The 140,286-nt window shown below is 43.4% G+C and overlaps 1 protein-coding gene across 1 annotated transcript; it reads left to right on the top strand.

Annotated features, from left to right (window-relative positions):
- The first annotated feature begins 47,777 nt into the window (after window positions 1-47,777).
- Window positions 47,778-131,908, top strand: LMNB2 (lamin B2). Its single transcript, XM_082270935.1, has 12 exons — window positions 47,778-48,145; window positions 56,776-56,912; window positions 85,830-85,986; window positions 89,917-90,042; window positions 90,120-90,290; window positions 92,158-92,283; window positions 92,698-92,918; window positions 109,669-110,002; window positions 113,955-114,062; window positions 121,294-121,413; window positions 121,951-122,055; window positions 131,319-131,908. Exons 1-12 carry the CDS (start codon window positions 47,915-47,917, stop codon window positions 131,358-131,360), a joined length of 1,878 nt encoding a protein of 625 aa, XP_082127061.1. The 5' UTR covers window positions 47,778-47,914; the 3' UTR covers window positions 131,361-131,908.
- The last annotated feature ends 8,378 nt before the right edge of the window (window positions 131,909-140,286 follow it).

The raw sequence follows: 140,286 nt of genomic DNA, 5'->3' as shown, positions 1-140,286 counted from the left end.
TGATTCGCACCGCACTGCTCTTCAAATCACATGCGATGTCTGTGCGACACAAATTCAGCCACACAGATTGTATGGCTAAATTTGCATTGCATTCAGACCAAAGTCGCGCAGGACCATTTTTATTTTTTGGTCTGCACCAGAATCAGATTGCATGAGTGTTCACACCTATGCGATCCAATTCATGTCCGAATTGACAGTTCACACTGCGATATGCAAACTGATCTGGGGGTGTCATTAACTTTGTATTAACACTACCAGCAGTTTGCATATGGCAATGTGAACTGTCTTAGAGTCGGGTGCGATGCGGGAACCCATACTGGATTCGCAGGGTTCCAACATCGCACCAATGTGAACCGACACTTAGATAGGAAATGTGTTACTGACATGATCAGCAGGAAAAAATAAAGAAGAAAAGAAAAGAAATGCAGCAGGGGCGGACTTACAGGGGTCGCCATGGCGACCGGGCCCCATGCTGCAGGGGGCCTGAGAGGGCCCCCTGTATGTATAGGGATGAGGAGCGGCAAGCACAGCTGAGACCGGAGCTCCCCGATAAATCGGCACTGAAGGAGCTGGTCTTGTATAGTAAAGTGAAAGCAGAATGTGTGCTGTGCTCTCTGCCTCCCCCTACAGTGCAATACCCAGCAGGAAGTCACAGGAAGGAAGGTACAGCCGTTTTTTAAAAAGGCTTTCTGTATGTATGTGTTTATATGTATGTATGTGTGTGTATGTGTGTGTATATGTGCATCTATATATGTATGTATGTGTGTGTACTGTATGTGTGTGTACTGTATGTGTGTGTATGTGTGTGTGTGTACTGTATGTGTGTGTATGTATGTATGTGTGTACTGTATGTGTGTGTATGTATGTGTGTGTGTATGTGTGTGTGTACTGTATGTATGTGTATGAGTGTGTGTGCATATGTGCATCTATATATGTATGTGTGTGCATGTATGTATGTATGTATGTGTGTGTACTGTATGTGTGTGTATGTATGTGCGTGCATGTATGTATGTGTGTGTTTATATGTGTGCAGCAACGTGGCTCGTTATCGTCTAGCGACGTAGTACTACGTCGCTGGACTCCTCCCCCTGTAGGCGGCTCTCGCGTGCCGCCAGAGGCGCGCTCCCGCTGGGAGGCAGGCACAGCGGGAGTCGGGCCAGGGGAGGAGCGGCGGCGATCGCCGCCGCTCTTCCCCGATCGTCAGGGAATCTAGTTTGGAGATCCACCCGCCTGTGTAAACAGAGCGGGCGGATCTCCTAAGTGACAGGGAGTGACAGATCGCAGTGTTCAGCATAGCTGAACATGCGATCTGTCCCTGACTCACTCAGTCACCTCCCCCCCCACACGTCAGTAAGCACCAGGCATACATTAACCCCTCCCTCTCCAATAAAATGAACCCCTTCCCTGCCAGTGTCATTTTTACAGTAACAGTGCATATATATAGCACTGATTACTGTAGTAATGTCACTGGTACCCCCAAAAGTGTCAAAAATGTCAGTCAAGGGTCCGATCTGTCCGCCGCAATGTTGCAGTCCCGCAAAAAAAAACGCAGATTGTCGCCATTACTCGTAAAAAAAAAAACACCAAAAATGACAGAAATCTTTCCCTTAGTAAACGCAATAACTTTTGCGCAAACCAATCAAAATACACTTATTGTGATTTTTATTACCAAACATAGGTAGCAGAAAACAAATTGGCCAAAAATTAAAATTTTTTTTGATTTTTACATTTTTTTGGGGGGAATTTCATATAAAAAAATGTTAAAAATATTGTTATTTTTTCAAAATAAACGCTCTTTTTTTGTTTATAGCGCAAAAAGTAAAAATCGCACAGGTGATCAAATACCACCAAATGAAAGCTCTGTTTGTGGGAAAAAAAGGACGTAAATTTTGTTTGGGTACAGCGTCGCACGACCGCGCAATTGTCCGTTAAAGTTGCACAGCGCCGAATCGCAAAAAGTGGCCCAGACGTAAAACAGCAAAATCCTCCGGTGGTAAAGTGGTTAAATGATTTTAAGCTGAAGTGTGCAGTAATTCAGTTATTATATTATAGTCGGTTTTCTCAATTTACTTTAAACACGTAAAGGTGGCTAGGAGGTACCACCATTCCTGCGCTACTGACATTTTTCTATTTTGTATTGTGTGATCTAATTCTTATTACACCATTTATACATGATTTCATTACCTATAATTACTTCTATATAAGTAGCAGCATTGTGTTATATGTGTCCTATACTCCTGAGCGCATAGGGTCACTCTGCAATTGTTTGCCTTTTATGGGTGAATTTAGAGGTGTCTCTTTAGTCCACCAGCACTATTACTGTTCCCATTCCCCCCTCCCCACCACCACCGCCACTGATCCCACCTCCCTCCCCACCATAGCTGCCACTGAACCCACCCCCCTCCCCACCATTGCCGCCACTGATCCCACCCCCCTCCCCACCATTGCCACCACTGATCCCACCCCCCCCCCCTCACCACCATTGCCCGCCACTGATCCCACCCCCCCCCCCTCACTACCATTGCCGCCGTTGAAACCAGAAACAGAAATGTTTTACTTTGTTATACATTGGAAAAAAAAAGTGTCAAGAATATGCCTTTTCTTGCACCGGGGCCCTGAGAAATCTAGTTACGCCTCTGAAATGCAGCAACCACATATAATGACTGGTAAGCTGCAATGTTACATTTTTGTTTTGGGGCTTAATAGCGTTACTTTATTACCCACATGCTACACCTTACGGAAGTTCTTGGTTTCAGTTTTACCAATCTCCTACTTAGAGATTCTATATACTTCAACTCCATTTCAACATTGTTTTGAGACACTGTGAAGCAATAGGCTGATTCACTTTCCATGTTATTGTAAGTCTTTGAAGTCCCCATGGAAACACATCTATACTCTTATCTCAGAAATTACAGACAATCCATTATCCTTTAATAGAACTCACTATACTGCATGTTGCAGGGGCGTAACTACAGGGGTTGCAATTGCAACCGGCCCCATGCTCCAGGGGGGCCTGTGCGACTACCCTGTACACCTGGATAGGAGGGGCGGCAGGGCAGAGTGTAAAGAAATCACTGTCCTCCTCTTTCCTCCTGTGGCATGCAGGAGGCAAATGGAGGAGATTGGTTCCTCTGTATGCTGCCGCCGCCACTCCTCCTATCCAGCTCACTTATGTTCTGCTGTCTCTGGGCCCCTGTGTGCTCCCTTGGTCCCCCCCCCCCCCCGGTATCCCTTCCCTCTCCTGCCGGCTGCTGCAGGGGATGTGTCACAATAGAGAACCAGGAAGGGGTCGGTAAGTAATGTAATTTACTAGCTCCTTCCTTTTCTGATTGGACAGAGTCATAGTCAGTGACATTGTAAAAAAATAAAATAAAATGATAAAAAAATAATACAATTAAAATACCAAAAAATAAAAACTACTGACACCAGGGGGTGAACTTCCAGGATCGCAAAGGTCACGCTTGCAACCAGGCCCTGGCATTCCACCACCGTGGGGAGTCCCCAAGATGGGAGGAACAGGGCCCACTGCAGAACTTGTGAAAGGGTCCCACTGCGGGACCGTAATAAAGGGTAAAGGAGAGTAAAAGGGCCCCAGGATCAGTGGGAAGAGCCCCAGGCTTGAAAGGAAGGGTCCTAGCCAGGGGTCGGGGGGGCCCTTCATGGTTTCTTGCACTGGGGCCCTGAAGGTTCTAGTTACACCTCTGGCATGTAGGTATTGAAGACCTTAATAAAACACATACAACCATTATTACTCATATCTCGCTAGCCACTAAACTTAAGGGCCAGTTCACATCTGTGCCAAGTGTTTTTGACACGTTGTTACATGCATTTTTAGACGCACTATCATGAACTCTTTTAAAACGCATGTTTTGATGAAAGCACATCAAAGTCCTGCATGCTGCATCAAAATACAGGTTCTATAGAGTTTAATAGTAGTGCACCTAAAAATGCATGTGAAACACATCTAAAATGTGACATGTCAAAAACACACTGGACAGCTTTAAGCTAAATATGGAGACTCCCCTATGGGTGGGACTTTACTGGCACCAAAAAAGTAGTAGATTGTGATAGGTAAAAGCAATTTTTATTCATATAAATTTATAAAAGCACTAATACATGAAATGTATAGCAGCTTAGACAATATGATACAAACAAAAAGCCATTAGGAAATCAAAAATAGCACCATAAGATACAATGGGTTGACATCAATCATCAATCATGATATCAATCATGGTCAGCAGACTTCCTGCTGTCCATGCAGACACATTGCTGCTTGATTTTGGATCATATCCCCTGGGTCCACACTCCCTTTTGACCCCCAACATTCAGGACGATCTGGCTGGTGATCTTACAGCTTATCTGTATATTTCAGTATCTTTATATAACATCATTATACTCGATGAGCAGGATGTACAGATATACTCCTCTAGGACCTTGGTATTTGTCTTTGTATTGCTTTTATTATGACATGGATTTTGCTTATACATCACCTCTTGATATAGGTTGTCAACTTCAGTTATAACCCTGATGAAGGAGCTGTTCAGCCCCGAAACACGTTGGGTGATTGATGTTAACCCATTGTATCTTATAGTGCTATTTTTGATTTCTTTTGATGTTTGTATCATATTGCCTATGCTGCTATACATTTCATGTATTAGTGCTTTTAACCACTTTACCACCAGAGGATTTTCCTGCTTAACGTCCAGGCCGCTTTTGGCAACTTGGCACTGCGCGACTTTAACTGACAATTGCGTGGTCATGCAACCCTGTACCCAAACTAAATTTACGTCCTTTTTTTCCCACAAACAGAGCTTGCTTTTAGCAGTATTTTATCACCTCTGCGCTTTTAATTTTTTGCGATATTAATAAAAAAAGAGCGAAAATTTTGCGAAAAAATTGACATTTTCTACTTTGACAGTTAAAAAATATCCAATATATTGAATTTTTGTCATATATTTAGGCCAAATGTATTTAGCTACATGTCTTTGACAAAAAAATTCTCTATGAGCGTATTTTTAACTGCTTTAAGATCGGAAGATTTTACCCCTTTCCTGACCAGGCTATATTTTGCGATTCGGCATTGCGTTACTTTAACGGACAATTGCGCAGTCATGCGACGCTGTACCCAAATTAAATTTATGTCCTTTTTATCCTCACAAATGGAGCTTTCTTTTGGTGGTATTTGATCACCTGTACGATTTTTAATTTTTGAAAAAAAGAGCGACAATTTTGAAAAAAAAAACAATATTTTTTACATTCTGATATATAACATTCCCAAAACAAAATTTATAAATCAAAATTTTTTAACATTTTAGGCAAATTTGTTTTCTGCTACATATTTTTGGTAAAAAAAATCACAATAAGCGTATTTTGATTGGTTTGCGCAAAAGATATCGCGTTTACTAACTATGGGAAAGATTTGTCATTTTTATTGTTTATTTTTTTTTAACTAGTAATGGCGGCGATCTGCGATTTTTTTTCTTTTGCGGGACTGCGACATTGCGGCAGACAGATCGGACCCCTAAGTGAAATTTTTTACACTTTTGGGGGTACCAGTGACATTACTACAGTAATCAGTGCTATAAATATGCACTGTTACTCTAATAATGACACTGGCAGGGAAGGGGTCAACTTTATTGGTGATCAAGGGGTTAAATGTATGCCTCATGCTTACTGACGTGTGTGGGGGGAGGGGGTTGTGTGACACAGACACAGATCGCAGGTTCAGCTATGCTGAATCCTGTTATCTGTCCCTGTCTGTCACATAGGAGATCCGCCCGCTTCGTTTACACAAGTGGGCGGATTTCCTCACTCAATCCCCGACGATCGGGGAAGAACGGCGGTGATCACTGCCTTTCCTCCCCTTGCCCAACTCCCGCTGTGTCTGAATACAGTGGGAGCAAGCCTTTGGCGGCGCACGCGCGGCGCCGAGAGAGGGGAGAGTCTGGTGACGTAGGTCTACGTCGCCAGACGACAACGAGCCACTTTGCCGCAGTACCAGCTCAGTGAGCGGTCGGCAATTGGTTAATCATTTTTTATTAATAAAAATTGCTTTTACCTAAATACCATCTACTACTTTTTTGGTGCCAGTAAAGTCCCACCAATAGGGGATTTTCCATATTTCACATATCTTGGGGACGCGGCACCACTTTGAGATTCACACTGGCTATACAGTATTCCATTGACAGCTGTAAGCTGGACCTTACAGTATATTACAGTATATATCACTGAGATCAAGATTAAAACTCACTTCCAGTTTCAGTAAATGTCAGTTTCCCAGTCAATTATTTGGCTTATTAAAGTGGAAGTTTAGTCAAAACATAACTAACTCTAACCCTACCTCTCTGCCAGAGGTGAAGATAAGGGGGGGGGTGGTCAGGGGAGTCCAAACCCCCCCAGAGCATCGGTCAATTTCACAGCATCTAGGCTAGTGTAGCCTATCAGCTGCGGGAGCCAGCCTGCTACTGGGAAGACCACCTGTCTTATCCATGAGGCTGACAGGCAGGGCCCGGCTGGCATTGAAGCCATGTTTACTATTTGCTTCACTAACAGATGTGCCTGCTGGGAGCGCTGTATATACTGTATATGTGTGTATATATATATATATATATATATATATATATATATACATACAGTCAGGTCCATAAATATTGGAACATTGACACAATTCTAATCTTTTTGGCTCTATACACCACCACAATGGATTTAAAATGAAACAACCAAGATGTGCTTTAACTGCAGACTTTCAGATTTAATTTGAGGGTATTTACATCCAGATCAGGTGAAAGGTGTAGGAATTACAACAGTTTGTATATGTGCCTCCCACTTTTTAAGGGACCAAAAGTAATGGGACAGATTAACAATCATAAATCAAACTTTCACTTTTTAATACTTGGTTGCAAATCCTTTGCAGTCAATTACAGCCTGAAGTCTGGAACGCATAGACATCAGCAGACGCTGGGTTTCATCCCTGGTGATGCTCTGCCAGGCCGCTACTGCAACTGTCTTCAGTTCCTGCTTGTTCTTGGGGCATTTCCCCTTCAGTTTTGTCTTCAGCAAGTGAAATGCATGCTTAATCGGATTCAGGTCAGGTGATTGACTTGGCCATTGCATAACATTCCACTTCTTTCCCTTAAAAAACTCTTTGGTTGCTTTCTCAGTATGCTTCGGGTCATTGTCCATCTGTACTGTGAAGCGCCGTCCAATGAGTTCTGAAGCATTTGGCTGAATATGAGCAGATAATATTGCCCGAAACACTTCAGAATTCATCCTGCTGCTTTTGTCAGCAGTCACATCATCAATAAATACAAGAGAACCAGTTCCATTGGCAGCCATACGTGCCCACGCCATGACACTACCACCACCATGCTTCACTGATGAGGTGGTATAGCTTTGGATCATGAGCAGTTCCTTTCCTTCTCCTTACTCTTCTCTTCCCATCACTCTGGTACAAGTTGATCTTGGTCTCATCTGTCCATAGGATGTTGTTCCAGAACTGTGAAGGCTTTTTTAGATTTTGTTTGGCAAACTCTAATCTGGCCTTCCTGTTTTTGAGGCTCACCAATCGTTTATATCTTGTGGTGAACCCTCTGTATTCACTCTGGTGAAGTCTTCTCTTGATTGTTGACTTTGACACACATACACCTACCTCCTGGAGAGTGTTCTTCATCTGGCCAACTGTTGTGAAGGGTGTTTTCTTCACCAGGGAAAGAATTCTTCGATCATCCACCACAGTTGTTTTCCGTGGTCTTCTAGGTCTTTTGGTGTTGCTGAGCTCACCGGTGCGTTCTTTCTTTTTAAGGATGTTCCAAACAGTTGATTTGGCCACACCTAATGTTTTTGCTATCTCTCTGATGGGTTTGTTTTGTTTTTTTTCCATCCAGCCTAATGATGGCTTGCTTCACTTATAGTGACAGCTCTTTGGATCTTATATTGAGAGTTGACAGCAACAGATTCCAAATGCAAATAGCACACTTGAAATTAAGTCTGGACCTTTTATCTGCTCCTTGTAAATGGGATAATGTGGCAATAACACAAACCTGGCCATGGAACAGCCGAGCAGCCAATTGTCCCATTACTTTTGGTCCCTTAAAAAGTGGGAGGCACATATACAAACTGTTGTAATTCCTACACCTTTCACCTGATTTGGATGTAAATACCCTCAAATTAAAGCTGAAAGTCTGCAGTTAAAACACATCTTGTTTGTTTCATTTCAAATCCATTGTGGTGGTATATAGAGCCAAAAAGATTAGAATTGTGTCGATGTCCCAATATTTATGGACCTGACTGTATATATATACACATCAAAATTTGTCACAGTGTGGCAGACGTGCTAATTATTGTTCTCTGGGTACTCAAGGCTGAACCCGCCCCTGCAAAAAAAAAATTATCTACGGCCCTGCTCTCTGCCACATTCAAAGTCTAATCTATCTAGCCCTGTAAAGAAAAAAAATCGCTATACTTACCCGCTCTGCAGTTGCTCAAGTCTGGTCCCATGCTGAGCTGTTAGCGGCTGATTCAGTGCGCAGGAGGAGAGGCAGCCGACAACGGAAGCCCTATGGTAGGTCTATGGATGACCTTACTTTCTAGGCATTTCACAGCCATTGTCCATTATCTCCTGCACACCACAGCCGCCCCTGGAGACCAGAGCAGCTGCAGAACAGGTAAGTATAGTAATTTTTTTTCTTTACAGGGCTAGACACATTAGGCTTAGAATGAGTGGCAGAGAGTAGGTTTAGCGCTAGTTAGGTTTTGACTAAACTTACACTTCAAGACTGTAATCAACTGATATTTAATTCCTTTGGTCATTCCTTGCTAAAAAAAAAAAAAAAAAAAAAAAAAGAAAGTCAAAAGGGGCACCAAAAAGATATGGGGTCGGGGACACTTTACATTTTTTCACTTCTGAAAAAAGGCTTAGAAATGCAGAAATGGTGGCAAAATGGGCTCCCTATAACAAATTCAACAATGCTTAAAATACAAAAATTCATTGAAAAAGGGGTTAAAAGGCCACTTTTTATTTTGAAAACCTCATTCCGTTTTCAGGAGATGCCTGTTTACTAGCCAATTTCTTGTCTTTTTAAGGCTAGAATCAACTCATATGCAATCCCATCGATCATTGATTGATCAATGAAGCTAACAAGGGAAAACACAAAAAAAAAAATCAGGGATAATGCCCCTTTAAGGTAGTGCCCCATTTAAACAGTTGAGCCAAGATGTAAAAATAGATTGAACTGTTGAGCCTAGGATCCAAAAATAGATTGAACTGTTGAGCCTAGGATCTACAAATAGACTGAACTATTGAGCCTAGGATCTAAAAATTGATTGAACTGTTGAGCCTAGGATCTAAAAAAAAAAAAAGATGGAACTGTTGAGCCTAGGATCTACAAACAGATTGAACTGTTGAGCCTAGGATCTAAACTAGATTGAACTGTTGCACCTAGGATCTACAAATAGATTGAACTGTTGAGCCTAGGATCTACAAACAGATTGAACTGTTGAGCCTAGGATCTACTAACAGATTGAACTGTTGAGCCTAGGATCTACAAACAGATTGAACTGTTGAGCCTAGGATCTAAAAATAGATTGAACTGTTGCACCTAGGATCTACAATTAGATTGAACTGTTGAGCCTAGGATCTAAAAATTGATTGAACTGTTGAGCCTAGGATTTAAAAATAGATTTAACTGTTGAGCCTAGGATCTACAAATAGATTGAACTGTTGAGCCTAGGATCTAAAAATAGATTGAACTGTAGAGCCTAGGATCTAAAAATAGAGTGTACTGTTGAGCCTAGGATCTAAAAATAGAGTGTACTGTTGAGCCTAGGATCTAAAAATAGATTGAACTGTTGAGCCTAGGATCAAAAAATAGATTGAACTGTTGAGCCTAGAATCTAGCCCAGGACCTAAAAATTGATCCAACAGTTGAGCCCAGGATCTAAAAATAGATCTGACAATTGAACCCAGGATCTAAAAACAGATCAATCGAGCCCAGGATCTAAAAATAGTTAGAATAGTCGAGCCAAGGACTGTAATGCGGCTGCAATTGAGTGCCACCTGTAGTTAAGAAAGTCAACTACACCTGCCTACAAGCTCATTATACAACCAAGGTCTTTCAATAGCTGCTAAAAGCATGCCTGCCCATATAATTGTTTCAATACCTTTGTAATTTTTTGGGCCTCTTGCTGGGATAGTTTGTTTCATATTGTTGAGGATCTCGTTCCCTGGCCTTATGAAGTCCTTCGCGCATGCGCAGTATGCGCTGCACATAGACTGACTCCATGGGAGCGTGACGTGGCACCGGTGTCTGCGCCTGCGCCAATAGGATGCGCGTGCAGGTCGCTCGCCCGTAGTTAGGGACGCTCTCTGGCCGCCGACACGGAAGGAGGGGCCGTCTTCTCTCCGGAGGGGATTGGTTGGTCCCAGTCAGTCCCTGTAGGGGCTTACCGTGCCGGGTGTAATTGCGGGGGTATTACCGGAGCCGGTCGTCAGGAATGTGGCATATACCCGTGCATTCACAATATGATATATTATAACGGTCTGGAACAGTTCAAATTGACAAATAGATAGTGCATCCTTGCACATAAATAATTCAAAACAGTAAAACAAAAGGGAAAGAAAAACAGTGGTGGTAAATATTATTGAACAGCAGTGATACATAACCCCACTACAGGTAGCAGTGGATCGGGGAGGAAGGGTCCAGATTGCCGGACAGTACCCAGGGTCGCCCCAGGGCCATGTCTACACGATATCGGACTCTGAGCACTAATATAGGTATAGAAAATCAACATTATCAGAAGATGATATGTGATATGTTAAAAACGAGTTATCATGGCCGATACATTGTTTTTAAAAACGAAGGAACCAGGGAGGATAGTGGATGTAAAGTTGTAGGAGGGGTATTTTTGGAAGCGGGGGGATGGATGGATGGGCCATTAATCTGTCTTGTCCGATGCAAAGCCCTCAAGAAATGGGCGAAAACTCTCATTTTCATTTAGTCCAGGTGGTTTTGTGGCCCGAAGGCGTCTAATCCACCTCATTTCCAACTGTAGCAGTCTCTTGTTCCAATCCCCCCCTCTATACGGTATATGAATCCTTTCGAGTGCTATAAATGTCACTTTAGGCATTCTATTTTTATGGTGGTGGGCTACATGCCTACCAAGGGGTACATAAAAATTGCACAATTGCATACTGTTAATGTGTTGATTGACACGTTTGCCAAATTCCTGTTTGGTCTTTCCTACATAGTAGGATTCGCACTGGCACCTCATGAGATAGACCACCCCTCTTGTCCGACAATTTACAAAATGTCGGGGTTTGAAACACTCCCCATTGGGGAGTATTGTGTTAACACATTTCTGTATCACACTGCATTGTCCGCAGTTTCCACATGGGAATGTGCCCATTTGCTTGCACGGATCTTTTCTCGTTTCCTTATATTCACTGTGGGTGAGTGATTGTTTCATTGATCCTGCTTTCCGAAATGTTATTTGTGGGTTTTCCGGTATGAATGGTTTTATCACAGAGTCCTCCTTTAGGATCAGCCAGTGTTTGGCAATGATCTTCTTTATTTTTTGGTGGTCATTCGTAAACCTCATTATTATCCTGGTTTTGTTCTCCTGTTCATTGGGTTTCTGTCTATTTTTGTTTTTAAATAGAATGTCGTGTCTCTCTTGTTTCTTTACCCTGTTGAATGCCTTTTTCAGGGTCGTCTTAGTGTAGCCCCTTCTCATAAGTCTTGCGGTGAGGATGTTTGCCTCTCTCTGAAAATCTTGTTCGGTAGTACAGTTTCTTTTTAACCTAAGAAACTGACTGTATGGAATTGCCTTATTGAGTGGGGTGGGGTGGAAGCTTGACGCATGCAGTTTGGAATTTCCTGCTGTCTCCTTCCGATATAGGGTTGTTTTGAGGAGTCCGTCTTTGTCCTTGATGATCCATGTGTCCAAAAAGGAGATTTTTTCTTTGTCGTAGTTGAGGGTAAAGAACATATTATAATTGTTGTTGTTCATGGCTTGAAGACATTCTTGAATCATGTTCTCTGGTCCCGTCCATATAATGAATATATCGTCTATGAACCTTTGCCATACGATGATATTATTGGCAAAGGCGCTATTTTCTTCTTTGGCTAGAAATTCCTGCTCCCAGGCTCCAAGGTATGTATTGGCATAGGAGGGGGCACAACTTGTGCCCATTGTGACCCCACATGTCTGCAAGTAGTACGTGCCATTGAATACAAAGAAGTTGTTATTCAAGATGTAATCCAACATCATTACTATAAAGTCATTTAACTTTTTGTCGTGTCCGCTTTGTTCCTCCAAAGTTTGTTTAATAACTTCCATTCCTTTTTTGTGCGGAATATTGTTGTACAATGCTTCAACATCGATTGTGATGAGAAAGGCTTTGTTTGGTATGGTAATACCGTCAAGAATCTGGAGGAGGTGTACCGTATCCCTTGTGTATGAGGGTAGTTTTGTTACGTGAGGTCTCAGGTATGCGTCTATGACTTTACTGGTGTTTTCCGTCAGGTTGCCATTCCCCGATATAATAGGCCTACCCGGGGGGTTGTTTTTATCCTTATGGATTTTGGGTAATGCATAGAAGGTCGGGGTTCTTGCATGTTTGGTCCTAATGAATTGCCAAAGTGTTTGTGAGATCATCCCTTGGTTCAGGGCTCCATCGATTTTTTTTTTTTTTTATAGAAGTCCTCTTTGTATATAAGCACAAAGATCTTTAATATACACCTTGGGATAAACCTGGCACAATAGTCACAGTACGTTTGCAAGTCACTATGGTACAAAGACAATACGTATAAAACAGACCATTATTACAATATAGACCAAGAACCTGGCTGCTAAGAGAGGGGGGAACATATCCCCAGGATTCTGGAGGAAGTCTAACCCCACCAGCCTATCAAACTGTGAGTGAAGATACACCCCTCTTCTTTAATAACCTGTGATTCAACTGAATTCCTACCAATTAATAAGTACTTCTCTTGCAAATACAACCCTAGGCTACATGCAGTACACGATTCCCGCTGTGATTGTGAACGGATACAGGAGCTTCTGCGCAGAAATAGTGGCTACACCCGTGTATGTACCATTTTAAACCTTTTTGAGATATGCAAAAGATATTACATGATATGCTTAGAGGATTTTAATAATCCTGTATATTACTCTTATAGATTACAGACTGAGTGACTTAACGCTTTGAAAAAGGCCCATGATAGAGCCGAAACGCGTCAGCAATTTGGGATTTTTTCTGGAATACTTTTCGTCCAAACATCTATTGGAAAATAGTGAAAAAATCCTTGTAAAATGTCACCAGATGCACCACTGTCACTGATTCTTCTGAATCACCTTTATCTTCCTCACACTTGGGTCTCTTTTCCCAAGCACATTGCTCACTGAATGTTCGTTTTAATACATGAAATCAGTATCTATGTAAATAAATTATTTTTCTTTATTTCTTCATATACTATATCTTACTTTATTTCTGTATAATTATCCACTTGCCCATAAAGTCCCATTTTCTTTGGTTTGAGGCACCAGCAACCCCCCAATACATTTATTAATTGCAACAACTTTTCACTGCAGTGGCTTAATTTAATCAAATGTGTTGATCAGTCACTGAAGTATATAATATATAATATTTTAGTTGATTTCTACTAATTTCCACTATTACAATTGTAGAGGGAAGTGAATACTTTTTGGCAGGACTATTTATTATGTGCTTAATATTTTATCCTTTGACAAAAGTCAGTGATGAAATGCATGTTATATACTGCACATCTATACTGATAGTCTAATAACATCACTCTAACTAAAAATGCTATCAGGCATAAGGGCTCGCTGCACTGCCTTGCTTGTGGTTGAGTGGGTTGAGCGAGGTAAATCACTTTGCTATGCCTTTGAACACGCTTCCAAAATTAAAAATACTTCAAGACACAACTTCTTTCCCCTAAAAATATGATATGCTTCAGTATTTTCCCACCCAACTTCTTGTTGGAGAACAGAGCAGGAAGTCACATGGTACATCATGGAATGTCAGTGTGATGAACCATTCAGGCCAAGGCAACAAATCTCATTTATTACGGTATCAGGAATATGTAACTGATGTTTGTCTTTATTGCTTTGCTGCATTTTGGTTTTCTTCAATAAATGTCTCACTAAAGACTTTTTTTTTTAAGTGAATGAAACCTACCAGATGCCAGCCATTTATAGAACTGGCTATTCATTTCTTTTAAATCAAGAGTAGGACTCATTATGAGCATATAGTCACCTTTAGAAGTGAATATAATAATGTAAGTCTCTCTCTAACCAAATTAAACAAAAGTATACAATCTGTACAAGGATAGTCAGTTGTGTTTTCATTATGTGGCCCTCTAATGATGCCCATACACTAGACTAAAAATCGTTAGAAAATCTATCGTTTGGACAGTTTGTTCGTTTTTCGTTTCTGCCGAACAGAAGATAAATCGAAAGGTTAATGTGTTTCTTTCTCGCCTGTTAAAAATAAAACTGTTGGCATTGTGCACAAGTGACCCAGAAGCAAAAAACGAACGAGAACTGAATTTATGTCCATTGAACGATTTATCATTCAAAATTCGGTCATCAAGGTAATATCATTTCGGCCGTGTGTTCGTTTATCAAAAACGCATTTGAATTATTTTTTGACTAGTGTATGGCTAGCAGACTCAATCTAGGGTCCAATGTGGATCTTCTGTTCCAGCTAAAGTCACTTCCCCCATCAGATCATAATAACTTTCTTCAAACACAGATGTATCACCCCTGTCTTATGCTGGCTAAATTTAGTATATACAGTAGCTCTGCTACTGTATATACTAAATTGCAATTAATAAATTGCAATGAGGATGAAAAAAGTGCGCTGATAATTGTAATGTGCTGCTACCAAAGATCCAATGTGTGGAAATAAATATAGTGAAAATAGTTTGGTGAGCTACAATGTAATATGATGTTTACATAAACAATAACCTTATATGAACATTTACATATGAACAAAGCAATAAATGTATAATCCACTAAGTGAAAAAAATTCAAACAGGTGCTGAACAAAAAAGTGATAAGTGTCCATACAAATGCTGAACAAAAGAATATTAATGTCCAAACAGGTGCTGAACAAATTCCGATCTTTTTCCAAAGAAGAACTGTCTCCGTGGAAGCCTATTGGGGAGAAACGCCGCGTCAGAAGAAGGAGGAGCCGCGCCGCCACTCATTACACCGCTGGTATTGTACTGCAGACAATCCGCGGATACCGATCCATACAGGCACTTTTTTTTCAAGATTGATGTAAGTGTATTTACCTTATACAATAAATTTACTTGGGGATAATGCACTATTTGTGGCCTTCCTTGCTCTTTTCTCCTATGTGGAATTGCTATGGATGCTTAACCGGGTGCAAGTGTCAGGAGAAACCCTTCCATCACTACAAGTGCAGGGAGAAAGGAATGATTTAAAACGCTCTTCATTTCTTTATATCCGGTAAGAGGCTACCAGTTAACTTGGTGAAGGTACTACTGATTCACCCTGAGTTTTTCGAGGTGTCATCAGAGGTTTCTTGGGAACGATTATCACATATATGCCCTTTCACTCTGGTAAGAAGTATACTCAAGAGGTGGTGGGAAACTGTCACAATCTTGCTGAAACTACCTCATCACCAGTTTATTTCGTCACTATTTCTACACTTGAATTTTCTTTGGAAAAAGATCGGAATTTGTTCAGCACCTGTTTGGACATTAATATTCTTTTGTTCAGCATTTGTATGGACACTTATCACTTTTTTGTTCAGCACCTGTTTGAATTTTTTTTCACTTGGTGGATTATACATTTATTGCTTTGTTCATATGTAAATGTTCATATAAGGTTATTGTTTATGTAAACATCATACACCAAACTATTTTCACTATACTAAATTGCAATACTGAGTTGCAATTCATATATCAGGTCTGTTCAGGCTTTGCTTAAGCCTTGTGGTTGATTGCTCCTGCCTGCTACTGGAAAAATGTCCCAGCAATAGTGTGGGAGGATCAATCCCTGGTTTATGAATTATAATCTTATCTTAGCCAATGCCTGGGAGGCTGACCTAGAAGGGGACGATAAAGGTTTGGGAGAATCTGATCATAGCACTGTCAATGCTGTATCTTGGCCTAGGCCAACAAGGCCCAGGCCTAGGGCTGCACTTTGCAGGGGGCAGCAAAAAAGCTGCAAACTGCACGAAAAAAATAAAACAGCCTTCTCCTGGCTCCCGCACGAAAAGGGTTCCCGCTGGCTTGCGCTACACTTTTAGTATAGTGCCAGTCTTATGGGGCGAATTGGGCCAGAGGGCAGGGTCCAGGAGGCAAGTCAGTCTGGCACCCCTATAAAGCAGTCACACTGCTACCTGCCGGTATGATAATACTGGCCGGTGAGGACATTTGGACAGACTGCAGGCCGCTGACCACCCTTAATACAACTGGCCCGACGGCCGCCAATGCTAATAAGTGTGGCACTACAGTCTAATGCTCCACCTATCCTCCTCTGCCCCCAGGTATGGCAGGCATCATGTCAATAATATAATTTAATTTCTTTAAACATCCTTGTCCTTGAGCGAGCATACTGAATTGCATCATATACAATTAAAGTGGTTGTAAACCCACTTTGTTGACATTTACCTATAGGTAAGCCTATGTTAAGGCTTACCTATAGGTGCTATAAATATCTCCTAAACATGTACCGTTTAGGAGATATTTACAGTGCATGCAGCCGATGACATCATCGGCGCATGCGCACTGAAGGAACGGCCACCCGTGCCGTTCCTTCAGAGCCCAGTGCCGTGAACAGCGGCTCCCGCATGCATGCACGGGAGTGATGTAATCGGGCCTCCGGCCAATGCGATCGATCTATGTAGAACCGCTGATCACTCTTCATACATCTGAAGCCACAGCCAATCACAGTAGAAAGCACGCCCCTAGGGACACACATAGCCCCTCCCTTTCAAAAAAAGTTAACCCCTTCACTGCCAGTGTATTTTTACAGTAACAGTGCATATGTATAGCACTGATTACTGCAGTAATGTCACTGGTAATCCCAAAAGTGTCAAAAATGTCAGTCAAGGGTCCGATCTGTCTGCCGTAATGTCGCAGTACCGCAAAAAAAATCGCAGATCGCCGCCATTACGCGTTAAAAAAAAAAACAACCAAAATGACAAAAATCTTTCCCTTTGTTAGTAAACGCGATAACTTTTGCGTAAACCAATTAAAATACGCTTTTTGCAATTTTTTTTACCAAACATAGGTAGCATAAAACAAATTGGCCGAAAATGTTAAAAAATTTAGATTTTTACATTTTTTTGGGGGGGGGGAATTTCATATAAAAAAATGTGAAAAATATTGCTTTTTTTGCAAAATTTACGCTCTTTTTTTGTTTATAGCGCTTGATCAAAAAATCGCACAGGTGATCAAATACCACCAAAAGAAAGCTCTGTTTGTGGGAAAAAAGGACGCCAAATTTGTTTAGATACAGCGTCGCACGACCGCGCAATTGTCTGTTAAAGTCACGCAGTGCCGAATCGCAAAATACCCCCTGGTCAGGAAGGGGGTAAAATCTTCCGGGGCTTAAGTGGTTAAAGTCGCACAGTGCCAAGTTGCAAAAAGTGGCCTGGACGTAAAGTATGAAAATCCTCCGGTGGTAAAGTGGGTAAACTGGGAACCCCCACCCTGCACAGCCAGGCACACCCAGTTTTCACAGGCACTCTGAAGACAGAGAACAGTCTGTGAATTTGTTTTTGTTATTTATTGAGGGTAATAACTTTGAAAAGTATGGGAGATTATGGGATGCCCATTGAATTCAACAATAACCTTAGGAACAACTCTTCCTATATACAGTCTCTATGTACAGCTCCTCTTCTTCCTCCAGCACACACTTGCTTGCAGAACCCAGCTGGATCCCTGTGAAGATCTGACAGTCACTCAGTCAGATTTAAAACAATAGCCCTTTACAGGCAGGAACCTGAGGTCCCTTAGTTGTGTAGCAGAATTACAATGTCCAGCTTGTATCACTCCTGTAGCTACTTATCCCAGCACCATCTCTTCAAGCACTGCCAACCCACTTGACTGCAGCTGCCCCTTTCACCAGCCCTCTAGGCTAACTTCTTCCCACACTCCTCCAGACTGACACCCACCAGGCAGCCTACCTCTCCAAGACCTGCCAACTTGCTCCTGCTGTCCTCTCTCCTTGCTCCCGTACGTCCAGGAAGGACTTCATCCGTGTGTTTTGGCAGGAATCATCCAGCACCCAAGCCCCGGCCGGAGGTCACACCCCCCCCCCCAGACTAGGGAGCCCCCTCAAGGGCCACCAACCGACTCCTCAGCCATCCATCTCCATCTTCCACCTGACTGTCCCTCCTGGCATGACTCATGCCTATTTATGAGATTGACTGCGCCCTGCCAGCCCTCTACGGGGGATTGGCTGAGGCCCTCATAAATATTCAAAGCAGCTCCTCCACAAGAGAGGCTACTAGGATGAGTTATCCAGCCCTGAGTCTCTGAACCCTGACCCAGATTTCCAGCTCAGGCTAATCCCTGACCTACAATGAATTTGCCTACGCCAACAACTCTAGTGGACAATTTAGTACTAATTATGCTGGAATAAGCATGGTGGTGGCCTACATTCCCAAAGGTGGAGTCTCAGGTATTTTTTTTTTTTGGGGGGGGGGGGGGTAAACCAACTAATTTTCCATGAGGAGGGGGGGGGGGCAGCACACATGTGGATCTTAACTTTTTTTGGGCCAAAGACTTTCAAGCTGATATTGGCCATGCAGAAGTTTAATGGTTGGACTGCTACTTTGCAGGCAGTGGACATTCAGTTTGACTGACAGTGCACGTTGCCTTTAATAGGGACAGTCAACCGTAAGCTCCAGTAGGACAGGAACCAATATCAGTTGTACATTATTCAGTAACACACTTTAGAATATATTGCTACTGTAGCAGGGTGCTTTACCGGCTGGTGGAGGAGCAGGCTGCGTGTGTCTGTGCTCTCTCTCCTACTTCACTCCACCCGCTGCACAGTGACAGAGCAGCTGTGCTGCGATCGGGGGTAGGCTGCCGGTGTGTCAGAGCGGGCTGTGTAAAATCTATTGCTTGCTTCTGCCCCCCCCCCCCCCAATCCTGGCAGTAAGGCAGTAGACCAATCAGCAGGAGGCCAGAAAAGGATCATGGGACATATAGTCCTTAAAGAAGCTCTGTACAGTGGAGGTTATGAGTAGGAGCAAACAGAGGAGAGGACAGCATTTTCCAAGCAACTTATAGGAGATCTTGGCAGTCTAGTGCAGGGAGCCAAAGAGTACAGACTTGTTGCTAGGGTCTGTATACTACACTAGAGATACCAGAGCCTATGGGGAGTCGGTGCCCTTTTTGTTGTCCTGTGAGAACAGAGAAAGAGTTGACCTATTCATTCATTCATTCTGGAGTTTGTGCTCACAACAGATACCACAGAGACACTGAAACTTCCCCTGCCATGCTGGGACCCAAAGCTGGAGGACCCATTGCTATCTGTGCCTACAGACAGTGAGAGTTTGATCGTGAAGACCTGATTGCCAGGACTGAGCCTTCTGGTACAGGTGACTGCCAAGCATATTGGACTGAAACCATTGCATACCAGGAGTGGTGAGATGAACTAACAAATTTAATCCCCTACTGTTAATCACAAAGGAGACTGTTCAGTTGCCTGTTTACTGATTCATGCGTTGTCTAACTTGCCTTGCCACAATTCATTTACCATCAAGTTGCTTTTGGCCCATTTTCTGTGCATTATTATAGAGTGGTAGCATGCTAACGCTTAAAAGAGAAGTATGGGTTCACTTCTTTTTCAGAATTATTTTTACCTAGGTGGATGCAACATCAGTCCAATGCTGCATCTGTCCCGCGACACTGAGTGATTGAACACCGCCGATCGCTTGGTTCTAACAGCTCTGTGAGCAGAGAGCTTCTGACTGTCAGTCAGCAGCTCTCCTGTCTGCCCCTTTCTCGCTCACTGGAGCACTGGGCTGTAGAGGGGCGGAGCGGCCGGCTTAGGCTCTCAGTGGCTCGCTGAGAGTCTGAGCCGGGTGTCGGTCCAGGCACCTGGCGGATCACTCCGTGGTCGTTATGACGCGGAGCCTTGACAGGCTTCTGTGACGTCAGCAGAGAGCAGACTTCAGCCCGCTCTCTGCTGAAAACGGGTCACAGGAGTGCAGAACGAACTGTACTCCTGTGATCCATTGGAGATGTACAGCCAAACGAGCTTTGGCTGTACATCTCCTTAAAATTACACATTGGAGTCGTACAGAACAGTGAACCCATCGTATCAAGTGTGGGGGGGGAGGGGTACTGTGGGGGTAAGCACTATACTGCCGTACAAAAAATTAACACAATTCTTAAGCAGACTAAGGCTGGATTCACACATGAGCGTGGCGGGAACTCGGGATACCACTAACTTTTTTTGTGCATTTACGCTTGTTGTGCATAGGACAGCCAATTTACTTGAATGGGCTGCCCCGCGTGCAAAACAACCACCCCAAAGAAGTTCAAGAATCTTTTTTGGAGTGGAGCATAATGCATCTTTCCACAATGCGTTTTGGCACATTTGCTGTGTGGCAAAACTTGTGTCTGCACTTGGGGTGCCATTAACAATCGGAGGCACTGCTAGCATGACGCACATTTACAGTGTGTTCCTGAAACTGGCGGCAAAATGCACATTTTCTGTGCACTTTGTCATGAGTTCCAGAAATGGGTGTGAATGGAGCCTAAAACAGTACTACCATATGTGTCATATATCTTTTGGTAGATAGTAGTGGATCAAATGTTAAATTAAGCTAGTTAAATTTTAAAGGAAAATGTATCATACCTGCAAAGTTTAACCAAAGAATGTATGTATGTTTATTGCATTGCTTAGCAACAGAATTTTTACCTAAAAGCAGAAGAGGAAGTTTCAAAATGCAAAAAGAGGCAAACCATAGCACTTGCATGATATTTTAACCACAAGATTCTCGACTTCGGTAATATGTGGTTTATGACAACATCGTGATTCACACTTCACTTACTAGCTTACTTGATTTTGTACTAACTGTCTGACTGTACGTCTTACATTATATTAATCAATTTTTCTATATTAGGTGTATGTGTGTGTGTGTGTATATACTGTATGTATATATATATATATATATATATATATATATATATATACTGTATCTCACAAAAATGAGTACACACCTCACATTTTTGTAAATTTTTTAATATATCTTTTCATGTGACACTGAAGAAATTACACTTTGCTATAATGTAAAGTAGTGAGTGTACAGCTTGTATAACAGTGTAAATTTGCTTTTCCCTCAAAATAACTCAACACACAGCCATTATTGTATAAACTGCTGGCAACAAAAGTGAGTACACCCCAAAGTGTATATTTTGTGTGGCCACCATTATTTTCCAGCACTGCTTTAACCCTCTTGGGCATGGAGTTTAACAGAGTTTCACAGGTTGCCAATGGAGTCTTCTTCTACTATTCCATGACGACATCACGGAACTGGTGGATGTTAGAGACCTTGCGCTCCTCCACTTTCCGTTTGAGAATGTCCTACAGATGCTCAATAGGGTTTAGGTCTGGGGACATGCTTGGCCAGTTCATCACCTTTACCCTCAGCTTCTTTAGCAAGGCAGTGGTCATCTTGGAGGTGTGTTTGGGGTCATTCTCATGTTGGAATACTGCCCTGTGGCCCAATCTCGAAAGGGAGGAGATCATGCTCTGCTTCAGTATGTCACAGTACATGTTGGCATTTATGGTTCCCTCAATGAACTGTAGCTCCCAGTGCCAGCAGCACTCATGCAGCCCCAGACCATGACACTCCCACCACCATGCTTGATTGTAGGCAAGACACACTTGTCTTTGTACTCCTCAGCTGGTTGCCACCACACACGCTTGACACCATCTGAACCGAATAAGTTTATCTCGGTCTCATCAGACCACAGGACATGGTTCCAGTAATCCATGTCCTTAGTCTGCTTGTCTTCAGCAAACTGTTTGCAGGCTTTTTTGTGTATCGTCTTTAGAAGAGGCTTCCTTCTGGGACGACAGCCATGCAGACCACTTAGATGCAGTATGTGGCGTTTGGTCTTAGCACCGACAGGCTGACCCCACACCCCTTCAATCTCTGCAGCAGTGCTTGCAGCACTCATATGGCTATTTCCCAAAGACAACCTCTGGATATGATATATATGTATATGTGTGTGTTATATATATATATATATATATATATATATATATATATATATATATATATATATATATATATATATAGAGTATATATATGCAGTGTCTCACAAAAGTGAGTACACCCCTCACATTTTTGTAAATATTTTATTATATCTTTTCATGTGACAACACTGAAGAAATTACACTTTGCTACAATGTAAAGTAGTGATAAAATTTATCTTGGCCTCATCAGGCTACAGGACATGGTTCTAGTAATCCATGTCCTTAGTCTGCTTATCTTCAGCAAACTATATGCAGGCTTTCTTGTGCATCATCTTTAGAAGACAACAGTCATGCAGACCAATTTGATGCAGTGTGCGGCATATGGTCTGAGCACTGACAGGCTGACCCCCCACCCCTTCAACCTCTGCAGCAATGCTGGCAGCACTCATATGTCTACTTCCCAAAGACAACCTCTGGATATGATGCTGAGCACGTGCACTCAACTTCTTTGGTCGACCATGGTGAGGCCTGTTCTGAGTGGAACCTGTCTGGTTAAACCACTGTATGGTCTTGGCCACCGTGCAAGCAGCTCAGTTTCAGTGTCATGGCAATCTTCTTATAGCCTAGGTCTTCTTGTCTATGTAGAGCAACAATTATTTTTTCAGATCCTCAGAGAGTTATGTGCCATGTTGAACTTCCAGTGACCAGTATGAGAGAGTGAAAGTGATAACACCAAATTTAACACACCTGCTCCCCATTCACACCTGAGACCATGTAACACTAACCAGTCACATGACACCGGGGAGGGAAAATGGCTAATTAGCCCAATTTGGATATTTTCACTTAGGGGTACTCGCTTTTGTTGCCAGCGGCTTAGACATTAATGGCTGTGTGTTGAGTTATTTTGAGGGGACAGCAAGTTTACACTGTTTTATACAAGCTGTGCACTCACTACTTTACATTGTGGCAAAGTGTCATTTCTTCAGTGTTGACACGTGAAAAGATAGATTAAAATATTTACATATAATATTTAAAAGTGTACTCACTTTTTTGAGATACTGTGTGTTTATATATATTAGATCTATACAGGATTTATACACAGTTGACTCTTTAGGCACAGTTTGATTTTGCTGAATGCAAATATTTTAAGAAAATGTATTACCATGAATGGTGAACATACTGTACATGGGCCTCAGAGACAGCACCCTCGCTGACACAGTGCATTAGCCCTGTGTATTTTAGATAAAATATGCCTCTATATTGCAAACCAAATGGCAAATTACACAGTCAATTGATACTCTGAGCATAGGGGCTAACAGACAGTCTTTCTAAATTTTTTTGGCAGTTTTCATGACAATGGTTTACGTATTAAAACACTGGCAAAGCATTTTTATGTAGAAATGGTTAGAACCTACGTTTGGGGGTACATGCAGAAGAGGCACTAGATCTTCTATTATATTAATAATATTACAATTATTTAACCAGTCAGTCATTCTTAACATTGAACATTAGTTCTGTGTTAAGAATGATGACTGTCTCAATAATTATGCTAAATCACTTCAGTGGGATGACTCACTTTTACTAAAGTACCCTCAAACTAAGAGGGCCCTAAGAGAACTCTAAATATATGTAAGAAGCAGTAAAGATGTGACACCAATGACAATAGTTCAGAGTGTTTTTTGAATAAACCAGTAGACTAAGCGATGCAATCCATTGGGGGGGGTTTAAACATTCCCCTTTCAACAGGCTTACAACATAAAAATACACTGCTCAAAAAATTAAAGGAACACTATATAGCATCAAGTCAAATAAACTCATGGGATATTGATCTAATCAGTTAAAGAGGACCTCCAGCCACCTATAAAAAAATAAAAGTCAGCAGCTACAAAAAGTTTAGCTGCTTACTTTTAAAAAACAACCACTCACCTGCCCCACAGTCCAGCTCTGAGCTCACCCCTGTGGTCCTAATCTTCCATCCACCCTCGGTGACGCCAGCATCTTCGCTATGGGCACCCGGCTGTGACAGCTTGCGGCTTCACAGCCGGGTGTCCACTGTGCATGCACGAGTCACGGGGCGAATCCTGGATTGGTGGATGCAGTCTTCTGGGATCTGTCAGTGTCCCAGAAAACTGCAGGGGGGAGGGAGGGAGGTAAACTTCCATTCCCGAGCGCCGCGATGCTTGGAACATAAGTGGGAGCAGATACCTGTTAAATTTAGGTACCTGCCCCCGCTCCTCAAAAGTGCCAATTGTGCAAGAGGAGAGGGGGACGAGTATATATAGGGGAACTTCCCCTTTTGGGTGGAGTTCTGCTTTAAGTAGCAGAGGGGGTTGTTGATCAGTTTCAGCTGCTTTGGTGTTAATTAAATTAACAGGTGCACTAGATGGGCAACAATGAGACAACCTCCAAAACAGGAATAGTTTTACATGTGGAGGCCACTGACCTTTTCTTTTTCCTACTCATCTTTTCTGATTGTTTTTCACAAGTTTTGCATTTGGCTAGGGTTCGTGTCACTACTATTAGCATGAGGCGATACCTGGACCCTATAAAGGTTTCACAAGCAGTCCAACTCCTCCAGGATGGCACATCAATACATGCCATTTCCAGAAGGTATGCTGTGTCTCCCAGCACAGTCTCAAGAGCATACAGGAGACTCCAGGAGACTGGCAGTTACTCTAGAAGAGCTGGACAGGGCCATAGAAGGTCCTTAACCCATCAGCAGGACCTGTATCTGCTCCTTTGTGCAAGGAGGACCAGGACGAGCACTGCAAGAGCCATACAAAATGACCTCTAGCAGGGCACTGGTATGAATGTCCCTGACCAAACAATCAGAAACAAACTTTATGAGGGTGGCCTAAGGGCCCAATGTCCTCTAGTGGGCCCTGTGTTCACTGCCCGGAACCATGGAGCTTGATTGGCATTTGCCATTGAACACCCGAATAGATAGGTCCGCCACTGGTGCCCTGTGCTTTTCACAGATGAGTGCAGCTCCATCCTGAGCACGTGACTGATGTGAAAGGGACTGTAGAAGCTGTGGAGAACCTTATGTTGCCTGTAACATCGTTCAGCATGACCGGTTTGGTGGTGGGTCAGTGATGCTCTGGGGAGGCATTTCCATGGAGGGATGCACAGACCTCTACAGGCTAGACAATGGCACCCTGACTGCCATTAGGTACCGGGATGAAATCCATGGACCCATTGTCAGAGCCTACTCTGGTGTAGTGGGTCTTGGGTTACTCCTGGTGCACGACAATGCCTGACTTCATGTGGCGAGAGTATGCAGCTGGTTCCTGGAGGACAAAGGAATTGATACCATTAAATGGCCCCCACGCTTGCCTGAACTAAATCCAATAGAACAATTCTGGGACCTTATGTTTCAGTCCATCCGATGCCGCTAGGTTGCACCTCAGTCCAGGGCCGGAGTGGGACTCATTTTCAGCCCTGGAGTTTCATGCCTTAGACTGACCCAACTTCAGTTCACGACTGACTATATTAAAATAATGTAATTAAAATCTCAGAATATAAGTTTGCAATGGCGCATTGTTTTCTACAGCCTTGTAATTCATTGTATTTTTCAAAAAATATCATCATTACTGTGTTTGTACATCAGCACATTTGCACTTGGCACCTTATATTGGTACAGCTATTTGCACTTTATGTGATTGTTATTTATATACGTGATTGCACAGTGTTTTTGCTTTATAAATATTTGGCTCATACTCATGTAGGTGGTTGGTGATATATAGTGTACACCTCCACCAATTTAAGCACTTAGATATATATATTTTTTTATGCACATAGAGCACTTTTTGATTACAATATTGAGCAGCGCTGACACATATATTAAAATCTCTATTTACCGATTCATCCTTTTCTCAGCAGCAGCTCAAAAAATATTATAAACATACAATTTCACTAAATAGGTTATATTCCTCCTTGGCGCAGGTTTACTTGCACAATTTCTATTTAAAATAAAGCTCCACTCAATGGTCTCTCCTCTGAGGAATAATGTGTACATTTGCATTATCCCACAACATTTTTTAAAAAATATATGAAAAATATATTTTGATAAAAATTTTGTGGGATAATGCAAATGTACACATTATTCCTCAGAGGAGAGAACATTGAGTGGAGCTATTTTTCAAATAGAGCGAGGCTGTAGAACATAGGACAATTACTCACAAGAGAAGAGGAGAGAAGGGAACAGGCAGGTGACAGGTCAGTCGTCTCCGGTGCGGTGAGGTGATGATGACCATCCCGCCCGTTACCCGCGGCTTCTGGAGGCGGGGCATGTTGACATCACGTCAGTATGTGACGCCGACACACCCTCGCTCACAGGACACGATGAAAAGAAAGCCAGCGCTGGGCCCTTCTTCCCCCCTATGTATCGCCATCTGCCGGGCCTTGCTCCCCTCCTCCCACCTACGCATCGCCGGCCACCGGGCCCCAGCTCCCCTCCTCCCACCTACGCATCGCCAGCCCCCGCTCCCCCTCTCCAACCTATGTATCACCAGCCCAGATAGCCCAATGTTGTCTCTCTCAACGGCCCTCGCGGCCAAAAAAAACTGACAGCCCACCGGGAATTCTCCCGCTGCTCCCGATTAGCCAATCTGGGCCTGCCTCAGTCTGTACAGGAGCTCAGTGATGCCCTGGTCCAGAACTGGACGAATTTACCCCAGGACACCATCCATCGTCTCATTAGGAGCATGACCCGACATTTTCAGGCATGCATAGAAGCACATGGGGGCCATACAAACTACTAAGTACCATTTTGAGTTGCTGCAATGAAATCTCAGCAAAATGGACTAGCCTGCTGCATAATTTTTTCACTTTGTTTTTCAGGGTGTCTTTGAAATCAGCCCTCTGTAGGTTGATCATTATTGTTTCCATCAAACGATGTGGCATCCTTTTGTTCATAACACATTACCCAGTCCATATGAGTATAGATATCCAGCATGATATTTTTCCCCTTTGAAATCTGATGTGTTTTCAAAGTGTTCCTTCATTTTTGAGCAGTGTATATAAGCAAAAGTTTATAAAATATGTGAGGACTTTATGTTAAAAAAAGTCTAATTCCAACTGTAATTTCATGTTATACAAATTTAATATAAATTAAATATTAAAATAATCAGCTTTACCAAAATAAATAAATTAAATAAAAAAAGTCTATAAAAAAACACAAACTGTAATGATACCATATAAATAATTACTATAATCCTTATAACATGTAATGGGGTATTGCTAATAGAGTATGTATTAATGATTTATGTGTCCCCATTGAGGAGCATTCCCCTCATTTCTTGTCTCATAGATTCTGTCACAAACAGGTTCTAATACTTTTCCACTCTGTTAAAAATGTGATTTTTTTTTTCTGTTTTTGTCTCATGTTTGTGAAGAGATCTCCCTTCACTTCCTGGGGGTTTTCTGTGTGGCTCAAGTTGAAAGCGTAGCATAGAGCAGGGAGATTCCATTCCTGGTAAATGTGAGTCTCAAAGGCATTTTTGTTCACATAGTGTTAGAATGTGTAATAAAGTGTTTTAGTTGAAGATATTGAAATATTTCTGTGTTTGGGATTTCAAACTCAGCCTGGTGTTACTTGAAAAGTGGCAGGGAAGCTAAACATAGAAGAAGGTTTTTTTACCTTAACGTGGGAGTTAACTGTTTTTACCTTAATGAAGAGAATGCATTAGAGTGATTGTAAAGTCTCTTTTTTTTAAAGTAACAAACATTGTATACTTACCTCCTCTGTGCAGTTGGTTTTGCACAGAGCAGCCCAGGGTCCTCCTCTTCTCAGGTTCTTTGTTCCTGCTCCTGGCACCTCCCTCCTATCGAGTGCCCCCACAGCAAGCAGCTTGCTATAGGGGAACCCGTAATAAACAAGCAAAAAATTGGGGGAGCAAACCCTGAACATGTATATCTAAAGCCGGTGCAGCTATGGACCAAGCAACATGTATATTAAAAAAGAATAGCGCAACCATGCAAAAGAAATGACTATTAAATATGGAGACGATCCATTTTTTATGGATAGTGTAGGACCCACTGATAATGGGGTATTTTGACGCAGTGGTGGGCTTGAGCACGATATGGCCATATGGTGGGACCAAATCCCCATTTTTATTTATGGATTGTCTCCATATTTAATAGTCATTTCTTTTGCATGTTGCTTGGTCCATAGCTGCACCGGCTTTAGATATACATGTTCAGGGTTTGCTCCCCCGATTTTTTGCTTGTTTATTATGTATTCGGTCTGACCAGACTTCTGTGGTTGAGCATCCCACCCCCCACACACACCTGTACTCTATCAGAGTCCACCATCAAGTAGATATAGGAGGAGTCCTTTGTAGTTCATTAGCACATCCATCCCAGCAAGAAATGTTGTCTCCAAGGGTTGGAGAGGCTGGATTCACCCCTTTTCTATGGATAGTGTAGGACCCACCAATAATGGGGTACTTTGATGCAGTGGTGGGCTTGAGCACGATATGGCCATATGGTGGGACTAAATCCCCATCTTTATTTATGGATTGTCTCCATATTTAATAGTCATTTCTTTTGCATGGTTGCGCTATTCTTTTTTGATATATAGGGGAACCCGAGCCGAGCTGCAGGTCCGTGTGTCCATTCAGACACAAAGCTGCCATTCGGCCCCACCCCCTCTCTCTCCTGATTGGCTCACTGACTGTGATTGACAGCCGCGGGAGCCAATGCGATTTCCACTGGGCACCCGCGATCGCTCCCCGTAGAGACAGAATGGCGGTCTGCTGTAAACACAGCTGACTGTTCTGTCAGGAATCAACACAGGGCTCCGGTGTTCCTCCTATTTAGGTCCCTGTGTTGATTCTATAAGCCCCCCCCCCACAGTTAGAAATCACCCCCTATGCATACATTTAGGCTGCATTCACACTTGAGCGTAGCATTTTCGTGCGTTTTTACCTCAATTTTTACCGCGATTTTCAGGCGTTTTTGGAGGCAGGCATTGACATCTATCAAAAACGCTGGTAATCAGCCCAAAAAGAAGCTCTTGTACTTTTTTCAGCTACAGTCGTTTTGCTTCAGGCGTTAAAATGCTCAGATGTGAACAGGGGCCATTTAAATGAATGGGGTTTTACTTGTTGGGCGTTTTAGAACGTTGTTTTTGAGCGTTTTTGGAGCTGAAAAATGCTCAAAAACACCTAGGTGTGAATGGAGCTTTAGCCCCTGGTGTTAACCCCCTCCCTGCCAGTGGCATTATTACAGTAACAGTGCATATTTTTAGCACTAATTACTGTAGTAATGTCACTGGTCCCCACAAAAGTGTCAAAAATGTCAGTTAGGTGTCCGATATGTCCGCCGCAATGTCGCAGTCAACCTAAGAATCGCTGATCGCCACCATTACTAGTAAAAAATAAATAAATAAAAATGACATAAATCTTTGCCCTAGTTTGTAGAAGTGATAACTTTTGCGCAAACCAATCAAAATACGATTATTGGAATTTTTTTTTTTCAGAATTGTCTCTTTTTTGTTTATTGCGCAAAAAATAATTGCAGAGGTGATCAAATACTATCAAAAGAAAGCTCTATTTGTGGGAAAAATGACATCAATTTTATTTGGGTACAGCCTCGCACGACCGCGCAATTGTCAGTTAAAAGAAAGCAGTGCCGAATCACAAAAAATGGCCTGGTGGATAATCTTCCGGTCCAGAAGTGGTTAAAAATCATTAAGCAGAATCTCTGAGTGCTATAACTAGAAATGAAAGAACTCTACCTTTCTGAAGAAACTCTGCTAAATTCCTGTCTAGCAGCGAGTGATCTAACTAATTTTAAGGGTCAGAATCTCAACAGCTGATGCTGCAAACGGTGCGTGTTTCTTTTAAAATACATGATGGTGGCTGCTGTGTTTATGTGTAAAGGGTTAACTGCTGAGTTGACCTACCCCAGTGATGGTAATCCTGCTGGTGCTGAGATTGTTGTTTTACAGGTTGAAAAAAATCTCAGTGTAGGGTTTGTGTACAACACAATCAGCACCAATGATATCAAGTAGTTGCCTTTTTTAAAACTTTTTAACTTTTGTAGACACTTTACTGTCTGCATTGCAGGTGGGGCTTCTCTTCCGTGATTTAAAACAAATGCAGGATTTCTGGCAGGGCTGAAGTGTTAGCTGGAATCTTTTCCTCTGTATACTTCACAGCTAAATATCTAAACTTACCTGATATACTGTAGTTTGTCAACTTTCATTTTATAGTGTATTTTTGCAGCAGAATTTCAAATTTGAACAAAACAAACAGAATTAGATGTTCCATTTAACTACAAATTGAAATACTATGTACTAGTGAAATAATATTTTTATGCAGAGAATTCTATTTTTTTTTCCTGCTAACTTAAATATATCTGAAAACGATCCATGAACTCCCAACAGGATAAGTGCTCTGAATGAAAACTCAAACTATGTCCATCTGTTGGAACAAAAAACAGATGTACAGGAATCCAGGGGCCCTTCTAGGGAAGACTGCCAGGCAACGGAATATAACATATTCACATGTCCTGCATGAAACACAGCTCTTCTTGTCGGTTCACACTACTCCGACTTGTCAGGCGACTTGTCAGCCTGACAAGTCACGGTCATTCGCTTGCCATTGAGTAGTACGGGAGCCGTTCTAATAGGAACGACACAAGTCGCTCCGACTTAGAAAAAGGGTCCTGTACTACTGCGGGGGACCTGGATAGACTTGCATAGACATTCATTTTATGAAGTCCGTGCAAGTCGCGCCGAAGTTGCACTGCACGCGACTTCACAGGTCGCCCCGAAGTCGTGCCGCGGTAGTGTGAACCGGCCTATTTTTTAATTTATATCAATTTGTGTTAATTTATCCAGTCAAATAAATAAGGAGATGCTTTATGATAACTTAAAAAGTTAGAAACTTTTAGAAAGTTGGAAATAGCATTTAATGACTAAAGATACTGAAAGTAAACTGAAGTATGAAAATGTAAAAAAGAAAGAATAGCGTGTTCTCTAAAGCCCTGTACGCATGGGTGTCATTGGGCGGTTAAAAAAAAAAAACAGCTTTCAGCCAATGGTTGAGAGCACTGACTGGAATGTTCTGGCATGGGGAGATCGATGTACTAACATCAGATTGTTAGTACAGTAGCTCCAACTTGAGCCGTCAGGTTTTTTCATTCAGCCCACTGGGTTGAATGGAAAAAAACTACTAGTGTGTACTAGGTTTAAGGCTGCTGAGAATTGTTGTGATGCTATAAACAGCTGGATGTGTAATTTCATTAGTTTGCGTTTTCGCAAACCCCCCCCCCCCACCCTTAATCTTTTTTGGCTGTGTCTAGAACTCATATGTGCCAACATGGTCTGTACCACTCAAATGGCAAATGTTCAGCCACACAAATGTACCATGTCTTTTTGCAGTGTTTAGGGGCCACATGTGTTGTATGACATTTCACTGCGAAAGAGACAGGTGGCTTTAAAGCTGAGCAAGGGGAACATTTTTGCTAGACATGTATTTGGCAGTGATATATATATATATATATATATATATACATACATACACAGTGCCTTGCGATAGTATTCGGCCCCCTTGAACTTTGGGACCTTTTTGCCACATTTCAGGCTTCAAACATAAAGATATAAAACTGTAATTTTTTGTGAAGAATCAACAACAAGTGGGACACAATCATGAAGTGGAACGAAATTTATTGGATATTTCAAACTTTGTTAACAAATAAAAACCTGAAAAATTAAGCGTTCAAAATTATTCAGCCCCCTTAAGTTAATACTTTGTAGCGCCACCTTTTGCTGCGATTACAGCTGTAAGTCATTTGGGGTATGTTTCCATCAGTTTTGCACATCGAGAGACTGAAATTTTTGCCCATTCCTCCTTGCAAAACAGCTCGAGCTCAGTGAGGTTGGATGGAGAGAGTTTGTGAACAGCAGATTTCAGTTCTTTCCACAGATTCTCGATTGGATTCAGGTCTGGACTTTGACTTAGCCATTCTAACACCTGGATATGTTTATTTGTGAACCATTCCATTGTAGATTTTGCTTTATGTTTTGGATCATTGTCTTGTTGGAAGACAAATCTCCGTCCCGGTCTCAGGTCTTTTGCAGACTCCATCAGGTTTTCTTCCAGAATGGTCCTGTATTTGGCTTCATCCATCTTCCCATCAATTTTAACCATCTTCCCTGTCCCTGCTGAAGAAAAGCAGGCCCAAACCATGATGCTGCCACCACCATGTTTGACAGTGGGGATGGTTTGCTCAGGGTGATGAGCTGTGTTGCTTTTACGCCAAACATAACGTTTTGCATTGTTGCCAAAAAGTTTGATTTTGGTTTCATCTGACCAGAGCACCTTCTTCCACATGTTTGGTGTGTCTCCCAGGTGGCTTGTGGAAAACTTTAAACAACACTTTTTATGGATATCTTTAAGAAATGGCTTTCTTCTTGCCACTCTTCCATAAAGACCAGATTTGTGCAGTATACGACTGATTGTTGTCCTATGGACAGAGTCTCCCACCTCAGCTGTAGATCTCTGCAGTTCATCCAGAGTGATCATTGGCCTCTTGGCTGCATCTCTGATTAGTCTTCTCCTTGTATGAGCTGAAAGTTTAGAGGGACGGCCAGGTCTTTGTAGATTTGCAGCGGTCTGATACTCCTTCCATTTCAATATTATCGCTTGCACAGTGCTCCTTGGGATGTTTAAAGCTTGGGAAATCTTTTTGTCTCCAAATCCGGCTTTAACCCCGGCTTTAAACTTCTCCACAACAGTATCTTGGACCTGCCTGGTGTGTTCCTTGTTCTTCATGATGCTCTCTGCGCTTTAAATGGACCTCTGAGACTATCACAGTGCAGGTGCATTTATACGGAGACTTGATTACACACAGGTGGATTCTATTTATCATCATTAGTCATTTAAGTCAACATTGAATCATTCAGCGATCCTCATTGAACTTCTGGAGAGAGTTTGCTGCAGTGAAAGTAAAGGGGCTGAATAATTTAGCATGCCCAGTTTTTTATTTGTTAACAAAGTTTAAAATATCCAATAAATTTCGTTCCACATCATGATTGTGTCCCACTTGTTGTTGATTCTTCACAAAAAATTACAGTATTATATCTTTATGTTTTCGCAAGGCACTGTGTGTATATATATATATATATATATATATATATATATATATAAATATTGCATCCAGACAATGTGAAAGAAGTTTGTTTGAAATCTTTGCAAATTTATTAAAAGTAAAAAACGAAAAAATAAAAATCACATGTAATTAAAGTGGAGTTCCACCCTAATTTTATACTTACCTCCATCTTCTCGCTCCGGGTCACCTGAAAAAGAAATGGATAATCGCATTTTTTTTTTTTTTTTACTTACCTCGTAGCGAAGAATATATACTTACCTTACTTCCTTCTTCCTCCTTCCTCGGCCGCGGCCCGTCGTCACTTCCTGGCTCTGCAATGATTCCTGGGAGCTGAACGTCATCGCTCCCAGGAATCATTGCGCCTGCACCGGCCCCCGAAGAGAACCTTCCAGAAGAACAACCAACTCTGCAGCACTCCACCAATCAGGCCTGTATGGTAGAGTGGCCAGATGGAAGCCACTCCTCAGTTAAAGGCACATGACAGCCCGCCTGGAGTTTGCCAAAAGGCACCTGAAGAACTCTCATACCATGAGAAACAAAATTCTCTGGTCTGATAAAACAAAGCTTTAACTCTTTGGCCTGAATGGCAAGAGTCATGTCTGGAGAAAACCAGGCGCCGTTCATCACCTGCCCAATACCATCTCTACAGTGAATCATGGTGGTGGCAGCATCATGCTGTGGAGATGTTTTTCAGCGACAGGAACTGGGAGACTAGTCAGGATCAAGGGAAAGATGAATGCAGCAATGTACAGAGACATCCTTGAGGAAAACCTGCTCCAGACCACTCTAGACCTCAGACTGGGGTGAGGTTTCGTCTTCCAACAGGACAATGACCCTAAGTACACAGCCAATATAACAAAATAGTGGCTGCTGAGCAATTCCGTGAATGTCCTTGAGTGGTCCAATCAGAGCCCAGACCTAAACCTGATTGAATATGTCTGGAGAGATCTGAAAATGGCTGTGCACCGACGCTTCCCATCCAACCTGATGGAGCTTGAGAGGCCCTGCAAAGAAAAATGGAGGAAACTGCCCAAAAATAGGTGTGCCAAGCTTGTAGCATCATACATTTAAAAGACTTGAGTCATTGTAATTATGGGGTATTATTAGTCCAATTTTGAGAAAAATAATGAATTTAATCCATTTTGGAATAAGGCTGTAACATAACAAAATGTGGAAAAAGTGAAGCTCTGTGAATACTTTCCAGATGCACTGTATATACACACACACTGATCAGCCATAACATTATGATCACTGACAAGTAAAGGGAATATCTTGTTACAATGGCATCTGAAAATGGTGGGATATATTAGGCAGCATGTACATGTAATCCATGAATTCGATATGGTGAAAGCATAAAAAAATGGGCGCCGCTGGAAGGGCTTTGTTCTAAAGGTGAATATTTCATAATGTGCTAGTATGCAATGCAAACTAGCACATTATGCCTTTATCTTGCTGATTTTTTGTTTGTGTTTTTTCAGCAGGTTTACAACCGCTTTTAAGCTTTTCCCCCTCGGTTTTCACCTAGTGATGTGACTGATAACACACTTCCTGTATTGTAGTGCCCCAGCTCTGGATGAAGGAACACAGGGGCACCTTTGGACAGCAACATTGTCAGTCTGGGGGCAGGGGAGTGTTAGATATACTAGCAGATATAAATATGCCAACAAATTGAAGCCAAACTCCAGCTAATTTTTTAGCAGTTACAGCCAACAGTTTTGTTCCTTTTGGGATAAAGACTTTACATAAATAAACAGAAGTTGATCACTGTAAGCAATCATGATAGTGGAAAATAGTTTGTCTCATCCCTGTAACTGATACTTTTGCAAGACAGCTTGCCCTTTTGAAAAACAGCAGATTAACTATCCAGATCACCAGGTGAAAATAGAAAAAAGCAAGCCTAAAAAAGAAAACAAATGCATCGTCTCCGGTTCTTTCTTCCAGGATCGGGATGACGTCACTTGGTTCAGCAAGAAGCTCTGAAGTTCCGTCACGGTTCCCTGGACCTTCAGAGCACATGCGCGGCTGATGTCAGCCTTAATATCTCCTAAACTGTGCAGGTTTAGGAGATATTCATTTTTCCTACAGGTAAGTCTTATCATAGGCTTACCTGTAGGTAAAAATAGGAAAGCAGGGTATACAACTGCTTTAAAAACCAAAACTGGATGCAGCCACCACATCTAAGGATTGGTAGGCTGCAATATATTACATTTTTGGTTTGGGGTTTAATACCGCTTTAATATATCTATATGACAAGTTGACAAGGTTTCACAATCAGGCAAACGACATATTACTTACTGTGCTTTGTGTCAATGGTGTCTTAACCACTTCTGGACCGGAAGATTTTCCCTCTTAACCACTTTACCACCGGAGGATTTTGCTGTCTTCCGTCCAGGCCACTTTTTGCGATTCGGCGCTGTGCAACTTCAACTGACAATTGCGCGGTCGTGCGACGCCGTACCCAAACGAAATTTACGTCCTTTTTTTCCCACAAACACTTTTGGTGGTATTTGATCACCTGTGCGATTTTTACTTTTTGCGCTATAAACAAAAAAATAGCGTTTATTTTGAAAAAATAACAATATTTTTAACATTTTTTTATATGAAATTCCCCCCAAAAAAGATGTAAAAACCAATTTTTTTAAAAAATTTTGGCCAATTTGTTTTATGCTACATATGTTTGGTAAAAAAAATCGCAATAAGCATATTTTGATTGGTTTGCGCAAAAGTTATTGCGTTTACTAACAAAGGGAAATATTTCTGTCATTTTTGGTGTTTTTTTTTTAACGCGTAATGGCGGCGATCTGTGATTTTTTTTGCGGGACTGCGACATTGCGGCGGACAGATCGGACCCTTGACTGACATTTTTTGACACTTTTGGGGGTACCAGTGACATTACTGCAGTAATCAGTGCTATATATATGCACTGTTACTGTAAAAATGACACTGGCAGGGAAGGGGTTAATTTTATTGGAGAGGGAGGGGTTAATGTATGCCTGGTGCTTACTGACGTGTAGGGGGGGAGGTGACTGAGTGAGTCATGGACAGATCGGATGTCCAGCTATGCTGAACAGTCCGATCTGTCACTCCCTGTCACTATGGAGATCCGCCCGCTGTGTTTACACACAGCGGGCGGATCTCCAGACTCGATCCCCGACGATCGGGTAAGAGCAGCGGCGATCGCCGCTGCTCCTCCCCTGGCCCGACTCCCGCTGTGAATGAAAACAGCGGGAGCGAGCCTCCGGCGGCGCGCAATCGCCGCCCAGAAGGGGGAGTGTCTGACGACGTTAATACTACGTGTCAGACGATAACGAGCCACTCTGCCGCAGTAGTATTACTGTGAGCGGTTCTAAAGTGGTTAATGACCAGGCCATATTTTGCGATTCGGTACTGCGTTAATTTAACGGACAATTGCGCTGTCGTGCGACGCTGTACCTAAATAAAATTTATGTCCTTTTTTCCCCACAAATAGAGCTTTCTTTTGGTGGTATTTGATCACCTCTGCGACAATTCTGAAAAAAAAACAATAATTTTCACTTTCTGCTATATCACATTCCCAAAAAAAAAAAAAATTAAAAATCCAAATGTTTTAACATTTTAGGCCAATTTGTTTTCTGTTACATATTTTTGGTAAAAAAAAAAAAAATCGTAATAAGCGTATTTTGATTGGTTTGCGCAAAAGTTATCGTGTCTACTAACTACGGGAAAGATTTATGTCAATTTTATTGTTTTTTTTTTTTACTAGCAATGGCGGCGATCTGCGATTTTTAGCGGGACTGCGACATTGCGGTGGACAGATCGGACCCCTAACTAACATTTTTGACACTTTTGGGGGGACCAGTGACATTACTACAGTAATCAGTGCTAAAAATATGCATTGTTACTGTAATAATGACACTGGCAGGGAAGGGGTTAACACTGTGGGTGATCAAGGGGTTAAATGTGTACCTAGGGGCATGTTTCTAACTCTATGGGGGATGGGCTTGGGAAATGATCACAGAGACCTGTGATCCTATATAGAAGGATCACAGGTGCTTTGATCATTCCAGAGAGAAGAACGGTCAGCTGTGTTTACAACAGCCGACCGTCCTTCTCTCTCAGCGGGGAACGATCACGGATGTCAGGCGGCAATCAGAGCCATCTGCCCCCTGCATCAGAGTCCCTGCTGCCGAGTGGGGACGGGAGCGTGCCGACGCGGGCTCGCCCCCTAGCTGCGGGCATGCAACCAACGTAGCCCTACATTGTTTCGCGCAGAAGGACCAGCCTGCCGCAGTAAATATGCGGTGGGCGGTCCAGAAGCGGTTAAGCTGGGCTGTGTTCTGACAAACGTGCTTTATCAAATGTGTCACCTTCTTTAGCTGCCCACCACATACATGAGGGTTAAATCTAATTTCTGTTACCAGCTTGTGAATTTTGAAGAAAATGGGAATGGCACAGTGTTCAGTACAACGCCCCGATTCCCCCCTACACAGTTTTGAGTTAATCAGACCTTACTAGCTTCAAAAAATGCATTTCTAAATATGAAGCATACATATCATTTAAATCCCAAACTTGGGTCCTTTTGAAGTACATTCTCTGTTTTGAGAACAATCCTTTGTAAAGTGTTTCACTATTGTGTTCTGAAAATTTTGTTTACTGCTATGTGGCACAAGATAAAGAAAGCTAAAATGCTAGAGCATATATAGATAGATATAGATATATATAGTTATATAGATAATGCATACCTCCTAACTTTAGAACTTGAGAATGAGACACACTTCAAAATGAGTGACCTGAGGCATGCATAGCGTTCCATGGTGAAGAGTGGGTGTAGCTAAATTAGGGATGTAGCCAAACTGTTAACAGTGGAAGGGGCTTAAGGGGCATGGGTAAACAAACCCCAGTCTTCCTTATATCTATAAAATATGCTTTGATTGGTATGCCATGAGCAAGAGTCTCACAAACAAATATAAACCACAGCAAAATCAGTAAAAACAAAAAAAATTAGACTCCTATTACATATGATTTGATGCACACTTTGAGTGAACACTTTGTCTGCATCTTCCTTAAAGGAGAACTTCATTAAAAGCAATCAGCAACTGTTAATACAATGAACACTTTGATGAGAAGTATATAACATACAATATAGTGTATGTAGTGCAGGAGTCGTTAAAGCAGTGTGCAGGTGTCAGGAATACATAACGCATAAAGTGCTGCAGTCAGTGTCAGGTTTAGGAGTATATAAACGTACAGAGAGCAGTGTCAGGAGTTTGTAATGCACGGTAAGGGTCAAGAGTACAAAATGAGCAAGTAGTGATAGAAAATGTGCAGGAGTCAGGGTTGTGTAATGCATTGTGTAGGGGCAGGGGAGTGCACAATGCCCCCCAAAATCAATACTCTCCTCCTCCTCCACTTCCCCCCTCAAAACAAAACAAATCGAGCACTAATCTGCACACTCATCCCTCCCAGTAAAAAATGTTGGCCCCCTGCACAAATCCTCCTCCTTCCCTCCCAGGACAAATTTTACCTCCACCTCCCAGCACCACCACCCCCCCATGCCTCACCCAGTACAGATCCCCAAATCGTCAGGGCCCCCAAAGTCATCCTCCTTACATCAGGGTCCCCATAACTACTCCTCTTACAGCAGGGTCCCCAAAACCACCCCTTTACATCAGGGTCCCCAGAGTGAACCCCCCCTTACATCGGTGTCGCCAGAGCCATCCTCCTTATATCATGGCCCCCTGAGCGTCCATCCCCTACATTAGGATTCTAAGAGTACCCCTCCCTACATCAAGGTCCCCAGAGCCACCCCCAACAGTAAATCGGGGTCTCCAGAGTTTCCCTACCCCCTTTGCATCAGAGTCCACTCTGTTCCATTCAGCCTGCAGCTACAGGTGAAAGCTGGGAAGCGGAGCACTGGCAGCAGGTCTTGAGAAAGAAGTTCTATCCTCCTCCTCTATATGCTGGGGGCGGAGCAAGAATGTGGGTGGTTGCTAGGAGGCCGGGCAGTCCTAGCAACCAACCACTAGAGCTGACAGCAGCAGGCAGCGGCAGTGGGTGGAATCTGTGCGGCAGAGTGGAAACAAAGGATATTCCACCCACTGTTGACTAGCCCCCTTATTTTCACAGACAGTGATGGTTGGCAAACCCTACGTGAGCTCGGGGACCAAAGCCTGGATCCATGGGATGCTTGGATTTAGTTGAAAACTCAAGACAGTCCTGCGTAATTCGGGACAGTTAGCAGGTATGTTTATTTAAGAGAGAGTGTATGTGTGTAAAATCAAGCTTGCAAGCAAAAAAATAAAAAAAATGTGTGTATATATATATATATATATATATATATATATATATATATACACACAGATATACAGTATCTATATTTCTGAACACTACACACTTTAAAAAAAAAAACAAAGATTTTGGATTATGTAAATTATAGAAAACCTGAGCTAAAAAAAATTCAAGCTGTCTTCTCCGGAGAATGCTAGATGCCATGCTGTCATGCTGATTTATTGGTTTCATTACTTTTCGAGTCATTGACCTGTAACAAGTATGCAGTTCTGACTTTACTTGTATCATACCTGGTAAACAAAATGCAGATGTGCTAATGTGCATAATTGCGAGGATGGGGCTCAAAATGAATACCCAGATTAGATAATGGAGCAGTAGCATTGTTACTTCAATCACAGCTGCACAGTTCGTAGTAAAACAGTTGGTAGTAGTACTCGGAAATGAACCACAGTTCACGTCAACCAAAACATTTGGCTTTTCTGTAACTTGGGTCTGCATAGTTCACTTGCAGTCAATCATGTTTAATAAAACACCTGTCAGCCTAAGAAAGAAACAGCTCACTTAGCAACACATAATTGTTTCCCTGTTATAAAACAACACATGACTCTTATCGGTCTGGCAATTAAATGGTTTCCTTTGGAGCCCTCCCCTTGGCATGAATACACTACCAAGCCCTCCTTCTCCCTCCCTCAGCTGTCTCAGCGTCCTTATATCCCTTTGAAAAAGGCGCCAAGATTCAAACAAAAATATCCTGACAGTCTTGGCTTTGCTCCCATCTGCAAATCTCATTATCAGAAAAATGCTGGGAATTGTTATTTCTACCTTCAGGAATATATCTACTTGTTAATATGCCTACATTTTTGTGTTCCAGACTTGAAATATGATAAGTACTTATTTAAAATACATATCAAAAGTAATATGATTTTTACTATTGCTAAAAAGAAAAGCCTTTCAGCTGGGAGTCTGAGGCTACAAGAGACTTGGCAGTTATTGTTCAATCATCTATTTTTAATAAACATTGTAAAAATACCTAAAGCTTATTTTGACACAATTTTCAGATTTATATTTGCAGGCGCTTTTGTATTCTTATGACTGCATAGCATATATTTACTTACTGGTTCTACTTTATTATATCCTTAAATCAATATACATCTGCAGCAGAAAAACAATTTATGATGTAGCCCATTTTGAGGATATGGGCCTGATGTACGAAAGGTGTGTTGAGGACTATTACATGTACGATTTATCGATATGTTTCATTAATCAGATGTAAGCTGGTTGCAAATCATTTTGTAAAGCACTGAGCAATCTGTTGGCACTATATAAATTCTGTATAATAATAATAAATTCTGTATAATAATAATCAAAATACACAAACATTTTTTTGAGAGACCTACCCTTAACTAGGTACACTCTATTCGTTTTTTTTTTTTTCGCTCAACCCAGCGGACTGAGGAGCTCGTTGTACAAACTATCCGACCTTGATCTGCCTAAATGGAAGAGGATGGATTCCCTTCCATTTTTTTTATCGGACTGAATCAGACTCGAAGGTGGGCAGGTGTAAAGGGACACTGCACTGCTGTAGTCTGCAGCTTTATCAGTACAAATACTGAGTTTCTAAAAGTAGTTTGTTGCAAAGGTTTGTGCATGTTTCCACCACCTGACAATGCTCAGGCCTAGCAATAGGTCACTGAGGTATTGAGTTCTGTCATATGGTGGGTAGCTGTGTTTACCGACTTCCCCATAGCCTACAAGTCCTGGTATTTTAGGTGACTGACAGCATAGAGGAGAACTTTAATGCAAAATTTTAAGTTTGGCATTATTGTGACTGCCAATGAACATTTCACCAGCTAGCACAACCCCAGATTCCAGGGGAATGAAAAAAAAACTGTACAAATGGGCTGAAATAATATGACATGCACAATTTAGAATATTTTAAAGATGCATACATTTTTGCCATAACCTTCAAATTTGCCATCAGCTTGAAGCCCATCTACAGTGAAATGAAAATGAATCCATGCAGTGGGATTGCTACCATTTATTTTGATCATGCTTATTTAGGTCTAGGTTTCCTTCCAGATCTCCCCATCATCCAGCAGCTGGCACTCTTCTTTTCTCCCCTAGGCTCCAGTGGTGGACTGGTCTTCAGGGTCCTCACCTTTAGTGCAGGATTATGGGCTCTGTATTTTTCTTGATGACATCAGAGAACCGTCCGATGATGTCATTTCTCTGACGAAACGTGTCAAGATGTAACGCACGCTGCCTCGCTCTGAGCCCTTCGGTGAACCACACGTCAAGTTCCCACTTCCGGGTACGGCGCAAGCTTCACCTACAGACCCCGGAGAGCAGCCGCGAGGCTGGAACAAGTCTGTAAGGGCACTAGCAGAGACGTTCTTTTCCCTGTTTCGAGTGAACACAATGCATTTATTTTTTAACGTTTTTAACGTTGTTGTTCGTGTGAAGAGTTTTAAATAAAAGGAGTTTTTAACCTTCTACACGATAAGGAGCCTTCTTTCTTTTATATTTTGAGCCACAAGGCGTATCCAGAGGACACCTATATACCAACAGGAACCCGGAGTATATGAGAACAAGCGCAGACTGATTCTTGCTGGCGCACGCCAACATGTATCCAGGGGATCTGGCAAGTGAGCTATCTTACCATTCTGCACCCGAGGTGAAGTGGAGGGTCACGCCACTACTGCATCAATATTTGCACTGAAAGGACTATACTGCACTCTTTGCACTTTCTTCTTTCCAGCACAATATCATCACGGATTATATTTAAACCACTGGCAGTTTGCCTCTGGTTTTCTGATTGTATTTATTTATAAATTTGCACTTTATGTATGTTACTGTATTTAGCTTATGAATTTAACCGTCAGCACATGTAATGCACTTTACGGATGGTAGTCATTTACCCAGTTAACGTTTGCATTTTAATTATTAATGGTGACACTTTTATTACACAGTATATATGATTTATATGGGTATAAGGCACTAAATTTTAATATAGTTTATATTACAGTATATCAAGCAGTGGGGTTATACAGCCCCCCCCCCCCCCCAGTGGTTAGCGCAGTTTCTTCCAACCATTTGCACATACCTAACTATATATATATATATATATATATATATATATATATATATAGTCTTGAACTTGCGGCTTACCGTTTCAGAAATGTTATCCCAGAGGCGCGAGTGAAAACACACACACATATTGCTAACCTGCGAGTGCTAGAACATAAGGGAGAAGAGGCTGTGGTGGCCAGCCTATCACCTTATAGGGGAGCCTGGGAAAGAGAAGGTGTAAAAGTGCTTTTTGTGGCCCTCTAGATCTAGTGTTTAACTCTTGCAGTATGTGGAACACATCCAAAAAACACATTATCTTTTTTTGCTGCAATGTACAGCATGTCAGTTGCAATGTGATGCAGTGTAGGTTTACAATAAACCACATTGCACTGCACATGGAGGCATACACTAACACGATAGTGATGATACTGATGGAGGCAGAAAAGGTGTTTTGTAGACACCTCCGATGGCAGTTTATCAGAGAGAAAATAAAAAGATCAGGAAAGATCCTCCAACCTGTTCAATTTTCATTACCCCACATGAGCCTTTGGCTGTAGTTGCCCCATGTTATTATTTATTTTTATTATACAGGATTAATATAGCGCCAACAGTTTGCGCAGCGCTTTACAATGTGAGGGAAGACAATACAGTTACAATACAATTCAATACAGGAGGAATTAGAGGGCCCTGCTCGTTAGAGCTTACAATCTAGAAGACCCATAGACACTAGATTGCTGATTCAGGAAACGTATGCCTCGTACACACGCAACGATTGTTGGCCGACCAATCGGCCGTCTTTGTCCAGTGTTGTTGTGTTGGTTGAAATGTGCTCTAGACTGCACACAAATTTTATCGGCCAACAAAAACCAACTTCAGAAGTGATGTCATGTTCTGGTTTACTTCTCTGAGCATGCCCAGTCTTGCTCATCAGATTTTTGTCTGCCGAAATCTGTACTGACTGATGAACAATCGGCCGTTCTGTTGACGGCCAACAAAAATTTTATAGTCTGCACACCAGATTTTGTTCGGCCGAAAAGTCGCAGTCGGTTGTCGGAAGCATCATACTAAAAAGCCGACAATCGGCCGATCGGACGTTGGCCGAAAATTCACGGCCAACAATCGTTGCGTGTGTACGAGGCATTACCATTCAATGTCTAAGGACAGCTTTATATTTCTTGGGACTCCAGCAGCATAACCACCATGCCACAGTTCTCTCACACATTGGAGGCTCACTCTTCTAGCTACAACCAGGGTATTGACTTTTTTCCGGTTTACTTTATTACAATATATTAACACAAAACATTAAATATTTCAAGCATCCATTAGAGAAAGTGGGACTACCCAACTAGGTACTTGCCTCAGACCTGGGAACTCAAGTCCAACAATCTTACAACCATAGACCAGGATAGTCTTGTTGGCAAGCTGATTTAGCAGCTGATTCTCCCCCAGCTGGTCATGGTCTCTTCATGAGAGAAGGTATGCACATGGCTGACTTTAGGAGAAACTCCACCATATTGTGTCATACATGCTTCAGGTCTAGGGCCCACTCCCATCACAGAACTCACATTATTCTGGCCCAAAGCTCACCTTCTTGAATAAAGAATGTCCACACTGGATGCTTTTTCAATGAATAACTGATGAACAACATAAAGCAAGATCTGGAACAACAGCTTTACATCTTCCCCATTTCTCATTTACAGTGCAGAACCCTTCAGTGCCACCATAATGAACTCCTAAAATCCAGCCATCTTCTGAAATCCTCTTTCATGAGTTCCCCGCAATGGGCCCTCACATGGGAGTCTCTCCCTGACCTACAGGGATAACCAGCTCCCATCCACCTTCTGCTCAGGGCCCCACCCACACCAGACTATAAAGGGCAGAGCACTCCACCCACTAGCATCACCAGGAGAGTGGTCTCTGTTAAAGGGGCACTACCACCTGCTTACAGGCTGATCTTGCTAACACCAACCTCTAGGACAGCCTTTTTCAACCAGGGTGCCCAGGCACCCTGGGGTGCCTTGACGTTTCTTCAGGGGTGCCTTGGCAAAATGCCTAAAAAATTACCCAAAATTGTATATAAGCTGGTATGTGGATGAAACCTTTTAGTTACACAAAGCCCCAGGTTTTATTTTACACCATTACAACCTTTTAGCTGCCAGCCTCCCAACGACCAATGACATCATCAATTGATAAGGAGGATGTCAGTTGCCTGCATATCATCCTTGTTTGACCCTCCCTTGTCTCTCTCCATCAGCTTTGGCGTCCCATTAGCTAAGTGATGGAGAAAAACTTAGGGAGAAGAGAAACATTGGAATACTAGTCAGCACCAGTTTGCAAAAGTGTATATTTTTTACATTTTAAAATGGGGTGCCTCAAGACTGTCCATAATTTTGGAGGGTGCCTCGAGATTTTCCATAATTTTAAAGGGTGCCTTGACTGAAAAAAGTTTGAGAAACACTGCTCTAGGATCACTAGTTCCTTGGCTGTAGCAGTGCTCCAATGGCTTCAATACTTTCTAAATTATTGTCTTAGAACAAATTTAAAGATTAGGAGGTTTGACTATCATATCTCTGTATTAACCAAAAAAGGCAGCTCAAAGGTTGGTAGCAAGCACCATAAGCAGGAGTATATCCACAAATGATAGGATCCATCATAAAAGTTTGATGGGGCTTTCTAACACTTGCACTCCTCCTCCCCTACAGAGATATTTTTACACTACATGGCAAAAACACATTAGTGTGAACATGTTCCATAGGAACCCGTTAAAAAAAAAATGTTCTGCATTTCTGCAAAAAGCATGAAAAAACGCATTGGTGTGAACGTGTTCTACAGGAACCTGTGTTAAAAAAAATGTCCTGTGTTTCTGCAAAAAGCATAAAAAAGGCATTGGTGTGAACGCGTTCCATAGGAACCCATGTTATAAAAAAGTTCTGCATTTCTGCAATAAGCATGAAATACGCATGGGTGTGAACGTGTTCCATAGGAACCCATGTTAAAAAAAAAACATCCTGCATTTCTGCAAAAAGCATGAAAAAAAAAAAAAAAACACATTAATGTGAACGTGTTCAATAGAAACCCATGTTAAAAAAAAAAAAATGTCCTACATTTCTGCAAAAAGCATGAAAAAAAAACGCATTAGTGTGAATGTGTTCCATGGGAGCCCATGTTACAAAAACGCCCTGCATTTCTGCAAAAACGCATTAGTGTGAGAGCCCATTCACACTAGCACGACTTGTGAGGCGACTTGTGTAACCCCAGGTCGCTTGACATAACAAAAGCAATGTTAATCAATCAGTGCTGTCTTAATTGGCACTACTGAAGTCGCTCCGACTTCAGAAAAGGGTCCTGTACTACTTTGAGGCGACCTGTGATCCGACTTGTCCCATATACTTTAATGGGAGATGCCTCCTTATCTTAATTGAAGCGACTTGTTATCAGACTTTCCAGGAAGAAGAAAGAGATTAGCAAAGGCATTCCCCACATTGCAGCCATGCCTATAATCGAATATATATATATATATGTAATGGTATATATATTCCATTATCTCTGCTTGGTCTGTGTGAGTGGCACTGGTGGACACTGATTCGTGGCACTGATACGTGGCACTGGTGGACACTGATACATGGCACTGATACGTGGCACTGGTGGGCACTGATTCGTGGCAATGGTGGACACTGATTCATGGCACTGGTGGACACTGATTCGTGGCACTGATATGTGGCACTGGTGGACACCGATTCGTGGCACTGGTGGACACATACGTGGCACTGGTGGGCAGTGGCACTGGTGGACACATACGTGGCACTGGTGGACAGTGATACGTGGCACTGGTGGGCAGTGGCACTGGTGGACACATACGTGGCACTGGTGGGCAGTGGCACTGGTGGACACTGATAAATGAGGAAATGAGTAAAAAAAAAAAAAACAGAAAAGGGGAATTAGGTCACAACACATCATTTTCTGATTGAGTCGCGCTGAAGTCGCGGTAAAACGTTGCTCCGACATGGGGCGACTTATGGTCGCGGCAGTGTGAACCGGCTCTGAATGTGTTCCATAGGAACCCATGTTACAAAAACGCCCTGCATTTCTGCAAAAACGCATTAGTGTGAATGTGTTCCATAGGAACCCATGTTACAAAAACGTTCTGCAAAAACGCATTAGTGTGAACGTGTTCCATAGGAACCCATGTTACAAAAACGTTCTGCAAAAACGCATTAGTGTGAACGTGTTCCATAGGAACCCATGTTACAAAAACGTTCTGCAAAAACGCATTAGTGTGAACGTGTTCCATAGGAACCCATGTTACAAAAACGTTCTGCAAAAACGCATTAGTGTGAACGTGTTCCATAGGAACCCATGTTAAAAAAACGCCCTGCATTTCTTCAAAAACGGATTAGTGTGAATGTGTTCCATAGGAACCCAAGTTCCAAAAACGTCCTGCATTTCTGCAAAAACGCATTAGTGTGAATTTGTTCCATAGGAACCATGTTAAAAAATGTCCAACATTTCTACAAAAATGTGAATGCATAAGAACCAGGTTAAAAAAAATATCCTGCATTTCTACAAAAAGCATGAAAATACGCACTGGTGTGAATGGAGCCAGTATTTTTGCACAGTGGAACTTCTTCACCCTCCAGAACTAGCCATGAATCGTCAGCAACGCTTTTGTGAGGAAAATGCTGTGAAGAATACAACTCTATGTGGACTCACTTACAAGGCAAGCAGGTGCAGCCAGCTTTCTGACCAATGAGCTCCCACTATAACCTGCCTAAAGCCAGACCGGTGCCAGCAAATACTACAGTAGGCACAAAGCCAGTAACAAAAGGCGACTGCACAAAAACACCAAAACACAGCTCCGAAGCAGCGCCTCGGCTGCCAGCCAACAGCCATAAAATGGCCGTATGCCAGTCCCACCAGGCCGCCACTCCCCTTGTTTCTGCGAACCCGCCTACTCTTCTAGAACGCCATTTTTAAGAAGGGCAAAGGAGAACGAGAAGACAACCGTACACTGTCTCAGACACCGCGCCAGTGATTCCCCCATGTGCCCTCACAAGACATGGCCGCATTAGCGTAGCGCATGGCCCTGACATCACGCGGGTCCCCTCTCCAGGATTGGACAGCGCTAATCACTCCCGCCATTGAATGAAAAGTGACCGTTGCCTGGGGAGAAAGGAGCTCCAGGACGACTCTAGTGTGTGTGATAGTAAGTGCTAGGCGGGAAGTCCCAATAAGAGCAATGGCTACGTCTACCCCCAGCCGTCAGGCGCCCCCTTTGTCGCAGTCCCCGGCTCGGGGCGCTCGCACCCCGCTCTCTCCAACTCGTATCAGCCGCCTGCAGGAGAAGGAAGAACTGCGGCATCTCAATGACCGCCTGGCCGTCTACATAGACCGGGTCCGATCTCTGGAGCTGGAGAATGACCGGCTGATGGTGAAGATCTCTGAGAAGGAGGAGGTCACCACCCGGGAGGTAAGTGTTCGGGGACCCGGGGGCTTCTATAGGACAGCAATACCGGGCTGGCTCTGCTGTGCTCTATATGGCAGTCCATTCATCATAGGAGTGGGGGGAGGGGGAGCATTGTCCTCAGCCTGGGAGGAGGAACTCCATCCGCCTTCATTCAAACTTTGCCACTTCCCAGCTCAGACATCCCAAATATCACAAGAAAAGGAGATGGGTTTTTCTTTTTTTGTCTGCTTGTAATACCCCCTCATCCAATACCAGGACTCTGATACTTTGACTGACCGTTACTCTGACAGGGTCATCAAATTTTTCTATCCGTTTCTTTTTGGACAATGCTTTTTTTTTTTTTATATTTAGGCTCCTTCAGAAAAAAGCAGCTGCAAATACTGACTTTTAAAGGCTAATGCCACACACGCAACGATTATCGGCCGACCGATCGTCCGTCTTTTGACGGCCAGCAAAAATTTTATAGTCTGCACACCAGATTTTTTTCGGCCGAAAAGTCAGTCGGTTGTCAGAAGCATCATACTAACAAGCCGAAAATCGGCCGATCGGACGTTGGCCGAAAATTCACGGCCAACTATGGATGCGTGTGTACGAGGCATTAGTCTAGGTGAAACCTAACGCTAAACTGCTCAGTGCCACATTCTAATCCAAATCTATCTAACCCTGTAAGGGGCCTTTCACACGGCCTTTGCGCCTGGTGGATTCCGTTTTGATCCGCCGATCCCCGCTGAGAAGGTGGATGACAGCTCCGTCTCCGCTTACTTTTCAGAGACGGAGCTGTCAGATCCCCGCTCTCCTCTATGGGAGATTGAATGATAACCGACCCCCTGTCTGTTTTCATCCAATCCGATCCTCCAGACGATTGGAAAATAGGGTTACCACCTGTCTAAATTTCACAGACAAGATCGGATCGTGTAGCAGTGGGTGTCAGCGGGCATGTCCATACCGACATCCACTGCTCCATAGGATGCACGGAGCGTCCAATCAGGTCCGCCTAAAAAACTGACTGCAATAATCACTATATTTACCTTTTCTACGCCCGATCTGGTCTCCAGCGATGGAAGGCGTGTGCAGGAGAGGACCAACTACAGCTGTAAAAGGAATGGGAAACTACGCCATCCGTAGACTTACTATGGGGCTTCTGTTGTCCAGTGCCTCTCCTGCACACGCCTTCACAACTAAAGCCTCGTACACACGCACAGATTGTTGGCCGATCGGCCGTCTTTTGTCCAGTGTTGTTGTGTTGGTTGAAATGTGCTCTAGACTTGCACTGGACTTTTGTTGTCCAACAAAAACCAACTTCAGAAGTGATGTCACGTGATGGTTTACTTTCCGTGTGTGTTTTCTTCTCTGAGCATGCCCAGTCTTGCTCATCAGATTTTTGTCTGCCGAAATCTGTACTGACTGACGGACAATCGGCCGTTCTGTTGACGGCCAACAAAAATTTTATAGCCTGCACACCAGATTTTGTTCGGCCGAAAAGTCGCAGTTGGTTGTCGGAAGCATCATACTAACAAGCCGATCGGACGTTGGCCGAAAATTCACGGCCAACAATCGTTGCGTGTGTACGAGGCATTACCAAAAATACTTACTGCGCGTGCGTTCCACCGCTAGCAAGTTTGCTAATCTGACAGAACACCTGCAGTTAGAAGGCGGCAGTGGACCTCTTGTTACACCCAATCAAGTCTTGAATTTCAGACTCATTATAGCAATTAGGTCAGCATATATGCTTATATACAGTAATTTTGAAACCCGTGAGACTGTTTGGATGTTTAATTTTGAAAGCCCAAAGAAGCATAGAAACAAATCACCGCTCAAAGTGCTGACAGCTGGGCCAGTAGGATTCCCAAGTAAACTGTAGTAGTCCTGCAAGACTGGGTGCTCACCAAGGTCCGCAACCTAAGAAGTCCATATGCATGTAGAAAGAAAGTGGCACTTCCAGTCTCAGGAAAGTAGAAACTTGAGTTTTATTTCTTCAAATCAAAAAGTCCCAACATCGACATGTGCAAGACAAACAGGATAGCAGCAAACGCATTTCACACCATGTGCTTATTCATAGCGATGAAGAAGCACATGCTGGGACTTTTTGATTTGAAGAAATAAAACTCAAGTTTCTACTTTCCTGAGACTGGAAGTGCCACTTTCTTTCTACATGCATATAATTTTGAAAGCCTGCAGTCAGAAGGTGGCGACGGCCATCTTGGTACACCCCGCACTGCTCAGGACCAAACGTAGTCATTTTTGGATACCCTCACTCAGTTGTGGCAAGCCTGTAAACAGAATTCAACAGCAGACATCTTGCCACACTCAAAAATACTTACTGCAAATGTGTTCCGCTTCTTCACTACCAACAATCTACTTGTCAGATTGCTGGACACTGCAGTGCGCATACGCTAGCGGTGGAACGCATGCGCAGTAAGTATTTTTGGTAAGTCAGCTGACGGAATGTCCCTTCCATCAGCTGATATGACAGGTTTGCTAGTCTGACTTCACAGCCAGTTCCCTGCTGTGCATGTGTGAAGCGTGCTGTGCTTTATGAATTGGGGTGGGGGGTACCTTTCAAAAGGTGCCAGATGTGGAGGCAGTTTAGCAAAGCTTTAAGGACTAAGCCCCTTTTTAAAATCAGTATTTTTTGCTTGAAAACTACTTAGGACCCTCAAAGCTAGTGTGTGTTTGTATATATAATATATATTTTTAGCAGAGACCCTGTGTGCAGGACCAACAAGTGCATTCACCTTTGTAGATGGGGGTGCTTTTAAACTTTTTTTTTTTTTTTTTTCTTTCTTTACCCTTTAATTTTTTTTTTTTTGGTCACTTTTATTGCTGTCACAAGGGATATAAACATCCCTTGTGACAGCAATAGGCAGTGACAGTTACTCATTGCTGAGAAATCTGGGGTCTGTTTGACCTCAGATGTCTCCTGTGCCCTAAAAGCATTCAGATGCTTTACCAACGTAAAAATGGCTCTGTTTACACCAGGGAAACTGGAAATGGCAGGACTTCATGTTTCCTATACTGCCTAGAACATCGGGGTCCTTCTGGTCCTTGATGTTTTCTGTGGTAAGCCCGGCGGAATCACCACCAGCTTTCATTTAGGGCTCATTGTTATGATGGGACATTCAGGAGAGGGCCCGCCACCTGTAAAAGCAATCCAGCAGCTGATTAGCCACTAGGTTGTCTTTTACATAAAAGAAACCATACCGGGATGATGCCTGTTTTAGCTGTAGGCATCATCTTGGTACAACCACTTAAAGCCAAATGATGTACATGTACTTGGTTTGGCGATAAAAGCAGTTAAAAGCCCCCCCCCCAACTGGGCCCTACTGGAATTTTGATCAGTGTATGGCCAGCTTTATGTTTTATTATTTATGTGGCACATCAAGTAAAAATGCAAGGACAGCCCAGAAAATGACCCCCTTCTGGAAAGTAGATACCCCAATGTAATTTTGTTATTTTGCCACAATCTTTTGGAAATGAAACCTGCCAGTACATTAAATATATAGGCCATACACAGGGGAAGGGGTTCATATGCACTTTGGATATAGTGGGAGGATGAAGATGGAAGGGGTACAGATCTGTAGGTGAGGAGGATAAAAGGTCAGACCGGATGTACAGGAGACAAAGGTGAAATGGTTAGAACGTGATCCTGCAACTTTGGGATCTGCTGATCTGGAAGTAATGAATGATTCCTTCATTCATTACTTTTTTCCTTGTATGAGGAAGAGAGGCTAACAAACAATTAATGGCTGCTAATTGCTAATGGCTACGCCATTAGCGGCTGCGCTGACCACCCAAGGTTTACCACCATGCCCTTTTATAAGCGTCGCTGCAAAAATAAGCGTCTGCCACTTTTCCATTCAAAAAGTTACAGCTGTGCATAAGTACACTGTGAAAAAGGATCCATTACTTTTACCGCCTCACAGCCAAGGATAGCGATGTTTTGGAACAATGCAGGACCCCTTCATCAGGATCTAACGTTGCTATGTTCTGTTGTGATGTGATCATTCAATAAAGCATTTTACAGAGTTCCCTGCCCTTTAAATGAAGGGGGCCATTCATACTGCAAGTGCAAGGTTTGGGGTTGCTGTGCAACATTTTCATTTATCAACCTAGTTTGGCTGTCAGAAAAAACAGGCATTCAGGAGGTATCACCTTCTGAATACCTGTCAGCTGTTCTTCTATCTCTCTGAATAGTGATCAAGGCAGATTGCTTATCAGAGTCTGTTGCAGGTGTGAATGAGTCCTAACCAGTCAGTCTTTGGAGATTCAAATTCAGAGCTTCCTTGGAGATGGACACTTTTGGACTGAATCTTCATGCAATAAATGGTGCGAAAAGTCAGTGCAATCACCATTCATGTATAAATCAAATTCCTCCTCACTTTGAATCCCCAATCATGTGTAGATGAAATAGGTAAACATACTTTGATTTTCACATGACTGGCAATTGCAGTGAATTTCCACACATGACAGCCTCCATGAGTGAATCTAATGGTGATTTATAGGAAGTGTTGTGCTTTGACAGGCTTTACTTGTCATAAATGAGCAGGTTTCTGGTCTGGAGGCTGGTGGTGGTTTATTGTTTGCTGGTATATTTAAGATTACAGCTTGTCAGAGAGAAGGCTCGGCTTAGGTGTCGTTGGCACGCTGTGGTTTGGTGCTTGGTCTTTGTTCTCTTTGACAGCTACTTCTATGGGGCTTTGTCTGGTGGGATTTAACACCAATCACACATTTGTGGTCCTGTATTAGGTAAATTCAGCCAGAACATCCTGTTATAAAAAATAAAAGGCTGATTTATAAATTCTTTCTCCCTCTGGACGCTTTTAATGTTGACGCTTTTTAACGCATAAACCAATCAATATACGCTTATTGGGATTTTTTTTTTTACCAAAAATTTGAAGGATGATACATGTTGACCTAAATTGATGATTTTTTTGTTTTCTTTATAGCAGAAAGTAAAAAAAGTGTGGGTTTTTTTTGTTTTTTGTTTTTTGTTTTTTTTTTTTTCAAAATTTGTTGATCTGGTTTTGTTTTCAGTGCAAAAAAAAAACAGAAAACGCAGAGGTGATTGTAACGGAACCGTGACCCCCACAATGTGCTTGCGTGCTCCTGTCAGAATACCGCTTCCTTCAGTCTTGAATATAGATATCAGATATTCTAGCCGCCCCTATACAAAACTAGCCGAGAATAGCTTGTATAAGATCTGGAACATTTTTATTGAACAAACTCACACTGAAAATATACCCCACCAGGTCAGGTGCTTGATTACGTTATCGTATGCAGATGAGATTGTGTACAGGAATATAATTAACGTATCCAAATTACAATCAACACAAATGGCGCTTTTCCACTGCATGGAACGGATCGGTTTGGCACTTTTCCATTGCATGGTACGTGTTAGAACGGTTCGGTACGGTTTGGTACAGTGGCGCTTTTCCACTACATGGTACGGCTCGCTTAAACAGTACCACCTCGGTTGGGGTTCCAAGCATGCTGTACCTATACCATATCCCACAATCCTTTGCATGCAGCCTTGATTGTTTGTCACTACTAGCCACTGATTGGTCAGAGAATCGTTGTAATCCCACCCACTTACTACTTTAGTGGAAAAGCAAACCGAGCTGAGTAGAGCCTATACAGTGCTGAAATGTGCCGACTCGTACCACGCAGTGGAAAAGCAAATGAGCCGAGCAGGGCCAAGTAGTGCCGAGTGGAGCCGAGCGAAGCCGAGCCAGTACCTGCAGTGGAAAAGTGCCAGTATTCTGAGTGAAAAATAAAAAAGTAAGCGCTGGTACTAGTGCTCCAATAATCAAAAAATGTGATACTGAAACAGTGCAAGTGCTAAATAAAGTGCTATAACAATTCCTGAGTGACACGCACTTGTAATGAAAAAAATTGAAACCCAATATACAGTGCTCTAACAGTCCTTCATAGGGGATAAATTAAGCAAATTATATATGACACCCTATGACATATGTGAGTATATAATAAATACTTATAAAATAAATTAATTGCAAAATGGTGATTCCAAGTGAAAAGTCCGTGTTATATCCCCAACTCCATGTGTTCAAATGAGAGCAAGGGTCCTTCACACTGTCCGTTCAGTTTTTTTCATCCGCTCAGTGACTTTTTTTTTTTTTTTTTAAACTGACACGTATGCACTTTCGGAGGGTCCTTTCAGTATGTCAGTTTTTCATCCATCCACTTGCGGATGAAAAACTGACATAATGTATGTTTATGGGATTGCAGATGACACCGCTGACATCCCTTTTTGCGTCTGTTCCGTTTTTTAAATGGAAGAAAAATCGGGTTCTCTTCCGTTTAAAAAAACTGAACAGAGTGGCCGGCTGGCTCATGACCCCCATCTGCTCCGACAGTGGCGGCAGGATGTCCCCACATTGTTGGAGGATGATTGGGATCAATGTCTTCCCCCATTATATCCCCACGGTAATCTCCGCCAGAGATAGATTTGCCCAACTGAAGTTCTTGCATAGGGCTTACTACACCCCGCAACGTTTGGCTAGGATATACGGCACCCACTCTGACTTATGCACCAAATGCCAGCAGGCGGTAGGCACATTTCTCCATGTTACGTGGGAATGCCAGCTCCTCCAGGATTATTGGAAGGGCGTTGTCCGGGAGCTCAGCGCGGTGCTGCAGGTACCGGTGCCCTTGGACCCTAGGGTCCTCCTTTTGGGGATGGGGGAGCTGGTGACCCAGGCGAAATATTCTAAGCTTCTGCTGTTCTTCCTCTGTTTCTATGCCCGGAAGGCGCTGCTGCTGAAATGGAAGGGGGCTGACCCCCCCCCCCAAGGTTGCACAATGGAGGGCATTGATAGATGCGGCTCTGTCCCTATACAGGTTGACCTATATGGGGCGTCAATGCCCTCAAAAGTTTGGGAAGATATGGGATGTTTGGATTGCAGCTAAACCACTGTAAACCCAACCCTGGTGTGTTGATGTTACTCCCGGGGCCCTGGTGGCAGGGTTGTTACCATGTGAATGTGGGACATGGGGGGCGTTTTTTTTTTTTTTTTTTTTTTTTGCGTCCCGGCTCCCCCGCGGCTCGACCTCCTGGGGCTCCCCCCGACTCCTCCCCCTCCCAGGGGACTCGGGGTCTTGGGGGACTGTGCATTATTGAGGCCCTGAGGTTCATACTGTCTCTTTGGATGTCGGCCAGTATCTGTTTCATAACTATGTTTGATATTTATGTGCATTTGCTCTCTTTGGATTGTCTGTTATCATTTTTGCTCCTGGTGTAACCATACCTTGTTGGCACTGTTAATTTATAACTTGTTTTAAATTAATAAAACGTTTCTGTTAAAAAAAAAAAAAAAAAAAAAAAAAAAAAAACTGAACAGAATGGATGCAAAACGGATGTCAGCGGATGATCATCCGCAATCCCATAGACATTTATGTCTGTTTTTTCATCCACAAACGGATGGGATGAAAAACGGACATACGGACCGCCCGTGTGAAAGGACCCTAAGGCTCCGTTTCCACTGCCGCGGCTACAAAGTCGTGCTACTTCTAGCGTGACTTCGTAGCGAAAGTAAACTGCGGCTTTCAGTGCGACTTGTCCCTCATTATAGAGGGAAGTCGCACTGAAGCCAGCTCAAAAGTAGTGCACAAACTACTTTTGAAGTCGCGGCAGTGAAAACGGGCCTGATTGAAACGAATGGCTTTTGACTTGCTGTGCGACTTGACATGTGTCAAGTCGCATAGCAAGTCGCACTAGTGGAAACCGGCACTAATCCACCTCATGAGCTGTGACAAATAATATGCTCACCAGAAGTAGGCAGGTCAACAACACTCCCCTCACTAATTAATACAGGTGTGTGCTACTGGACCGATCACCAGGTAAAAACAGAGGAAAAAGGGCAAAGAAAACATATGCAGCCACCACATCTAATGAGTTGTAAGCTGTAGTATGACATTTTTGATTTTGGGTTTATTACCATTTTAAGTGCACATGTGCCCAGATCATGGACATTCAATTTGTTTTCTTATTTTAACAAACGGTAAAAGTGCATTAGAAACAACCCATCACTGACCTCCTTGGGGGTCTTTTATTGTGACCAATGATTCTACCAGAGTTCCAAAATGTGGGTTTCAGCTTAAAGCCTAACTCCAGGTTTTAGTGAAGTTAAAACTATTTGTTTTGGATCAAGCGTGTCCATGCAAACTATTTACTTCACTAACAGATGCATCGGCTGTGTGCACAGTGTAGCTTCAACTACATAAGTATACAGTGCTGTGTTTTTAGAAGTGGGGAAGGATTTTAGTAAAAATAAAATGCACATTTGATTGCCTTAGGGAAAATGTGGTGTGGTAGTTGAAAGGTTAAGAGCAAAGAATGTTGGATCATTCATTCATATTGGCATTTTTGCACAAACTTTGGTTCCCGGTGACTTGTTTCCTCTTGTGTGTTGCAAGGTTGGCATTCCATGGGTAAATAGGGGTGGTTTATGTTTGTATTACTTTTTTAAAACTTTAGGTTCCATGTTTTTTTTTTTTTTTTTTTTTTTTTTTTGTATAAACCACTCTTGCAATGTGTGCACATTACATACTGGTTACATATTGGTGCCCTTCATTACTATTTTTTTATTTTTTTTTTTTAAACTTTGATATTTTAGGTCAGTGTAATCAAAGACCTGTACGAGGCTGAGCTTGCTGATGCTCGAAAAGTTTTGGATGAAACGGCGAAACACAGAGCCAAGCTACAGATAGAGCTGGGAAAGTATCGGTCTGACTTTGATGAGCTAACGAAAAAGTATGTGTCTCCCCCCCTTTTTAATTTTTTTTCATTTGAGAAACTAGATTTCATGGTGTATGATGTTTATCATGTGGGTATTTAAAAGTGTACTCCAGACAAATCTAAACATGTAGCATGTTAGGGGGACTTGTGTTGATGGGCATTTGCACACTTGAGACAAATTTTGCAAACTCAAACAAGTCGTCTATGTGAATGCAATAACTGCTTGAAGCAGGTCAGGTGCACCCATCAATGTATTCTGAATAGTCTGAGATTGACGCATTGACACAGGCCTAATACATACAGGGAAAACTGCAAGATTTCCTAATTTTATTGTTGCCCTTGTCATTGCTTGAATAGACCAAACCACCCTATAATTCAAAATCTCAGATTACTAGTATATTGATGTTTTTGGATCTCTTAAATCTATGATGTTTTGTTAAACTGAATATTCCCATCTCTTTGTTTTTAAATCGGCCAGTATGCTGGTGACAATTAGTTGATGACCATGTAAACCTATTTTTATTCCTTTTCTTGTGTTTTTTTTCTGCCTTGTAATGTCCTCGATGAATTCTGTAACCTCTCCTTTTCCTTCTTTTTCCATTGTGGTTTATGTGCATTGCTCTATGTACACTACCCATCCCATAGTTTATATTCCCTAGCCCACCTCAGGAAAGAGCAAGATAGTTTGGCTACATTCCTACATACAGTGGGACCATTGAGAACAAATGTAACCACCCTCTAACAAATGGTTTTCTAACTGGGAAATGCATACTTTGATAACATTTTTTTTTTTTTAAGAGGATGCACCTGTCTTTAATGCGGGACTTAATCTAAAAAGTTTGTCACCCTGTCCTTTGAGCTATCCTTTGCACCTCTGGTATTCCCAAGGAAGGGGGGTGAGAGTTCTGCATTTGATATTCTAGGCCTACATACCTGCTGCGGCCATTATGAAGAGGTGGTTCATTTTTGGGGCCTTTAGAGCCCATTCACACTGATCCGACTTGGACCGCGACTTGTCAGCCTGACAAGTCGCGGTCTGTCGCGCTCCCATTGTTCGGTACAGGAACGGTTCTAATAGGAGTGACATAAGTCGCTCCGACTTAGAAAAAGGGTACTGTACTACTTCGGGGCGACCTGGAGTGACTTGCATAGACATTCATTTTATGAAGTCCGTGCAATTCGCGCCGAAGTCACAGTGCACGCGACTTCACGGGTAGCCCCCTAAGTCGTGCCGCTGCAGTGTGAACCGGCACTTGTTGGCTAAGGCATTTGTCTACACCGTGTGTATTTTTGTTTGTTTTTTTTTTTTTTTCTTGGGTAGGGGGTTCAAAAACATTGTTTTCAGAAAAGTAAAAACGTACATTGCGTGTTCAACTGTTGAAAAATTTGTCCTGTACATAATTTTTATACTGTATTAATTATAGGGATGGCATAAAGAGAAAACATAGCTAGACTAAGTGGTTCCCATCGCTGATTTTAGAAAAGGGATAAGGCGAGGGAGGGAATAGGTCAGCAAAGAAGGTACACATACAGCTACACATAGTTTGAGTCTCCCTTATCCCCAGAGGAGGTATACAGCCTGTTTTTAAAGGGTAACTCCACTTTCGTGGGGAAAAAAAAATTGCAAATAAAGAAAAAAATAATATAGCATATACAAATGCGATACCATTGTAGTTGAATGTTATTAAAATTATTCTTTCCTTTATTAATCTGCAGCCGCTGTATTTTTCTGAAAATGCAATGCAATATGGCTATCCCCTGCAACAGAAATGTAGATTTCCTCATTAGTGCTCTGCAGCTGCACAGCTGATTGACAATCATGAAACCCACTAAACTCAGAGGCACAGAGGAACAAACCGTGATTTCTTTCTGCAGCAAAGGTTATAATCCTTGCAATATATATATATATATATATATATAGAGATCACACAGAGGGGAATGTGTTAACATTCCGGTAGATTGTATCCGGTTATCTGAACTGTTGGATTTGGGCACTAAACAACCTATGAAGACTGAGCTTGGCTTGAGTTGGAATTTCCTGTTTGATCACCTTTAACTTTCACATGGTAAGCCTGGTCAAGGAATGTCCTCTTTCTCCCCCTAAAGTAATCACCAGACTGTACATCTGATTCTGATTTATGTCCGTGTAGCTGACTGCCATCTTGTGACTTGGGTGTGGAATGTATAGATTATTTTTTTTTTTTTTCTTTTTTCTCTATTGGAGCAAAAATATATTTAAAAATATTTTACTTTCAAAGAGTTTATTAAAGATTTTACACAAAGTTTACAATCAGTACGAAAAACAATACCAGTTCTGACAACATGGGACTGGACAATAAAACATATGTCAATATCAAACATCAGAGATTCTGTCCCTCATCTTAACGTCTTTGACGACAAAATGTTTAATAGTAGGCAATAAAAAAAACGGAGATATCAGAAATAAAGCTTACACAATACTGACTATTCCTCTGACAGGCAGTATATTACAAACCCTTCCAGATTTCTAGTCCCTGGAGCAGTCCCATATCCCGAAGAACAGGGATAGAAATGGGAATGGAAAAAAAGAAGGGTAAAGAGGATCAGACTAGAAAGAAAAAGGAGAAAAAGAGTATGGTCCATCGTGAAGTCGGAGCGAGAAATTAGTTGCCCCCCCCATTCCAATAGGAGCAATTGGTTTAACCCTCCAGAGAGACCTGCATATAAATCGGCCCAAGGCTCCCATATTTCTTGAAACGTATGGACTGTGTCTTTCAGGATACTCACAATATTCTCATGTATCATAATCCATGTAATTTTCCTCTTCGCCTGTACTAGAGATATGGTGGGTCGCATCCAGGATTTAGCTGCCATCAACTTGGCGCCCAGGAAAATAAAGAAAATCAAACACTGTAAATACTTAGGTAGGCCAGGGACTGGGGCGTTAAGAAGAGCCATCCATGGAGTCCGGGGCACCGACTGTCCCGTCATCCTCTGGATCAGGGAGAAATACCATTCCAGAAGCCACGGATCATAGGGCACACCCACCAAATATGACACATCGACCCCCATTATCTGGCAATCTCAAAAACACAAGGGCGACACCGAAGGGTACATTCTGGCAAACCTAGTCGGCACCAAGTACCAACAGGTGAGCACCTTTTTAAATTAGTCTCAATCAGTGCAACATTCATAATGCCCCCATATGATCTCAGGAAGCATGTGTGCCACGACTCTGTGTCTCTAACCTCACCCAGGTCCACGTTCCAGTCCACCATATAGGGGAACCTAGGAGGAGGACCCAGTAACAGCCCATAAATGAGAGAGAACCCTCCCACTCCTGCCAATCCGCATCCTGCACACACCACTTTTCGTAGGGGGTCACTTGGTAAAGGGAGTGAAGGAAATGTGAAATTTTCAAAAAAACTGAAATTCTCTCCGAGCCGGGCATTTCAAGAACTTCCCTACAATGGGTGAGAGTGAAGGGCCCCCTATGGGTAAAGAACTGTACCGTCTGTAGAGACCCTTGTCCACCCCCATTTTAAATGCCCCAATATCTAGCCCTCGAGGGAGATCTGGATGAGCTAGCGGTTTGAACGGGAAGACCAGATGACTGCTAGAGCACACTTTGTCCCACAGCCCCACTAAAAAAGACAGCGTAGGTGCCAAGACAGGAGGTCTACACTTTGGGTGGCACCACAAAAGGTAATCCAGTGTATAGCCCGGAGTTGCTATTCTCTCCATGTACACCCAATCTGGTTTAGTATAACATGAGTAAACTACTGATAATTGCGTAATATGGACCGCTTGATGGTATCTAAACAAATCGGGTAACCCCAAGCCACCTTGAGTCTTTGGATAAAGTAAAAAATTTTTTTTTTCCCAAACCGGTGTCTCCCTTGCCCCAAACCTATTTTATCTTTGCCTGAAGCCAGTGAAGCACTATACGAGGTATTGGGACAGTCGGGGACCTAAAAAAGTAGAGAAGGACAGATTATGAAGAGACCACAGTTGGAGGTCCGTTTCCAACTTTTGGATGAGAGGGGGATAATTCTGTTTGTATAAAGAGTCGTTATGAGCTGTCCTCTGAATTCCCAGATACGGGATACTTGCAGGATTCCAAGAAAAATGCGGTCTACCACCTCAGGCACTGAGACATTCAGCACCAGAGGTTTCACCACATTAACCTCCAGTCCCGATACTCTACCAAAATCCTTCAGCAATCTGAACACCTTTAGGGGTTGTAGTCGTAGGGCAGGTCAAGAATAAGAGAAGTTTGTCGGAAAACAAAACACCTTAATGTTCCATGTTCCTGGTCCCTGCAATGCACCCCCCCCCCCCCATGCTAGGGTCCGATCTAATAGCTACTGCCAGAGTTTCAATAGCGATCGCAAAAACTAAAGGAGATAATCGGCAGCCCTGCCTGGTACCCCGCGCGATGGAGAGGTTCAGAATATTTATTGGCCCTGGAGACAAGCCTGGGCTTGTGGAAAGGAGTATAAAGCCCGCAGAATAGTAAGGAACTGTGGTCCAAACCCCCAGGCCTCCAAGACCTGTAATATGTAGGACCAGGAAACCACGTTGAAGGCCTTCTGCAAATCCATGGATAACAGGAACCCCTCCTGAGCCGGACCCCTGTCCCATTTGGATCTAAGCAGGGTTATTATGCCAATGTCCCAACGAATCTGGTCAGGTCCCTGTCGCCCTGGGATTAACCCCACCTGATCCCTATATACATACAATGCAATGAAAGATGCCAGACGGTTAGCCAAGATTTTAGTCAGGAGCTTTAGACCATTTAATAATTAGGGAGATGGGTTAGTGTGCCCTGAGGACCGGAGTTGAGAAACATAGACTTCCTGTTCTGTAATAGGGGCCTCCAGTTGGGCACTATGAGCAGTAGTCAACTTTAGGCAAAGGAATATCCCTAATGAAGGACTCCATCACCTCTGAGGATACAGAGGAGTCTGACCTGTACAGTCGGGCATAATATTCCCTGAATTCTGCCATAATTTTTTTGTGGGTTTTGGGTATAACACCCCCCCCCCCCCCCCCAATCTGAGCGCAACTTCGGTAGTGCATGGGAGCAGTCCCTAGGGGTCAATTTAGATGCCAGCATAGGCCCAATTCTATCCCGTTGGAAGTAGTTGGTCTACGTTTATGCGCTTTACATAATTCTCGTAAATCAGAGTCAAGTCTTGCCAGTCTTGTATCGCTCGTTCCAGCTCAGTGCACCGTACCAGGTCACTGAGTAGATTAATTTAATATCCACCTAAAATAGCCCGACCGGATGATGGGCATTGAGAGTATTAAATGGACCATGGAATGATCCGACCAGGACGTGTCTTTGATCTTGAGTTTTTTTGTATCAGATGTGTACTTGGATTAGATGTAAAGATATGGTCAATTCTGGCATATATAGCATGGGGCGCAGTGAAGTGTGTGTGTAATCCCTACCCGTCGGATGGGTCTCCCGCCAAGCATCCACCAGGCCAATTGAGGGAAGAAACATTTTGAACCATACAATGAATGAAATCTATATAAGGTGGCTACAGTGTTGAAAGTGCAAAAAAGTGCTTCCAACGTGCAGTGGATATGTGCAAATATGCAATGGTTTCCAAGGTGCATAGATTAAGATAAATGTGCAAAATAAGGTATCCAGGTATCTTAATTAAACATTTACATATATTATTCCATTATTTTATAGAACACTGTGCACTAATTATGCAATGCGCAATGCATTCCAAAGTGCTCAAAGTAAATGCTCAAAGTAAATGTGTAGATGTGTTTAAATTCTTTCATATCAATAACCAAAAATTTTTAGGATAAATTTAAGTGCAAAGTACAAAAAAAGTTTATTTATTTAAACCAAACAGGGTTGTGGTCTCCTCATTCCCTCATAAAGTGATCTGTGCTTCAAAAAAGGTGCTGATATGTGGTTATATTATGCTCCTCCACCTTGGTAAGTATTGGCCACTTACCAGAGTTATTCAGGCCCCCAGGACCTACAGAGCTGAAAATATGGCACCTAGGCTACCAGGTAATGAGGTTTGGATCAGTTGGGTGTAATAAGGCCTGTCATATAAAGTTCACCCCTATGGAATGAATGCTTAGGGATATTAAACACACACGTTTCATTGTGCAGATGTATTTAATAGGTAAAGGTGCATGGTACAATGAAAGTACATAAAACTTACATTTGGTAGTGCTTCTAGTAGCACTAACTATGAAGGGTTTCTGTGGAGCAGTCAGGAAACGTCGCTCGTAGCGTGTGTTCCACCTAGCCGGAAATGATGTGACCGTAAGTGATGCCGCTCGAGTTTAACCACAATGCATTTCGCTGTGTATTGGGTCTTCAGGAAGCCTGGCTAGACACAGACTTGCCCTGGCAGGCCTTTTAAAGCGGAGTTCCACCCAAAAGTGGAACTTCCGCTTTAGAGTCCTGACCCCCTGACATGCCACATTTGGCATGTCATTTTTTGGGGGGGGGGGGGGGATGAAGCGGGTACCTAGTTATGACAGGTACCCGCTCCCACTTCCGCTCGGAGCGCCGCGGCGCCCTGAACGGAAGTTCTCCTCTCCCCCTCCCTCCCTGCAATCTTCTGGGACACGTCAGAGGTCCCAGAAGATTGCCGGCCAATCAAGACGCGCAGCGCGACTCGCGCATGCGCAGTGGGTACCCGGCTGTGAAGCCGCAAACTGTCACAGCCGGGTGCCCACAGCAGTGATGCCGGCGCCGAGGGAGAGGATCGAGGCTTCGGGCGGCCGCATCGCTGGACCGTTGGACAGGTGAGTGAATGGCTGGAACTCCGCTTTAAGGCCTGCATTGGAAGGCCTAGATTTATCTAACACCAAATTGAGGGCGAGATTAGAGTCCCCACCAAACGCCACCACCCCCCTCAACGTGCGAAACAAGTTCTTTGAACACTGCTGAGAAATGGGAAAGTTGGCCCTGATTAGGGGCATAATAGGATAAGAAAGAAAAGAGCTGCCCCTCAATAGTACCCTTCAAAAACAAAAACCAACCCTCTGGGTCTCCGGGTTTCTTGTGTGGGGACAAAAGCTATTGTTTTGAGAAGAGAATGGTGACTCCCCTAGTCTTGTCTTCTGCTAGATAGAAAAACCACATCAGCCCACTGTGAGTGGTAATATTGAAGGGCCTTGCAGCGTTTTACAGGGGAGTTCAATCCCTGAGTGTTGTGGCTAAAAATTTGCAAAACCGAATGATTAACAGGGGCCATAGATGCAGATCAGTGGGGAAGAGCACCCTGTCCACCCACAGGCTTTCACTCACTGCATCAGGGCAAAACTATGACGGGAGACCTATCGGAGAACCCCCGACTCCTCCATAACTCTCACCACTTTTCAGAATGTCCGACTCCAGACTGGACCTAGGAAAATTAATGGAAAATGAGGAAGAGAAGAGGATAGCAAAGACAAACAAGGAAGGAGTAAGCGAGGAGTTAGTGGGGATCGGCCCATACCCACTGCTCGCACACAAACTTTTCGTGGTCATCAAATAGACCACAACCCAGGCCAAAGCACCAAATTGCAGACCATCAGGCCAGGTGGAGGCACATGTCACCCCCAAACCAGCCTTTTCATCACCAACTTATGCCAAGAAAACCTCCCAATAGCACAGTAATTTTTTTTTTTTTTTTTAAACCGAGTCCTGAGACCTGACTAGCAGGGGTCCCCACAGCCAATCTCCCTCACAGGTCCCCTGAGATCCCTGACAAGGTCATCTGGAATAGAGAAAATTAGTCCCACTGAGTATCGCCACAAAATGACAACTCGTAGCCATCAGAAGAGATGGTCAAGGTGGTGGTGAGTCCCTAGAACAGCGAGATCTTGACTCCCTCCAACAGAAGTGAGCTGGGTGTGGAGGAGAGGGCCTTTTTTAGCTTGACCCTTCCCCATGGAAGTGGGGGGCTCAAGATTGATGACCCCCCCCCCCCCCCCCAGCTGAAGTAAAAGCTGCCGCCGAGGTCGAGAAGGAGTGAGATTTATTCTGCATAGTAAAATATTGTCTGAACGGGAATGACCAGTGGTATTTCACCCCCTTTTTTTTTTTTAGAAAGGTCCGGCAGGAGGGGCTTGAGGGCTCTTCTCCTTTTGGATAGTGTATGGAGACAAGTCAGAAATCAGAACTTTCCCTGGATGGAGATGGTAGGAAAGGCTTGGGGATGGAGATGGTAGGAGAGGCTCAGGAACACTTCATCACCGCTTCCTTGACCTTGTAATAGTGTGGCTTCCCAATGATGTCCCGGGGCAGACCATCCGAGCTAGGCGACTGCAGAGCTCTGTGCGCTCTATCCACCTCCAACTGATTTTCAGGGAGGGTGGGTAGAAAATCCCTCATGAAAGCATGGACCACTGCTGCAGTGTAAACTTATACCTCCTTGAGTGATTCTCCAGGTCATCAGTCTTGGCCATTGCTACATCCAGTTGCTCTTGTATGGATTGAATGCAGTTAGTATTCTGGTTTGTCTAAGGTGGTACAGTACTTGGGGTCCCTGCAGACATATCCCTGCACTTTCTGCTGTCAGTTTGGTTTAAAGGGTTTCCCTGCAGACCGCGGCGATCTGTGGTGGATACTGCGATCGGCGTTCTTAAAACGACAGTACATAGTTTTTTTTTTCAAAATTGCAATATGGAGTTCCAAACGGTGAAATCACCCTCAGACCCACTCTGTGCGAATCCCAGACAGTCCGGATCGCAGTCGCTGGCCACGATTTCGGCAGCCCTGGAAAGCCTGGCGATCTTAAGTTGATTTAGTCATGAAAAAGGTTGATAGCTGAAAATGGCCACTGCCTTCTCCTTCTATGGAGGTGTCCTCTGATTTAGAGGCTGATGGGGTCCCCCCGGACGCCCCTCTACCTGAGGGGTCAAATGTTGAAGAGGACCTGTTGTCTTCAGCTGCAGCGCCGGAACGCGCCTTAGTGGAAGCCCTGATTTTTTTTTTTTTTTTTTTTTTTTGTGCATGATACTCTAAAATTGGCTGATGAGCGCACGCTGACAGGGACGCGGGTGGCTTTCGGCTCTGGTTTCAAAAGCTGACAGGGTTTTCCCTTGTCCTGACACCTTTCATGATATTGTGAATGACCAATGGCGGCACGTTAAGCACGTGTTAGTGATGCCTAAATGCTGAAAAGGTCTCCCAACCGTTGGATGGTGCCACCTAAAGTGGACCAACCTGGTTCCAGATTGAACAAATCTACCCTTGTGCCTGTGGAGGATTCCCCAGTTTTTACGGATCCAGTGGACAGGCGGGTGGAATCCCTGTCCCGCCATCTTCATGTGCTGGCGGGTTCCAATTTGAAACCGTTTTTTGTGTCTGTGTTGGTGTCAGACGGTGACTGAATGGATTAGGGGTGTGCGGGAGTCCTTTGACCCCCAAGACTGTTCCTCCGGAACAGCTGGAACTGTTGGACCAGGTGATCCAGGTTCTGGTGTTCCTGTGTGATGTATCTATGGATGTGGCTCCCCTGGTGGCCAGGGTCTCGGCCGTGGGCATTTCTTTTAAGGCGTATGGTTTGGTTGAAGAGCTGGTCGGCTGACCAAGCTTCTAAGAAAGCCCTAGCTGATCTCCCCTTTTCTGGGAGACTGGTTGTTTGGCGACACATTGGATGAGTTAAACAAGGGCCTGACTGGAGAGAAGAGTACTCTTCTTTCTCAATCCTCCCAAGAGTAGCACTCCCTGTACGAAGCGGAGTCCCTCCTTTTCTGCTCAGAAGTGTTTTTTTTTTTTTTTTTTTTTCGTGCCTCGGGGGCACAAGAGAAAGGTAAGCTGTTCAGTACTAAGAATCCCTGGGGCAAGGCCAGCCAGTCAGGTGCTGCAGACAAGTCCTCTTTGGCATGAAGGGGCGCCCTCACCCGTCTCAGGGATTGGGGTGGGGTGGGGGGATGTCTGCGCTTCTTTCAGGAATCCTGGACTTCCTTCATTCAGGACGATTGAGTTTGCAAACTGGTTTGCTCGGGTACAAGTTCGAATTCTGGTCCTGGCCAGGAGACAGGTTCTTTCAGTCGAATCTTCACCTGTCTCCAGAGAGTTTGAAGGATCTGCGGGAGGCTGTGACAGATATCCTGGCTCAAGGGGTGATTGTGCCAGTTCCTCCGCAGGAACGCTCTCAAGGTTTCGATTTAACCCTGTTCACTGTGCCCAGAAAGGAGGGCAAAGTGCGTCCAATCCTAAACCCCCAAGGCTCTGAACTGCTTTGGAGGGTGCAGAAGTTTTGAACGGAGTCCATTCAGTGGTGGCATTGAATCGGGGGGATTTTCTGGCTTCCATCGATCTCAAAGATGTGTATCTTCTTGTCCCCATATTCGAGGGACACCAGTGATTTTTTTTCTCTGCTTTGCTTTGGCAGAAGAGCACTTTCAATTTGTGGCATTAACCTTTTGGTTTCCCCTTCGGCTCTCAGACCAAGGTCCTTGCCCCCCGTGCTATCCTTATGTCAGCGAGGTATCTCCATTGTGTGGGATATCTGGACAATCTCCTGTTGCGAGCAGTCTCCCATTCGGATCTGCTGGACAACATTTCTATCACCATTCAGACCCTTCAAGAATTCGGGTGGACGATCAATGTCACCAAATCTGCCCTGACACCCTCCGTGCGGATCACTTATCTGGGGCTGATCCTCGACTCTGCTCTGGTGAGGGTCTTCCTTCACTTGGACAAGCTACAGAAGTTGCAAAGAGCAGTCCAGTTGCTCTCCCAGCTGAAGCATAGTAGAAGTTGGGTGATGCAGCAGGGCAATGACCCTAAAGCCTCGTACACACGCACAGGTTGTTGGCCGATCGATCGGCCGTCTTTTGTCCAGTGTTTGTTGGTTGAAATGTGCTCTAAACTTGCACTGGACTTTTGTTGGCCAACAAAAAACCAACTTCAGAAGTGATGTCATGTGATGGTTGACTTTCCGTTTGTTTTTTTTCTTCTCTGAGCATGCCCAGTCTTGCTCATCTGATTTTTGTCTGCCGAAATCTGTACTGACTGAGGAACAATCGGCCGTTCTGTTGTTGGCCAACAAAAATTTTATAGCATGCACACCAGAATTTTTTTCGGCCGAAAAGTAGCAGTTGGTTGTCGGAAGCATCATACTAACAAGCCTACAATCGGACGTTGGCCGACAATTTGCGGCCAACAATCTGTGCGTGTGTACGGGGCTTAAGCATTGAAGTAAATCCACCACAGACTTGCTTGTGAAAACGTAAATGGGCCTTTTGGCCTTAACTCCTTAGAGATGCTGTGGAATGACCTTGAGGGCCATTTGCCCCCAAATCCTCCAAATGTGTGGTTTATTGAGCTGAAGCAGTTTTGTAAAGAGGAATGGTCAAAAATTCCTCCTGAACGTTGTGCAAGTCTGATCCAGGGCTACCAAAATTGCTTGCTGGAAGTCATTGCTGCCAAAGGAAGTTCGACCAGCTATTCAGGCCAAGAGTTCACTTACTTTTTCCTCCAGAACTGTTTATCAGCTTATGCACATTGTGTTTATCAATTGTGACTTAGATGAGGGTTAGATCACCTTTTTGATGGCAAATTGCTGCAGAAAACGAGTTACTTCTCAGGGGTTGACATACTTTTCCTTTACTGTAAGTATGTATTTAGAAAACCTTTGCACATTATGTTTTATATAGACACGAGTTCTAATAAACAAAATACTTTTTATTATACAACATACTTTTTATTCACTCATCCTGGTCGCTGTAGCTCACCTAGTTTTCAAAATTGTCTTCATCCCATTGATAATGTTATCAGTGAAACCCCAAAACTTCTGCAGGTAAAAAGTGCAGAGCTTCCAGCCTGACCTAAATGATCTGGGCTGTTCTGACAGGCAAAGCTCTAACCCTCCATACAGTGTGGGAGCTTGCCAATAACTCCATCTATACACATCCTACTAAGCCAGCACTATTAGGGTCTACCTCACTGGCCAGTAGGAATGTGCAGGAAGGTAGAAGTAACTGGCAAGCCATCAGTTAGCAGTATAATTTTAAAGCTGATCTCTGGGCAGATATGAAAAGCACAAATGAATACATCTCTGTAATCTTTTATACATTTATTTTAAAAATGCAAGCTGTAAATTTTCCTTATCAACCTTTTGCAATCTGATGTACAGTCAGTATAGCAGAGCTCAGTGGACAAGGGAGAAGCAGCACAAGGCAAACACTGGCTGTATAACATGCAGATAAGATGAGAGCAGAGTAAGCATGAGGGGAACTCATCAGTGGTTCTTTTTCACTGTCAATTCAAAGGTGGAAGATCAGTAAGTGAAACTGCAGCAGAGAAACATCAGCTTCTTTCTAGAGCAGAGCTTTGTAAGGCTAAGGACTGGAGGGTCAGAAATGCAGATTTTGGCAGATAAAGCTGCTCCCATCTTTGTACTTTATCTCTGGATTTAGCTGTTCGCCTGAAGTTCAGTTTTCAATGTTTGTAATCTGCCTGCGTGCTGTCAGATGTTGTGTTGTAGCAGACTGATTGACCTTGGTTTGTATAATTTGACAACTGGTCACCACTAAGTAGTATACCTACATAGCTGCTAGTAAAATGCTGATCCTCATGGATGTTTAGTTCTTGCAGCTGTTGGATGGCTTATTGCACCACATGGTTCCTATAAAAGCATCTTTTTGTTTTCACACAGAAAAGCATTCTTAGGCAAACTTGACCAAGCAACAACTGGTAAGTTTGGAAAGAATGATTGTGTAGTTTTGTATATGTAGGTAGAATAATTATGTATTCCAAATCAAGCCTTTTTTTTTTTTTTTTTTTTTTTATAAGCAGTGATGTAACATGCCTATCTATGCCTTGCATGAAAAAAAAATTAACACATAAAACCTAGTGCTGTGCTTTTTCAATCATTTGTTCAGTTATGGCACCCTTTCAAATTGTGCACAGTCCTGGCGCTCACCAGTCCGGGGCTCATGCACACAAGGTGGAGTGTCCAAGCACTAGCGCTTTTTTTTTTTTTTTTTTTAAATGGGCTGCTCTATGCTCATGAAACATGCAGAAAAGATGCTGGCATGATTTTTCAATCCTGTCCCACCAAAACGCGTGGTACTGTGATTAAGTGGGCACAAACGTACATTCAATTGGTGGATGCGGAGGGGTTCTATTATGAATTAATAGCACTCTTACGCATCTGCAAAAAACTGCATTTTCGTTTGGTGCGGAAAAATGCACAATTTGACACGCAGTACCGCAGGCTTTGATTACCGCCCCCACCCACCATTTCTGCTCCCAGGACATGAGCAGCCTAGAGAGGAGGGTGAAGTAATCAAACCCTGTACAGTTACATCATGAAAGGGTTACTCTGTTAACTTTTTTGTACAGGAGGGCTAAAACAAATACTCAACGTAATCAATTGTAAAAATGGTTAACTATTTTCATTATTGATTAGTTGGTCAGCCAATTGGCCTTCACACAGAATGCATTATTTGTTTACATATCGGAAAATACAGTGCAGCACACACACAGCTCAGTACGCCATCCATACATGTCAATAGGTGCCCGAGAACTTTTAAATGTGAGAAGAATGCCTCGTGGGGAAATGTAGTTCTGGGCAGAAGGAAGTGGTTTGAAAGGCCGAAGTGCTTGTGGAATTTTTTTTTTTTCTTTCGTTCATTGATGGCCACAACTTCAGATCCTCATAACCGTTGGGTTATACTGCCTCCTACAGGAGTAGGGTGCTAGGCAGAAAAAGTCTGGCTACGCCCATGGGCAATGCCAGGGGGTATACTCCCTCTCTCTGCTGTAGACACTCAGTTTTTTTTTCTTTTTAGAAAGGTGTGTGTGTGTGTGTGTGTGTGTGTGTGTGTATGTATGTATGTGTGTGTGTGTGTGTGTGTGTGTGTGTGTGTGTATATATATATATATATATATATATATATATATATGTATATATATGTATATATATATATATATATATATATATATATATATATATATATATATATATATATATATGTATATATATATATATATATATGTATATGTGTATATATATATATATATATATATATATATATATGTATATATATGTATGTATGTATGTTGTAAGGGGGGATGGGTGCGCTGATAGTGCGTTGAAGCTGCTCCCGGTATTCAGTGCTTTTGAATATAGATAAATGTATATGTGGTGTGGGGTGCGCTAAACAACAAATAAATAATGAATATATAACATATATCTATGTGTGAACCAAATCAACAAAAGTAAATATATATAAAATATATCAATCTGTGAAGCCAATTAATAATGCAAATCCATTGGTGCATAAACATAAAAGTTCATAAGTGTCCATAAATATTTTGCAGGTGAGTAGAATTGTATTCTATCCGAATAATACGTGTATCCACCACCGAGTGAAATTCATCCTTACCAAACGGAAATAAATAAGGTGCAACTATATTTTCTTGTGCTGAAAAAATATCCAATCTCCTTGTGAACAAACACCACGTGTAAATCACCAAGAATTAGCCTCTTACCAGATGGTAATAGGTATGCACTTGTTCAGTGAAACCACCGCCTTGCTTCCTCTTTAAAATCCTGAAGTGGGATGTAGAACCGCTCTACCTTTCTTTCTCCACTAGATGGCAACGAGTACCAGCAAGAAACACAGCCTCATCCTTCTTTTCAAGCTCACAAATCCACCGTGTATTAAAGGAAAAAAGAGGGCTAATAGTGTATTACCCTTGAGATTTATTCAAAAAACAGTTGATAATGCACTTACAATTAGATGTCTTGTATTCAGCATAAACATAGGCATACGAATTCCTGCAAAGGCTTGCGGCCGGCTGCAGCACGGACCGCAAGTTGTGTGTGACGTGTGCGCCTCCTAATCTGACCGGTTTCTTCCCATAGGACTTCTACTGAGACAGGAGTACTGGCGCATCGTCACTTCTGCTTTATTTATACAGGTGGAAGCAGATTGTCTAACTTCCAGTGTCTGCAGAGCAGGTAGTATAAAACATCGATCCATAGCACATCCTGGTGACACAGGAAGTAAACACTTTACTTCCTGTCTGCAGAGCAAGTGTCTGCAGAGCAGGTATGCTTTGGAACTTCTGGCTGATAGCAATTTAAGGCAAATTACTTAAATATGGGTAACTTTCCTTGTGTTAAAAGGAATGTATAAAAACATACTTTATTATTTGTTAAAAACAAATGTATAAAAACATCGATCTATGGCACATCCTGGTGACACCGGAAGTAAACACTTTCCTTCCTGTCCTACAACACACTGCTTTAGGAGCGTAGTGGGAAAGGGGTGACACCCATACCTATTATAAGCCGACTGATAGGAACGGCTTTATAGCCCTGGACAGCTGTCACCATCCAGCCTGGCTCAGATCTGTACCCAAATCACAATTAAGAAGAGTCAGAAGGAATTGTACCGACAGCCAAGTATTCCGGAAACAAACTATGGTCCTGAAAGAAAAATTTCTGGAAAAAGGCTACAAACCAGAAGTGCTAGAGAAAGAAATTCAGACCCTGGAGTTAGTTGAGCAAAGAAGTTTGATACAACCTAAGAAAGTTCAGAACCCAGGAAAAACCAGTTCCAAGTTTGAATTTGCTTTTATTACGAGATTCTCACAAAACTACAAGTGGCTAAATCATGTATTCCGGAAACACTGGGGAGTCCTACAGAAAGATAAAATTTTAGGACCCATGCTACCAGAAGTTCCACCTATCATTTACAGGAAGGCACAGAACTTACGAGATCTGGTAGCCCCCAATCCCATTGATCCTCCTACCATCCCAAAATTTTTTCCTGATATGAAGGGCTTCTTTCCCTGCAGGAGTTGCAGAGTGTGTAAAGAAGCTCAAACTATCAGGACTAATAAATTTCATTCAACTGTGACAGGTAAAGAGTACCCCATTTCCTGCCATACGAAAGGGGTTGTATACCTTTTACAGTGTGAGTGCAATTACCAGTATGTTGGAAGAACCATACGTACTGCCGCCATACGTATTGGAGAACATCTGACCAACATACACAAAGCTTTTCCTGGGCATAGTGTATCCCAACACTTCGCCCAATGTCATAGAAAAAATCCCAAGAGGTTAAAAATCATTGTTATTGAGAAATATACACCACACTGGAGGGGGAGCAATCTGAGGAGGTCTATATCCAGGAGGGAAACCTTCTGGATATATGAGCTCGGCTGCTCCAGACCCCGGGGACTCAACATAGAGTGGGACATAAACGCACACATTAATAACTGTTGATCCCCACATATATTTTGTCAGGTTTTATATTTGTTATCTTTTAACATTTATTTTAAATTTGTATTGGAGCATATGGTTTAATATAGTTCAATACATTTTATTATACACATATTTCCGGTGTCACCCCTTTCCCACTACGCTCCTAAAGCAGTGTGTTGTAGGACAGGAAGGAAAGTGTTTACTTCCGGTGTCACCAGGATGTGCCATAGATCAATGTTTTTATACATTTGTTTTTAACAAATAATAAAGTATGTTTTTATACATTCCTTTTAACACAAGGAAAGTTACCCATATTTAAGTAATTTGCCTTAAATTGCTATCAGCCAGAAGTTCCAAAGCATACCTGCTCTGCAGACACTTGCTCTGCAGACAGGAAGTAAAGTGTTTGCTTCCTGTGCAGACAGGAAGTGAAGTGTTTACTTCCTGTGTCACCAGGATGTGCTATGGATCGATGTTTTATACTACCTGCTCTGCAGACACTGGAAGTTAGACGATCTGCTTCCACCTGTATAAATAAAGCGGAAGTGACGATGCGCCAGTACTCCTGTCTCAGTAGAAGTCCCATGGGAAGAAACCGGTCAGATTAGGAGGCGCACACGTCACACACAACTTGCGGTCCGTGCTGCAGCCGGCCGCAAGCCTTTGCAGGAATTCGTATGCCTATGTTTATGCTGAATACAAGACATCTAATTGTAAGTGCATTATCAACTGTTTTTTGAATAAATCTCAAGGGTAATACACTATTAGCCCTCTTTTTTCCTTTAACCGCTTCCATACAGAGCAGTTAGACACCCTTCCTGCCCAGACCAATTTTCAGCTTTCAGCACTCTCACACTTTGAATGACAATTGCTCAGTCATGCTGCACTATAACCAAACAAAATTTTTATCATTTTTTTCACACAAATAGAGCTTTCTTTTGGTGGTATTTGATCACAACTGGGGTTTTTTTTTTTCGTGATATATGCAAAAAAAGAGCAAAAATTTTGAAAAAAAACACTTTTTTTTAGTTTCAATTATGAAATTTTGCAAAAAATAAATTTTTCTTCATACATTTGGGCCAAAATGTATACTGCTACATGTCTCTGGTAAAATTAACCCAAATTAGTGTATATTATTTAGTCTGTGTGAAAGTTATTGAGTCTAGAAGCTATGGTACCAATTACTGAAAATTGATCACACCAGATGTACTGACTGCCTATCTCCTTTCTTGAGGCCCTGAAATGTCAGGACAGTACAAATACCGACCAAATGACCCCTTTTTGTAAAGTAGACAGTCCAAGGTATTTAGTAAGAGGCATGGTGAGTTTTTTGAAGTTGTAATTTTTTCCCACAATTCTTGGGAAAATGAAGAAAAAATTTTTTTTTTCTTTTTTTTTTCCCACAAAGTTGTCAATTTATAAGCTATTTCTAACACATAGCATGTACACAGCAAAAATTACACCCAAAAATACATTCTGCTACTCCTTCCGAGTATGGCGATACCACATGTGTGAGACTTTTACACAGCCTGGCCACAAAAAGAGACTCCACGTCCAAGAAGCACATTCAGGCGTTCTAGGAGCATAAATACACATAAAACTTTCTTACTACCTATCACACTTTTCAAGGCCCTAGAGCACCAATACAATGGAAAAGTCCACAAAATGACCCCATTTTGGAAAGCAAACACTCCAACGTATATTCTATGAGGCATTATGGGTCGTTTGAACATATCATTTTTTTCCACAGGTTTTTGGAAAATGTGGGAAAAAAATGAAAACTTTTTTTTTTTACACAAAGTTGTCAATTTATAGGATATTCCTAACACATAGCATGTACACAGCAAAAATGACACCCCAAAAAACATTCTGCCACTCCTCCTGAGTATGGCAATACCACATGTGTGAGACTTTTTCACAGCCTAGCCATATAGAGGGGCCGAACATCCAAGGAGCATCATCATGCATCCTAGCCACTTGCCTAGGCCTATTTTTGACATTTGGTGTTTACAAGCTAAAATCAGTTGTTTTGCTAGAAAACTGCTTAGAACCCCCAAACATTATATATTTTTTTTAGCAGAGACCCTAGAGAATAAAATGGAGATTATTGCACTATTTTTTATCACACCGTATTTGCGTAGCGGTCTTCCAAACGCAATTTTTTTGGAAAAAATTCACTTTTTTTAATTAAAAAATAAGAAACCAGTAAAGTTAGCCCAATTTTTTTCCATAATGTGAAAGATAATGTTACGCCGAGTAAATAGATACCCAACATGTCATGTTTCAAAATTGCGCACGCTCACGGAATGGTGACAAACTTTGGTACTTAAAAATCCCCATAGGCGACAATTTAAAAATTTCTACAGGTTGCCATCTTTGAGTTACAGAGAAGGTCTAGGGCTCAAATTATTCCCCTTGCTCTAACGATCGCGGCGATACCTCACATGTGTGGTTTGAACACCGTTTACATATGTGGGCGGGGTTTCTGTATGCATTCGCTTCTGCGCGCGAGCTAACGGGGACAGGGCGCTTTAATTTTTTTTTTTTTTTTTTTTTTTTTTTTTTTTTACTATTTATTTTATTTATTATTTTTTATTTTTACACCGTTATAAAAAAAAAAAAAAAATTGATAATTTTTATTTCTATTAAAAGAAATGTAAATATTCCTCGTAATAGAAATAGGCACGACAGGACCTCTTTTTTGTGAGATCTGGGGTCAAAAAGTCCTCAGATCTCACAAGTACACTAAAAGATAGAAAAAAAAAAAAAAATAATAATTATAATATAAAATGAAAAAAAAAAAAAAAAAGGACCTTTAAACCGGTTGCTAGGCAACAACATTTTCCGTAGCTCCGGTCCTCCAAGACCATAGAGTCAAGTGCCCTCACTCGACATCCTGTCTGTGAGGATTCGGGACCGGATCGTTTTCCCCGCTGCTGGCGGGTCCGGTAAGTGGGGAAAAGGACCGGAACGCGTCGGGAGGGGGGGGGGCGCCTCTTCCGCCATCCCGGAAGGGTGATCCCACGGCGAATCCGCCGCTGGGACCACCCTTATCGGAAAGCCAACCGTCCACCGTTTAAAAAAATACCAGGGTTATGGCAGCTATCTGCTACCATAACACCGGTATTTAGGTTTAAACGGACGACGTATATAAACCTTTTTGGACTTGGACATGGTGGCTGTATGAAGGGTGACAGGTACTCGGGTACTTTGTTGGGCAGGTGACAGGTACTCTGGTACTGATGAGCAGGTGGCAGGTACTCGGGTACTCCGATAGGCAGGTGACAGGTACTCGGGTACTCTGATGGGCAGGTGACAGGCAGGTGATAGGTACTGATGAGTAGTACTCACTGACTGATAGGTGATAGGTGATACTGTACTGATGGGTACTGATGATCAGTACTGATACGTGATAGGTACTGATGAGTACTGATGAGTAGTGATGGGTACTGATGAGCAGGCGGCAAGTACTTGGGTACTTCAGGCGTCAGGTACTCTGATGAGCAGGTGGAAGGTACTCGGGTACTCTGATGGGTAGGTGACAGGTACTCAGGTACTCTGATGACGGGTACTCCGTTGACAGGTACTCAAAGTACCCGTCATCAGAGTACCCGAGTACCCGTCATCAGAGTACCCGAGTACCCGTCATCAGAGTACCCGAGTACCCGTCATCAGAGTACCCGAGTACCCGTCATCAGAGTACCCGAGTACCTGTCACCAGCCCATCAGAGTACCCGAGTACCTGTCATCTGAGTACCTGATGACAGGTACTCGGGTACTTTGATGGGCTAGTGACAGGTGCTCTTTATTGGGGGGGGGGGGCAATCAGTGTGGTTGGGGTGCACTGTAGTTGGGAACTAGCTGTTACCACAATCTCCTCCTCACACAGGATCAGTGTGTGAGGAGGAGAACACGGTGACAGCTAGTTACCGTGTTCTCTGTTGACATTTGTGACCGGCTGTGATTGGACACAGCCGGTCACGTGGTAAAGAGCCAATTTCATTGGCTCTTTACCTAGATCGGGGATCGACTCTGTCCGAGGGACGAGCCTCGTCCCCGATCGCTGCTCTGCGCGCCCCCGGGGGCGCGCATTGCAGAGAGAACGAGCGGCTCGTGCTGGAGCCGCTCATGTGATCGGCTGTGATTGACACAGCCGATCACGTGGTAAACAGCCAATTTCTATTGGCTGTTTACCTTGATCAGTGATGGGCTATGTCCGAGGGACGAGCCTCATCCCTGATCGCGCCGCTGCGCGCCGCCGGGGGCGCGCAGTAGCAGCTAGAACGGGCCGACGTCATATGACGGCGGCCCGGATCTAGACAACCACTTTGCCGACGTCATTTTACATGACTCGGTAAGGAAGTGGTTAATACACGGTGGTTTTGTGAGCTTGTAAAGAAGGATGAGGCTGTTTCTTGCTGGTACTCGTTGCCATCTAGTGGAGAAAGAAAGGTAGAGCGGTTCTACATCCCACTTCAGGATTTTAAAGAGGAAGCAAGGCGGTGGTTTCACTGAACAAGTGCATACCTATTACCATCTGGTAAGAGGCTAATTCTTGGTGATTTACACGTGGTGTTTGTTCACAAGGAGATTGGATATTTTTTCAGCACAAGAAAATATAGTTGCACCTTATTTCCGTTTGGTAAGGATGAATTTCACTCGGTGGTGGATACACGTATTATTCGGATAGAATACAATTCTACTCACCTGCAAAATATTTATGGACACTTATGAACTTTTATGTTTATGCACCAATGGATTTGCATTATTAATTGGCTTCACAGATTGATATATGTTATATATATTTACTTTTGTTGATTTGGTTCACACACAGATATATGTTATATATTCATTATTTATTTGTTGTTTAGCGCACCCCACACCACATATACATTTATGTGTGTATGTATGTATGTATGTATATGTATGTATGTATATATAAATATTTTTTCCTCCTGGAATTTTCCTGTGAGATCTACAATCATCTGCCGGACTGGGAGATGAGCTGGATAATCTAGATGCAGTGGTCACCCCAGTCTGGCCAGCGAGCGCGCGCAAACCTAAGCTCCGCCGCAACATAGCCCCACTGGACAGGGGCTGGCCTGCAAATTTAAATGCCTCGCGAGTTTGCATACAACCAGGTCTCGGCCCAAGTCGCAGCATTCCTCCTGACCAAAAGCTCCTCCATTTCGATGGAGAGTGGTTCTGTCTGGAGCATTGCCCTAGTTCCTGGTAATGTGGACGTGGAGGGTTTTTGGGGGTGGACGTTGGCCCCTCCTTGAGACAGTCAGACCCTGGGTTCCCCTCCTTCCTGTCGGGCATCCCCCTCCTCCCCTTGTCATCTGTCTCCCACCCTACCCCCCTCCACATATGCTGGGGCTGTTTGGGTGGTCCGGTCCACCCTCTGGGGTGGGCGCAGGGCGCTATGCTTGCAATGGGGCTGGGTGGGTGCACTGCCGGAATCTTGATGATTGACTGTATTGGGGGGTGTTGTACTTGGTGGATGGCTCCTGCCATGGCCGCCTCCCTGGTTATGTTCTTAAGGCCTGTGTCCCTTTAAGCCTCGTGATGCTGTGCGGGGCTACCGTTTTGTTGTAGCCTGTGTTTCTATACACGGTTATGTTTGTGTAGTCCGGCGGCCATTTTGCGGTGGTTTGCCATTGAAGATAGCAGTGGCCATGACAGTGGGCGGTGATTTCGGCACCGTGAGCCCCTCCTCATTCCCTGGTGCTGACTCCTGATCTTCCCGATCGCCGCACAGATTATCATGGTGGCTGCAGGTGCCTGTTTCTGCTGGGTGGTGAGTCTGGTTGGGTTCTCTCCCTCTACTGAGGATCGCTTGTGCCTGACGACCGGTAGTGCTGCTCGTGCAGTGGGGGTTGTCCCTTGCAGTGTTACACTTTTTGTGGGGTCCCCCTGGTGACTCATGGAGTCTTTGGAGCACATCTTCCCCTCTGAGGCTAAGCGGCCCTCCAGGCCCCAACCATCCGTCGATGCACTGATGTGACGTTCTTGAAGTCCTAGGTGTCCCTGCTACAAAAAGCGTCACCTGCCTCATCTACCTAATCAGATTCTGAATCTGATTTTTCTGCCGGGGATGTGGGTCACCCTGCTGGGTATGCAACCACGCTCCCGGAATCCTGATAGTGAGGATGATTCCTCCACGTCTGCAACCGCGCATGAAAAGGCGCTGGTGAAAGCACTGATTGTATCTGTGCATGAGACCTTGAAGATGGGGGACGCAGCTGCGACGGAGGCACAGGTTTCGTTTGGCACTCACAAGCCGCCCATAGCGGCAGAGATGTCTTCTTTCCCCGCCTATTGACAAAATTGTCGCTAAAGAGTGAGGACGCCCAAAGCATCACCTTGGGGTCCCGAAGCGCTATGCTAGGCATTTACCCCTATGAGGAGTCCCTTCTTAAGTGGACCCCCCCCCCCCCCCGTTTTCCAGATTCAACAAGGCAACCATGATTCCGGTTGAAGAGTCCCTGGCCTCTTAATGATCCGGCTGACAGGAAGGCGGAAGCTGTGGCCCGCAATATGTACACTCTGGCTGGTTTGGCACGGAGGCCGTTATTCACCATTGCCCTGGTGTCCCAAACTCTGACCGAGTGGGCTAAGCTTTTAAGCCCCCCCCCCCCCCCTGCCTTTGCTGAGCTGGCGGACCAGCTGGTCCATGGGCTGCAGTTTATCTGCGACTCCTCTTTTGGATGTGACTCCCCTGATGATGCTCTCTGTTTTGGCTGTGCTCCTTTTGGCGTTTTTTTTTTTCTCCTAAACTATAAAACCTGATATGCTCAGTCCATAACATAAACCGTGTTCTGAATGAAAAACACAAATTCTCCACTGTATCCCCCAAACCTCTCACCTGGAAGATTGACCCGCACTACAAAGGACACTCTCATGAAGGACACAGAATTCCCAATTCTGTCAAATGGATTTAATTGGATACATCACACCGATCAAGCTCTTCTTGACCATTTGACAGCCGCATACCGTTGTTACTTTTAAAGGCGGTGGGAGAGGTGCCCCCCCCTCCCTCCTGCCGCTTCCGGGACCTGTTGGCAAGCCTAGAGGCGATCCAAACCATTGGATGCCTGGGCAGGAAGAGGAGTGAGAGCAAGATATCCCCTACTCGACTCTATGCCCTCGGAGGACTGGAGCGATGTCTGATGTCACTTGCGCCTCTTAGCCTTTATAAAGGGGTGATTTTTTTATTTTTTTTATTTTAGTTTTCCCTTTTTAGAGGCAAAATTACTTGCATTAAAATTTAAACGGAGTTCAAACCACACCACCGTTGAAGCGAAAGCAATGATTCTAGCACTAGACCTCCTCTGTAACTTCTAAATGGGTAATTTGTAAACTTTTTTTTTTTTTTAAAGCATCACCTAAAGTACTGTAGTTTGTCGCCATTCCATGAGTGTGCGCAGTTAGTTTTAAAGCATGACTTTTAGATATCCATTTGTGTTTTTTTTTTTTTTTTTTCTAGGGTCTCTGCTATAAAAATGTAGATATATGGGGGTTCTCTTAAGTAATTTTCGAGCAAAAAATACTTATTTTAAACTTGTAATCAAAAAGTTCCAGAAAAGGCCTGGTCTTAAAGTGGTTAAAGATCAGTGGTTCACACACTCTTAGCCTCGAGCACTAAGATGCCCTTTGGATGCCTTTCTGTCAGTAGCTTGATAACTAACTATCCCAGCAGACCGGATGGCAGTGGATGCAATACTGACCACTAAATCCACTAAAGGCTGGGCAATGATGGCTGTAGAATAAATCACTCCGTCTCTAGATGCTTCTGCACTGACAGCACTTCTTGTGGGTTCAGACGAAAAGGAACATTGCACACTGAGGCTCCCCTCTGCAGCCTGCACCTCCCTTTCCAGTCTTCTCCTGTGTTTCTCTTCCCACTTCAACTTTTTTTTCCTTGGGTTCTTCTTGCTCTGCACCTTGTCATTTTTATGTTGTTCTTCCTAAAATAAAACCAATCAGAAACTTACATTTCTATTGTTGTGTGTGTGTTTTTTTTTTTTTTTTTTTTTTTTTTTACTTCTGACTCTAGGTTTTGTTCCTTGTCTTGCATTTGTTCACCAAGCTCCATTTAATCACTTAAGGACTGGAAGGTTTTACCCCTTTAATGACCAGGCCTTTTTTTTTGCAATTTGGCACTGCGTGACTTTAACTGGTAATTGTGCAGTCTTGCAATGCTGTACCCAAACCAAATGTATGTCGCCCCCCACAAATAGAGCTTTCTTTTCGTGATATTTGATCACCTCTGCGGTTTTTTATTTTTTGCAATATAAAAGAAAATTTTCAGAAAAATAATTAAATTTCCTACGGTTTCTTATGAAATCCAATAAACAATTTTTGTCATACATTTAGGCCAAAATGTATTTAGCTATACATGTCTGATTTAAAAAAAAAAAAAAAATCTCAATAGGTGTGTGTGTGTGTATGTGTGTTTATGCATGCGTGTGTGTGTATGTATGTGTGTATAAGTACGCTACCGTTCAAAAGTTTGGGGTCACCCAGACAATTTCATGTTTTCCATTGAAACTCACAATTTTATTCATCAAGAGTTGCAAAATGAATAGAAAATATAGTCAAGACATTGATGAGGTTAGGAATAATGATTTTTATTTGAAATAATAGTTTTGTCCTTCAAACTTTGCTTTTATCAAAGAATTCTCAATTTGCAGCAATTACAGCCTTGCAGCCCTTTGGCATTCTAGCTGTCAATTTGTTGAGGCAATCTGAAGAAATTTTCAGCCCACGCTTCCTGAAGCACCTCCCACAAGTTGGATTGGCTTAATGGGCACTTCTTACGTACCATATGGTCAAGCTGCTCCCACAAAAGCTCAATAGGGTTAAGATCTGGTCACTGTGCTGGCCACTTCATTACAGACAGAATACCGGCTGACTGCTTCTTCCCTAAATAGTTCTTGCATAGTTTGGAGGTGTGCTTTGGGTCATTGTCCTGTTGTTGTAGGAGGAAATTGGCTCCAGTCAAGCGCTGTCCATAGGGTATGGCATGGCATTGCAAAATGGAGTGATAGCCTTCCTGCTTCAAAATCCCTTTTACCTTGTACAAATCTCCCACTTTACCAGCACCAAAGCAGCCCCAGACCATCACATTACTTCCACCATGCTTAACAGATGGCCTCAGGCACTCCTCCTGCATCTGTTCACTTGTTCTGCATCTCAAATGTTCTTCTGTGTGATCCAAACACCTCAAACTTAGATTGGTCTGTCCATAACACTTTTTTTCCAATCTTCCTCTGTCCAATGTCTGTTTTTTTGCCCACCCAAATCTTTTCCTTTTTTATTTGCCAGTCTCCGATATGGCTTTTTCTTTGCCACTCTGCCCAGCATCCCGGATTCGCCTCTTCACTGTGGATGTTGACACTGGCGTTTTTGTGGGTACCATTTAATGAAGCTGCCAGTTGAGGACCTATTTCTTAAACTAGAGTCTCTAATGTACTTGTCCTCTTGCTTAGTTGTGCACCGGGGCCTCCCACTTCTTTCTGTTCTGGTTAGAGCCTGTTTGTGCTGTTCTCTGAAGGAAGTAGTACACACCATTGTAGGAAATCTTCAGTGTCTTGGCAATTTCCCGCATGAAAAAGCCTTAATTTCCCAGAACATGAATAGACTGTCGAGTTTCAGAAGAAAGTTCTCATTTTCTGGCCATTTTGAGAGTATAATCGATCCCACAAAAGCTGATGCTCCAGATACTCAACTAGCTCAAAGGAAGGCCAGTTTTATATCTTCTCTAATCAGCACAACAGTTTTCAGCTATGCTAACCTAATTGCACAAAGGTTTTGTAATCATCAATTAGCCTTTTAACCCAATTAGCTAACACAATGTATCATTAGAACACAGGAGTGACAGTTGCTGGAAATGGGCCTCTGTACACCTATGTAGATTTTTCATTAAAAATCAGCTGTTTCCAGTTAGAATAGTCATTTACCACATTAACAATGTCTAGACTGTATTTCTGATTAATTAAATGTTATCTTCATTGAAAACAGTGCTTTTTTTTCAAAAAAGATATCTCTAAGTGACCCAAACTTTTTAATGAATGTGTGTGTGTGTGTGTGTGTGTGTGTGTGTATATGTGTATATATATATATATATATATATATATATATATATATATATATATATATATATATATATATATATATATATATATATATAAATATAGGTTTGCGCAAAAGTTTTTTTTATAGCGTCTACAAACTATGGTGTATATACTGGAATTTATGCACTTTTACAGGCTTTCTAAGGGCGTAAATTGTTAATTTCACTCCTCACTACCTATCACTGTTTCGGAGGCCATGCCAAGATTGCACAACCCCCCCCCCCCCCCCAAATGACCCCTTTTTGGAAAGTAGACACCCTAAGCTATTTGCTCAGAGGCATGTGAGTATTTTTGCTGATCTTGCTTTGTCACAAAGTTTTGAAAAAAAATATATATATATTTTTCTCTTCATTTTCCAAAACAAATGAAAGCTGCAAAATACTCACAATAGTACATACCTTGGGGTGTCTACTTTCCGAAAAAAAAGTCATTGGGGGGGGGGGGGTTGTGTTATCTTGGCATTTCATCACCTCCGAAACTTTGATAGGTAGTGAGGAGTGAAATCAACAATTTACCCCCTTAGAAAGCTTGAAGGCGGTGAGATTTTCGGGGTCCTGTACGTGGTTAGACTGCCAAAAAGTCTCACACGTGCTATCCCTGTAAGAGAAGCAGCAGAATGTATTTTGGGCTGTAATTTTACATATACCTATGGCATGTTTGAGCAATATCATTTAACCACTTTAAGACCAGGCCTATTTTTTGACACTTGGTAAAAAAATTTTTTTTTTTCTTTTTGCTAGAAAACTATTTAGAACCCCCAAACTATATATCTATCTATCGCAGAGAATAAAATGGAGATCGTTGCAATATTTGCGCAGCGGTTTTCCAAACGCAATTTTTTTTGGGAAAAATTCACTTTTTTTAATTAAAAAGATAAGAAAACAGTAAAGTTAGCCCAATTCTTTTCCATAATGTGAAAGAATGTTACGCCAAGTAAATAGATACCCAACATGTCATGCTTCAAAATTGCGCATGCTTGCGGAATGGCGACAAATATTGGTACTTAAAAATCCCCATAGGCGACACTTTAAAAATTCCTGCAGGTTACCAGCTTAGAGTTAGAAGAGGTCTAGGGCTCAAATTATTGCTCTCGCTCTAATGACCGCGGCGATACCTCGAGTGAGGTTTGTACACAGTTTACATATGTGGGCGGGACTTGCATATGCGTTCGCTTCTGCGCGCGAACTAACGGGGACGGGCGCTTTTAATTTTTTTTTTTTTTCCTATTTATTTATTTTATTTATTTTTACAGTTTATTTAAAAAAAAAAAAAATGTTTGATCATTTTTATTCCTATTACAAGGAATGTAAACATCAAAAAGACCTCAGACCTCACAACTACACTAAAAAAGAAAAAAAAAATTGTTGAAACAAAAAAGGCCCTGTAAACTAGTTACTAGGCAACAACGTTTGACGTTGCTCCGGTCCTCCAAGACCATAGCCGAGTAGGGGCCATCTTGCCCTCACTCTACTTCCTGTCTCTGAGGATCCAGGATCGGATCGTTTCCCCACTGCTGGCGGGTCCGGTAAGCGGGGAAAACGGCCTGCCGCTGGGACCACTCTTATCTAAAAGCCGTTCGCCCGCCGTTTTAAAAAATCTGTCTATCTGCTGCTATAACCTCGGTATTTAGCGTCAAAGGGCCGACGTAAATCGACGGGTGGACGGTAAGTGGTTAAGGGACAATGCTCCCACTGCTTGTAAAAGAATTCTAGTGGCTAATTGGCTGCTAGGATTGCTTTTACAGGAAAGCCGACCGCTGGCTGTTAACAATACCAAGATGATGCCTACACCTGCAGGAGGGGGGAGCACAGGCGCTGCAGAAGTTGTGGGCTCCCAATCAGGATTTGCAAGCGCATCAGGAATGACACTATGGGCTCTGTGGGCCTGTTTTCGAATTCTTGGTGGCTGCAGGACACAGCACCAGCTTGAACTGCACTTATGGGACTCGCCAAGTCACCGAGTGTTACTGCAGTGCTGGTTTGACTACGACCAGGATGTACTAGGCTGCTGGTGCTTGCCAGTTCACCAAAGGGTTGAGCGGCACTAGTACTGATCTTCTGCTGCATGCGAGAACTATGTAATTGTTGCAACTCGGCAACAGAAGAACGGGGTCGGGTACGCCTGACCTTAGCTCTGATGACAGAGTAGTGTTCCCTGCTATCTGTCAGGGGGGGCGCGGCTCTCTCCAGGTTCAAATACTGTTGTTAAAGTTTTTGCTGAATAGAGTTACCAGTGTTAGCCCCCGTTCACACTGGGGGCGACCTGGTCGCCTGACAGGTCGCCGTAGGTCGCCTGCCATACAGAAGCTATGGACCCATTCTAATAGGAGCGACACAAGTCGCTCCGACTTAGAAAAAGGGTCCGGAACTTCTTTGGGGCGACCAGGAGCAACCTGCATAGACTTCAATGTTATGAAGTCCGTGCCGGCCGCTCCGAGGTCGCGGTGCGAGCAGCGTGCCGCGACCTGTGTTGTCGCCCGGGGAAGTCGGATCGCCCCAGTGTGAACGGGGCCTTAGCGATTTGTGTTTAAAAATAAAACTTGCTTAATGTTTTGCTTGTATACAATTTTTTTTTTTTTTCTTTTATAGTATCTTTTATATTTTTTTTTTCAGTTTTAAGAAAAAAGATGCTGAGCTGGTTAGTGCACAACATCGCAATAAGGACCTGGAGGCATTGCATTTTCGGAGCGAGGCAGAGCTTACAACCGCCCTAGAGGACAAGAGGAAGCTTGAGGCAGAAGTGGCTGATTTGCGCGCTCAACTTGCCAAGGTATGCAGATGGTTTGTGTGAGTAGTCTGCAGATCAAGAGAAGCAGACCTGTTTTTAATAAGACAATTGAGCACTACATTATGCAGTCATATTAACCACTTAAGCCCCGGAGGATTTTCCTGCTAAAAGACCAGGGGGTATTTTGCGATTCGGCACTGCGTGACTTTAACGGACAATTACGCGGTCGTGCGACGCTGTACCTAAACTAATTTGACGTCCTTTTTTTCCCACAAACAGAGCTTTCTTTTGGTGGTATTTGATCACCTGTGCGATTTTTTGATCACGCGCTATAAACAAAAAAAGAGCGACAATTTTGCAAAAATAACAATATTTTTCACATTTTTTTATATGAAATTCCCCAAAAAAAAAATGTAAAAATCAAAATTTTTTAACATTTTTGGCCAATTTGTTTTATCCTACCTATGTTTGGTAAAAAAAATCGCAAAAAGCGTATTTTGATTGGTTTGCGCAAAAGTTATCGCGTTTACTAACAAAGGGAAAGATTTTTGTCATTTTTGTTGTTTTTTTTTTTTTAACGCGTAATGGCGGCGATCTGCGATTTTTTTTTTTTTTTTTTGCGGTACTGCGACATTGCGGCGGACAGATCGGACCCTTGACTGACATTTTTGACACTTTTGGGGTTACCAGTGACCTTACTACAGTAATCAGTGCTATACATATGCACTGTTACTGTAAAAATACACTGGCAGTGAAGGGTTTAACTTTATTTGAGAGGGAGGGGCTGTGTGTGTCCCTAGGGGCGTGATTCTTACTGTGATTGGCTGTGGCTCTAGCTGTAAGGACACTGATCAACGGATCTACATACTAGATCCGTGTAATCAGTGTCTTTACAGCGAGGAGAATGACAGGCAGCTTGTTTACACAAGCTGCCTGACATTCTCCCTCTTCCCCCGACGATCGCCGAGTGGCCGGCGGACATCGGGTCCGCTGGTCACACGCGCGGGGGGGTGCGTGACCGCGCCTCCGCGGGCGCGCGCTCGCTCCCCCCCCAGACCCTCCCAGGCTAGTGACGTTAATTAACGTCACTCTGCCTGGCAGGGGCTGACCGCCGCAGTAAATCTACTTGCGGCGGTCGGCAAGCAGTTAAAGTATTTTCATATTTGCAATCAAGTTGGGAAAACGCCTACTTTACTTTACACATGTTGCATTTTCCCACAGGATAATTTAAATATTACAGTTTTTACCTTTTTTTTATTTGTGCTGTTCTGGAAATTCGAGCATTTAAAACCCTATTAGTTCTTTGAAGGGTCTGGGCAGCTGTTTGCCATAAATAATCCTGTCTGAATCAATGGCTCCCTCTGCTGTGTCTCAGCCAATGAGGAGGAAGAGACCCAGGTGAGCTTCTGCTCTCATGCACATTGCTGGTTTGGGCTCAAGTGAGTATAAGGGGGTGATTCTGAGGGGGAAGCTTCACATTTTAAGGTTTTTTTTTTTTTTACCTCCATGCATAGAATGCATGAAGGTTAAAAAACCTTCAGCCTTTCAAACCACTTTAGTTATCAATTGTAAACTTGATTTGAATACTGTGTCTGTCCTAATCACAAATGGGTATACTTTTTCAACTGTTGCAGTGTTTTTACCTTTTTAAGCACATCCTTACCGGGCCATTGTAAAGTGACGCCGGCAGGAACACTCCGTCGATCCGGACGTCCGCCCGCCCGTATCCGTTGCTCCCCCCCCCCCCCCATCGGGGATGCGGCGCGTCCGTCGGGACACAGCCCATCCTTGATCGCTGTAGAGCCATTAAAAAATGGCTCTTTACCATGTGACCGTTTGTGTCCAATCACAGCCGGCCACATGCACTTCCCTCGTGCACGCCGCTCGCGCGCGCCCCGTGGCGATCGGGGATGGAGATTGTCACTCTGACACAGTCCATCCCTGATCAGGGTAAAGAGCCAATGAAATTGTCTCTTTACCATGTGACCGGCTGTGTCCAATCACAGCCGTTCACAGAATGTCAACAGAGACAACGGTAACTAGCTGTTACCGTGTTCTCCTCCTCACACACTGATCCTGTGTGAGCCCATCAAAGTACCTGTCACCAGCCTATCAGGTACTCTGGTGTGCTGGTGACAGCTAATCGGGTACTCTGATGGGCTGGTGACAGGTACTCGGGTACTTTGAGTACCTGTCTCCAGAGTACCCGAGTACCTATCTGCAGCCCATCCCTCCTAGATTATGTGTTGGGGTGTTTGCTTTCCAAAATGGGGTCATTTTGTGGGGGTTTCCATTGTCCTGGTGTTCCAGGGCCTTAAAAGTGTGATATGTTGTAATGAAAGGTTATGTGTAATTTATGCCCCTAGAACACCTGCCGGTGCTCCTTGCATGTTGGGCGTTTGTATGTGGCCAGGATGTGACAAAGTATCATATGTGGGATCGCCATACTCGGGAGGAGTAGCAGAATCTATTTTGGGGTGTCATGCTATGTGTTAGAAATATCTTATAAATTGACAACTTTGTGTAAAAAAAAAAAAAAAAAAAAAAAAAAATGCATTTCCATTTTTTCTTTCCACATTTTCCAAAAACTTGTAGAAAAAAAAAATGACATGTTCAAAAGACTCACTATGCCTCATACAATATACATTGGGATGTTTGCTTTCCAAAATGGGGTCATTTTGTGGGTAATTCCATTGTCCTGGTGCTCCAGGGCCTTCAAAAGTGTGATAGGTCGTTAGGAAATTATATGTGTAATTTATGCTCTTGGAACACCTGACGGTGCTCCTTGAATGTTGGGCCTCTGTATGTGGCCAGGCTGTGTAAAAGTCTCACACGTGTGGTATTGCTATAACTTGCTTTATATAAAAATTTTGTGTAAAAAAAAAAAAAAAAAAAAAAAAAAAAAAAAAAAAAAAAATTATTAATTTTCCCAAGAATTGTGGGAAAAATTAACGACTTCAAAAAGCTCACCATGCCTCTTACTAAATACCCTGGAATGTCTACTTTCCAAAAAGGAGTAATTTGGGGGGTATTTGTACTGTCCTGACATTTCAGGGACTCAAAAAATGAGATAGGCCGTCGGTACATCAGGTGTGATCAATTTTCAATGATTGGCACCATAGCTTGTAGACTCTAGAACTTTCACACAAACTAAATAATAATCACTAATTTGGGTTATTTTTAACAAAGATATGTAGTAGTATAAATTTCAGCCCAAGTTTATGAAAAAAAATTTGCAAAATGTTATAATAGAAACTAAAACAAAATGTTTTTTCTCCAAAATTATCGTTCTTTTTTCCACTTATATCGCAAAAAATGAAAAACTCGGTGGTGATTAAATGATACCAAAAGAAAGCTCTATTTGTGTGAAAAAAATGATAAGAAATTTGATTGGGTAGAGCGTTGGATGACTAATTATCATTCATAGTGTGAAAGCGCTGAAAGCTGAAAATTGGTCTGGGCAGGAAGGGGGTGTAACTGCTCTGTATGGAAGTGGTTAAAAATAATTATATATGTATGTATATGTATGTATGTATGTATGTATGTATGTATGTGTATATATATATATATATATATATATATATATATATATATATATATATATATATATATATATATATATATATATATAAATGTTATGTATGTTTTTTTTTTTTTCTTTTTTTCTTTTTTTCTCTAAATCCTACAAATTAGAGGATTAGCCAATGAGGCAGTGAATTTTAGCAGCTGCAGTAACTGCAACTATTGTGAAGTACTGCAAAGCAAGAAGTGGAGCCTAAATACTAGGCAAACATGAATTCCCACATGTACACATGAATTGCAAACTACTCATATAAACAATTGTTTAAAAAAAAAAAAAAGAAAATTATAGATGGTGTTGCCACATTTTAGCTGCTTCTGTTGAAGATTCATTCTTTGTCCACTCAGTGAGACTTCCAAGTGGAAAATTATCTGTACATCTGATTTTGTTAGGCTGAAGATGGTCATGCTGTCGCTAAGAAGCAGCTGGAGAAGGAAACTTTGATGCGTGTTGATATGGAGAACCGCTGCCAAAGTCTGCAGGAGGAGCTTGAGTTCAGAAAAAACATATATGAAGAGGTAAAGAGATTCCATATTGTGGTGGAAAGGAGTTGGTGTTGCTTGTTAAAGCTGTATATAACTTTCTCTGGTTACAGGAATGCAGAGAAAGCAGGAAACGACACGAGCGCAGCTACGTAGAAGTGGACAGGGGTAGCAGATATGATTATGAATCCAAACTGGCACAAGCTCTAGATGAGCTTAGGAAACAGCACGATGAGCAAGTGAAGCTCTACAAAGAAGAACTGGAACAAACCTATCAATCTAAGGTAATGGGATTGACTATGATTCAGCAGTAGTATCCATGGTGGTAGTATTCTCTGTCTGGGCAATATTTAATGCCTACCCTCATGTTTACTTTTGCTGCTGTATACAGTGCTATGTTTCAGCAGTGGCATGGGAACCTCATGTCTGCTGCCAGAACACAACTGAGTCAGGTTGAGGGGCAACAGAATTGCTGTTGGAACAAAACGGAGTCAGGCTCTGTTCATCACAGAACACCTTGTATTTTATAAATGAAAACAATGCTTCCTCTGGCTGGCTGAAAAGAGCATGTCATCTGTCCACCTAAGCCAATCAGAGGAAGCCTCACATTCATTGATAAAAAGCCAGAGGCCTAGCCAGTCAGGAAAACTTGCCTTTAGGTAAAATTGGGGAAAAAAATCATCACAAGGGATGGTACTTCAATGCGAAGCATCCCTTGTGCTAGCTGGTCTTAGTTAAAATTCAAAGTCCTCTGCCCTGCCCCTTCCTCCATACCTCTGCAGCTGTAATCCAGTGCTGCAGTGGTTTAATACAAGGCCAGCCAGAAGCACATGGGACATTTTGAGTTGAATGTAAATACCGTCCCTTGTGCTGTTTTTTGAAAAAAAAAAACTCTTAAGCTTTGGCTTTTAAGTTCCTCCTGTGATAGACTATGGGGACTGACCTATTGCCTCCAAAAAAAAAAAAGTGTCTGGCTATATCTGGCTTTAGTAATTCTGAAGCATGTATCTGCAGCAAGCTTGTAGCACATCAGAATTCTATATCGCTTTACTTGTTCAGAATCGGTGACTTGTAAAGCACTGAGGCCATTTGGCTATCCTACCAGCCATGTAGACAAAGAAAAAAAGATTAGCAGTGTTTCTATTTTAATGGGCACTTGGCGCAAACATATAAATTAGAATTCTGACTCCTGGAGAGGGAACTCCTATAGAAAAGCTGTAAACGTGAATGTATTGCCTTTTCCTCCATTTCAGTCTTGAGCTTCTTTCACACGGGTGTTCAGTCTTTCACTCATCCATTGATTGATGGATGGAAAATAGACAGCAATTCATTTCTGTAGGCAAACAGATGATCGTTTTAATATTGGTTTCCGTTTGTTTTTGTTTTTTTTTTTAAGCGGAACAAGGCTCTGTCCAGGTCCATTTGAAATGGACTGGAATGAATGTAAATGAAAGCTTTTGCATCCTCCAAACTTTGTGCTGCCCCTCCCCAATCCATACCAGGTCATTCGGGAACACCCCCTGGCAAAGCACCTTGTCCCCTGTGTTGATGAGGACAAGGGCCTCTTCCATGCAACCCTAGCCTGGTGGATGTGGGGGGTAACCCCTTTTAACAAGGAAGCCCCAAGATGCATAGTACCCCTACTCGTTTACCAAAAAAACTGTATTTGAATAAAAACACAAAATTTTTTATCAAGTCTCTTAATAAGAAACAAATATTCCCGATTTACATAAAATGTGTGGTGTTTTTATTTATTTTTCTTTACATTTTGAATTATGTACCCCCATCCTCATTCACATGGTGGCCCTCTATCACAGCTTTCAGATTCCTTCAAGTCTCATCCCTATAGACCCAAAGGGCTTGGTATGGAATGGGAGAGGGGACCTGCGCGCCATTTTATGTTTGTAATTTAAAAAAAAAAAACTTGTTTACATTCTGCTGTCGGTGGGGAATCCCCCCACTGACGGTAGAAATGAATCATGGTTGTTAAGGAATCTTTTGGGAAAATTCAAAAGCGGATGTAAACTGAATCCGTTTTTTTCTTTGAATGGATGACGCTTGTATGAAAGGAACCTTAGTCCAAAAAAAACAAACAAAACAAATTTTCTGGTGGTTTTATTAAAAAGTTATTTTATTTCTTTCTTTTTTCAGTTGGACAATATTAAGCGTTCTTCTGACCATACTGACCAAGCTGCTGAGGCTGCCCGTGAAGAGCTAATGGAAGCACGAATGAGGATTGAGTCACTTGGCTACCAGCTCTCTGGTCTTCAGAAGCAGGTACAGTACACTAAAAGAAGTACTCTGCATTGCTTTTCCTTTTCAGTTATTGTTGCCCATTGGCCATTTCACTTTCTTTGTGGTGCTTAGTAAAGCACATTCATAACCGTTTTGCTTATTTATGTACTAAAAAATTAAGCTTAATACTTAATCTTATGCTTCAAGGCATTGTATAATTTCAAATGATTTGGTTAATTTTTACTAAAGTTTTAATCTGTGTTTTTGTTTTACTCTACCTTGCAATGATGGGCTCACATGCTGCAGTTTGCAGTCTTTGAGTGATCGATTCCCCTACATCCATGTATTTCTTCAGCAAGCCTGTCCCTAGTCACTAAAGGGACAGGTAACATCTTGTTCTGAATCACATAGCGTTAAAAAGAAAACTACCATTTAATAGAGTGGATTGTTTTATAGGTGAATACAGCAGAGGACCGTATCCGTGAACTAGAGGAATTGCTGTCCAGTGATCGTGACAAGTACCGGAAAATGTTGGATAGTAAAGAGAAAGAGATCGCAGCAATGAGGGATCACATACAGCAACAACTGACAGAATATCAGGAACTACTAGATGTTAAATATGCTCTCGATATGGAGATTAGTGCCTACCGCAAGCTCCTAGAGGGAGAAGAGGAGAGGTCAGTCATTTTATGTGAAGTATATTTGAATATGAGATGGAAGGTAAAAATCTTTTGAGTTAGATTCAGATGAGTGCAGTGTGATTTTTTTTTTTTTTTATCTGCTTTTCAGTGCGATTTTTGTAGTGCAGCTGTAGTGTGACCTGCAGTTTTTGTGTGTTTTTTTTTTTTTTTCTTTTTTTATACTAATGTTTTACTGTATTAAAACACAAGACACTTTCTCTTTCGTTCATTGACTGAAACAGCCCCCACCCCTTACAGAAGTAGGACGCTAGGCAGAAAATATTTTTTTTTTTTTCCTCTTTCTAGTCAGGACCTATTTGCTTGCTGGGATCTTTGGTCCTGGCAATTTTTTTTCTTTTTTGTATAGAAACTTTTTTTCTCCTAGATTTTTCCTGTGAGATATAAAATTAACTGCCTGACTGGGCGACGGCCTCAGTCTGGCTACTGAGCACGTCAGCTGCGACATAGCCCCACTGGATCGGGGGCTGGCCTGTGAGTTAAACTCCTCACGAGGTCGCATACGACCGGGTCTCGGCCCGAGTTACAGCTTTCCTCCTGGCCGACAGCCCCCCATTTTGATGGAGAGGGGTTCTGTCTGGAGCGGTGCCCACCTGGTTCCTGGTATGGTGAGTAGCTATCCCAGTATCAAAGAATCCTGCAAGCTACTACGACCAACACTATTTCAATCAAGCCAGCTGCAAGCACTGATCACCATCTCATACTAAAGTGTATAGTGTCATAATAAAACAAACCTTAGTGCTGCGCTAAATAATATCATCGAAAACAATCAAAAATTGATGAATAACTGCTAAAACCTCAGTTGTGACAAATGTGTACTCTACTATAAATAGCGTGAATTATTAATACTTATGATATAATCAGATGCTTCTTTAAAAACAAAGACCACAACTATGCAAATTGTAATATATATTGTGAAGATCCCCCAACCGACATCCGTATTGTATTGGGTGCTCACTCTTCCTTCTCCTTTCGTGCAGTTAAATGAACACATCCATGTGCCACCATGAGTGTCGTTCCCCCCCCCCCCCCCTTTATAGTTGGGTTCTCACCTCAAATGATGTGACCTTGCATCTAAGCTTGTCTAATAATGCCGGCCTGGGGATGAGCATCCAGTTAGACCCAATACGTACTGCTTGTCGTCTCACTCCACAGCACCATTGCAATAATTTATAATAATCAAATTATACCCTTATTAGCATATCTTTATTAAAAACAATAGTATGGATACTCACTCACATTTTGCTGGTGCTTCCAGCGCACCAGTCTAATACAATATCCTCCATCAGCAGTTTCATTCGTGTCTGCAAGCTGTCAGTCTACACTCCTGGGAGCTGGTTCTGGCCATTCACCGGGTGCCGTCACTGTCCTTTTCCCTCCTTGCAAGGACAGTGACGGCAGGCGGCGGCTAGGCCGAACCAGCTCCCAGGAGTGTAGACTGGCGGCATGCAGGCACGAATGAAACTGCTGTTCCTGGTCTCCTGGAGACCCTCCGATGCCTCTTGTCTGTGGGACCTCCTGGAGACTGCATGGCGTACAATGGGGCCCGCTATTTTCCTATAGATTCGTGCTCAGCTTTTCTCATTGTAAATGCATGGGCAGCCATTTTCTGTTAGTTCCCTGTAGGAATGCATGGGGCATCCATTTTCTTGTAGTCCACAATCGCTGGACAAGCAAGGCAGACGCTACAGACTCTAGCTATGACCCAGGTGTTTTTTCTACTTCCTGTGTCAGATCATTTTTTTCCTTTCTGATGCACAGAACATTCCTGAAAGCCTCCTGAGCGGTTTGGTAATGTGTTTGGGGTCTCTTGTAGGTATTCTTCACTCACTCTGCTGACACACTGTTAGGCTGGGACTTGCTAGTGCAGTGGTGCAGCTAGTGCAGCGGTGCGATTGCGTTTTTGCGACCCTTTTAAAGTGACACTGCATCTTCTTTTTTTATTTCAGTGTAAATGTAGTCCCAGGACAAAAAATGTCATCTACAGGCCCCCCCCCCCCCCCCCCTCAGTGCGGGACCCTCTGAGTCGCAGCCCCTGTCTGCGTTTACAGCAGTTTTGGAAAGCCTGGTGTCAAAAGTGGATTTAGTGTTCTAAAGCGCTGTTAGCCGTAAGCGCCCTTTTCCTTCACCTCCATCTGTAGTATCAGATTCTGAGGCAGATATAGCCGCAACAGACGCACACCACCTTGGTGGATCTGTGTTATCGCCTTCTGAGGGCGAAGAGGACATGCCCTCGTCAGCCGCCACGCGGGAAAGCGCATTGGTGGAAGCAATTCTAGTTTCTGTGCGAGAAACTTAAAAAAATGGCGGATGAGTCTACAGTGTCAGTAACGCAGGTATCTTTTGGCATTCGCAAATCCCATAAATCTGGCAAATTGTTAACTTTCCTGTAACTTTTTTACTATATTATCAATGAACAGTGGGTGCGCATCAAGCACATAGTGGTGCCCAAGCGTTTTAAATGCCGTTACCCCTTAGCGGATGTGGTTTCCACTCAATAGACTGTGCCACCAAAGGTGGATCATCCTGTTTCCAGACTAAATAAGTCTACTGTGGTCCGGGTGGAAGAGTCCCTGGACTTTACGGACCCCGTTGATGGACGGATTGAGTCTCTGTCCCTCCATTTACATGTTGGCGGGCTCAATATTGAAACCAATATTTGTGATCACCCTGGTGTCGGACCATCACCGAATGGATGAAGTTACTTAAAGGTCACTTGGTAAGGTTTGTCGCCGATGCTTCTTGGAGACATCCTCTTGGGAAGATCTGTTGTCTCAGGACCGATCTTCCATCCTGCTTTAGTCGCTGGCTTTAATGGCGTGGCTGTTGAAAGCCAGGTACTGAAGGATAGGGGTCTTTCTGACTCTGATTCCTACACTATTGAAGGCCAGGAAGTATACTTTCAGGAAGATCTATCCTCGTACATTTCATGGTGTGAATCGCTAAAAGTGCACCCTAGCTTGTTCTCGGTAGCTAGGGTTTTGACCTTTCTTCAAAGAGGGGTTGAATAGCGTTTGGCTTTGGGCAAAAGGACAAGTGTCGACTTTGGCGATTTATTTCCAATGTCCTATTAGCTACGCATGCCCTGTTTAGCACTTTTATTGAGGGGGTGGGTCATCTAGCTCTTCCGAAGCGATCCCCTATGCATCCGTGTGATCTGAATTTAGTGTTCTCTGTTCTTCTTCAAAAACCTCTGTTTGAGAAAATTAGGGAGATTACCCTGCTTACATTATCTCAGAAGGTTGCCTTTTTTGTGGCCATCACTTCTGCCCCCAGGGCGTCTGAATTGGAGGCGTTATCCTGCCGTTCCCCTTATCTGGTGGTCCACAGGGGTAAGGTGGTACTTCGACCTAATCAGTCGTTCCTTTCTAAGGTGGTTTCTCATTTTGCATTTGAATGAAGACCTTGTGCTGCTTTCACTCTGTCCTAAAGCTCAAGCATCCCAAAGAAATTGCTTTGCATTCTGTGGATGTGGTTCGGGCAATTCGTTTACCTGGCAGCTACTGAATCTTTCAGGTAATAGGACTCTTTTTGCCCTTTCCGAAAGACCTCCTAAAGGATTGGTTGCCTCTGCTGTGACCATATCCAGATGGATCAGGCAGACGGTGGTTCAGGCTTATTCATTAAAGGGTCAGGTTCCTCCCTTCCTGGTGAAGGTGCATTCTACTCGAGCGCTGAGTACCTCTTGGGCTTTTCGCCCATCAGGTGTCAGTGATGCACGTTTGCAAAGCGGCAACTTGGTCGTCGGTGCACACGTTCACAAAATCCAGTTATTCATAAATTTCTGATTGTTTTATATTATATTATTTAGTGCAGCACTAAGGTTTGTTTTATTGGAGTATCTATCCCCCCCCCTGGAGGGTTTTTGGGGTTGACGTGGGCTCCTCCTTGGGACAGTCGGACCCCCGGGTTCCTCTCCCAGCAGGCACCCCCCCCCCCCCCCCCCCGCCAAGTCCCTCATCCTGCCCCCTCCATGCTGGGGCTGTTTCAGTGGTCTGTCCACTTTCCTGGGATGGGGGCAGGGGCGCAAACTGGTGAACGGAGTCGGGGGCGCCCTCGGCTACCTAAGGATCGACTGCGGGGGGTGGTTGTACCTGGTGGGGGCTCCTGAGAGAGCCCCGCATCCTGCCTGTATCTGTCCTTAAGACCTGGTCTCCCTCCTGGGTCTCTGTAAGCCTTGTGGTGCCGCCATTTTGTTGTAGCCTGTGTTTCCATACACAGCGGCCATGTTTGTGTAGTCCGGTGGCCCTTTTGTTTTGGTTTGCTTTTGGAAATAGTGGCGGCCATGACAGTGGAGCCCTGTGGGCACTGATTTCGGTGGTGGGGAACCCCTCCTTAGTTACATAGTAGTTGAGATTGAATAAAGACAATAGTCCATCCAGTTCATCCTGTGTAGGTGTGTGTGTGTGTGGCCGTAATCTTTTCTCATACCTCTGAATGCTTTCATCCCTGAGATGTACATCCAAGAGTCTAACGTAGCCATACCCCCCACAGTTACTACCATTTGTGGCAGAGAATTCCAGTCTTGTAGCCCTTACTGTAAAGAACCCCCTGCGTAGCCTGAGGTTAAACAGCTTCTCCACTAATCGCATTGTATGACCTTGTGTCCTCATGCATTCCTTGCGACTGAATAGTTTTTTTTTTTTTCTATGCGGAGATCACCGTTGAGGAGGCACAAATACCTCATCATATCCCCTCTCAGGTGTCTCTTCTCCAGGGAGAATCAAGCGCTTGTAAACGCTCTTCATAATTAAGGTCCTCCAATCCCCTAATTAGTTTAGTTGCCCTTCTCTGGACTCTCTCTCCAGCTCCAACACATCCCTTCTGAGGACTGGCGACCAGAACTGGACAGAATACTCCAGATGCGTCCAGAAAGTCTATCTTTTACTAAGACTCTCAGATCTTTCTCCATTTTTGATTCCCCCAGACGTCCCCCCCTCCCCCCCCTAAAGTGTATTGTGCTTTTATGTTTTAAGTCCCCAAGTGCAATACCTTACATTTCTCCACATTAAACCTCATTTGCCATGTAGTTGCTCACTCTATTTTCTTCAGGTCATTCTGTAAGATTTCTGCCTCACGATGTGAAGTTATTGCCCTGCCCAATTTTGTTTAATCTGTAAAAACTGAGATCGAGCGAATTATCCCGTCCTCAATGCCATTTATGAATAAATTGAACAAAATTGGTCCCAGGACTGAGCCTTGGGGGACCCCACTTGCCACCCAAGACCAGTAGGAGTATGCGTTATTTCTTACCTCCCTTTGGACACGCCCCTTTAACCAGTTCCGTATCCAAGAGCAAACCTTGTGGCCGATGCCTGCAGACTTTATTTTATACATGTAAGCGTTTGTGGGGAGCTAAATCAAACGCCTTAGCAAAACCCAGGTACACCATATCCACAGGTCTCAACCTGTCTAGCTCACCTCCTCGTAGAATGTTAACAGATTTGACAAGTACGCCCTTTTGTAAACCCATGCGGATTACTGCTGCTGTGGTCTTTAGCAAACAATTGGATATAGTCCCTTATCATCCCTTCCAGAAGTTTACATACCTTCCAGAAGTTTACATAATATTGACGTCAGGCTGACCGGCCTATAATTTCCCCGGCTATGCCTCTGCCCTTTTTTTGAATATCTGTATCACGTTGGCTTTCCTCCAATCACCTGGTACAGTTCCTGTCTTAATACTGTCAGCAAAGATCAGGAACAGTGGTCTAGATAGTACTCAAAAAACTCTGTAATGTTCTATCGGATGAACGCCATCCGGGCCTGGTGATTTATTTGTGTTAATTTTATCCAGCCTTTCCCTGATTTCACCCTCTGTTAGCCATAGCGGCAAGTCCAGTGAAGTACTGCTAACCATACAGTCATGGTCAGTGAACCCCTCCTTTTTCTTGTGTAAAGACTGAGGAGAAGAAAGCATTAAGCACGGTTGCCTTTTTAGTGTCCTCTGTAACCATCCTCCCTTCGTTAATTATATGTGCAACATGCTCTGACCTAGTTTTTTTGCTGTTGATATATTTATATTTAAAGAATTTCTTAGGGTTCTTTTTACTAGTGATTGACCAATATCGTTTTTTCGTTGCCTATACCGATATTTTGCCAATCCCATATCGGTATCAGCCGATATTTTGCCAATCCCATATCGGTATCAGCCGATATTATAACATGCAAAAATGACCCAAAAAAAAAACCACAAAATTCGACACATCTCTTAATAAACATGTTAATCTTTATTTGTTAACATTTTTAACATTAAGTGCTCGTTCTTCACACCTTAACTGCATAAAAACTGATATGAAAACTTCAATTGCAGGGACATTTGCTTTGCATTTCACATCATCTGATTGTGCATTAATGCATAATAAAGTGCTGCAGTAGTGGACTCACACACTGCAATATGTTACTGCAGTGCAGTCAGTGCAAAACGGCTAGAAAAAAAGCTAGGCAACAACAGCTACACAAAATACACATACACAGTGGATTGGATGGACTGGAGTCAGTGGAAGAGGACTACCTCTACAGTAAGGCACTGACTGCAACTAATGCAGTGCAGTCAGTGCAAAACTGCTAGAAAAAAAGCTAGGCACAACAGCTACACAATATACACCACATACACAGTGGATTGGATGGATTGGAGTCAGTGAAGGAGGACCACCTCTGCAGTAAGGCACTGACTGAAACTAATGCAGTGCAGTCAGTGTAAAACTGCTAGAAAAAGAGCAAGGCAACAGCTACACATGTCACAGTGGATTGGGCTTGACTGGAGTCAGTGGAGGACTACCTCTGCAGTAAGGCACCGACTGCAACGAAGTGCAATACTGCTAGAAAAAAATCAAGCCAACAGCTAGACAGATTGGATTGGAGTCAGTGGACTACCTCTGCAGTAGGGCACTCACTGAAACGACAGAAGTCAGTGCAAAACTGCTACAAAAAAAGCTAGGCAACAGCTAGACATTGGATTTAGACTCTTAGCAGTAGGGCACTCACTGCAACTACAGCAGTCAGTGCAAAACTGCTAGGAAAAAAAGGTAGGCAACAGCTAGATATTGGATTGGAGTGGACACTACTCTTTTCAATACTCCCAGTTAAGCAGAACAATATAATAATGCAGAAAGCAGAACATTTCAGCATGTCCATGGTCACATGTTAAAGGTCTTCTGTTTTATTCAAACAATGCTGCTGCTGCAACTTCGTAAACATGCTCAGGAGGAATGGAGGACAGAGCAGCAGAGAGAGAGGTATCTTCCAGCATGGGAAGCAAGTCTTTTGTAGAGTGCCTCATTTTCTCTCCACCGCTGAAGAGGATGACTTCATCTGTCAATTATGGCATCTTTCAAATATAGATGAAGTTCATCATCAAGGCTCATTGTTGCAGATTCAGAAGAAATTGAATCCTCCGCATGAGGCCCCAATAAAACACTAAAAATGTCCTGATCAATTCAACGACGATGAAGCAGATTCTTTTCTGTTCGTTGACGTATTTTTGGACATTTGTCTGTTTTTTCAGCATGCTGCTCTTCATAAAAGTAGTGTTCTGGACTTGTCTTTTTCAGGCAGGAACCTCCTGCACCTCCATATCTTGTCAGCCATTGTTTCGCCTTACCCAATACATCATCAGAAAAGAAAGCATGGTTCTTTAATCGAGGATTCAAAAGACTGCAAGCACAACATTTTTAATCTCTTCATGCTTCTCAAAACATCTATTAATCAAAGCTCTTTGGCTTGACAGACCATCATTTGAAAGTTGGGGGGTATTGTGTGCCATGATGACACAGAGGTCTGACTTGTCAGCAAGCCTCATTCTTTTAGGCATGTTTGCTCCACTGTCTCGAAGTTGTACAAGCATCACTCAGTCTTTGTTGATTCCCCATTCTTCAAGCATGCCTAGAAACCTTTCTCTACTGTACTGAGCTGTGTGGGATCCTTGCATCACTTTTGTATTCAACACCAATTGCCTTTTTGTCCATCCGCTGTCAATGAAGTGGCATGTAAGAATGAGTAGTGACTCGGACTCTGTTTGTGACCAGCAGTCCGTCGTGAATGAGAGTGAGTTGCCAGCATTCTCTGTTTGCAGCATAGCCTTTACTTTGTCAACTACAGTGCCTTGCGAAAGTATTCGGCCCCCTTAAACTTTGCAACCTTTTGCCACATTTCAGGCTTCAAACATAAAGATATAAAACAAATTTTTTGTGAAGAATCAACAAGTGGGACACAATCATGAAGTGGAATGAAATTTATTGCATATTTCAAACCTTTTTTACAAATAAAAAACTGAAAAATTGGGCGTGCAAAATTATTCAGCCCCCTAAAGTTAATACTTTGTAGCGCTACCTTTTGCTGCGATTACAGCTGTAAGTCGCTTGGGGTATGTCTCTATCAGTTTTGCGCATCGAGAGACTGAAATTTTTGCCCATTCCTCCTTGCAAAACCGCTCGAGCTCAGTGAGGTTGGATGGAGAACGTTTGTGAACAGCAGTTTTCAGTTCTTTAAAAAGATTCTCGATTGGATTCAGGTCTGGACTTTGACTTGGCCATTCTAACACCTGGATATGTTTATTTGTGAACCATTCCATTGTAGATTTTGCTTTGTTTTGGATTATTGTCTTGTTGGAAGACGAATCTCCGTCCCAGTCTCAGGTCTTTTGCAGACTCCATCAGGTTTTCTTCCAGGATGGTCCTGTATTTGGCTCCATCCATCTTCCCTTCAATTTTAACCATCTTCCCTGTCCCTGCTGAAGAAAAGCAGGCCCAAACCATGATGCTGCCACCACCATGTTTGACAGTGGGGATGGTGTGTTCAGGGTGATGAGCTGTGTTGCTTTTACGCCAAACATAACGTTTTGCATTGTTGCCAGAAAGTTCGATTTTGGTTTCATCTGACCAGAGCACCTTCTTCCACATGTTTGGTGTGTCTCCCAGGTGGCTTGTGGCAAACTTTAAACTACACTTTTTAATGATATCTTTAAGAAATGGCTTTCTTCTTGCCACTCTTCCATAAAGGCCAGATTTGTGCAGTATACGACTGATTGTTGTCCTATGGACAGTCTCCCACCTCAGCTGTAGATCTCTGCAGTTCATCCAGAGTGATCACGGGCCTCTTGGCTGCATCTCTGATCAGTCTTCTCCTTGTATGAGCTGAAAGTTTAGAGGGACGGCCAGGTCTTTGTAGATTTGCAGTGGTCTGATACTCCCATTTCAATATTATCGCTTGCACAGTGCTCCTTGGGATGTTTAAAGCTTGGGAAATCTTTTTGTATCCAAATCCAGCTTTAAACTTCTCCACAACAGTAGCTTGGACCTGCCTGGTGTGTTCCTTGATCTTCATGATGCTCTCTGCGCTTTAAACGGACCTCTGAGACTATCACAGTGCAGGTGCATTTATACGGAGACTTGATTACACACAGGTTGGTTCTATTTATCATTAGTCATTTAGGTCAACATTGGATCATTCAGAGATCCTCACTGAACTTTTGGAGAGAATTTGCTGCACTGAAAGTAAAGGGGCTGAATAATTTTGCACGCCCAATTTTTCAGTTTTTTATTTGTTAAAGTTTGAAATATCCAATAAATTTCGTTCCACTTCATGATTGTGTCCCACTTGTTGTTGGTTCTTCACAAAAAAATTACAGTTTTATATCTTTGTTTTTGAAGCCTGAAATGTGGCAAAAGGTCGCAAAGTTCAAGGGGGCCGAATACTTTTGCAAGGCACTGTACCTTTTGGTGTAGCTTTGCCAGCATTTTGGTTCGATAATACTACGGTCAGACACCATTGTAAATGGCTGGTTATCAGTGACCATCATCTCTGTGATTACTCTGTCCAGCAGTTGGGATCTTCCATCTGAATCTAGACAGTGACATCTTTTTTTTTTTTTTTTTTTTTTTTTCACAAACATATCAGGTATAGAATCACAATCACATTTATATTCATTTTTTTTTCTGTGCCGCATGATACAATTCAATATGATGAACTCTTTGATGGGCCCAAAGATTTGTCGTATTTTTGTTTTTTGCAGTTACTGATCCCATGCTTATGTTGTTTGTACATGTGTTGCACACTGCTGCTTTTCCTGGGAATGGTTCAGACGAGAAATAGTCCTAGACCACACTTTTACTCTTTCTCTCCTTATCCATCTCCATTTCAACTTGAAAGACACAAAAAATATTAAAGAAATGGCTTGCTGAAGTTGCTGCTGATGCTGGCACTGGCACCCTGTTGTGGGTTGGTGGCTGGCAGTTTGGCTTGCTTGGTGTCACCCTGTTGTGGGTGGCTGGCTTGCAGGAACACTGTGGTGGCGCTGGCTTGGTTTCACCCGGTTATGGGTTTCTGGCTGGCTTGGTGACTGGTGTCACTTTGTTATTGGTGGCTGGCTTTCAGGAACAGTCTATGGTGGCTGGTTGGATGGCTTGGTGTCACCCTGTTATGGGTGGCTGGCTTGCAGGAACACTGTGGTGGTTGGCTTGCTTGGTGTCACCCTGTTATGGGTGGCTGGCTTTCAGGAACAGTCTGTGGTGCCTGGTTGGCTTGCTTGGTGTCACCCTGTTATGGGTGGCTGGCTTGCAGGAACACTGTGGTGGCTGGCTGGCTTGCAGGAACACTGGTGGCTGGCTGGCTGGCTTGCAGGAACACTAGTGGCTGGCTGGCTGGCTTGCAGGAACACTGTGGTGGCTGGCTTGGGGTCATCCTGTTGTGTGGGTGGCTGGCTTGGTGTCGCTCACTCACCTTGGCTGTATTGGAGGGTAGCTGGCTTGCTGGAACACTGGTCATGGTGACATGTGGCTGGCTTGGTGTCATCTGGGTGGGTGGTTGCGTGCTCACTGGGTTGGCACTCTGTTGTGATGGATGGCTGGTAGCGTGACCGGACTGCAGCTGGCTGTAACACAAGGCTGTGGGAGGCGGTCTTAAGTGCAGCGCGCGCTGTGAAATGGCGTCACGTACGGGCCATGTAGGCGTGGGAGGCGGTGTTAGAAGGCATAACGTGTGCGCGCAACATATGGAATGACGTCACGAAAATATCGGCAAATCAAAAGGCCGATTCCGATATATCGGGGGAAAATGCATATCGGCCCCCGATATATCGGTGTTGCCGATAATCGGTCGATCTCTACTTTTTACTAACCTCCGCTATTTGTCTCTCATAGTTGATTTTAGCCATTTTGATTTCGTATTTACATTTCTTATTTGATTCCTTGTATTGCTGTAAAGCCGATAATGTGCCCTCCGATTTATATTTCTTGAAGGCCATTTGTTTTTTCCCCTATAAGTTTTTTTCTTTTACATTACGGTTTGGCTTTGGCTCTTCTAAATTTATTTCCCATAGGAATGTACTGCGAGATGCATTTGTTTAATCTGTTCCTAAAGCATTCCCATTTTTCCTCCGTAGTCAGTGTTCCTAGGGTTTGGTCCCAGTTTATTTTCTCTATCATTGAGCGCAGTTTGGGAAAGTTTGCCCTTTTAAAGTTTAGGGTTCTTATGTTCCCCTCTTGCCTTGCTATATTGTGATTTACGCTAAATATGATCATCCTTTGATCGCTAGAACACAGGTTGTCCCGCACTCCTACCTCCTGAGATTAGGTCTTTGTCATTAGTAATTAATAGATCCAGCACTGCATTTTCTAGTAGGAGAATCCACCAACTGAGACGTAGTTGTCCTGTAAGTTTTCCATGAAGAGATGGGCCTTTTGTGAGTGTGCAGTCCCCTCTTCCCAGTCAATGTCGGAATAATTGAAGTCCCCTAATATGATTACTGATCCCAGCTTTGCCACTTACCCAACAGTAATATAAATTCCAGCTCTACCTCCTCCCCAGCTCTCCTCATCCCCTGGTGGTGACTCCAGGATCATTTTATTTACTGATCGCCTCACGTGTACTGCAGATTCTCCTGGTGGCTGCAGGTGCCTCTTTCTGTGGGTGGGGAGTCTGGTGGGGTCTTCTCCCTCTCTGCTGAGGATCGCTTGGTGCCTTGTGCCTGGTGAACCGGGTGGTGCTGCCAGCGCAGTGGGGGTTGTCCCTTCAGTGTTTGACACTTTTTTTTTTTTGGGGTCCCCCCCTGGTGAATTATGGAGTCTTTGGAGCATGTTTCCCCACCTGATCCCCCTCTGAGGCTGCGGGGCCTTCTGGGTCCCAACCATTTATATATGCAACAACGGCAGTCTTGGAGTCCCTTGTGTCCCAGTTTGAGGTGGCTTGCAGGTGACGTGCTAGCAAAAAGCGCAACCACGCCCCTGGAATCCTCTGATAGTGAGGATGAATCCTCAACGTCAACGACCGTACACGAAAAGGAGCTGGTGGATACACTGATTGTATCTCTGCGTGAGACTCTGAAGATGGAGAACGCAGCTGAAGCTGCGACGGAGGCGCAGGTGCCCTTTGGCACTCACAAGCCATGCAAAGCAGCAAAGGGGTTTCCTTTCCCTGCCTATTTTGACAGAATTGTCGCTAAAGAGTGGGCACGACCAAAGCGTCCCCGTAGGGTCGCTAATCGCTTTATTAAGCGTTACCCCTTATGAGGAGTCCCTTCTTAAGAAGTGAACTGTACCACTGGTGATGGACCCTCTTGTTTCCAGATTAAACAAGGCAACCATGATTCGGGATGAAGAGTCCCCGGCCTTTAAGGATGCGGCTGACCAGAGGCTGTGGCCCGCACTATGTTCACTCTGGCTGGTTCGGCAATGAGGCCGGTATTCACCATTGCCCTAGTGTCACAAACTCTGAGTGGGCTAAGCTCCTACACCCGTGACCTGGCAGGGGAACAACTCCCCCCTGCCTTTGCGGAACTGGCAGACCAGCTGGTCCAGGGGCCACAGTTTTATCTGTATTGCTTCTTTGGATGCGGCTCCCCAGATGGCCCGCCTCTCTGTTTTGGCAGTGGTCCTTAGGCATGTCTTTTGGCTCAAGTGCTGGTCTGCGGATCAGACTTCAAAAAAGGCCTTGACTGATCTTCCTTTTCAAAGAGATCTCCTGTTTGGCGCTACCCTGGATGACATTATTCAAGGTCTCACAGGGGGGGAAGAGAACTTTTCTTCCGCAGGCTACTAAGGGCAAGAAACCTCGTGATAGATGTGGGCCTTCCTTCTCGGCTCATAAGAAGTTTGTTTCCTCTTTCAGGGTCGACTGATAACGGCTCAACGCCTTTTGGGGCCTCTTCTGTAGGATCCAAAACGAACCTGGTCTGGCAAGCCAAGATCGGGCTTCTCCAGATTCGTGGACAAGGCTCCTTCTGCATGACTGTTCACCTTCACCCGTATCATCGGTGGGGGGACGTCTTCGCTGGTTTCCGGACCTGCCGATGAAGTCATTCGGTCTGGCTACAAGATTGAGTTTTGCTCTTGTCCCCCGGTAAAGTTTTTTCCTTTTTAACTTGCGCCTGTCCCCAGACCACTTACAGGGCCTGTTTGGGGAAGTACAAGACATGTTCCTTCAAGGGGTGATTGTCCCGGTTCCGACCTCGGAACGTTTTTAGGGTTTTCACTCCTTGTTTACAGTTCCCAGGAAGGAACGCAAAGTGCGTGGGAGAGGAGCATTATCAGCTTGTGACATTTGATCTCACATCTGCTCCTTTGGGTCTTCACAAAAGTGTGCGCCCTGGAGCTAGCTCGCCAACGGGGATCGCGGTATTGAGCGGCGTCTCCCTCTTCTCTAGTGGAGAACCTGGGGATCACAATGCGAATTGCAGGAGTTCAGCTGGATTCTGACTTTTCAGAAGTCTTGCTCTGGTTCCGTCCACAAAGCTGGACTATATGGGCCTGACTCTGGACTCTGCTCTAGCCAGAGTGCTCCTTCCTCTAGACAAACTCTAGCCAGAGTGCTCCTTCCTCTAGACAAACTCTAGAAATTGCAGGCTGCAGTTCGCCTCCTGCTGTCCAGCAGATGGTCATCCCTCTGGACTTGTAAGCGCGTGCTGGGCCTGATGGTGTGTACCTTTTTTCGAGGCGCTTCCGTTTGCAGAGTTCCATATGAATGCAAAGGGAAATTCTGACCAAATGGTAGCCCTCCTGGGATCAGTATCATCTGATTTATGCCCTCCCTCCTCTCCTATTTCTGCAAGACTTCTACGCAGGATCGAGGCAGAAGGGATTCCGGTCATCTTGGTGGCTCCGGACTGGCCTTGCCAGACTTGGTACGCAGATCTGGTGCGGCTGGTCACCGACATTCCTTTGACGCTTCCTCTCGGGGAGGATCTGCTGTCCCAAGGGCCAATCTTCCATCCTGCTTTACAGTCGCTGGCTTTGACGGCTTGGCTGTTGAAATGCCAGTTGCTGATGGATAGAGGATTAGTTGGTGACCTCAACGCTGTTAAAAGCTAGGAAATCTACTTCTAGGAAGATCTACCGTCGTACGTGGAAGACATACATTGCTTTGTGTGAGTCTCTTGAGGTTCATCTTCTCTCCTTCTCGGTGACTCGGACCTTCCTTCAATGGGGGGTCGAACAGAAATTGGCCTTGAGTACCATCAAGGGCCAGGTGTCGGCTTTGGCAGGCTTCTTCCAGCAACCCTTGGCCACTCATTCCCTGGAGCGCATCTTTCTTCAGGGAGTCCGACATTTGGTTCCAGCAGGACGGTCTTCGTTGCCACCTTGGAACCTCAATTTGGTGCTTTCGGTCCTCCAGAAGCCTCCCTGTGAGAATGTTTGGGAGACTCCCTTGTTTGCGCTGTCTCAGGTGGATTTTTTGGTGGCTATCACCTCTGCGTGCAGGGTGTCGGAAACTGGCAGCTTTAAACTGGCAGTTTAAAGTAATAAACAAAGTTTATTACTTTGTTATTCACAGAGGTTAGGTGGTTCTTCGCCCCTGTCCATCAATCCTCCCAAAATGTATCTGATTTTCATTTGAATGAAGACATTGCGTTGCCTTCCCCGTGTCCCAGGCCAAAACATCCAAAGGAAATTGCCTTGTATGCCATAGATGTGGTCCGGGCAAATGGGGTGTACCTGGCAGCTACTGAGTTTTAGGAAATCTGACTCCCTATCTGTGCTCACGGATGGGCCTCGGAAAGGGTTGTCCGCTTCCTCTGCAACCATTTCCAGATGAATCAGACAGACGGTTATTCAGGCCTTTTTCTATCAGGGGTCAGGTTCCTCCTTTCCCTGTCAAGACGCACTCCACAGGTGCACTTGGTGCCTGCTGGGCCTTCCGTCATCAGGTGTCCGTTAGGGATGCACCGATCCAACTTTTTTTGGTCCCGATCTTTTGCTTTGTTAAATCGCTGATCCCGAGTCAGATCCGGAAGTACTGTTTTTTGTGAGCTTATAACAAAATAATACTTCCAGGTCGGTATCGGCAGATACCGTACCTTTATAACAATTGTGCATTTAAGAGGTTAAACTTCCCTCCTCTGGCAGATGGAACGAAAAGATACATTGTATTCATTGTGTTTACTCAACTGGGAAACTGACAAGCATTTGCAGGAGGTTATTTTTTTTTTCTTTTGACAGCTGTTCTCTGCTCCCTCACAGATATGTAAGCAAAACCGGATCGGCCCGTGGATCTGTTAATTTTACCGATCCCCCGATCCAGCTATTATGGCTATATCGGTGCCGATATCCGATCCTAATATCGGATCGGTGCATCCCTAAGTGTCAGTGATGCAGGTTTGCAAGGCGGCCAACTGGTTGTCGGTGCACACTTTTACAAAGTTCTATAAAGTGGATGTGTTGGCCTCTCCGGATGCTTATTTTGGTCATAAGGTTTTGCAGGCTGCTGTTTAGAGGAATTGATCCTCTTTTGAGGGTGTATTTTTTTTTTTTCAGGTGGACTCCGGTTGTTTTTGTTTGAGCTCCTGTTGCCTGATTGCCTCAATGATCAGGAGCTGTGTCTGTCAATGAACGAAAGAAAATTGGATTTTTGACTTGCCGTAAAATTAATTTCTCTGATGTTCATTGACGGACACAGCACCCACCCCTCTGTGGTGTTGTATTTCTTCTGACACTGCATGTAACTAAACTGAGTGCCTAAAGCAGAGAGAGGGAGTATGCCCCCTGGGACTCCACATAGACGTAGCCAGATTCTTTCTGCCTAGTGCCCCACTCCTGTAGGAGGCAGTATAGCCCAGTGGTTATGGAGATCAGGTCTGTCAAACATCAGAGAAATTGATTTTACGGTAAGTCAAAAATCCCCCCCCCCCTTTTTTATTCATACAAATAAATGGTACAGCAGGCACATATCAGGATATTTAATTGTTGGGATAACCTGTTCTTTAACATCAGGGAACATTTTTTATTTATTTTTTTTAAATTTTATTCCTCCTCCACTTTTTTTTTTTTTTTTTTTCAAAGTTGTCAAGATATATTTCTAACACGCAGCATAGCTATGCTTAGTAATACTCTCCAACACAATCTGCGCTCCTCCTGAGTATGGCGACTTTTTCACAGCCAAGCCACATACAGAGACTCAAAATCCAAGAGCACCTTCGGGCTATCTAGGGGCATGAATTACACATCTAACAATGATCAGGGACACTGGGACTGCAGTAATTGTATTTTATTTTTTTAATATGGTCTCCAGAGCAGTGCAGTGTTAGAAAAGTGACACTATAGTGCTATGGGGAGGTGATCAGGGTTTTTTTTTTTTTTTTTCTCCACACTGATTGCTTATTACAATCTGTAAGACTGTTCAAAAGTTCTGAAATTGCATAAGTGTAAACCAGACTATATTTAACTTAATGTTTGCTTCCAAGTATGCTGTATATGTGAACAATTTTTGTTCTAATGACTGTCTTATATTCAATTTAAAGGTTAAAACTGTCACCAAGTCCCCAATCTCGTGTTACGGTATCAAGGGCCACCTCAAGCAGCAGCACCTCAACTGCTCGCCAGTCTCGTAGCAAGAGAAAACGTGTTGAAGTAGAAGAAAGCGTGGAAGGTGCTACTATCCAGTCATCAAGCAGTTGGGCCAGGCACCACTCCTCTCGTGAAGTGAACACTGATGCTGAAGAGGAGGGTACTGGTGAAAGAGGAAGCAGCAGCAGATTCCATGTATCGCAACAATCCTCTGCAACCGGCAGTATCTCTATAGAGGAATCTAGTAATGAGGGAAATTTTATTCACCTGAAGAATAGCTCCGAAAAGGTAATTTGTGAGCCGCCTTCTTTTTTTTTTTTTTTAATAGTACAGTTGTGGGAGATAATAGATCTTGAATTAGGGTGACTATGGCATTGGCTGAAGGAAGACGTATACTGAACACTAGGGATGCACGATATTGGGGGAAAAAAAGTACATTGCGATATTTGTTTTTCAACTATATATATATATATATATATATATATATATATATATATATATATATATATATATATATATATATATATCGCAATATTGAACTGGGTGGAATGCAGAAGACACTGACAGTGTGGATTAGGCAGAGTCGGGACTCGCAGTGGTGGTAGGAGGTAGAAGAACACAGCCCGACATGACATCTGTCCCACACGTTCAGTCTCCCGCCCTGGAGCTAGTTCTCTTGACCGAGTGGTGAGCGCGGCACAGCGAACCAATCACGTGAGTAGCGGCACAGGGAACCAATCAGGTGTGCAGGCACGTGTGATTGGTTAGCTGTGCAGCTGCTCAGGGCTGAACGTGTGGGACGGATGTGTTGGCTGCAATCACTGTGAGTCCTCCTCCTCCCCCCGAGTCCCGACTTCTCCCTGCCTAATGCTAAATATCGTGTCTTCGGCGATATGAATATCGCCCACGCCCGCAGAACGATAGTCGATATCACATCGACTATCGTTCAGCCCTACTGAACACTGATCTATTTTACTTTTAAAAATTGAATGTTTTACTTCAAAAGGTTTTCATAATTTATTTTCATGACTCTGCCTAAATGTTTAGGGAGACTTTATTGCTACACAGAAGGGTTCTCCAGGACATATGTACTTTAAATTGACATTCAGCTTTATAGACAAAAAAAGCAATCTCCCAGGTTTCGGATAAATTGCAGGGATTTTTCCAAATTCTTACTTTCTTTAGCTGTCTGGCCACAAAATCTTAGACAAAGAAATCCTTGTTGCTTGATTCTGGGGGGTCGGTAGGTGCAAGGCTTGGATTTGTGCATCCTCATGCCAGGACCTGATTTTTATTTTTATTTTCCCCCTTAAGGAATTCTTCTTTACGTGAGAAGTTGTTGTACCTGTTCTTGCTGTCAGCTTCTCCCTTGCTCCAGGCTTTAGCGTCGTCTTACATGTGGAATTATTTTTCTCTGTGGCCATCTTGTGGTGACCTTTCCCATCTGGTCTTGAACAATGCAGGGTTTATTTTTGTGTTTTTTTTCCCCCTAGATGTGTTAGAATGTCCCCCTTAACCTGTAGGGGGCTCTGCCCCATCTAAAATCAGATTTGGGTTTTGATCCTTCATCCCTTTTTTTTTTTTTTGGGGTTTGCTAATGTTTGTTGCTGCACTGCCTACCCTTCAGTTGGACTGCCTTTGGGCGTCCCAACAGTATCTAAATTTGTGTTTTTCTAGCAGACAAACCTTTTCTTGGAGTCCTTTGAAGGACACAAGTACAACTCTATCGTTCATTGACAAACGCAGCTTCAAATCTTCTTGACCAATGGGTTATACTGCCCCCTACAGGATTAGGACACTAGGCAGGAAGAAAGCTTTACCACGCCTATAAGGACTGTCCCTGCAGGCATAAACCCACACACTGCTATAGCCCTCAGTTTGTTTCTGCCTAGTTTAGGAGTAGGACCTAATTTCCTGCTGGGACTTCGGCCTTAGCTGTTTATTTTTGGGAACCTTTTTTTATGATTAATTTCTTTTAGCTAGAGTTCCTGGAGAACTACAAGCAACAGCCAGCTGTGTTTCGGACTGGATATTCTAGAGCCTTATGGTCTCCCAGCCTGGCCAGCGAGCGTGAGCAGGTTATAGTCCAGCACTAGGCCTCGCCATGCCAGAGCCTGATGGGCACGGACAAGCCTGCGAGTGGACCATCTTGCCAGGACACAGATGACCTGTCCTAGATGGGGCCCTCTTTCACTGCCCTTTCGTACTTCTGGGTCTCAGGAGAAAGGAGCTAAGCCATTTCTGTCTTCTGGGGGTTCCAAGAAGACCTAGTCGGGTAAGCCAAAAAGCCAATTCTGCACCTCAAGGCTCTGAACCACTTTGTGCGGGTACAGAAGTTTCGAATGGAGTCCATTCCGGACGGTAGTGGCGTCTACACCAAGGGGATTTTTTGGCCTCTATAGTTAACAAGCAAATCTACACATCCCTCTCTACGCTGGACACCAGTGTTTTCTTCGCTTCGCTGTAGGAGAGGGGCATTATCAATTTGTGGCTTTACCCTTTGGTCTTGCCTCCGCCCTCAGGATCTTTACCAAGGTGCTCCGCTGTTGCTCCTATTTAGAGCGTACTCTCATTCAGCTCTGTTGGGCGACTTGGCGATCACGGTATGGACTCTGCAAAATTTTGGTTGGAAGATCAATTTCAAAAAGTATGCCCTGATACCTGCATTAAGACTGGATTATCTGGGCCTGACTGGATTCCGCCTTGCAGACAAGCTGCAGACGTTGAAGGGGGCGATCCATTTGCTTTTGGCAAACAATTGGTCCTCTCTGCGGACTTGCATGCGGGCCTTGGGTCTGATGGTGTCAACCTTTTGAGGCGGTTCCGTTTTGCTCAGTTCCACATGAGACCCTTACAAAGGGAGAGTCTCGTCAAATGGAACAAAGACCTTGGACACTTTGATTTGGTTGAGTCACAACACAAAGAATGCTGTTCTATGGTGGCTTCGCTTGTTAGCACTATGCCAGGGCAAGTCCTTCCTTCCGTTGTATTGGACGGTAGTAACTAGGGATGTCAGGCTGGGGTGGAGTGCTGGGGAAGCTCTGCGCCCAGGGGCCCTGGACGGTAGAATAGGCAAAACTTCCGATTAAATGTATTGGAGCTCAGGGCAATAAAGCTTTGCCTGAGACACTGGACAACTCGTCTGCAAGATTGTCCAGTCCGGATACAATCGGACAATGTCATGGCTTACATCAATCATTAAGGGGGCACAAAAAGTGTCTTGGTGGCCCAGGAGGTGGCAGAGATCCTAGATTGGTCAGAAAAGTTTGTTCCAGCCCTCTCTACTGTGCACATCCCAGGTGTGAAGAACTGACAGGCAAATTACCCGAGTCGTCAGGTGTTGGATCAAGGGGAGTGGTCCTTACAAGGTGTTTCACCTCTTGTGTGTCCGGTGGGGAAACCCGACGTCGACCTGTTTGCTTCTCGACTCCAACAAGAAGGTTCAGAGGTTCGTAGCCAGGTCTCTGGATCCTCTGGCCGACGCCACAGACACACTGGTGGCTTCCTGGAGTCAGTATTGGCTGATTTATGTATTCCCTCCGCTCTAACTTCTACCGAGGCTTCTTCGCAGGATAGAAGTGAAAGGGATTCCGGTCATTCTGGGGGGCCCAGACTGGCCTCGCTGGTCTTGGTATGCTGACCTGTTATGTGCAGCAGCTGTTTTATATCGAATAGACCCAAGGGCAGCTTTTTGTTTTATTTTTCCTTGCTTTTATTGTTTGAAGACATCCCATGGTCTAAGAATCAACTGCTGTGTCCTGTACGATTAGGATAAAAGGAATTTTGATATACCTTTTTTAAAATTCCTAATCTTGGAGTACAGGACACCGGTCTTTCCCCTCTTCCTCTGTGATCTCCTTTCTGTGATCTCCTTTTTGCTTACTAAAGAAACTGGATTCTTACGGAGTGTGTAGGGTTAAATGGATAAACTGGAGGGCAGTTCTCAGCAAAACTTTTGCCAGTGTCCAATCATCTGAAGGTAGCGACCTTGTCTAAGAAGTCCTGTGTCCTGAACTGCACTGCATATGTAATTTTCATGTATGTCAAAACTCATTTTTTAATTGTTTTTGAATCTCACTACCTAGCTGTAGTAATTTATTGTACTGTTCTAAGTTCTGTTGTGAGATTTTGTGGGGGGTTTTATTTTATGTACTTCTTCCTCCTTCCTTCCTTCTTCCTTTCTCCTTTTTTCTTTGGTAATGAAGAATTCATAATGATTACATTTTCTTTTACCTCCTAGGATCAGTCTCTAGGTAGCTGGAGACTAAAAGTGAAAATTGGGGACAAGGAAGAAATAGTGTACAAGTTCACACCAAAGTATGTACTTAAAGCTGAGCAGTCTGTTAAGGTAAGTTGTGGGGGGATATGTTTCACTTAAATATACACACACACCCCTCAAAAAAATACAACAACATCAAAAAGTTAATTTATGTCAGTAATTTAATTTAAAAAGTGAAACTCATATTTTATAGTTTACACACAAAGTGATATATTTGAGAGAGCAGCTACGGACTACCTCCAAGGCCTCCTCCCACTGTTCCCCCGGGATTTCCCCCACATCCATGCTCCAGCGGTCACAAGCCCGTCTCGGGTACTTTTCCAGGAAAGATCCCAGAAGAGAGGCATAGCAGCCTGATATGAATCCCTTGGTGTCCTGAAATTGTTGCATAAGGAAAAAAACAGGGGTCGGGGACAGGAAAAGCTGTCCCAGAACTGCCTGTGCCCTCCATGCGTGTTGCAATTGGAAATAATAAAACCTAATACTGTCCAGGAGCGAGAAGCGCTCCTGAAGCTGTTCAAAGGTCAACAGGGACCCCTCCCGCACAACATGTGTAAGGTGTGTCACCCCATATACTCGCCACCTGTCACCCTGGTCCAACTTGCATAGTTTCGGATAAGTCCTATTGTCCCATATCGGACTAAAGTTAGTATAACCCAATGCTCGCTGAAGTTTAGTTTTGTCCCATATTTTTTGTAGTAATCTATATGTCGGGAAGCGCTTATTAGATTTAGAAAAAAGTTGCGCCTCAAGTCCCTCCGGCACCCCGTGCGCGCCACAAACCACTGCATAACCGTCAGTGCCGCGCCCGTACGCGACCCGGATACCGCCCCCATGAGATGTTGCAGCTGTGAGGCCAAATAGTACAACCACGGATTAGGAAGGGCAAGGCCCCCCCCTTCACGAGGCTTCTGTAGCTGCTCCATACGTACTCTAGCTGCCTTACAATTCCACATAAGAGTCCGGAAAAGGGTGTTAACTATGCGGAAAGTTTTCAGTGGAATAACGATAGGAGAATTATGGAGGAAATATAACAATTGCGGCATCAAGACCATCTTTATAAGGTTCACCCTCCCGGCTAGTGATAGCCAGAGTTTGTTCCAAGTCCTGATTTTTGTCCCGAAACCTGGTAAGAAGGGGGCTAAGATTGAGTAAGCTATACTTTAAAGCATTTTTTCTTTTTAATTTTGATGATTATGGCTTGCAGCCAGTGAAAACCCGAAATTTAGTATCTCAGAAAAATGGAATATTGTGGAAAAGTTAAATATTGTAGACTCAAGGTGTCACACTCTAATCCGCTAATTAACTCAAAACACCTGTAAAGGTTTCCTGAGTCTGTAACCACTTAACCCTAGGTGGATGTCCTATGACGTCTTGGGCTTTAGGTTGTTAAATCTGCTTGCACCCAGAAGCAAATGCATATGTACGTTGCACCCGCATATGTAAACGGCGTTCAACCCACACTTGTGGTATCGCTGCGAACATTCGAGCGATGGCAATATTTCTAGAGCAAGACCTCTAACTCTAAACTGGTAACCTGTAAAAACTTCTAAAGTGTAGCCTATGAAAATGTTTTAAGTGCTGAAGTTTGGCTCTATTCCATGAGACATGTTGGGTATCTATTTACTCGACGTAACATCATCTTTCACGTTGTACAAAAAATTGGGCTATTAGTGTTTTTTTAATACAAAAATAATTGGGTTTAAAAAAACTTCTGCGCAATACCATGTGACATAAATTGCAACAATTTTGGCATTTTTTTCCATAGGGTCTCTGCTAAAAAAATATATATAAAGTTTTTGGGGGTTCTGAGTAATTTTTTACAAAAAGATAATTGTTACATGTAGGAGAGAAGTACCAGAATTGTCTTGGGCAGGAAGTGATTAAATGGTTTCTCAATCTGGTTCAGTAGGTTTCACAATCATGGGAAAGACTGCTGACTTGACAGCTGTCTAGAAGACCTTCATTGACACCCTCCACGGAGGGAAAGTCACAAGAGGTCATTGCTAAAGAAGCTGGCTGTTTGGAGTGCTGTATCCAAGCATAATAATGGAAAGTTGAATGGAAGGAAAAAGTGTGGTAGAAAAAGGTGCACAAGCAACCGGGATAACAGCAGCCTTGAGAGGATTGTGAAGCAAAGGCCATTCAAGAATTTGGGGGAGTTTCACAAGGAGTGGACTATGGCTGGTGTCTGTGCTTCAAGAGCCACCACACAGACATATCCAGGACATGGGCTACAACTGTTGCATTACTTTTGTCAATTGACTCCTAAACCAGAGACAATGTCGGAAGCGTCTTTCTTGGGCTGAGGAGAAAAGAGCCTGGACTGTTGCTCAGTGGTCTAAAGTGCTCTTTTTGGATGAAAGTAAAATTTGCATTTCATTTTGAAATTAAGGTCCAGGAGTCTGGAGGAAGAGTGGAGAGGCACAGAATCCAAGTTACATGAGGTCCAGTGAGAGGTTTCCATAGTCAGTGATGATTTGGGGAGCCATGTCATCTGCTGGTGTTGAGCTTCCATAACACCTCAGCAGTGCCATAGGCTGATTGCCTCCATGCCATGCTGTATTGATGTAGAAATTCATGCAAAAAGAGCCCCGACCAAGTATTGAGTGCATACTATACTGTATGTGGACATGCTTATCAGTAAGACATTTCATTTCAAAACTTTTTTATATATATATATATATATATATATATATATATATATATATATATATATATATATATATATATATATATATATTGGTTTTATGTAATATTCTAATTTTCTAAAATACTGAATTTTGGGTCATTACTATCTGTAAGCCATGATCATCAAATTTAAAATTGTCTAAAATCTGTGTGCAATGAATCCTATAGAACAGAAGTTTCACTTTTTTTAATTGAATTACTGAAATTAACTTTTATATCCTAATGTTTTAAGATGTATGCATCTATCTAGGTATCGCAAAAAAAAAAAAAAAAAAGGAACACTTTTTTTAATTATAGTATAGCATCATGTCAATTAAACTCCTGAGAGATTGATCTGGTCAGTAAAGTAGCAGAGGGGGTTATCGATCAATTTCAGCTGCTTTGGCGTTAATGAAATAGCAGGTGCAGTAGATGGGAAACAATGAGACGACCTCCAAAACAGGAATGGCTTTACAGGTGGAGGCCACAGACATCCCCCCCCCCCCCATAGTGGTGACCTGAGGGCCCAATGCCCTCCAGTGGGCCCTGTGCTCACTGCCCGGCACCATGTAGCTTGATTGACATTTGCCATTGAAAACCAGAATTGGCAAGCCTGCCATTGGCGCCCTGTGCTTTTCACAGATGAGCTCAGGATCACCCTGAGCACATGTGACAGACGTGAGGGTCTGAAAAGCCGTGCACAATGTTATGCTGATGGTTTTGGGGGGGGGGGGGCATATCCATGGAGGGACGCACAGACCTCTACAGGCTAGACAGCTGGTGCTGTGGGTCCTGGGTTCCTTCTGGTGCACGACAATGCCGGCCTCATGTGGAGAGTATGCATCCTGTTCCTGGAGGATGCAGGAATTGATACCATTGAATGGTCGCTGGGCCTAATTTAAACAGAGCACCTCTGGGACATTGTTTCGGTCCATTTGATGCCATCAGGGTACACCTCAGTCTGTTCAGGAGCTCAGTGATACCCTGGTCCAGATCTGGGGGGAAATACCCCAGGACACTATCCGTTATCTCATTAGGCGCATGCCCTGACATTATTCTTATTCATGCATACAAGCACATGGGGGACATACAAATTGAGTACCATTTTGAGTTGCTGCAATAAAATTTCAGCAAAATGGACTAGCCTGCTGCATAATTTTTTCACTTTGATTTTCTGGGTGTTTTTGAATTCAGCCCTCTGAAGGTTATTCATTTCCATCCAACTATGTGGCATCTTTTAGTTTCTAGCACATTGCCTGGTCTATATCAGTATAGCTAATCCAGCATATGTTTTCCCCATTGAGATCTAATGTGTTTTCAAAGTAAATTAAAAAAAAAAAAAAAAAAAAAAAAATATATATATATAAACAAGACGTATTGGGACACCTGCCTTTACACGCACATGAATGGCATTCCAGTCTTAGTCCGTAGGGTTCAATATTGAGTTGGCCCACACTTTGCAGCTATTGCAGTTTTAACTTCTTCTAGGAATGCTGTCCACAAGGTTTAGGAGTGTGCGCTCCAATTCATCCAAAATATGTTCTATTGGGTTTAGGTCAGTCCAGTCAAGTTTTTTTTCCACCCCAAATTCGCTCATCCATTTGTTTATGGGCCTTCCTTTGTGCACTGGTCCAAATAATTTGGTGGAGGGGGGGGATTATGGTGTGGGGTTGTTTTTCAGGGTTTTGGGCTGGCCTCTTAGTTCCAATGAAGGGAACTCTTAAGGCGTCGGCATACCAAGGCATTATTGGACAATTTCATGCTCCCAACTTTGTGGGAACAGTTTAGGGTTGGCTCTTCCTGTTCCAGCATGACTGCGCATCAGTGCACAAACAAGGTCCATAAAGACTTACCCTACCCCTGAAAAACAACCCAACAACATAACTCACCCCCCCCCCCCCCCCTCCACCAAATGATTTGGACCAGTACACAAAGCTTGTCCTGACCTCAACCTGATAGAACACCTTTGGGATGAATTCGAGCGGAGACTTCAAGCCAGGCCTTCTCATTCAAAATCAGTGCCTAACCTCACAAATGCGCTTCTGGAAGAATGGTCAAACATTCCCATAGACACACTCCTAAAGCTTGTGGACAGCCTTTCCAGAAGAGTTGAAACTGTTATAGCTGCAAAGGATGGGTCAACTCAATATTGAACCCTACGGACCAAGACTGGGATGTCATTAAAGTTCATGTGCATGCAAAGGCGGGCATCCTATACTTTTGGTAATATAGTGCACGTATACACAAATGTATGTATGTATGTATTTATTTATATATATATATATATATATATATATATATATATATATATAGCAATGGTGTTCTGTTTGAAACATGACAACCTCTATACATCCTTGTAGTTTGAAACACACGGGCCACATGCCTGGCAACATCGGCCGGTTCAATAAAAACGGCCGATATTCAGCCAGTGTGTATGGCCGGGGGTCTGACAGAAGCCAGCTACTGTCAAACGAACATGCTGGAAAAGCAGCAGCCAATCGGCTCAATTCATTGTAGAGGTATTCACAGCAGCTATTCGGCAAGTCCTGCAGATATACAGTGCTCAATCAATGGGAATCCCAGCCAAAAAAATGCTCGCCACACGGAGCTCATGGTAGCTTGCTGCTCTCTACTATGGGCTCCCTGTGGCAAGCATTTTTTGACTAGGATTCCACTTGAGACAGTGCTCAATCAGGAGAACTGGTTGAATGGCTGCTGGGAATTCCTGTAGAGTAAACTGATATTTAATGCGGTTTATCAATGGCATTCTGGTAAGTGCATATTTTTGAAGGAAGAGCACTGGAGTCAATTTATACATTTGTGTTGCTACACTGGGAAGTGTCACTTTTAGAGGTCCTTACTTCGCTTTGTTTTTCAATTTGTGGACTTTCCGCTCTCTAGGGACACTCTATAATCATGTGCATGATTTTTTATATATATATATATATATATATATATATATATAATATCTCCTACCCTACAGGTAGGTGCTAGGTAAAGATCTAGTGGGCCTTGTCTGCTTAACAGCAGGGCTGTGATTTGTTAGGTAGGGTGTCGGGCTTCCAGATGTGCCTGCTGAAGGGAGAAGTATCCCCACTGGCTCCTGTCAGAGGTTTCTCGTAGGGCAGTGTGGGAAGCCCAATCAGGGGACACATCCCAGCTTGTAACTACCCCAGAAGGCAGATTAGGCTGCAAAGGGCTCTGGGAGTGGGTATAAGTTTGGGGGGGGGGGGGGGGGAGTGCGTTGCACGGTGTCTTTGGTGGGAGCAGAGTCCCAGGAAGGAGAGTGCGGCTGTCTCTCCTCCTGTGTGAGGAAGTTTGATGTCTTGGGGTGTCGCCTGAGTGTCCAGAGCATGCTGAGTAAGCTGAGGGGATCCGGTGTGCCGAGAGAGCCTGCGGAGAGAGAGAGAGAGGGGTCCAGTCCCAGGAAAGCCTACACAGGTCGTGAGTACTGAGGATTGCCCCTGGGGGGTCTGACTGAAGCTAGAGAGGACCACTCCGGAAGAGGTTCTGGGATCCAGTGCCAGCTAGTTGTAAAGGAGGTACCTAGTTCGAGGACCCTGAAGCTACAGAGGGGGTACATAGTGGACCCTAAAGAGTTCAAGTGAAAGGGGGCACCTGCAGTTGGGCAATGAATTGTACAGAGTGTGCCAGTTGCAAGTACAGCTATACAGAGTTCTATTTCGTACTACCTCAAGCTAGCCAAAGCAGGGGATAGTATTCAGTGTCTTCCATAGCACACTAGTGTCAGTACTACAGTTCTCAGTCCTGGATCTTCTGAGCTCATAGTCAAGGATTCAGTACTTTTGTGTTCTACAGGCTATATACAGCGTTGGTGAGCATTGGCTGGCGCCGGCTGGCGTCAAGGAAGCGCCAACGGGCATTTTTCAAGAGCAAAGTCCCATATGTAATTAGTTCAAGCCTCAAGGAGTATCCCACTCATTCCCTTCTCCCATCCCCTTTAAACCAAATAAAAACCACAAACAAAGATGCCGGAGTTGTTGCTGCTTCAGTTGTCACACCCAGGGTCACAGCTCACATGGGCTGAAGATAGTAACTGTACTGATGGCAGACCCACATCAGGCCACAGGCCTGGAGACCTTGCTACACACACATATATATATATATATATATATATATATATATATATATATATATATATATATATATATATATATATAATTGAAATTACTTTCACACATAATTGCTAAATAAGTTTAACATTGTACTTTTGTGAGTTTTTTTTTTTTTATTTGGTAATAGTGCTGATGTGCCATTTCCATCTGATAACTAGTGATTATCAAATGTTAATAAATGTTGGTTCCTGTTTTTCAAGTAAGCCCCTAGGAACCAGCTGAAATGTTTCAACATATGTGGGGTGGGGTGTGGTGACATTTTGTGATCACATGGTGGAATTTTTTTTATAGAATTGGCAATTACCCAAAAGACCTTATGCATAAGATTTTGCAGGCATAGGAATATCAAAGTGCACTGCCTGTGCTAGGCATGGAGAGTGCTGTCATGTCTCATGCAGTCATGACACATTCCACCACTTGTCTGTAATGAGCCAAATATTAGTTTTTATTGGTTAGGAAATGTTTTCTAATTTCACCTTTTACACTTTTTGTAGATCTATAGTGCTGATGCTGGAGTGCCACATAGCCCTCCTTCTGTGTTGGTTTGGAAAAACCAAAGTTCTTGGGGAACTGACAGCAACATCAGGTTGTGTCTGGTGAACAATGAAGATGAGGTTAGTTTGATTTAATTTTAGTGCTGTGTAATTATTATACTTTTTCTCTATCTATCATTATATTCGATTTTATGTATATGTATAATAAATTAAAAAAAATAAAAAATGGTTAAATAATGGCAAAAAAAGGAAAGCTTCATAGGACATCACTATATAATCCCTACCACTCCCAGCTAGCCTCAGTTTTTGCTAGCATCATTTTATATTGTGATTATGTGCCACATCCGAAACCTTTTTGCTGCCCTTATCAGTCCATTTATTTCATCCCTTGCATAAACCATTCCAAAGCTATAAAAGTCAGTCACTCAGACCCATCAGTACCAATTAATTTTGTGTGCGCAACAATGTGACCATTATTTCAACTAGTAACGCCTCAGATAGAATACAGACCAAATGCTAGAATGAGCTGCCATCCCAGCACCAAATGTAATTTAACCGTTGGTCTTATTCGCTGCAGGTTTTTCCTTATTGTAAGTAGTTTATTGCAGCGTGAATTCTTTCTTTGTGTGAAGTTGGAATTTGTTGCTTTTCCCACAGGAAGTGGCAGTGAGAATTGTATCAAGGTCTGTCCTCACCACTGTAGAGGAAGATGAAGAAGAAGAAGAAGCTGAATTTGGGGAGGAAGATCTTTTTCATCAGCAGGTGATTTGCCAAAATTACTATTTTCACATGGTAAAATATGGTGCATTTATTGCTGCATAGGTGCATTTTTAGATCACAGAATCCTGCTCTTGGAATGAGATTGTTGGTGGAATTGCCTTTTTCTCACATTAGTTTTATAGTGGTGGACACCCTAGCGTTAACCCTTGGTATAACAGAAGCACTCAAAGCAGTAAAGTGCATTTCAAATTTAAATCTGTACTGTGTAAAGACCGTAAGCGATTATGATAGGAAACCATAAAACCGAAAACTTGGCTTTCCATAATTTTCCCTTTCTGGTGCATGGCAGCATATACATGTGGTTGATGCTTTGCCCTCATCCAACCCACTGGATCACTAGAACTCTATAAAAGTTTTAACAACAACCCACTGCCCCATTTGTTTTTAAAATTAGAGGACTGTGGAGGGTAGTTAAAGAGAAACTGCAGTCTACTCGCATAATTTGTAATAAAAAAACACATCTGCCATTCTTCCAACCACATTGCATATTATTTTATATGTATTGTGATTCTGTACTGTAAATATGCTGCAGGAATCTCCCTCCACAAAGTCTGGCTGCAGCCATTTTTATTGTGGGCAGCTGAAGCTTCCTGTATTTACACAGTCACAGAGGCGCGTACACAAAATATATTATTTTTTAATATCTCCCAAAAGTGAGTACATCCCTCACATGTAAATATTTTATTGTATCTTTTCATGTGACAACACTCTAGAAATTACACTTTTCTACAATGTAAAGTAGTGCGTGTACAGCTTGTATAACATACTGTAGCTGTTGACTTTTAATATTAGGACACTTACCTGTCCTGGAGTCCAGCGATGTCGGCACCGCAGCCGATGTTTCCATCGGCTGTGGGGTGCTCCCGCCACCATTGCCTGTCAGGGAACCCAACAGTGAATCCTTGCGGCTTCATGAGCAGGTCCCTACTGCGCATGCACGAAGCGCGCTGCACATTCTGATTCGCTCGGCGGTGGAGGGTAGGAGGAGGGGTCCTCACTTCGCCGTGGCGCCATCCCCGGAAGAGGGGGAAGGGTACTGGTCAAAAAACAGGTACCCACACAGGGGCAACGGGCGGGTATTAAACAGTAGTCTGGGCTCCTTCCCTTCACTCCTAGTGGTAGTGGAGGCGGTCCGTGGGGTCCCACACGATGCAGACAAACGCTGAGAGCAGTCCTTTTGAACTCTGGTGCATCGTGTGGGACCCCAGGGACCGCCTCCACTACCACTAGGAGTGAAGGGAAGGAGCCCAGACTACTGTTTAATACCCGCTCGTTACCCCTGTGTGGGGTGACTACTTTTGGTTAGTAGGCTATTTACTAGTGGGATCCCCCTGCACCTCGCTAGTTGCCCACCACGGGGTCACCTACAACCTGTCTTTATTTATCCACGGATCCCTTTTATTTAGTTCACCAATTCCTGCTGGATCTTCCTGTGTTATTTGGACTAATTATTATTACTAATATTGGCCATTAGGACTTTTTTGAACTTTAAAGTAGTCCCCAATTTATTTATTGCTCTTTTTGCACCATATTGGCATCTTTTTTGCACTTTATTGCATAATATTGGCACCTTTAGCACTTTATTCACAGAATCGTCATTGTCCTTTTTGATTATGAATATATATATATATATATATATATATATATATATATATATATATATATATATATATATAATATATATTATATATTTGAGCTAGACATCATATAGATACGCGATATACTTTGCTAGCTATTATATAACACTTCTCATTTGCACAAAATTGTTTTTTGCTGTGATCTTTTTAAGGTACTATTTATTTATTGCACATGATATAACACTATTTGTCACTTGGCACCTTAGGGCCCTTTCACACGGGCGCTCCGTATGTCCGCAAATCATCCTATTTTTTTGCGGATGATTTGCGGACATAATGTAAGTCAATGGCATTGCGGATGTCAGCGGAATACCATCCGCTGACATCCGATTTTTCTTCCTTTCAGTTCTGTTCCGTTTTTTGGAACGGAATAGAACCCTATTTTTCCTCCGTTCAAAAAACGGAAAGGAAGGAAAATCGGATGTCAGCGGTGTCATCCGCTGACATCCGCAATGCCCATAGACTTACATTATGTCCGCATATCATCCGCAAACGGATGGGATGATATGCGGACTTACGGAGCGGATGACACAACTGTCATCCGCTCCGTGAAAAAAAAAAAAAAGTCCCGCAGCGGACAAAAACAGCGGAGCGGCCGTGTGAAAGAGGCCTTATGGTTGCTTATTTTATAAAATTTTATATATACCACTTGATTGCACCTTTCACCACTGGGATTTATTACCAATTTTCGTATATGTTGATTGTATTATTATTTTATTCTTGCTTTTATATGTGATTTTATTTATTTATTCATATAATCTGCACAGACTGCCACTGAGACAGAAACCCCCTTTTTTTGTACACATAACACGGAGTGATTCATATGTCAATATTTATTTAGGCAGCGCCAATTACCCACATTTATAATCTCTTGTGCTTTAGTTGTCTCGCATGGGACTGAATTCTGCGATTTAGGTGTTGCAAGACCTGAACCTTTGGAAAGGTATGGGAAATCTCCCCTGTGATGGGACAAGTGACCTGTTGCCCATATAGGACGATGCTGAGAATGCTGCGCTTAACCACACAATCTCCTTTTTAGATGTGCCGTTACAATCGAACTCTCCTCAACCAGTAGTTTCTTCTTTAGAGAGGTTTTCGGCATCTGGGTGCAAATCATCTGCTCAGTAGGTATACGCAATATCTGCTGTTTATTGAGGGGAATGCAGGGTGTTCCAGACAGCTCCGGCTGAAATCCTGCTGCAGGTACTCCGTGCTGGGGATTGGTGTGTCAAGAAGCCTTCATGGTATCTCACCACCAGGGATTTTGGGCTAATCGGCAGGTTTTTGAGGAAGCTTTGCTGGAGCCCTTCCTCAAAGGGGAGTTCTGTCTGGAGCGGTGCCCACCTGGTTCCTGGTATAGTGAGTAGCTGTCGCCCCCTCCCCCTGGAGGGTTTTGGGTTGGGCATGGGCCCCTCCTTGGGACAGTCAGGCACCCCCCCCCCCCCCCCCCCCCCCCCTTGCAGAGTCCCTCACCTGTGGGCGATGAGTTAGGCGATGGGAGCTCCTCCTCGTCCCCTGGTGCTGACTCATGAATGATTTTACTTCCTGATCACCACATGTGTAGTGCATTATCCTGGTGACTTCAGGCGCTTGTTTCTGCAGGTGGTGAGTCTGATTGGTTCCTCTCCCTCTCTGCTGAGGATCACTTGGTGCTTTGTGCCTGACGACCGGGTGGTGCTGCCAGCGCGGTGGGGGTTGTCCCTTAGCAATGTTTTACACCTTTTGTGGGGTCCCCCTGGTGACTCATGGAGTCTTTGGAGCACATTTCCCCACCTGATCCCCTCTCTGAGGCTGCGGGTCCCACCCAACCATGTATGCACTGACTGTGGTCCTGGAGTCCCTTGTGTCCTGGGTGGAGGTGGCTTTTGGGCGACGGGCTAGCAAAAAGCGCCTTCCCCTGCCTCATCGGTCTCATAAGATCCTGAATCTGATTCGGCCACTGCGGATGTGGATCACCCTGCTGGGTCTACAACCACACTCCTGGAATCCTTATAGTGAGGTTGATTCCTCCACATCTGTGACTGTGCATGAAAGGGCACTGGTGGTGGCACTGGTTTTATCTGTTCGTGAGACCCTAAAGATGGAGGACGCAGCTGAAGCTGCGATGAAGGTTCAGGTACCCTTTGGCACTCGCAAGCAATCAAGAGCGGCGAAGGTGTTTCCTTTCCCTGCCTATTTCAACAGAATTGTTGCTAAAGAGTGGGGACAACCAAAATGTTGCCATTGGGTTCCTAAGCACTTTACTAGGTGTTACACTATAAGGAGTCCCTTCTTAAGAAGTGGACTGTGCAACCGGTGGTGGACCCTCCATTTTTCAGATTTAACAAGGCAACCATGATTCCGGTTCGAGTCCCTGACCTTTAAGGATGCGGCTGACCAGAAGGGGGAGGCTGTGGCCCGCACTAATGTACACTCTGGCTGGTTCGGCAATGAGGCCTGGAGGGGCAACAGCTCCTCCCTGCCTTTGCCAAGCTGATGGACCAGCTAATCCAGCTGCAGTTTTATTTGTGATGCCTCTTTGGATGTGACTCCCTTGATGGCTCACCTCTCTGTTTTGGCAGTGGTCCTTCGGAGTGTCTTTTGGCTCAAGTGCTGGTCTTCGGATCAGACTCCAAAAAAGGCCTTGACTGATCTGCATTTCCAAGGAGATCGCCTGTTTGGAACTACTCGGAATGACCTCATTAACCACTTCCCACCCGCCCTATAGGCAAATGACAGATAATGTGCTCTGCGTAGGCTCTTTACCATGTGACCAGCTGTGTCTAATCACAGCTGGTCACATAGTACACAGGAAGAGCCGTTGATCGGCTTTCCTCAGTTTGTGCCTGACAGGCACGAGTAGAGGAGAGCCGATCTGCGGCTCTCCTGAGGGGGGGTCTGCACTGGTAATCGGAGCATTGATTGCCAGTGCAGATCCTTGGAAGGGGGGTGCCACTAGAACCACCAGGGATGCCCACCCATGACCCCAGGGATGCCCACCATGGCCACCAGGGATGGCATTTAGGGCTCAGGAGCCCTCCAGTGCTGCCCACCAGTGCCCTCCCCATCAGTGGTGCCCATCATTGCCATCTATCAGTGCCGCCCATTATTGCCTATCAGTGCCTACCAATGCTGCATATAAGTGCTGCCTATCGGTGCCTGTCAGTGCGGCCTCATCAGTGCAGGAAAAAACTTATCGATTTACAAAATTGTAGAACAAACAAAACTTTTTTTTTTCAAACTTTTTTTTTTTTTTATTTATCAAAAAAGAAAAAAACTTGCGGTGATCAAATACCACTAAAAGAGAGCTCTATTTGTGGGGAAAAAATGACATAAATTTGGTTTAGGTACAGTGTTGCATGGCCACGCAATTGTCATTCAAAATGCAACAGCGCTAAAAGCTGAAAATTGGCCTGGGCAGGAAGGGGGTGAAAGTACCCGGTATTGAAGTGGTTAAAGGTCTCACCGGGGGGGGGTACTTTTTCTTCCGCAGGCTATTAAGAGCAAGGAACCTCGTCGTGAACGTGGGCCCTCCTCAGCTCAAAAGTTTTTTCGTCCCTCAGAGTTGACTGACAAGGGCTCGAAGCCTTTGAGGGCCTCCTGAAGACATGGTCTGGCAAGCCAAGATCGATCTTCTCCAGATCCTGGGACAAGGCTCCTTCAGCATGAAGGTGCGTCCTCACTCGTATCTGGAGCGGAGGGCGTCTTCGCTGGTTTCCGGATCCGTGGACTTCCCTGGTGCAAGACAAGTGGGTCCACTAAGTAATTCGGTCCAGGTACAAGATCGAATTTCGCTCTTGTCCCCCGGCAAGGTTTTGTCCTTGCAACTTGCACCTTTCCCCAGACTTTTTACAGGGTCTATTTTGGGGCGGTACAAGACTTGTTCAAGGGGTGATTGTCCTGATTCCAACTTCAGAACGTTTTCAGGGTTTTTACTCAAACCTGTTCACAGTCCCCAGGAAGGAAGGCAAAGTGCGTCCAATCCTGGACCTCAACTGCTTTGTGCGGGTACAGAAGTTCAGAATTGAATTCATTAGAACGGTGGTGGCATCCCTGCGTCGGGAGATTTCCTCGGGGAGATTTCCTCGCCTCTATCGATTTATCAAGGATGTATCCCTTCACATTCCAGTATGTGCTAGTCACCAGTGTTTACTCCGCTTTGCTGTGGGAGAGGAGCATTATCCGTTTGTGGCGTTACCCTTTTGGTCTCGCCTCTGCTCCTCGGGTCTTCACAAAAGTGTTAGCCCTGGTGCTAGCTTTGCTACGCCATCGGGGGATCGCGGTACTGGGCTACTTGGACGATCTCCTTCTGCAAGCGGAATCTTCCTCTGCTCTGGTGGAAAACCTGAAGATTACAATACGAACTCTGCGGGAGTTCAACTGGATTCTGAATTTTCAGAAGTCTGCTTTGGCTCTGTCCTCTGGACTCTGCCTTAGCCACAGTGCTCCTTCCTTTGGACAAACTCCAGAAATTGCAGGCTGCAATTCATCTTCTGCTGTCCAACAGGTGGTTGCCCTCCAGACTTGCCTGCGGGTGCTGAGCCTGATGGGGTCTACCTGCGAGGCGGTTCTGTTTGCACAGTTCCATATGAGGGAGTCCCTTATATGGTGGCTTCGTTCTCTGGCGCTTCGACTGGGAAATTACTTCCTCCCCTTGTGTTTGGACAGTGGTCCCTAGGGATGCCAGCCTCTCTGGCTGGGGAGGCGCCCTCTGCAAGCATTCTGCTCAGGGGATCTGGATGCCTCGAGAGTCCAGACTACCGATCAATGTCTTGGAACTCCGAGCGATCAGACTGTCTGGATCATTGGGCGGATCGTCTTCAGGGTTGTCCAGTGCGCATTCAATTGGACTAAGCCGTGGCTTATGTCAATCACCAAGGGGGCACAAGAAGTGTCCTGGCGGCTCTGGAGGTGGCCGGCATTCTAAGGTGGGCAGTACGGTTCTTTCCAGCCCTCTCCATCATACACATTTCCGGAGTGGAAAATTGGCAGGCGGATTACTTCAATCGGCAGGCGTTGGACCAAGGGCAGATGTCCCTTCATTTGGAGGTGTTTCATTAGCTGTGTCTCTGGTGCGGCACCCCCGAGGTGGATCTGTTAGTGTCTCGGCTCAACAAAAAGGTGCAGAGGTTTGTGGCTAGGTCAAGGGATCCTCTAACTGATGCCACAGACGCGCTTGTGGCCCCGTGGGGGTTAGTATTGGCTGATTTACGCCTTCCCTCCTTACAAGCTTCTGCCCAGACTTCTACATAGGATCGAGGCTGAAGGGATTCCGGTCATTTTAGTGGCTCTGGACTGGGCTCGTCAGGTTTGGTACGCCGATTTCAAAACGGCTGGTCACCGGCGTTCCTATGAAGCTTCCTCTCAGGGAGGATCTTCTATTCAAAGGACCAATCTTCTATCCTGCTTTACAGTCCCTGGCTTGGACAGCTTGGCTGTTGAACGCCAGGTGCTGAAGGATAAGGGTTTATCTGAATCGGTGATTCCTACACTGTTGAAAGCTAGGAAATCAACTTCTAAGAAGATCTACCATCGTACGTGAAAGACATACATTGCGTGGTGGAAGTTGCTTGGGAGTTTATCCTTGCTCCTTCTCGGTGACTCAGATCTTAACCTTCCTTCAACAGGGGGTTGAACAGAAGTTGACCTTGAGTACCATCAAGGGCCAGGTGTCTGCTTTGGCCGTCTTCTTCCTATGACCTTTGGCCACATAGCCCCTGGTGCATACCTTTCTTCAGGGTGTCCGACATTTGGTCCCTCCAGTGCGGGCTCTGTTGCCGCTTTGGGATCTCAATTTGGTGCTATCAGCTCTATAGAAGCCTCCATTTGAAAATATTTGGGAGTTTCCCCTACTTGCGCTGTCCTAGAAGGTGGCCTTTTTGGTGACGATCAGCTCTGCACGCAGGGTGTCGGAACTGGCAGCGTTATCCTGTCCCCCCCCCCCCCCTCTCTGGTGATTTACCGGGATAAGGTGGTTCTTTGCACTTGGAGAAAGATATATAATAGATAGATACTCAGCAATATCCCTATATATATATATAGTAGCGCAAACTTGTCAAGAAGCAAGTGCCAAAAAAATACTGTGCCCACTGCACAAAAGTCCGAAATGCAATAGATGTCACATAGGCAGCAGGAAAAAGTTCAGAAATGACTCAAACAGTCCATAATCCTTCACTCTATCTCCTGGGATGATAATGTACGAAGACGTGTTTCTCAAAAGGATCACCACCACCACCGTGCTCCAAGGGGGGAGGAGAATTGCCCACTCACCAGATGCTGTGGCCCAACCCACTTTCGTGTTTGAGCATTCAGGCTTATAATGATGGTCACTGGTCCAGAGTATCCACAACAGGAATCGCACCAGCGCAGTCAAAAAAAGCTCAGCAGCATATGGGGAGGAGAGAACATAATCCCAATAGCGTGATACCGTTTAAAAGGGTTTTATTAAATAAAAATAAAACATAAGGTAACACACTCACATGTCTTGCTGCATAGCCAATTTATTTATTGGTGAGTGGTCCTCATTTGAAGCGCTTGGGATAGCTTATACCTTTATTTGGTTTTCGTTGGGCATTTAAGCTGTCATATTATATGGTTCTTTGCACTTGTCTAGACGTCTTTCCTTCCAAAGGTTGTTTCTGATTTTTAATTTGAATGAAGACCTCGTGTTGCCTTCCCTGTGTCCCAGGCCTAAACATCCGAAGGAAATTGCCTTGCATGCTTTGGATGTGGTCTGGGAATTAGGGTGTACCTGGCAGCTACAAAGTCTTTCAGGAAGTCCGACTCACTATTTGTGCTCAGACGGACCTTGAAAAGGGTTGTCGGCTTCCTCTGCAACCATTTCCAGATCGATCAGACGGACAGTGGTTCAGGCCTATTTCATCAGGGGCCAGGTTTCTCCTTTCCCTTTTAAGGCACACTACTATAGTGCATAGTGCATCCTGGTTTGCAAGGCGCCCACCTGGTTGTCAGTGCACACTTTTACCAAGTTTTATAAAGTGGATGTGTTGGCATCTGCGGATGCTTCCTTTGGCCACAAGGTTTTGCAGGCTGCCGTTTAAGAGGAGCTGACCTCTTTGCGGGTGTATTGTTTTTTTCAGGTGGGCTCCAGTTGTTTGGTTGGGCTCCTGTTGCCTGGTTGGCTAATGTTTAGCCTTGGGAATTTTTTGGTTGTTCTAACCCATCATGTTTAACACTGCTTTGGGACGTCCCAATGGTTATGAATACCAGGAGCTGTGTCCGTCAATGAACAAAAGAGAACAGGATTTTTGACTTGCCTAAAATCCATTTCTCTGATGGTCATTGGCGGACACAGCACCCACCCCTAGTATACCCCCCTGGGACTGCCCATGGGTGTAGCCAGAATTATTTTCTGCCTAGTGTCCTACTCCTGTAGGGGGCAGTATAATCTAATCTAATTCTGAATACCAGCAGCTGTGTCCGTCAATGAACATCAGAGAAATGTTTTTTACAGGAAGTCAAAATCCCATTTTTTTCCCACCTCCTAGCAGATATAAAAATCTCTGTTGCATAGTTTTAGTAAAATGAAAGTAGAATTTTTAATTTTAAGGTAAGCGTATATATTAAGCACTTATAATTCTTTTTTTTTTTTTTTTTTTTTCCCTATAGGGTGATCCTCGACCAAAATCAACAAGCTGTTCTGTGATGTAATTATCCAGCATTGTTCTTTCTTTTACTGCCAGTGCCACTGAAATCTATTTTTATACCTATAAAAAGGTTATTTTCTTTTAAGGTATCTTTTAGTTATTTCATGTAAACAGCAATCTACTGCCAGTCATGTTTCCAAAAGCTTATTTCTCTGATTTTATAAACACTATTTCCCAGGTCAGGGAATACGTTTTTGTTTTTCTTTTAATATGGCAGAGATAGTTTTTAATGTGTGGCTGCACGAAAGGGTGCATTTTATTTTATTGGTTGTTTTCTATGTGGCTAACGGTGCCGCTTAAAGAAGAGTTGGTAGTTTGAAGACTTCAAACCTGTTACTTAAAAGTAATGTTTTGCAACAAGTTCAGGATAAAGGTTTTCATGCAATAGACATAGCATATGTATCCATGGCTGTTCACCTTGCAGATATTTCAGTAAAACAAAATTATATTGTAGGTGACTGGAAAAACCAATGAATATTGCTGAGACATGGTAGTTTTTATCATATGGAACTGTTGTGGTATATTTGCTTCCAGAAAGCAATAATTTACATGTTTTTTATTTCCCCCATAACCTAGATGAGGGAGAGAGCTCAACTACAGATTTTATAAAAGCAGCTTTTGGTAAATGTTTTTTAGCCCTCTAAGATTGTTTAAATGACCATGATCCAACTTTGTATGCCGCCTGTGGGTTCTTGCCTAGCACATAGGCAAAGCTTTGATCATTCATAAAAAAAATGCTACTCAGTGTAAGGTGCAAAAAATGATCAGTTCTTGCTTGAAGGGAAAATGGAAATGATATGCCTTACTTGCTATTGAAAAAATGCTGAGCTTGACTATTATTGACGTGTAAAGGGTGAACAAATGTCTTTTTTTTTTTTTTTTTGTTAAATGAAGTTTTTTTTATTGTATTAAGCTAAATCTGTCACCATGCTGTGGACTGGCACTTTTTTCTGCATTGCATAATACTGTTTTCTTAGATCAAACGAACTTATTTGAAGTAGCATAAAGCATTGTTTGCACTGAAGAGCGCGTTGCATTTCACGTGTTCTCTCATGCTTTTTCTGATCATGGAAAACTGCCTTTCAAACCAGTCACTTGGGATAATGGTATTGCAGAGGGTTTTGTTTAGCTCTGCCCTTTCTGCAATATTAATGCAATTTCAAACCATTGTAATTGTTAATGTGTGTGTGTTTTGTTTAGGTCATTTCCTTTAAGTTGAAAGGAAAAAAAAAACTAGATTTGGTGAACACTCAGGCGTTAAAATTGAACCTTTTGCTTTGCTCATGTAGGGAAAAAGCAACAGGTTCACTTTAATGACTCATCCAGCTGCTTATATTAGTCTTCCATCATTCACCTGCAGTAAGTAAGAATTTGTCTTGTGTAAGCTGAGCCTTTATTTGGCTATGCAGGTTTTTTTTTTTTTTTAGCTAGTTTGTTTGGACGTTACTGGACCAGCAAAATATTGATCAATGTATGGCCAGCTTTACATAGGGGTGAGGACTGTCTACCCTCTGTTTAAAAAAAAAAAAAAAACACCCACTTAGTGCCTAAGTGGCCAGTTGCCAATCACCTGTTACATAAGAGGAAGTTATTCAAGTTACCCTGTACTTTCAGATATGGTAAAGACACGTATGTCCCTTAACTCCACCACATGTGGTTTGAGCTACAGGGCAGTGAAGAAAAGGCCAGTATGAGCAGCTGAAGGAGGTACAATAAACTGAACCTTTTACGTACCCTGCATATACAAAGCACAATTTTATCCTGTAAATCTGTTTTCCTGTGAATTTTTATTACCATACATAGCACAGTACTAAGAATGTCTTAAGGCCCGTACACACGTACCGATCGTCGGCATACAAACGTCGGTGGACGAAGGATCTGCCGATTGTACGCGTGTTAGTATGGTGCCTCCGACAGATGTCTGCGCACAATCCGCGGACAAAAGTCTTTCTTGCAAACATGAAAATATTTGTATGCCGACACCAGAACGGACGATTGTTCGCCTGTCAGTACAGAATTCGGCCGACAGACCGCAGATTTGCAAGACTGGGCATGCTCAGAAAATAGAAAACACAGGGAAAGTTAACCATTACATGACATCACTTCTGCAGTCGGCGGACAAAATTCTTGTGCTGTCCTTGTGCTGTCTTTGCACTTTTCAGCAGACACCGACATCCCGGGAAGAAAAGAGGAACATTTGTAAGCCGACCATCGGTACGTGTGTACGGGGCTTTACACTTCAGTGCTGTGTTGTCAAGATGTATATTAAACATGTTTAGTATGCAGAACCCATTGCACTGCTGTACCTGTTTTACTTAATGATATCTCCATTATTTCCAATTTAAAGGGTTTGCAATCATAGAAAAACTGCTTGCTTCTAACTGCAGAGTGGAGACATTGTGGCTTGCTTTTGACAAGAGGGCTGACTTACCTGCTTTATGATGGAAATGATAGGGGGTGACTTGTATTGAAGTTTAACTGACATTGTGTGCATGTTTGCATGTTAACATTCTCCCCTTCTTCTAATGACTTTGCTTTAGCAATGGTTAGGGCCCCAGGGCCTTGATCATTCCAGAACCTACTTCTGAAAGTTTAAAGCTCTGGAAACATTAAAGGTAGCGATTACTATAAAAAAAAAAAAATGCACCTTCCATGTTAGTTGAAATCTTGCTATTTAAAGTGAACATGTGGTTTTGCTAATCCGCTGGCCTGTCAGGCTGTTACACTTGCTTTCTCTTGCTCCACTACTGCCATTTTCAACTGCCAGGGAAAAGGAGAAATACCCTGTACTTCCCACGTATGGGCGCATGGGTCTTTCTCATGTCAGTGCTGAACAGCCCCCTTTGCACCTATTTCTATCATAAAGGAAGGTCTAAGCCATGACTTAAAACTTACATGGGACTACCTCCTGGCTCCCAGCAACAATGTAAAGTATGTGTAGCTGGGGCAGGTGGCTGTTAAGTCAGCTTGCTACTTTCTTCACCATCGGCAAACAACATGTTCACGTTTAACTTCCTCGGGGGAGGTTTTTGTTACAAATTATGATTGCTAAAGTTTATTAATCATGAGAATAAGCAGTTATTTTCCTACCAAATTCTGTTATAGCTGTTCCCTTTATATACTGTCAAATTACATTTACAAAAACCTGCAATAAATGTTTGTTCACTCAAGCAGAAAGTGTGTAATTTCTTTAAAAGGACTAGTGACAAGTGCTTGTGTATGAAGGCTGTCCTGGCTGTCTTAGTCTACTGATGTGATTGCTTTAGTGTGAGGGAATGCTCTACTAACCTGCCTATACTCCATTAATCTTTACGCTAGGTGACAAACTTGAATTTCACCTTAACTAACCCAAAGGAATGCAACAATTTTATTGCATCTAAAAAGCCTAGTCTGGCTACTCTGCGTGTAAGGCACAAAAAAATATTTCTTGCATAGAGTAAAAATGGAAGCGAGAGGTCTTAATTGCTATTTAAAAAAATACAAGATATTTATGCTGACCATTTCATATCATTTCTATAAGGCTATACACAGGTTATTGCTACAGGGTCGCCACATTTGTTTTGCAGCAAAGAAACGAAATGGGAGCATTAATGTTAGGACTCTCCAGTATCTCGATGGAAATGTGCTTGTTCATAACATGTGAGCATGTGTTTTCTTCCAAATCCCTTATCACTTCCATCTGAGGGGAATGCTAGGGTGTTCGTTAAAGACAGCTTTCTCGAAAAGTTTGCTCCACAGTTTTGTCTGTTACTTCATAAACAATTAGTTGCCTGATCATGATCAATCAGGTAAAATGAAGAAATTGGTAGCTTAAGCAATGTAAGACTAATCCCATGATCAGGCAAAACTTGTGTGTGAAAGGGTTAGAATCTGTCAAGTTTTAAATGCTGTTTCCTCATAAGGTTTTTCCTTATTTCCCTGTTATGACCTTAATCACCAGGATAGGAATGGAGGGTCATCTCCCTCCAGGACACCCGGCAATAAAATTTCCAGTCACCACTGGAGAAGAATCCAATTCCCCTAACTTACTATTCTTTCTGATGCAAGTCTGATATACAGGAAGTGAGGGAAAATTTCCCAAATGGAGGACACAACAATAAAAGCCTCACAGCAATTATACTGTAAGCTTTAGGCATGTTAACCAAATTTTAAATACGATTTGGCTGGTGATGGGCTTTAATTCTCAAGTATTAAAAGCACACACAAGTCTCATAATAATACAATGATTTTTTTTTCTCCCCCCACTGTGAATAAAGCTCATACTGTGACTGTGTATCCATTTTAGTGCAGCTATATAAAGTCTAAAAATAACATGAAAAATGTGAAGAACTTGCATTGGATGATCTTATAATGTTACTGAATGAAAAAATAAATTAGTGTAGGTTTTTATTTTCTTTGGTTGGGGGGGGGGGGGGGGGTGCAGGTCTATAACTTCCTCAAACAAACATATTGACATTCATGAGAGTACAATACTGGAAAAGTTTTGTGTGAGAGGCCTCTGATGGTCCTAATGGTTTTCCAGCATGCTCGTCCAACAGAAGCCGTCCCTGCACACGGGCCAAATGTTAGCCATTTGTTTTTTTTTGTTTTTTTTTTTAACCAGCAAATGTCTCCTGGCATTTTGCTGGTGTTTCTTTCCTCCAATCAGCTGTCAGATATCAGGGAACACTGCTCTGAGGTGGAGTAGGTGTTAGTGTTCGAGCAGTTGCTGCAGCCAAGAGGGAGGTGTGCTCCTGTTTAGGATCCAAGGCAATAACCCCAAGACGATACTCCATGTGGGAGAGGTTCCAGGTAGGACCCTTAAGGTTCCCATTATACTGACTGTCGACAACCATTTTACACAGCGTCCCAACATTTTTGGAATTGAGGTTGTATCTTTTTGAGCATTTAGAACATCAAGTCATCCCTGATCGGGTTTGAAGTCTATTTGGCTGAGGTGTAGTGTGCCCCTGGCCCAGCTGTTGATCACTTGAGTTTGGCATTCCATATGCTATTATTGACCTCTCTATAACTTGAGGGTCAATTACATCTGGTAAGCAGGATTGCCCCTTTCCTCATGGTGGAGTCCTGTGCACTTTTTCACAGCAGTCGGTGTGGGAATCGTCTTTGAAACATCAGTGTCTTTTTACTTATGGACTTCATGGTGCTTTGACATTGGACTTTGCTATTTTAATTGGCGCTGCACCCTTCATTATATAAACACTGCTCTATGGTCTGCAGTGAGTGACATGCTAGAGCGGAGAAAAAATCCTTTGATCGGTTTGTTTTTAGAACAATACAGAAAAAAATGGCTGCAGATAAATATACAACTTAATGTATGCAGGAGGATTTGCTTCATCTCTATCACCTGAGGTTAGTCATTTTACTGGGTATATGTAGGGGTTTACAACCACTTTTAATACCAGTTAAGTGTACTTGGTGACAAATACTTTTAAAGCAGACTTTCTGCCAGTTTTGATTACCTTTCTGCATAATTAGACATATGAACATATTAAGCAGAAATTGATCAATTCATATGGCCAGATTTACCTCTACACCAGTCCCTAAACCTCTGAATTTTACTTTCTTTAGTAGAAAAATCGGGTCACAATACCATAGTCGGTGATTAGTACACTCTTGCTAACACCTAAATTGTGTTTTAGAAGACCTGCCATTTTTATCCATGCCTTATTTTTCATATTCTGCAGATGAGGAATTTTAGTTTAATTATCCTAACTTGTATAATATACCAACATTTTGTCTTCCACACCCACTGCTAATTATTTTACAATACAATAGTGTCACGAAACGAAGGCCCATGAGCCAGAATTTCCTCTGATCAATATGCATCAACTTACACAGTATTTATACACAGTCTAATTGTCTGATAAGTTGAACCCCCCTCCACACACACACTGCAGACCATAGAGCAGTGTTTATATAACGAAGGGTGCAGCGCCAATTAAAATACCAAAGTCCAATGACAAAGCAACATGAAGTCCATAAGTAAAAAGACACAGATGTTTCAAAGACGATCCCCCCACCCAACTGCTGTGAAAGTGCACAGGACCCCACCATGAGGAAAGGGGCAATCCTGCTTACCAGATGTAATTGACCCTCAAGTTATAGAGAGGTCAATAATAGCATATGGAATGCCAAATTCAAACCCTTTCATGTATAATGGGCAAGACTAGCTAAAGAGGATAGAATGACACATACTACTGTCTTTTTTTGTTTTTTTTTAATTACCGATTTATATTCATACTACTTACCTTGATTATGTGAACCTTAAAGTGATTGTAAAGTCTTGTTGTTGTGTTTTTTTTTTTTTTTTTTTAATAAACCTGTTCTACATACCTGCTCTGTGCAGTTGACTCTGCACAGAGCTGCCCAGATCATCCTCTCGGGTCCCTCTTCTGCTCTTCTAGCCCCTCCCTCCTTGTGTGTTCCCCCACAGCAAGCAGCTTGCTATGGGGGCACCCGAGCCGAGTCACAGCTCTGTGTGTCCATTCAGACACTGAGCTGCAACCCGGCCCTGCCCTCTTTCTCTCCTCATTGGCTGGCTGACTTTGATAGCAGTGGGAGCCAATGGTGCCACTGCTGTGTCTCAGCCAATCAGGAGGGAGAGTCCTGGGATGGCCGAGGCATTCGTGGACAGGTTTTTTTTATCTTAATGCCTAGAATACATTAAAAGAAAAAATCTTCTAACTTCACAACCCCTTTAAGTAAACCAAATGCTTCAAGCTGCACTTGACCATATTAAAAAGCTGCTTGTTTTATACTAAAAAATGCATGCTTTCACTAATTACACATTTAATCATGCTCATCCGCAGTGAATAAGACTTTGAAACTTGATTTTTTTTTTTTTTTTTTTTTTAATATGATGATCCAATCTAAAGGCTTACTGTGTTTAGGGTAAATTATACAATGTTTTCCTTTGCTATATAGAAAATGGTAATGAGATAATAAACTGAACACATGGCTAATGAGGTTTTGATAAAAGGCTACCACCTGATTCTCTCTCACACCTGTGAGGAAACTACTGCAGAACTAGTTTGCAATGTGTCAGTGACCGCTTTCATCATAGGCTACTTGGAGGTATCTAGCTTGAAGATTTAGGAGTCATTTGTGGTGCTGTGGTGACTTCCATAATTAACAGATTAGTGCCTGTTTTCACATAATTTTTGTTCCGACTCTGCACTTATCATTTTGTTTACCCCTGGTATAGGGAAGCTTTTGTGTACCCTAGGCTACAATTAGAGCACTTATAGCCCAGCATCGCACCAAGCATTTGTGTGTTAAGCCCATTGGCAGAACCCTGAAATCCTACTGGATCAGTGCAAAGTCTACAGGGCATGCTAGGCTTCCAGACTCTATATGCATTTTATGTGCAGCTTGCCTGTAGGCAACAAAGGGGTGCTGGTGATCTGTAGCTAAAACATTTGAATGGATTTCCGCAAAGCAAAAAACTGTTAATATATTGTGAAGTATTTTCTATAAAAGCCTTATATTTAAAATGTTTTTCTTTCGTTCATTGACGGACACAGCTCCTGATAGTTTTAACCATTGGGTTATACTGCCTCCTACAGGAGTAGTTTTTTTTTTTTCTGCCTAGTCAGGAGTAAGGACCTAGTTCCTTGCTGGGATCTCTGGTCCTGGCAAAAAAGTTTTTAGATAGATTTTTTTTTTTCTCCTGGTTTTTCCTGTGAGAGCTACAGTCAACCGCAGGACTGGGCAACGGGCTGGATAATCTAGATGCAGTGGTCACACCAGTCTGGTTAGCACGCGCCCCATTCTGACCCCCCTCCACTAATGCTGGGGCTGTGTGGGTGGTCTGGTACTCCTCCCGTGGTGGGGGCAGGGTGCTATGCTGGGGGGGGGGCGGCAACTAGACGATCGGCTGTGCGGGGAGTTGGGGTTGTAACTGAGGGGGGCCCCCCGTCCTGCCCTGATGGCTCCTGGGTCCCCGGGAGCCTCGTGGTGCCGCCGTTTTCTTGAATGCCGTGCAATGCACGGCAACCCTTTTGTGGTGGTTTGTCATTAAAAACAATGGCAGCCATGACAGTGGAGACCTGTGGGTGGCAATTTTGGCGGTGGGAGCCCCTTCTCATGCCCTGGTGATTTCCCCTGGATCCTTTCCTTTCCTGATCACCGTACGTGCAGTGCAGATTCTTCTGGTGGCTGGGGTGCCTGGTTTATGCGGGGTGGGGAGTCTGGTGGGGTCCTCTTTCCTATCTGCTGAGGATTGATTGGGGCTCTGTGACTGCCAACTGGGTGTGCTTGTCAGCTGTCAATTACAACCTACTTTTATTCTGCAGCCTATGCAGAATACCTTGTTTATATGCTAGTTTTGGTTTAGTCAGCAAACTTATACATAGACATAGGGGCAGTTTCATAGATCCCACATAAATTACTCCAAACAACCACTTTATATATACAACTGGGTGTGCTGCCAGAGCAGTGGGGGTGTCCCTTACTAGTGTGTTACACTTTTTTTTGTGGGGTCCCCCTGGTGACTCATTGAGTCTTTTAAAACCCATATCCCCAACAAGTCCCCTCTCTGAGGCTGTGGGGCCCTCCGGGTCCCAACCATCGAAGCCCTGACAGCGGTCATGGAGTCCTTTGTGTCCTGGGTGGAGTTGGCTTTTGGTGCGATAGGCTGGCGAAAATGCACCCCCCTCCGCCTTACCCTGCCTCATTTGTCCCCACAGATCCTTAATCTGATTCGGCTGCCATTGACGTGGGTCACCCTGCATGGGTCTGCGACCACGCACCCTGAATCCTTGGATAGTGTGGAGGATTCCTCCACTTCTGCAATCGTGCGCACAAAGGCGCTGGGGGTGCACTGATTGTATCTGTGCGTGAAACCCTAAAGATGGAGGATGCAGCTGCGACTGAGGCACAGGTTCCCTTTGGCACTCACAAGGCATCCAGAGTGGCAAAGGTGTAAC

The sequence above is a fragment of the Pelophylax lessonae genome, assembly GCF_965119305.1.
Source record: "Pelophylax lessonae genome assembly, chromosome: 1".
NCBI classification, from domain to species: Eukaryota; Metazoa; Chordata; class Amphibia; order Anura; family Ranidae; genus Pelophylax; species Pelophylax lessonae.
The sequence above is the reverse complement of the archived record's forward strand: the minus strand, read 5'-3'. Positions and strand labels throughout refer to the sequence as shown.

Coding starts and splice junctions, on each gene's coding strand:
- LMNB2 (XM_082270935.1), top strand. CDS start 47,915: ATGGCTACGTCTACCCCCAGCCGTCAGGCGCCCCCTTTGTCGCAGTCC. Junction 85,987..89,916: donor TGCGCGCTCAACTTGCCAAG/GTATGCAGATGG, acceptor TGATTTTGTTAG/GCTGAAGATGGTCATGCTGT. Junction 122,056..131,318: donor AAGATCTTTTTCATCAGCAG/GTGATTTGCCAA, acceptor TTTTCCCTATAG/GGTGATCCTCGACCAAAATC.